General features: G+C 49.4%; 1 protein-coding gene and 1 long non-coding RNA gene across 8 annotated transcripts; one reads left to right on the plus strand and one right to left on the minus strand.

The window, feature by feature from the left end:
* Nucleotides 1-41,517: 41,517 nt before the first annotated feature.
* On the minus strand, nucleotides 41,518-121,611 carry LOC103784104 (uncharacterized). 6 transcript variants are annotated; one of them, XR_010112432.1, is made up of 6 exons: nucleotides 121,454-121,611; nucleotides 89,642-89,745; nucleotides 46,850-46,918; nucleotides 46,393-46,517; nucleotides 44,790-45,314; nucleotides 41,736-43,107 (listed from the first exon to the last, which is right to left on the minus strand). It is a non-coding gene; the product is annotated as an uncharacterized LOC103784104 (long non-coding RNA). The 6 variants fall into 6 exon arrangements; XR_004671984.4 differs by lacking the exons at nucleotides 89,642-89,745; nucleotides 121,454-121,611 and adding an exon at nucleotides 47,937-48,238 and having other exon boundaries at nucleotides 41,518-43,107; nucleotides 45,024-45,314; XR_010112431.1 differs by lacking the exons at nucleotides 89,642-89,745; nucleotides 121,454-121,611 and adding an exon at nucleotides 48,494-48,622.
* Nucleotides 46,393-53,194, plus strand: LOC100969872 (uncharacterized protein LINC03040). 2 transcript variants are annotated; one of them, XM_008958737.5, is made up of 4 exons: nucleotides 46,393-46,502; nucleotides 46,776-46,945; nucleotides 47,854-47,928; nucleotides 48,481-53,194. In XM_008958737.5, exons 2-4 carry the CDS (start codon nucleotides 46,798-46,800, stop codon nucleotides 48,912-48,914), a joined length of 657 nt encoding a protein of 218 aa, XP_008956985.5. In that variant the 5' UTR covers nucleotides 46,393-46,502; nucleotides 46,776-46,797; the 3' UTR covers nucleotides 48,915-53,194. The 2 variants fall into 2 exon arrangements, with proteins under 2 accessions (XP_008956985.5, XP_008956984.4); XM_008958736.4 differs by having other exon boundaries at nucleotides 46,422-46,502; nucleotides 46,819-46,945.
* Nucleotides 121,612-127,012: the final 5,401 nt, after the last annotated feature.

Here is a 127,012-nt window from a genome sequence, read left to right on the forward strand (position 1 = left end):
TAAGGGACTGCCTTTTAAAGTTCTTTTGATATTAGGCTATACCCCTAGCTACCCAGAACCCCATGACTTCAATACTGAAGGTGTCAAAGTGATCTATTTGGCCCCAAAATGATGTCTCTAATTCAGCCTCTAAATCGGGGGGATCATAAGGGCCTTTAAGGCTCATTACACTTGGTATTCTATGGAAAGGATTGTCAACACTATGGAAGAGAACCCTGATAGAGAGAACGACATGAAAGTCTAGAAGAATTACACCTGTGAAGATGCCGTTGTTATAGAGAAAGCTGTGAAAGCCATCAAGCCCTAAACAATAAATTCTTGCTGGAGAAGACTGTGTCCAGATGTAGCGCCTGACTTAACAGGATGTACAAATGAGCCAAACATGGAAATCATGAAAGAGGTTGTGTGCACGGCAAAAAAAAAAAAAAAAAAAAAGGAGGAGAGTGAAGGATTTCAAGATATGGATCTTGGAGAAATTCAAGAGCTAATAGACACCACACCAGAGAAATTGACAGAAGATGACCTGATGAAGATGAGTGCTTCCAAACCCATGCAAGACAATGAGGAAGAAGACATAGAAGAAGCAGTGCCAGAAAACAAATTGACATTAGACAATTTGGCAGATGAGTTCTATTATCCAAGACTGCTTTTGACTTCTTTCATAACATAGACCCTTCTGTGATATAAGCACAAAACTAAAGCAGATAGTGGAAGAAGGATTAGTATCATATAGAAACCTGTTTAGAAAAATGAAAAAGCAAAAAGGCAGAAATTATTATGTATTTCCATAAAATTACACCAACTATGCCTGCCTTTCCTGCTTCCCCTTCCACCTCCTCCACCTCTTCCATCTCTGCCACTCCTGAGACAGCAAGACCAAGCCCTCATCTTCCTCCTCCTTCTCCGCCTACTCCATGTGGAGACGATCAGGGTGAAGACCTTTATGATGATCCACTTTCACTTAATGAATAGTAAATATATTTTCCTTGTGATTTTCATAATAACATTTTCTTTCCTCTAGCTTACTTTATTGTAAGAATATAGTACATACTACATATAACATAGAAAAATACGTGCTAACATACTGTTTATGTTATTAGGCTTCTGGTCAATAGTAGGCTAGTAGTGGTTAAATGTGGGGGGAGTCAAAAGTTATACGTAGATTTTCAACTGTGAAGGGGGTCAGTGTCCCAGCCTCTGCATTGTTCAAGGGTCAATTGTATATTGTTGGGTTTATAACATATAAAGATGTAATATATAAGATAATAATAGCACAAAAATGCTAGAGAGTAGAGCTATATTGGAGCAAGGAAAAGACAACAGAAAATAACTCAAATCCAGAGGAAAAAATGAAGAGCACCAATATGGTAAATATGTGGGTTAATATAAAAGATTCTATAAGTATATTTTTCCCCTTTCTTCCCTAAAATTCCTTAAGAGACATAAAATGACACAAAGCAATAAACCCAATATTGTCTTGTTGGATTTGTAACATATATGGATGTAATACACACAACAGTAATAGCACAAAGGATGGGGAAGGGAATGGACTTGTATTAGAGCAAAGTTTCTATAATTTATTGAAATTGCATTAGTATTAATCTGAAATAGATTGTAATAAATTATAATGCATGTTATAACCCCTAGAATGAGAACTAAGAAAATAACTCAAATATATAATAAAACAACAACAAAGAGTTTAAAAGGTACACTAGAAAAATATTTAACACAAAAGAAGGCAATAAAGGAAAGCTGAGAAAAGAAAGACATGAAACACGGGAAAAAAATAGCAAAACTTCAGAGACAAATCCAACCATATCAATAATGACACTAAATGTGAATGACTTAAACACTCCAATCAAAAGTCAGAGATTATCAGATTGGACTTAAAAACAAAATCTATTTATATGCTGTCTTTAGAGCAAAAGACATACATAGGTTGGAAGTAAAAGAATGGGAAAACATAAACCTACACATATAAATATATAAAAACATATGCAGATAATAACCATAAGAAAGCTAGAGTGGCTATATAATTATTAACCAAAAAAGACTTCAACACCAATTATATTTGTATTTGTCTAATATAATTATTTGACAAAACAGACTTTAAAACCAAAAAATGATAGTAGAGACAAAGAGTGACATTATATAATAATAAAAGGGTCATTTCATCAGAAAGACATAATAATTAAACACATATCCACCTAAAACAGAGCTCCCAAAATACATGAAACAAAACAGAAACAAAGGATGAAATAAGATAATTCAACAATAATAGTTGCAGATTTCAATACTCCATTCTCAATAATGTATAGAACAACTAGACAGAAAGCCAGCAAGAATATACAAGACTTGAGCAACACCATCACCAACTTAATCTGCCATCTAGGGAACGCTGTCCCCAAAATGGCAGGAATATACATTCTTTTCAAGCGCGCAAAGAATTCACCAGAACAGACCATATACTAGGCCATAAAACAAGATTCAATGAGTTGAAAAAAATTAAAATCATACAAAGTATGTTTACTACCACAAAAAATACATTAGAAATAAACAACAGAAGAAAATTTAGAAAATCCACAAATATTTGGAAATTAAACAAAACATTTCTAAATAATAATGGGTCAAAAAAGAAATCACAAGGCAAATTTAAAAGTATTTTGAACTGAATGAACACAAAAACAACATATCAAAATGTATAGAATCTAAATCAGTGCTTAGTAGTAAACTTATGCCTTTAAAAACCTACATTAGCAAAAAAAGAGAAAGATGTCAAATCAATAACCTAAACTTCCACGGTAAGAAATCAGAAAAAGAAGAGCAAACTAAACCCAAAGCAATCCCAAGTAAGGAAATAATAAAGATTAGAACCGAGATTAATAAAATAGAAAACATAAAAACAATAGAGAAGAATCAATGAAACTCAAATGTAACGGTCAATAAAATTGTCAAATGTTTAGCTAGACTGACCAAGACAAAAAGAAAAAGACACAGATTATTGAAATCAAAACTGAAGGAGGGAACATCACTACTAACCTCACAGAAAGTAAAAGAATGACAAAGAATACTATGAATAACTTTATACAAACAAATTAGACAACTTAGATGCTTAACATCATTAGCCATCTGAAAAATGCAAATTAAAACCACAATGAGACATCACTTTACACCAACTATCATGATACGGAGGAATAGGAAGCCTCATAATCCGCTGGTGGGCACATAAAATGGTGGAGCCACTTTGGAAGATACTTGGGTAGTTTTTGTTTGTTTGTTTGTTTGTTTTTGAGATGGAGCTTCACTCTTGTTGCCCAGGCTGGAGTGCAGTGGCGCGATCTTGGCTCACTGCAACCTCCACCTCCCAGGTTCAAGCAATTCTCTTGCCTCAGCCTCCTGAGTAGCCGGGACTACAAGCATCTGCCACCATGCCCAGTTTATTTATTTATTTATTTATTTACTTACTTATTTTTGTATTTTTAGTAGAGAAAGGGTTTCACCATGTTGGTCAGGCTGGTCTTGAACTCCTGACCTCAAGTGATCCACGTGCCTTGGCCTCCCAAAGTGCTGGGATTACAAGCGTGAGTCACCGCGCCCAGGAGATATTTGGGTAGTTTCTTAAAAGTTAAACATAAATGTATCACGTGACGCAGCAATTCCACTCCTAGGTATATACCCAAGAGAAGTGAAATTGTATGTCCACGCAAAAACCATGAATATCCATGGGAGCATTAATCATAACAGCCAAAAAGTGGAAACCACCTAAGTGACCACCAACTGGTGAATGCTTTGAGAAAATGTGGTGTATTACACAACAGAATACTATTCAGCCATAAAGAAAAACCAAACACTGATACATATTACAACATGGATGAACCTGAAAAACATTATGTTAACTTCAAGGACACCAGACATAAAAGACCACATATTGTATGATTCCATTTATATGAAATTTTCAGGAGAGGCAAATCTACAGAGACAGAAAAGTAGATTCATGATGGTGGCCTGGGGGTCAGGGTGAGAACCAGGAATGACTGCAAAGGGTCAGAAGGGATTGCTTTTGGAGTGATGGAAGTGTTCTAAAATTGCTGGATTATGATGATGGTTGTACTACAAATCATTGAATTGTGCACTCAAAATGGGTGGATTTTATGGTATACAAGTTATACTCATAAAGTTATTTTTAAAATTATATACTTGTACTACATATAAAAATATATATTTATGAAGAAAGAAATGTTAAAGGATAAGATAAATATAACTTGCTGGACTTGGTGGCTGACACCTGTAATCCCAGCACTTTGGGAGGCCAAGGCAGAAAGATTGCTTAGCCCCAGGAGTTGGAATCCAGGTTGGGCAACACAGTGAGACCCTGTCTCTACAAAAAATAAGAAAATTAGCCAGAAGTGGTGGCGCATGCCTGCAGTCCCAGCTACTCAGGACGCTGAAGCAAGAGGATCATTTGAGCCCAAGAGGTCAAGACTGCTATGAGTCATGATCATGACACTGCACTCCAACCTAAGTGACAGAGCGAGACTCTGTCTCAAATATATATATATATATAAACTTATACATATGTATTATATATATAAACCTATACATATGTATTATATATATAAACTTATACATATGCATTATATATAAACTTATATCTGTATTATATGTTTATATATAAACTTATATCTGTATCATATAAATATATATGTATATAATATATAATACATATATAAACTTATATATATTATATATGTATATAATATATAATACATATATAAACTTATATATGTATTATATATGCATATGTATTATATATAAACTTATATATGTATTATATATGTATATGTATTATATATAAACTTATATATGTATTATATATAATGTATATAAACTTATATATGTTATATATAATATATAAACTTATATATGTATTATATATAATATATATAAACTTATATATTATATATAATATATAAACTTATATATGTATTATATATAATATATATAAACATATATGTGTTATATATAATATATAAACATATATGTATTATATATTATATATAAACTTATATATGTATTATATATAATATATATAAACTTATATATGTATTATATATAAGCATATATATAAACTTACATATGTATTATATATAAGCATATATATAAACTTACATATGTATTATATATAAGCATATATATAAACTTACATATGTATTATATATAAGCATATATATAAACTTACATATGTATTATATATAAGCATATATATAAACTTACATATGTATTATATATAAGCATATATATAAACTTACATATGTATTATATATAAGCATATATATAAACTTATATATGTATTATATATAAGCATATATATAAACTTATATATGTATTATATATAAGCATATATATAAACTTATATATGTATTATATATAAGCATATATATAAACTTATATATGTATTATATATAAGCATATATATAAACTTATATATGTATTATATATAAGCATATATATAAACTTATATATGTATTATATATAAGCATATATATAAACTTATATATGTATTATATATAAGCATATATATAAACTTATATATGTATTATATATAAGCATATATATAAACTTATATATGTATTATATATAAGCATATATATAAACTTATATATGTATTATATATAAGCATATATATAAACTTATATATGTATTATATATAAGCATATATATAAACTTATATATGTATTATATATAAGCATATATAAAAACTTATATATGTATTATATATAAGCATATATATAAACTTATATATGTATTATATATAAGCATATATATAAACATATATGTATTATATATAAGCATATATATAAACTTATATATGTATTATATATAAGCATATATATAAACTTATATATGTATTATATATAAGCATATATATAAACTTATATATGTATTATATATAAGCATATATAAACTTATATATGTATTATATATAAGCATATATATAAACATATATATGTATTATATATAAGCATATATATAAACATATATGTATTATATATAAGCATATATAAACTTATATATGTATTCTATATAAGCATATATATAAACTTATATATGTATTCTATATAAGCATATATATAAACTTATATATGTATTCTATATAAGCATATATATAAACTTATATATGTATTCTATATAAGCATATATATAAACTTATATATGTATTATAAATGTATATATACTTATATATGTATTATATATGTATATATACTTATATGTATTATATATAAGTATATATACTTATATATGTATTATATATAAGTATATATACCTATATATGTATTATATGTGTATATATACCTATATATGTATTATCTATAAGTATATATACCTATATATGTATTATCTATAAGTATATATACCTATATATGTATTATCTATAAGTATATATACTTATATATGAATTATCTATAAGTATATATACTTATATATGTATTATCTATAAGTATATATATACTTATATATGTATTATCTATACGTATATATATACTTATATATGTATTATCTATACGTATATATATACTTATATATGTATTATCTATACGTATATATATACTTATATATGTATTATCTATACGTATATATGAACTTATATATGTATTATCTATACGTATATATGAACTTATATATGTATTATCTATACGTATATATGAACTTATATATGTATTATCTATACGTATATATGAACTTATATATGTATTATCTATACGTATATATGAACTTATATATGTATTATCTATACGTATATATGAACTTATATATGTATTATCTATACGTATATATGAACTTATATATGTATTATCTATACGTATATATGAACTTATATATGTATTATCTATACGTATATATGAACTTATATATGTATTATCTATACGTATATATGAACTTATATATGTATTATCTATACGTATATATGAACTTATATATGTATTATCTATACGTATATATGAACTTATATATGTATTATCTATACGTATATATGAACTTATATATGTATTATCTATACGTATATATGAACTTATATATGTATTATCTATACGTATATATGAACTTATATATGTATTATCTATACGTATATATGAACTTATATATGTATTATCTATACGTATATATGAACTTATATATGTATTATCTATACGTATATATGAACTTATATATGTATTATCTATACGTATAGATACTTATATATGTATTATCTATACGTATAGATACTTATATATGTATTATATATACGTATAGATACTTATATATGTATTATATATACGTATAGATACTTATATATGTATTATATATACGTATAGATACTTATATATGTATTATATATACGTATAGATACTTATATATGTATTATATACAAGTGTATATACACTTATATATGTATTATATACAAGTGTATATACACTTATATATGTATTATATACAAGTGTATATACACTTATATATGTATTATATACAAGTGTATATACACTTATATATGTATTATATACAAGTGTATATACACTTATATATGTATTATATACAAGTGTATATACACTTATATATGTATTATATACAAATGTATATACACATATATGTATTATATACAAGTGTATATACACATATATGTATTATATACAAGTGTATATACACTTATATATGTATTATATACAAGTGTATATACACTTATATATGTATTATATACAAGTGTATATACACTTATATATGTATTATATACAAGTGTATATACACTTATATATGTATTATATACAAGTGTATATACACTTATATATGTATTATATACAAGTGTATATACTTATATATGTATTATATACAAGTGTATATACACTTATATATGTATTATATACAAGTGTATATACACTTATATATGTATTATATACAAGTGTATATACACTTATATATGTATTATATACAAGTGTATATACACATATATGTATTATATACGTGTATATACACTTATATATGTATTATATACAAGTGTATGTATACTTATATATGTATTATATGCAAGTGTATGTATACTTATATATGTATTATATGCAAGTGTATGTAAACTTATATATGTATTATATGCAAGTGTATGTAAACTTATATATGTATTATATGCAAGTGTATGTAAACTTATATATGTATTATATACAAGTGTATGTAAACTTATATATGTATTATATACAAGTGTATGTAAACTTATATATGTATTATATACAAGTGTATGTAAACTTCTATATGTATTATATACAAGTGTATGTAAACTTATATATGTATTATATACAAGTGTATGTAAACTTATATATGTATTATATACAAGTGTATGTAAACTTATATATGTATTATATACAAGTGTATGTAAACTTACATGTGTATTATATATAAGTGTATGTAAACTCATATGTGTATTATATATAATATATGTAAACATATATGTGTATTATATATAAGTTTATGTACATAAACTCATGTATGTATGATATATGTTTATGTACATAAACTCATGTATGTATGGTATATGTTTATGTACATAAACTCATATATGTATGATACATAGGTTTATGTACATAAACTCATATATGTATGATACATAAGTTTATGTACATAAACTCATATGTATGATACATAAGTTTATGTACATAAACTCATATATGTATGATACATAAGTTTATGTACATAAACTCATATATGTATGATACATAAGTTTATGTACATAAACTCATATATGTATGATACATAAGTTTATGTACATAAACTCATATATGTATGATACATAAGTTTATGTACATAAACTCATATATGTATGATACATAAGTTTATGTACATAAACTCATATATGTATGATACATAAGTTTATGTACATAAACTCATATATGTATGATACATAAGTTTATGTACATAAACTCATATATGTATGATATATAAGTTTATGTACATAAACTCATATATGTATGATATATAAGTTTATGTACATAAACTCATATATGTATGATATATAAGTTTATGTACATCAACTCATATATGTATGATATATAAGTTTATGTACATCAACTCATATATGTATGATATATAAGTTTATGTACATCAACTCATATATGTATGATATATAAGTTTATGTACATCAACTCATATATGTATGATATATAAGTTTATGTAAATAAACTCATATATGTATGATATATAAGTTTATGTATATAAACTCATATATGTATGATATATATGTTTCTGTATATAAACTTATATATGTATTATATATATTTATGTATATAAACTTACATATGTATTATATATGTTTATGTATATAAACTTATATATGTATTATATATAAGTTTATATACATAAACTTATATATGTATTGTATATATCACTTATATATGTATTATATATAGTTTATATATAATATATATAATTATATATAAATTATATATAATATATTATATATCATTATATATAATATATAGTATATATAATATATTATATATAATATATTATATAATATATGTTATATATAAAGTATATATAATATATTATATATATTATATATAATAAATATAACTTATATATTATATATAATAAATATAACTTATATATATTATATATAATAAATATAACTTATATGTATTATATATAATAAATATAACTTATATATATTATATATAATATATATAACTTATATTTATTATATATAATATATATAACATATACATTATAAACTTATATATATGTATTATGTGTATATAAGCTCTTCCCACTTTGGAAATCATTGACTTCAACTACAAGGAAGGGCATGTCGTCCAGCGGTTAAGTTTGTGGGCCCTGGAGCCAGGCTGCCTGAGTTCAAATCTTGGCTCTGCCACATACTAGCTGAGGGACTTCGGGGAAGCAATGTAACCTCTTCCGGGTTGGTCTTTCATTTGTAAAATGGGATGATGAGTATAATAGCAATTAAGCAGAATAGCCAGGGGCTCCTTGAAAGGACAAAGACAGCATGGCCACTCCCATACCATCCCTAGGATGACCACTGGGTGCAAGCCCATTGCCCCTTAGAAGATTCCTCATCCCCAACTTCCAGGCAAGGTAGACTCACCAACCAATCCATAAAGCACCTACTGTGTGCTTAGCACCAAGCAGGTAGGTTTGAAGGATGATGCTCCCCTGACCCCAGACATACACAATATGCAGACTGCTTAATGGGTTCACAGAGTCTCGTGAGAACTTCTCTCCATTGTGCAGGATGGGGTAACTGAGGGCCAAAGAGAGGACACTAGGTCTTTAGAACACAAGCAGGACTTGCTTCCCAGGGCCGGAAAGAACTTTGAAAAGGAAATGTCAAAAGCACAATGGCAATTCTGAGCCGAGCAGGGAGGAAGGAGAGAGGGGAGCTGAGAGGGAATGATAGTGCATGGAGGAGCAGGCTGTGGATGTGGGAGTGTATAAGCTGCAGCCTGGTGCTCTGCGAGGAGCTGCCAGTGAGCCACCAGCCTTTGCAGAGCAGAGAACTCAGGTGGTGGGAGAGCTGAGCCCAACTCTTGCAGATCACTTGGTTGCGGGGAGGACTCACTGGCTATCCTGGCTCCCTGGCCAAGCCCCATCCCCACGTCCACCCACTCCCACCTACCTTGCCCAATCTGCACTGGGCCCTGGAGGATGTTGCCAAACACTAGGTCATTGACCTTGGGTGTGGGGTAGGCACAGCAGGGAAGGTGGGGGGTGGGAGAGGGGCCAGCAATCCCTGTTTGACTGGAGCTGTTCCAGGGCCGCTTGGGCTGACCCGACTGCTCCCATGTCATTGCTGAGCTGTCGGGGCTGTAGAGTCACTAGCCTTACAAATCTGGAGGCAGCAGGCTGTGTGGACTCTGGCCTGGTGCCCCCTCTCTGTGGCAGTACCTGGTGTGTGTGTGTGGGGCCTTCCAGGTGCCTGACCCCTGCCCACCCCAACTTGCTGCACCCTCTCCCGGGAACATTCTCAGTGGAAGCTCATAATCTCCTTTTAAAAATCCTGGTTCACCCCAAACTGACTTGTAGAGGCCACTCCAACCTCCCACCTCGCCCACATTAGGATTCCAACCAGATAATTTCAAATGACACCCCACCCCCCAACCTCCTGCTGCTGACAGCTTCCTCCTTCTTCCTAGCTAGCTCATCCTCCACTCATTGTCCCCTCCTAACTCTCCCCCATCTCCCTCCCTCTTAGCCAGCTCACAGGCAGGACAGGGCAGAGATTCAGGAGGGCAAAGTCTTCACCCCAGGAATGAGGTGGTTTGAGTTCCCAGTTTTGTCCCTTATTGCTGTGAGACCTTGGACAAGTTATTCAATGTGTGTCTTAGTTTCTTCATCTATGAAGTGGGATTAATAATAGTACAAATCTCTTGGAGTCATCAGAAAGACTAGAGGGAGTGGTCATTATTATTAATTCCTTACCAACCTCCCTTCCCCCACACCCCTCCTCATCCAGCCTTCACCCTCTCTACTCCCCCAACCCCCAATATACACACAGGAATCGGGAATTACATAGAGGGTGAGACGTATACCAATGGCACTTCATCAGAACTACTGCCTTTCTGAGACCTGAGGGCAGTAGTGTGTTGGAGCCAGTCTGCTGCAGCTTGGACAGTTGTAAACTTTTCTTCCCAACTGCTTATCCATTGACTTCAGGTTGGTAGTCTGAAGTCAGCCATGGTGGGAGTATTTACACCACAGAAATTGGCAAATGCTACAAAAGAGGACTTTTTCACCCAGAGAGCTGGTCGTGAAACAATAACCAGCCACTGCCTGGGGGTCAGGGTACCCTGAACATTGACCACAGCAGCAAGCACCTGGGAAAGGGCTAGAAAGGCCCTGGATGGGGGGTGTGGGTAGAGCTACTCAGCCCCATCTCCTTTTTCCTCCCCTCCAGCCCCCTTCAGCCCTGTGCCTGGACCACTAAGGTTGCTTCCTGACTGAGGACCCTGTACCCACTCAGCCCCCTCCACTCTCCTCTCTACTATCTTGAAATAAAAACCAACCTTAGGCCCTCCTCTTAGGGTGAGGGTGAGCCCCCCAGGCCATGTAGGCTCTGGCCCCTTTCTTCCTGCTCTTCCTCTGAGTGCCTCCACCCTTATTCACAGGCTCACTCTTGTCTCAGAGCCTCTGCCTAGACTGCTCTTCCCAGCCTCCAAACCCACTTTCCAGGGCTGATCTGCATTCACACTTCAATGTTCTTCTCTGATCACCCACCCACCCCACCTCAAGAACAATGCTTATCACAGTTTTTATCATTTTTGTGTGTGCAGTTATTTCAAGTTTTTCTCACCCACAGAGATGGAAAGCTTCAGGAAGGGAACAGGTTCTGGCTTGTTCAGCACTAATCTCCCACACAGGGCCTAAAATATAGTAGGTGCCTGATAAATATTTACCAAATGGATGAATGAACTATCCCGTTGGAACACTGATGTTAAGCAGTAAGGGAATGCTTTTAAACCAGGAGGGAGGGCTGTGCTTACAGTGGAGACCTGAGCACAGTGCGGAAGTGCAAGTCCCTGTCCCATCTTTACTTACTGTGTGATGTGGGAATCTCCATTTCCTCTCCTGTAGGATGGGATCATAATAATGACAATCACACACTTGGCAAAACCCTGAGGTTGCTACGCCATCAAATGCAACAACAGACGTGAGAATCTTCTACGAACTGCCCAGCCAAGTCTGCAGAGGACTGACAATGGGCTTGGATTCAGATCCCAGCACTGCTGCTTAGTAGCTGGGTCAGCTTGGAGAAGTTACTCAATCTCTTTGAGTGTCAGTCTCCTCAAAGATGCAGTGCAATCTCTACCTCATAGGGAAGTAGGAGAGAGACAGTGTGTCTCAAGCACTCAACACCAAGTCTAGCACGGAGTAAGCCTGAAGCTCAAGTGGGCATCCACTGTGACTATTACCTTTATCGCCAAACATATTTTATACAGGAGCTGTGTAGCATTGCTTATTGAGAAACCAAAGAATGATGTTATAGTATATGTTTTTATAATACCCCTAGGACAGGAGGGTGGGGCAGACTTTGGGGAAAGACCTCCTTGAGCATCTCTTCATGCTAGGCACTGGGCTGTACACACATGGGGAGCTGCCAGCCATCTCCGCCTGCCCTAAGGTGGTTCATTCTACAGGCTCATTCATCTCTGGAAAGTAAAACCAGCCACAGTGGAAGGAGCATCTGAGGCAGATCCTGGCCACAGGCAGAACCCTGTGGGAATCAGGCCATAGGACATTTATGCAATATGGTTGAACAGGAACAGGGTAGTGGCCTCTTAGAGCTCAGCTTCAGATCACAGGGAAATGGGGTTTCCCATAGGGCCAGGGTAGGTTCAGGATGGAGGCCAAAACCACTTGGGTAGGCTGGGCTGAGCACTTGATTGGGGGGTCAGGAGAGGGAGGTACCACAATCTGAGCACCTCCTATTAATACTTGGCAGGCTGTGGCCTGGGCACTTTAAACAGCATCAAAGCAATCCTACCAGGTAGGTGCTACTAGCCCATTTTCCAAAGGAAGAAACTAAGGCTCAGAGAAGTGAGGCCAAAATATGCTGAACCAGAATTCTACTCCTTGAGCAGGCAGCTTTCCACTGACCCAGCCTGCCTCCCCCAGGGAAGGAACCTAGGTGCTGACGGGACCTGTCCTGGGCTGTCTCCAAGGAGAAAAAGCAAGCAACAGGGCCCAGGACCCTGGACTCTCTCCCCCAAGTCTCCTCCACTTCCAAGTAGAAGTGGAGACCTCTGTATGCCTCTAGAAGAATAATATTATTAAGAATGTTATTAGCTATAATTTAATGAGCGATTATTATGTGCCAGTGAGCTTTCATTAACTCATTTAATGCTCACAACAGCCCGGTGGCTGGGTCCCTGTCTACCTTTATATATGGATGAGAAACCAAAGTCCAGAAAAGCTAGCATTGATTCCTCTGGTGCCTCTTCTACTTTTTTGGAAAATAAAAATGCGTTGTTGCAATACTTTGGAGCATCAACCCAGAATCACATAACAAGAACAGAGGAATTAGTCAGTTGCAAAGTCCTCCCTTGTGTCTACCCCAAGTCCCTCAGGCTGCAGTGAGAGCTTGACATTCCCCAGCTTCTCTGGGCCAGCCAGCAGCCACCCCCTACCATGTGGCCTTGGCCCCTCCTCTGCTGGGAATCAGGAGGGGGGTGGTCCTCCTTTGTTCCCCAGGCTTGGGGGAGCATTCCTACCCCAGAGAGGCCAGCTGAGGTCACGGGTCTATGCCCCCTCCCCAGGCCAGCCTGACCAAGCTGGCAGCCCCGTCAATCAGGTGCAGCCTGCTCAGCAGCCAGCCTTTTATTTCCTAAATTAAAAGGGCTTGTGATTCCTGATTGAATTAAAGGCGGGAAGGTCAGCTCTGAGACCAGCAGGGAGATTTCAATCACGGGAGACCGGAGGCAGCCAGGGTGGGCAGGGGGGCAAGGCAGGGAGCAGACAAGGCTGGGAGCAAGAGTAGGGACGGGCACCACCGCTTCTCTCCCAGGCCAGACCAGTCAAAGCATGGTACAAGGGTGGCTAGTCCACAGCACCCACCCCCACAACCCTTTTGAAAATGTCAGTTTGAATTAAAGAAATTTCATCCTCTGATACAGCAGACAACCTGAACTGCTGGACTAGGCAGACTTGCTTGCGTATCTGTTAGTTAAAATGCCCTCAGAAAAGTGAATTCCACAGTTTCCCTCATTTCCTACTGTCAACAGTTTCTTTCTGACTTCTCTCTTAAACTCCATGTTGGATCTTAAGGAGACAAAGATGACGCTACTTGCTTTGAAGTTATAAAGGACAGTCAATCAGCTGCTTTTTCGGCACCTATGGCTCAGGCTCAGGGATCCTGCAAACTGCCAGTGCTTTCCTGCGACCTGGGTAGACTGGGGAGAGGACTGCAATGAACACAGTCTTCCTGGCTGTGTGCTTGGGGGAAAGCTCCTCATTTGCCCAGGGACTCAGTTTCCCCATCTGTGCAATGGGCAGCATAGTCCGTACAGGATTTGCTGGAGTACTAGCCTTCCCTGGATAGTCAGGGTTGAGATGTGCCTTTTTGCTTGGGCTAGCACTGAGTCTACCTTATATATAACCCTGGAGTCCCCCTGCCAAGAGTCAAGTCAGGAAGTACAAGGGCTTGATTCCTATCTCTGCAGGGCAGATATGGAAGCCCTGGGGTAAATGCCCCATGTCCTCCAAGGATAGGCAGGAAGAACAGGCTTGACCCATGGTGGGGCTAAAGTTAAATATCAGGATGAACTGACTTCCTCAGTGAGAGTGGTTTCTGGAACTAGATCACGGAGAAGCCTTTTCCCCTCTCCCTACCCGCTACCCCCTCCGGTCCCGTGCTATCTCCATGCAGGCAGCCTTAGATATAGGGGTTGCACCACAAGTGGTGGGACTGAGATCAGACATGAGAAAGGACTTCCTAATGGTGGGCGAGATAAGGCAGTAATATACATCATCTAAGGAGGGGTGCCTGTGGGGCACGTTTAAGGAAATAGGGAATCATGGGCACCACCTAAGGCAGTGGAGGTAAGCTCTGGGCCTGGAGCCAGAGAGCTGGTTCCCTTCTCAAACCTTGCTGGTCTTGAGCAGGTCCTTTGCCTCTTCTGCGGAAGGGAGGTGATGATGCTATCTTAGCAAACAAGGCATGCACAGGCTTCTAATGGCAGAGTGACATGGGCGGCTGAGGGTCGGTTGTGTGGGTGGCTTTTTCCTGTATATATGAATTTTATATTCCCTTCCAAAAAGTCAGTAATATCTTTTTAATGCCTTGGCATAGCTGTGTCTTTCTCTACCAGCAGATTCACAATTCCTGTTCCATGTTCCAGACACTGTTTTAAGTACTTTACATATATTTAACTCATTTAACCTTCTCAATAACTGTCATGATCCCCATTTAGAGATGGGGAAACTGAGGCACAGAGCAGTCCAGTAATTTGCCCAAACTTAGCAGTAGCAGAGTGATGGTTTGAATCGGGGCAGCCAGGCTCTGGAACAATGCTAGCACTCAAGCTAGAACTCTCTGTGATGAAAGAGTCCTTCTGTATCTGTGCTATGCAGTGTGGCAGCCATGAGCATTTGCCATATGACTTATGTGACCAAGAAACTGGATTTTACTTTTACTTCATTTTAATTTAAGTAGCTACATGGGGCTAGTGGCTGCTGTATGGGACAGTACAGCTCTAGAGACCCTGGGAACACCAGGCAGGCAGGACGAGGTCATCACTGAAGATCATTCAGATTTGTCCCTCTCATCCTCCCGTTACCCTCCTCCTGCTACTTCCAGCCTAGACTTCCAGGAAAGTTCTCCCTTTCTCCCACATTCCCCTGTGAGAGCTTCCTTGTCCATCAGCAGGTGTGTGTTCCACCCACAGCTGCCTCCTTGTTCCTGACATGCTTGAAGCTGTCTTGGAAGACCAGGACAGCCCCATGCAGGGGCCTGGCCTGGTCCCTGGTGTCTGAGTGAGCTCCCTGTAGGGCCTGGCCTATTGGTGCTGGCAACCTCTCTTGACACCAGGGAGAGACCACTTCTCCCACGAAGGGGGCCCATCCCTCCTCGGTGGACACTTTGTGACCTGAGTCCACTGGGGAGACATATATGGACAGCACTCCCACACCAGGACCTCAAGCTGGAAGCTCCCTTCTAGGTCACACCCTGTCCTGAGACCTGAGGTCTCTGCAACTGATGGGGTGTCCTGACAGCTTCCTGCTCTGCCCCTCAGGGGCTGAGGCCCAATAGAGCGCTAGATGCTAGAACCGCAAGGAGTCAGTGGTGCTACGGAGGGCTGGAACTCATTCTGAGCCTTGAAGTAGGAAAAGTTGTAGGTGAGCTAAGCCTGTGGTAGGGGGCATATCCTGCAGAAAGAAGAGTAAGGTCAGAGGGGTAGAGGCACAAAGGTTTGGCTGCATTATCATATAGGAACAAGGCAAGAGTTGAAGCCACAGGGAGCTTGGGGAGAAGAAGCAGCTAGTAACGCTAACACCCCTGTTTTAGCACCCCTGCAGGCCAGCACAGTTCTAGACCCATTATGTGTGTTATCTCATATGGTTCTCAGAACTGCCCTAGGAGGTAGACAGACCTTACAAAGAAGGAAAAGGAGACTCAAGAGGGGAGAGGCACTTGCCCAAGTCACACAGCCAGCAGCCTGGCTTCACCGGCACTGCGCATACCTGGCCTGCTTCCAAAAGACACGTGGACTTGCTTCTGCAAACAACAGATTTTCAGGAGGATCATGCCAGGCTTGTACTTTCTTATTCTTTTCTTTTCTTTTCTTTTGAGACAGGGTCTCACTCTGTCACCCATGTTAGAGTGCAGTGGTGTGATCATAGCTCAGTGCAGCCTCAACCTCCCAGGCTCAAGCAGTCCTCCCACCTCAGCCTCCAGAGTAGTTGGGATTACAGGCCTGAGCCACCACACCCGGCCCAGGTTTGTACTTTGAAAAGCTCCCTGGGGCTGCTGAATGAGAATGAATGGGAATGGGAAAGGCAGGAGACAGGAGCTGGGCAGGAAGTGGTGGCAGTAATTGAGAAAAAGAGGGCCTGGCCTGCTATGTGTAGGAAGCTAAGTCAGCAGAGAGAGGGAGAAGGCCCCAAACTGCAAAGTGGATCCACAGGGTGCTGTTGGCTGGGGTGGAGCTGAGGAGGGACTGCCAGAGAAAGTGATGACTTGCGTTTAGATCATGTCACTTTTGAGGGGCCCGTGAGAACTTCAGGGATCTGGAGCTCAGGAAGGAAAACCTGAGGTAGAGGAATGGATTTGGGGGCCAGTGTTGATGGTTGAGACCTTGAGTGGGTTCTGGGAGAAGAGAAGCAGCCCCCATCTTACCCTGAGGACTCCCAACCTCCCAGGGACCAGCAGAGGGTTGGGAGCCCTTCAAGAACACAAAAACAGAGACCCAGGAGGACGGGCATCCTAGTAATGAGGGAGGTCAACATGGGGAGACCCAGGAGGACGGGCATCCTAGTAATGAGGGAGGTCAGCATGGGGAGGCCCTGAGCAGGCCAAGGAAATAAAAACTCAAACTGGACCCTCCAGATTTGGTGCCCAGGAGGTTCTAGCAGGGACAGCAGAGGGCAGGAACCAGGTTGGGCTGTGGGGTGAGGACAGCATGGAAGGCAGGCCATGGGGAAGGGGCGCAGCCCTCCAGGAAAAGGGAGAAGATGAGGCAGTGGTTAGAAGGGAGGTGGAAGAGCACCTCTGGGGTCCCTGGGTACACCCTGCCACATGAGTAGTCCCTGGAGCTTCAGGTCTGCGTGCCCTGGCTCCTTTATGCCAAGTGTGGCTTCTCTGACTTCCTCCCTCACACGCTCCGCAAAGCACTCAAAAAAGTGCTGAGCCCACTGCTGGCCCTGGAAAGGGTTTGCTGATTCACGGAGGTGGAGAGTCTGGCAGCCTGAAGATGGCAGAGGACTCCACCCTGCCTTGGGGAAAGAAAGCAGCCTGGAAGATGTAGGAGAGGCCACAACATTCTACTCATATACATCCTGTGCAGGGTGCAGGGCCAGAGATGGGCAAGAGCCGGTGCCAAGAACATATCCCTAGCTGGCCATCCTCTGAGGCAGAGGGAGCAGAGAGGTCCCAGAACTACTGTAGTTTTATACTAAGTCTTAAAATTAGGTAGTGTAGTTCTCTAGCAGGTGAGGAATGAAGGAGGGTTCCTTGGGGGAGGTGCATTAGTGCTGGGCCCAGCGGATGGGTTCAGTTTTGCCCAGTGGAAATGGAAAGGGAAAGGACATTCCCGACAGCATGCACACAAGCAGGAAATCGAGAGGCCTTGTAGGCATCTGGCAAGGAGCCTGGGCTGGCTGGCTCCTCCAGCATCAGCTGTGGAGAGACATGACGCTGAAGGGAAGCTGGCCTCCAAGTCAGGGAGAGCTCTGAATGTGCAAGTAAAAGAGTTGGAGCTTTATTCTGCAGACAGTGGTGAGCCCTTGCAGGTTTTGCAGCAGGAGAGATCTCTGAGGGTATCTCCTCTGGCTGGGGCAGCTGTGGGAAGACCAATTGGTTCTTGATGGGAGGGAGGGGAGGGAATGTCCGTCAGGGTCTCCCACAGGGCAAGAACCCCAACCCCACAGTCAAGGCCAGGCTGGTAAAAATAGCTGGGAATCCCGCTAGATAAAAATAGCTGTGGGCAGGGGAACTCACCTGCACCAACAGGTAGGAAAAGTAGGTCATGGCTATGGGCCACCTGGGAGGTGAGCAGGAGGGAACAGAGCTCCTTCAGAGCCTACCACTTCCTCCTTCACCCGTGAAGACTCAGCCTCCTGGGCAGCTCTGAGCAAGGTCTGACAATGGAAGAAGGTCTGGAATTAGCTCTCTAGGCCTGTGGGCCACGTGCTATCTCTCCCTCTGGGGGCATTTCTACCTCCCAGCTAGCTTTGAGCATCTTCTGGCACCCTGCTTTGACTTCAGGAATCCACTTCCCAGCAGAATCTAGTGATTCGTTTCTTGGCGACATCACTTTCTAGACTCACTGAATTCAGAATCTATTAACCTCTTTATTGTAACTGTTGATTTATTGAGCATTTATGAAGTTCTATGCGTGGTGCTAACTTTTTCACAGTACAAGAATAACCTCTCTGAAATATGAATCTGTTCTCCAAGAGCCAAGCATCTCTCTCTCGGAACTTTTGTCCACACTACTGGGTTTTTTAAATTATCATACAGTAAAATTTTCTGTTTTTCTTCTGGTATACAGTTCTATGGATCTGAACATGTGCAGATGTGTGTATCCTCCACCACCATCAGGATACGGGAAAACTCCATCATCCCCTAAAAACGCACTCATGCTGTTGTTTTATAGTTATATCCTCACCCCACCCATAGTCCTGGCAAATACTAATATGTTTTCCATCACCATAATTTTGTCTTTTTGAGAGTATCAAGTAAATGAAATTACAGTGTGTGACATCTTGACTGGCTTCTCTCATTTAGTATGAAAGTCTTTGACATTTATCCAAATATTGTTGCATTTATCAATATTGTTCCTTTGTACTATTCAGTGGTATTTCATTGTTAACCATTAACCCATTGAAGGACATCTGAGCAGTTTGCAGATTTTGGCTATTACAAATAAAGTTGCTATGAACATTCAGGTACAGGTTTTCATGTGAAGAGATGTTTTCATTGCTCTAGGGTAACTACATTAGGAGGGGGATTACTGGGTCACATGGTAAGTGTATACTCAAAGATGTAACTTTACAAGAAAGCGACGAACCATTTTACAAAGTGTCTGTACCATTTTACATTCCCATCAGCAATGTATGAGAGTACTAGTTTCTCTGTGTTCTTGTCAGCTCTTGGTTTTACATTTTTTAATGTGCTATTCTAACAGGTATGTAGAGGTATCCCATCATGGATTCAATTCACATTTCCCTGAGTGTTAGTAATGTTGAATATCTTTTCATGCGTTCGTTTGTCATTTTTATATCCTCTTTGGTGAAGTGTCTGTACAAGTCCTTTACCCATTTTTTTAATGAGATGGCTTGTTTTCTTGCTTTTGAGTTTTGAGAGTCCTTCGTATATTCTGCATACAAGTAATTTGTCAGATATGTAGTTTGCAAATATTTTTTTCCCAGTCTGTACGTTGTCTCTTTACTTTCTTGACAGTGTCTTTCTTTGACAGAGCAAAAGTTTTTAATTTTGATGCAGTTTGGTTTATAAATATTTCCTTCATGGATGAATCATGCTCTTGGTATCATTTTAGAGCTCTTCACCCAGCCCCAGGTCATAAAGATTTTCATATATGTTGTCTTCTAACAATTTTATAGTTTACATTTTACATTTTGATCTATGATTCATTTGGGGTTAATCTTTGTATTTAGGTCAAAGGTTTTTCTTTGTTTATGGATGACTAGTTGTTCCAAATTCATTTGTTGAAAAGATTATTTTTTCTCCATTGAATTGCCTTTGTACATATTATTCATATTTGTGTAGATCAATTTCTGAACCTTCTGTTCTGTTTTACTGATCTGTATATTCATCTTTTTGCAAATTTCACACTCTCTTGATGACTACTGTAGTTTTGAACTAAGTCTTAAAATTAGGTAGCATAAACTGGGCAAGGTAGCGTGCATCTGTAATCCCAGCTACTCAGGAGGCTGAAGCAAGAGGATTGCTTGAGCCCAGGAGTTTGAGGCCAGCCTGAGCAACATAAGAGAGACCTCATTTCAAAAGACAAAACAACTGTCCCCCTCAAAAAAAAAAAAAAAAAAGAAGAAGAAGAAAGGAGATTGGGTAGTATGATTCCTCACACTTTATTCTTTTTCTCCCCAAAATTGTTTTAGCTATTCTAGTTCCTCTGTCCTTCCACAATATTTTAGAATCTGCTTGTTAATATCTAACAAAAAAATCCTGCTGGGATTTTGATTGATATTGTGTTAAATCTATAGTCCACTCTGGGAAATTGACATCTTTATGTTGAATCTTCTGTCCATAAATATGGTATACCTTTCCATTTGTTTAGGTCTTCATTATTTATTGCAACAGCATTTTGTAGTTTTCAGCATACAGATCCTGCACATCACACTCGTCTCCTCCACTAGACTACCAGCCCCATGAGGCAGGGACCATGTCTGTATTACATACCACTGCGTTTACTGAGCTTCCAGAGGGCCTGCCTGGCATGCAGTTGGTCCTCACTAAATATCTCTGAGTGAATAACAGCACTTTTGCATTTGTCATCTAATTTAATCTACCCACAATCAGGTTAGAGATTACACTTCTTACTTCATGGAGGAGAAAACTGAGGCTTGGAAAGGAGGTATAGTGAACATATCTAGGATGTTCCTCAAGATTCTCGCCTCCTGGTGTACATGCCCTATAAAATTCCCTCCCTTGAGTGTGGAAAAAGGACCTATGAATACGATGAGATATCATTCCCGTGATTCGTTCACATTATAGAGCAAAGGTGGAGGAGTTTTGTAGATGTAATTAAGGTCCCTAATCAGTTGACTCTGAAGTTATCGCAAAGGAGATTTTCCCAGATCAGTCTGACCTAATCAGGTCAGACCTTTTAAATGAGAGTCTGGAGGACACAAGGTGGAAAAGTCAGAGGGATTCAAAGCAGCAGAGCTGCTCTTCTATTGGACTTGAAGAAGCTAACTGCCATGTTATGGAGAGGGTCACATGATAGAGAACAGCAATATCCTGTAGTAGTTGAGGCCCTCAGTCCCACAAGGAACTTGGGAGAGAACCTCAAGCCTCAAATGAGATCACAGTCCAGCCAACACCTTGACTTAAGCCTGGCAAGACCCTGAGCAGAGAACAAACTTGTGGTAATTTGTTACACAACAATAGAAAATTAATATGGAAGCCTTTCCTAGGGACCCAGAGTTGGGACTCAAACAACTCCTGGGTTGCTGAGCTATGCTCTCAACTACTTATCTGTCTCCCAATGCCTTCTCCTCTTGGGGGGCTTGAGCCTTTTTGTTTATGCCTTTTGTTTTGTTTTATCTTTGTTTGGATATCAGGATTACAGAATCCTTGGTCTATGACAGTCTTATTAATGGTACATGCACAGCCCACTTTTATTTATGTTGGTTCGTTAGTTGGTTTTACTAATGCAATAAGCACCCTTAAACCCACCACCCAGAATAGCTAGTCCTTGACAATAACCCACATCTAACCACTGCCCCACATCCTGCCCCCGATTCCCCATCTGCAGAAATTGTCATATGAGTCCTGTGTTCATCATTCCCTTGCTTTATGAAGTTTAATGGCATAAAATTATTTTTTAAATTGTAATGTTTTTTAATTTTATAAAAAGGGTATCATGCAGTACGTAATCTATTGGGACTTTTTCATCTCAATTTTCTGTTGCCAAGCTTCATCCATATTGCTCTGTGTTAGAGTATGTCATTCATTTTGACTGCTATGTAACATTTCACTATGTGACCACATCCCCACAACTCATCCATTCACTCTGCTCCTCATGGGCATTTGGGCATTTTCCAGGTTTTTGCTATTGTGAACAGTGCTACTCTGAACGTTCTTGTGTAAGTCTCCTGGTTCAGTAATTTACCTCTCAGAGTCAATTTCTGCCTAAATAAACTAAAGGGGAAGGATTTTGTTTCTTTGCCACAGAAGATCCAAAAGACTAATAAAGCTTCTTGCTAGGAGCCTGCCCTTAACTGCACTCATCCCCAAACTGCTGCTTTCAGCAGATCCATCCAAATGTTGTCTGCCCCAGACACCCAAATCTGGGTCCACAAACCCCAGCCATCCACCAGGGGAGCATCAAGAGCACACAAGACAACGCCTCCTGGACTAAAGTTTCAATATCGAGAACTGGCTCTGAGGAAGTGTGCTGACCACAGGCATGGCTCATTCGCAGTTATGGGCAGGACTTTGGTCCCAAAGATATCTCATGTCACTGTGCACTCGGAATCTGCTATTCTGGAAAGCCCCCCAGCCTAAACCACAGCAGAGCATGCGATGACAGCGAGTGTGGTGACAAGTTAGCAGAGTGGGAAGTGAAACACAGCCATAGGCTGGTCCCTGCCCTGCCTGGCCTCGAGGGAGACCCTGATTGAGTCCCTGATCCCTCTTGGGCCAAAGTCTCCTCACATAGCTGAGGGGGGATGCACACTTAGTGAGATAAGAGGTTGATATCTGGTTAGATCTGGCTAGAAAGTGCGAGAGGGTGGAGAAAGTGACATCTGGTTAGAAGGTGTGAGAGGGTGGAAGGGGCTAAGAGGGTGGCCAGGGAGAACCCTGCCCAGGGCTGAATGGGAGGGCCCACATTGAGGGCTGATCTTCCCCACCTAGTCCACTCAGACTCACATGCTAATCTCCTCTGGAAACGCCCTCATAGACACACCCAAGAATAATGCCTCACCAGATTTCTAGGTACTTCTTAGTCCAGTCAAATGGACATGTAAAATAAAGCATCACACCATAGACACTTTCTTCAAACCCTTGGGGGTCAGCTATTAGTTCCAGAGGCACAACCGGAAAGGGCTCACAGGGAGACAGACCCAGGGTGGATTCCAGGGGCTTCCCTTGCTCCAGGCCTCTGCAAATGGATGCCTTGGGAAGGGCATGAGTGAGCCTCACAGCAGCAGGGAGGGCTCAGCCTGTTCATCTCTGAGGTCCTCCCACCTGGGTTTCTGTGGCTCTACGAAGGTTTTAGCCCATATCTGCCCCACACGCGTACCTCCCAGGCAGGCCTTCCCTCCATCCTCATCTTCTCTTTCCTTCCTTCTCATTCACTCAGCACGCCTTGAGAGAAGCACAGGGATTGGGGCAGTTAGTGTGGGGAGCGTGTACAGCAAGTTACACAGAAGAGTAGGAAGAACTCAGAATGGAGATGATGAGGCTGAAGGCCAAGGCTTCCTCTTAGGCTCCAGCCAGAAGCTGGGCTTGCCAGAAATTGATGCTTCTGGAGAAGGAGGAGGTGCTGATGACTCAGTGCCAGCCTGAAAGTCATGAAGGACGGGGGAACCAGCGTTTCCTCATACCCCAAAGGTCAGAAGGATGCATGGCTATCCCTGTAGTGGGTTCAGGCTATAGTCCCCGGTCAATCTAGCTTCCCACCCTTGTGTGTCCCTGGGTCCTGGCTGTAAGCTAACTGAGCCCGGTTTCCCGCACAGCAGCCCTGCTGTCCCACTAGCATCAGAAGAGGAAAGCAGGACTGTCTAAGAAGCCCTGTCTGCGGCGGTGTCCACAGGGGGCGTCTGCATGGGCTCCTCACTCCTGCATGAGCCCCGAGTAGAACAGTCTCTGAGCTTGTACTGCCTACAGAAAGAATCGGAGGAGGTCAGTCTCTGCTCCTGAAGTTATGCATCAGGGAATGAGCAAGGCTGGGTGGGTCCTGTGAGTGAGAGGATGTGCTTGCACAAGGGACCAGCGTAAAATATGCTACTTATTTGGCGCACCAGCCTTGAGGTACACCCTCAGGCGTCAAGGTCTGGGGAGGTGCTCACATCTGGTAGAGTCTGCGCAGGCCAGTGAGGCAAATATCAGGTCATCACTATTTTGGGTTTCTGTGCAGGAAGGGAGCCAGCCGCGACCTGTGCTTTCACCATAGAAGGATAGAGAGCTTCCTTCTGTAGCCCAAGTTCCTACTCACCTCCCATCCTGGCCCCCACAAATTGGACTCTTTCAGAACAGAGGCCTCTGTCTTAGCCTAGTTTCCCCTAAAAGTGGAACCTGTGGGAGCTTTGGTCTCAGGGGCAACTAAGCTGATTTGGGAAGTGATCCCAGGAACAGGATCAAAAGATGAGGGTGGGGAAAGAGTGAACAGGGTGTCAACCAATACAAGGATATGTTATCTAGTTGGCCACCCCTGTGATGGGTGTTGACCCCACAGAGATCTATTTAAGAGACTTACGAAATGTGTTTCAAAACAGTCTACCCAGAAGGGCAAAAAGGGATCCTTTAGCTCCTGTATCCCCCATTGCACAAAGGTGACTCCAGGGGAGTCCCTTCTGGTGTGCACTACTTAAGTGCTAAGCAGTTCCACAGGTGTCCACCCGTAGGACATCAGAGAAGTCTCTGGCAGGAAGTAGGAGGTTCTAGGCCAAGGCAAAGTGCCATTTAATTGCACCTTTGCAGAGCCCACGAAGCTTGCATGGAGCTGGCCTCTAAAGCAGAGGTCAGAGTAAGCGATGGGCACAGAGAAATTTGGACCAAAGTGTCCAGTAAAGGTCCTTTCTTTGTGCCTTCACCAAGCCATCAGCAGCATCAGCAGCGTGTTACAGGGCCAGCTTTTCAGAGTTGAAAAATATTTTCATAGAGTCAGAGAAAGCTCGGAGGTGGGACGTCATGGTGGGAGTCAGCAAATTCCAAGTACCTAGCAAGGTTTCAGAGCTCTGCTCCGCTTTGTCCAGCCTGAGGACCAGTCTGCCTTCTCTCCTTAAGGGCTTCCCTAGCCAGGGGGCCGGGAGCCAGAATGAAGCAAAGGCCATTCAGCCTGAAACTGCAGCCAGACCTCTCCCTGAAGAGCCTCCCTGCGCCCAGCCCTGCTGAGCCCTCTCTCCGCACACATTTCTTTCCTGCCCAGCCGGCCTCAGTTCATTTCTCAAGCAGCGCATGTGGGCTCCTCCACTTTCTCCCTGTTCAATGTCTTAGCTCCACTTTTTCCTGGGCTGCACCCCAGCCCCCTCCCGCATGCCCACCCACCCCCAGACATTGGCGCTGGCTTTCCAGGCCCCCTGTTGCTTGGCCCTTTCCAAGGCTGTTTGGGACCCAGCCCAAATCAGCAATTACAAGTACCCACTTTTCCTTCTCACTCACACAAGGTAGCCATTGTCCACTGTACAAGGGAGAACCATCTGTGCTCATGTTGCAGTAAAAAAGGTTGTTTACCCAGGGTCGTCAGCACAGCCTTCATGCTGTGTCCCCCCACTGCATGGCAAGTGCAGGCCAAACATGTGTGGGCCTCATGGGCCCACAGGTTAGGTGCAGAGGACAGACATGCAAGGCCTGGAACAGACACAAGATGGGCACAGAATGGGGATGCAGGCTTAGAACAGATACACGGGCAGCTACCACTTGAGGCCTTAGCAGGTATGGTCCTTTCTCAGCTGTGAGTTCCCTCTGCTCAGGCCCTTAGATGGATGCTCCCTCCATTCCTCCTTCCTACCTCCTCACTTAATCCTTACTATAAGGCCAGGAGAGTGGTTCACGCCTGTAATCCCATACTCTGGGAGGCCAAGATGGAAAGACTGCTTAAGGCCAGGAGTGTGAGACCAGCCTAGGCAACATAGTGAGACCCTGTCTCTAAAAAAATTAAAATTAGCCAGGCATGGTGGTGCGTACCTACAGTCTCAGCTACTCGCTTAGGCAGGAGGATCACTTGAGCCCAAGTTTGAGGCTGCAGTGAGCTATGATCTATGATCATACCACTATAGAGCAAGACCCTGATTCTAAAAAAAAAAAAGTTCACAACCCTCTGCCCTCCAAGGTGGGTCTGATGATCCCATTTAATAGACAAGGATATAGGGGCTCAGAGATGTTCCTTAACTTATCCAAGGGGAGAGAGGAAGAAGGAAGGATGCAACAAGGTACCTATAGAGAACCCCAGGATAGCAGAGCTGGGAGAGCTAGACCTGAAGAAGTTTCTATTCTTCTTTATGGGAGAGGGGACAGTGAGTTGGTTAGGTTGTGTGGAGAATTCCTCACTGAGCTGGAACTTGGGGATTTGGCTCCAGGCAGGTGGGGCCAGCCAGAAGGGTTGCCCTGAGGGGCAGATGGTGACCTATGAAACACTCTCCCCTCCGCATTAGGGAAGGGAGATTTTCAGCCAGGACATCCCTGCCCTGGAGACAGTGATATGTGTAAGACACCTCTTGGGGGCATAGCTGCCCATATCTGGCTTCCCCACAGCCATGATCACCCTGGTGGGCTCCTGGGTGGGGAAGGGATTGGCAGGAGGATCACTTGCAAGGGAAGTCAGAGCTGTTTCCAACATTCACAGCAGTGTCCCAAGGCCCAGAAGCCCCCAGAAGGAGCCAAAGAGACTTAGTCCCCACAGGGCAAAGGTAACCCAGGGAGCCTGGGTGGTCCTGAGTGACCACCCATGGGCAGGCCGGGCATTTTTGTTCTTGGGAAACCCTGTAACTGAGATCCTGGGGGTCCAAAGGGACCTCCAGGGTCACGTCTCTCACAGCCCAGGCCCTGCCCTGAGGACATGGGTCGCAGTGAGAAGGCCCTCCCCTGTACAACCCCCAGGCCAGTTGCCAGAACAGCAGAGTGAATATGGTATCAAGAGGTCAGGCTCAAGCCTACACTGTCCAGCCTCCCCAGCCCTTCGAGATAGCCCAGGCCACAGAAACACCAAACCAGCAAACTTGGGAAAGGCCATTGTCCTCTGCAATGGAGCTTGAATCAGCATTATCCTCTCCAGTGTTGATACCTCATAGCCTTCTCTGTCCTCTGCAAAAGGCCGAACACCAGAACATTCCAGAGCAGGACACAAGCATCCGCCGCCCTTGTTATGCCTCCCGCAGCCCAGGCCTGGCTGCCCTGCATGGTCTTGACATCTTCTGACATCTCTGGGCAGCATCTGTAACAGGATGTTTCACCAGCAGCCTCTTCACCCAGCTGACCTTGATGGGGGGGCACATGGAGAGAGAGGAGACTGCCAGCCACCCCAGACAAAGCTTGCTGGTTCTGCCCCTACACTCTGCCCAGGCTCTACAAGCCTGAGCCAGAGCGGAAACTGGTTGGAGGCTGGAAAGTTTGGAGGAAAGCTTTCTGATGGGAGGTGATGGGGAGAGCAGCTGAGAAGGGGCTGGGCATGGTCTCCCTGGGTGTCAAAATTCTAGAATCAGTGAATCCCTGCAGCTCAAGACCTTGTGCCTACAGTGTCTGAGATGTGTGTTGCTCCATACGCCCTGGGGAACCAGCTTCTAGGTAAGCTCTCAGAAATCTCACAGTGTTGGAGTCACAAGACCTCTGAGATACAGCCCTCCAAGTTTTCTATGGCTGCAAAACAAACCATTCCCAAACATAGTGCCTTAAAACAATAATGGCTTAATTTCTCACAATTCTGGTGGTAGTCCTGGCTGTTCTGCAAGTCTAACCTGGGATTAGGCCACTTAATCAGCTGCATTCAGCTGGAAGGTCCAGGGTGGCCTCAATGGCAACTCTGAAGCCTCCGTGCTATCAACCGGCTTCCTTGCGCCTCCTCTTAGTGCCTGATCCTCCAGAGTCTCTCTCTCCAGCAGAATAGCCTGGACTTCGTTACAGCGTGGTGCCTGGCTTGGAGGAAGAGGAGACAGGGAGAGAAGGCAGTCAGGCCTCTCTAGGGTTGAGCCTGGGACTGGCACAGCATCATTGCATTTTTTTCAGTCAAAGCAAGTCATAAGGCCAAGCCAGATTCAAGGAGAGGGAAAATAGAAACCAACTCCTGGCAGTAGGAGTAGCAAAGACTCTGTGGACATCTCTCACCCACCTCGGACCTTTATCAGTCTCTGGAGAGTCAGGACAGAGCCAGATTGCCTGACACAGACCTGGAAACTTAGAGATGGATGAAGTCCCCATTCCTGCCCCTGGGACTCTCTGCCCTCAGCCCCCAAACCATGACCTTCCTGAGTCTGCTCACAGTGACCCTGGAGGCCTGGCCTGGGGGTGGGAAGGGCTGGGATCGGAGCTGCACAGGGTGGTGGGGAGGAATTAGGTCCCTTTTCATACCAACTGTTGAGGCATCTGAACTTGATCTAGGGATGGGACTTTGGCTATGGGATGTGGGGAGAGGGTGCCCCCTCCACGCAGAGGCCCATCCCACAAAGGCTTGAGCAGAGCCTGAATGTGGACACAAGGCAGGCTCCACTTAGCTCTCCACGTTCACCTGTCCACAGGTAAGGCTGTGACAGATGAACTGAGGCCACCTGTCCTGGGGAGGCTGGTCCTAAGGGACCCCAGCTCTTCCTCTCCTCTTCCAGGTGATCTCCTGCACAGGTGCCAAGTTCCCACCACACTGAGCTGCATTCAGCAGGCCCAGATGTTGGGCAGCCAAGTCGGTCCCCTGAGGACCCACCCCTCCTGTCTGCTTTCATCTAATTTATTCACTCAGCCACTTGACAAATATTTACTCAGCACCCGTAAGATAACAGGCACTGTGTTCGTCGCAGGGGATATATCAAGTGAGCAAAAGAAAAAAAAACCCTATCCTCTTGGAGCTCAGATTCATGAGATGGTGGGAGGCAGTGTGTCTGTAGACAATAAACTAAATAAATCAGTAAATTACGGAGTCTTGTGGCTGCCATAACAAATCACCCACTTGGTGGCTTACAACCAACAGAAATGTGTTCTCTCACAGTTCCGGAGGGCACGCATCTGAGCATCACTGCTATCTCTGCCTCCATCTTCAGGTGGCCTTCTTCCCTCTGTCTCTCTGTGTCTCCTCTTCTCATAAGGACATTAGTAATTGGACTTAGGGCCCACTCTAAATCAAGAGAGCCTCATCTTGAGATACTTAATTATATCCGCAAAGACACTATTTCCAAATAAGGTCACATTGTGAGGTTCCTGGTGAACATGAAGTTTGGAGGGAGACACTATTCAACTCACTGTGGCCATATGCACAGGTTCTAGGGGTTAGAACATGGACATTTTGGGGTACCACCATTCAACCCACTGCAAACATATTAGAGATTTGGAGAAAAATAAAGCAGGGTAATACAGAAGAGGGGCCCTGTGGTGGGATTGGGAAGGCAGGCCGAGCATTCAATAGGATGGTTAGGAAAGACCTCACTGAGAAGGTGATATTCAAATAATGACCTCAAGGAAGTGAGGGGGTGACGCATATGGCTATCTGAAGGAAAAGCATCCAGGCAGAGGGAACAGGTAGCACAAAGGCCCTGAGGCAGGAGCGTGCCCAGTACATCTGAGGAATAGGAGGCTGGAGCAGAGTGAGCGAGGGCTAGACTGGTGGTAGGGTGGGATTGCTGGGGACTTGCAGGCCACACTTAGGACTCTGCCTTCACCCAGAGGGATATGGGAGCTGAGGCAGAAGAGAAACTTTGTTTTCATTCTCACTGCAGAGCTGAGCGTAGACTGTCTGGGGCCACTGGCTGAAGTGTAACTGCCCACTCCCCCGCCCTGCCAGGGCTGGACATGGGCAGCACGCCCTCCACGGCTCTGGGGTGGCTTCCCAGGACTGTGTCATAGACAGGCGCCTCCGATCCCCTGCCACTGGACCCCCCGCCTGCCCACAGGGCTCAGGTTTCTCCTCATCAGCTGTATCCACCAGAGCTTGGGAAAGTCGGCTTTCCAGGAAGATTTCATCATTTTCCATTCGGAAAAGTTTGCTGCTCCCACCACTCCCTCCTCTACTCCCAAGGCTGAGAAACAAGCACTGAGACTTTCTGGAGCTCAGAAAGGCCCATGGGCTGGGGCAGGCGAAGCTTCCAGCCTGCCTCATGGCCGCCTGCAACCAGAACCGCCCCCTTCCCCAGCTGGCCAGACTCCCATCTCCTGGGGGATCCTCACCTGCCCCCACCCCATGCTTGCCCCCCATGGGATTCTCTGTGGACTCCCCCATCATAGTCTTCTGCCCTGGCACCTCTGTGGCCTGCTAAGGGGGAGGCCACCCCACCAGGCAGAGAAGGCACTGGAGAGAGCTGCGAGAGGAGGGAAGAGGGCTAGGCTACCCACCTCCAGGACTCTCTCATGAAGGCAGAGCCACTGATGGGAACCAAGCACATGCCTTGGCTTCTAAGGTGAGTGGAAAATTCCCTTAGCGCCTCTGCACCAGTGTTTTCCCCTCACCTCTATTGCCATTGTGGGATCTGTCAACAAATATAGAGTCTGTCAGTGTTTGCAGAGCCTACCAGCGTTTGCAGAGCCTGCCTGGTCACAAAGCCTATTGTTATTTGCTGAGATAGTTTCTTTCATTGCTCCAGGAGGCCCCACCCACTGCACAATGGTGACCAGTAAAGTTTCCTCTCTCCCTCACCCCTACCCTGCCCCACACTCCTCCCTGAGGTCTCCCCAAGTATCCACAAGGCATTTCCCCAAAGGCCCTGAGACTTAGACCTACAGACACCCCACAGCAAATCCACACACTCCCCATTGGACCTTCACTCATGAGCCCTGTATAAGCCAAGGTGTGGGGGGCCAGATGGGGCTCCAACCCCAAGAAAACAGAGAGGCCACCCCCTCCTGAGCTCAGGCCTGAAGGAAAGCATAATTTGAAGCCAAGCGGAAATGAACCTCTGTCATTTTGTAGCTATGGCATTTGGGCATCCACTCGAGTTTCTGAGTCTCAGTTTCCTCATCTATAAAACAGGGATGCATCAAGGCATATGGCTGAGGTAAGCTCAGCTGAAAGAAGACGGAGAGTCAATTGGCTGCCAGTGACACATCTAGTTGTGCCAGGCATGGGGCTCAGTTCATCCGCAAAAAATCTTCCAAGAGGTGAAAGAAACCCCAGGCTTTCCTGATATTAGCTCTGAGAGGTGAAAATAAGTCTATATGAGTCTGAGCAGGGACTCAGCTCACCCTGACCCTGACAGGGCAGAAATGTGTCAGGAACTTGGAGAGGGCTGATGTGGAAGCCCTCAGCCATTAACCCTTCTCCTCTGGCCATTCTCAATGTTGCTTTGACAGTGAGTGCAGGCGGAGGGATAGCTCTCCCTTACTGACTGTGAGCATGCTGAGGAAGGGGCTGTGTGTTCCCCTCAGACTGGGGCTCCCTGAGGATGGGGCCAAGTCTCCCCTCAGACTGGGGTTCCCTAAGGATGGGGCTGCGTCTCCCCTCAGACTGGAGATCCCTGAGGACAGGCCATGTCTCCCTTCTGAGACTGAGGCTCCGTTTGCTCTCAGCCCCTAGGCTCTCCAGCTGTACTCCTGTCTCACGGAACAACCACCCAAGAGAACAGGGTGATAGGGTCTGCTGAGCAGAAGTGCACAGGGCAGGTTGCGGGTACTCCTGAGGAGGGACGTGCTGATAAAGGGTAATCTCCCTGAGCACTTGGCTCAGGATAGACAAAGGCTGCAATCAGAGGGTTCTGTTTCGAGCTTCCAGCCAACTGTCTCTATCAAGTGCCTGCTGTGTGCAAACCCACTGACAGGTACTTTGGGAGGACCAAGAGGACTTATGCACGGTGTTTGAGCTCTTGGGAGAGAGGCTGATGCCTGGTAGGGGATGCACAGACACTCAGGGCTCCTGGGAGAAGAAAGGGAGTGAGTTCCTCAGTCAGGCAGCCTTCTCAAAGGAGACCCTGTTAGGGTCCAGTTTAGGGCAGCGGTCAGTGGCTTTGGAGCTTTGGGCCTGGGGGAGCTCCTGAAGACCCTTTTCCCATCCTGCCACCTCTCCCCCTCCCATGCTTATCTGGCAACCTTGCTCCATGTTTTCCCTGGAACATGTTCTTCCTGCTCCCCTCAGCCCCTACTTAAGGTTAAGCCCTCTCTTTTGCTTCTGTCCAGCAAGTCCAAGGCTGGGTACTAGGGCGCAGGGGAAGGAGCTTGCTCAAGAGCCCGTGGAGGGCCCCTTGGGAGCCACCTCCTGGCTCCTGAGCCTAGGAGTGTCTAGGAGCATCTTACAAGAAGCGTAGATGATGAGGTGTTCTAGAGAAGGAAGGGGGAGCCCAGGAGGAAGCTGTCTCTTCCATCTTCTGCCTCCATGCCCAAATCCTTTAGAGGGAGCAGGTTCTGTAACCCATCCAGCAGTGGGCTCTCACCAAATTGTCCCATTTCCTCTCCCCTCTCAGTAAGGTGAAACCAACTCATTCTCTTCTCAGCCCTGCCCTGGGTTCTGGAGCAATGAGGAACTGGGTATCCTCAGTTGGGGCTCCCCACTCAGCCCAGCAGGGCAGAATGGGCCCTGAGGGGCAATGATGATAGGGAAGGTGAATGTGACCCATCCTCACAGATCCCCAGTCCAAGGGGAGACGCAGCCCCATCCTCAGGGAGCCCCAGTCTGAGGGGAGACACAGACCCAACCTCAGTGGGCCTCAGTCTGAGGGAGACACAGCCCTGTTCTCATGGGGCCCCAGACTGAGGGGAGACCCAGCTCTGCCCCTTCAGGGCTGGTCTGACTTGACCTTCAACGTCTCAATCCCTATTCAGGGAGTGATGACCAAGAGGTCACCTGAGCCACCTCCTGTCTTAAGTCAGGGTCCTTTCACTCACCCCATGAACTGAGGACAGAACAGGCATGGGACAGGAAGGAGGCCTAGAGACCCCTGATCTAACTGGCCACTGCTTGGCAGGCCCCTTTGTTGTCACCTGTGGGTCCCCAGACTCTCCCAACATCCTGCTAAATAGCATTTCTCTCCATTTAGGAGTGACCCCCGGGAATGGCCTTGCCCTGTCCCGTCAACCCCTTCCCTTGCCCCAGACACTGATAGTGGCTGAAAAGCAGGCCCATGGGGTGAGGGAGTAAGGGAATCCTGATAAGCTGACCTTCCTCAGCTCCTGTTTTGGCTGAGGCAGGCTGGTGGGCTGTTTGGTCTGGTGGGCCCATGGTGGAGAGGGTCCCCTGTGAGGTAGGGGGTCGCAGGCTCAAGGTCTCACTGGGTTGAGACAGCCCATACCTTGACAGGAAGGCCAGGCATGAGAGCCCTGCTGAGGTTCCTTCCGCCAGGACATGGCCCCTCTCTGGCCCATCAGGACATCCACCTCACTCCATGGTCACCATCCCAGGAGATAAGGGGCTCCCCTGAGCCTCCCTCACAGCTTCTAGCACCCCACAGGGTCCCTCGGGTCCCCGTCATTCTCCTGTCCAGAAACCTTGCCCCAGCAAGGAAAAGAGGAGAAGGTAAGAGTTGCGTCCCCACAGGAAACTGAGGCACAGAGACTGGCAGAGACCTCCCCAAACCCCATCTGCCCACTCCTCAATGGTAGTGTGGTAGAGTGATGAAAATCTGGGGGACCGATTGGGGGAATTGAACATGAGCTGCATATTAGATATTGCAAACTGTTTTGTTCAATGTAAGAATGGCATGCTGGTTTATATAGAAAATTTGGTTTATTTTTTAGAGATGCATTCTTAAATGAGTAGAGGTGACATGCTATATGTCTATAATTTACTTTTTAATATTTCAGCACAGAAAAGATGAAGCAAATCTGGCAAACAAAATGTTCATTATGCTATTCTGGTAATTGGTACTTGTAGTTTCGTTGTACTGCTCTCTCCATTTGTCTGAAGGTTTAAAATTTCTCATTAAAAAAAGACAAATGCTGTTCTAACCTAGGTTTGAATACCAATTCTACTTCTTTGCTGTGTGACCTTAGGCAAGTCACTTAACCTCTCTGGGCCCCATTCTCTTTAAACACCACTGTTGTGATGTTTAAACACAGTAATGGATGGGGTGCACTAGTACAGTGCCTCAGACATAGTAAGTGCTCAGTTAAAAATGGTTGTTTTTTATAGCCTGGGAAAGTAGCTCATGCCTGTAATCCCAGCACTTTAGGAAGCCAAGGCAGGAGGATCTCTTGAAGCCAGGAGTTTGAGATCAGCCTAGGCAACATAGCAAGACCCCATTTCTACAAAAGATAAAAAATAAAAATAATAGAAAAGGGTCATTATTTGTGAAATGAATGGAAAAGGTGTCTGTGCTTGTGTGTGTGTGTGTGTGTGTGTGTGTGTGTGTGTGTGTGTGTGTGTGTGTTAGAAGGAGTGTCTTCTCAAACTCTCAGCCTCAGTTTCTCAGCCCTCAGGAAGCAGTAGTTAATTACTTGGGTCAACAGCCACACCCTCAGTCCCTACTCCATGTCACGGGCTGTGATGGGTGCTGGCAGAGGGGAAGGATTTGGGGTGCAGGGCCCCTCTTCACAGGACCAGTGGACACTAGTTCCTTAGAAGGAACACTGAAGTTAGTGGAGCCCCTCCTCATTTTGCATCCAGCCTAGGAACAGAGCAACTCCGTTTGGCCATGTGCAGTCGCCAGCTTTGGGGACAGGCAGAGCTGAGGGGCTGCCCCCTCAACACCCCACACAAAGGAGCAGAGCAGGGAGGAGTGAAAGCCCCGTCCCGAGGACAAGGGCAGTGGGGCATGTGCCGGTAACGGGAGAAGGCCAGCCCTTTCTTATTTTGGGAGGCAGGAGGCAGCAGGTGGCTGGCTGGTGCTGGGACATGTGAACCCTCCTGTCGGGGGCCATGTGGTCAGCAGCAGGGCAGCCTGGCAGTGCCGGGCTCAGCCTAGGCCCCACATGAGCCCATCAGCCAGACACATTTGTGGCCACAGAGGGGGGGAGATCCAGTTTCTCCACAAGGGCATCCTCTGTAGCACAGCTTGGAACTGGGGGAAAGGACACCTGGCACCTGCCCCACCCCCATATTCCCCAAGGAAGCTAACTCCAGGGACCTGAGTGTTCGGAGGAGCTCCCAGTCTGAGTGGGGAGATGCAATCTTTATACCCCAGGAGTTTCTAATCCATGGGAGACACAGCCTCTGCCCTGAGGCAGCCCTCAGTCTGAGGGAGAAAACACAGACCTGGCATCAGAGAGCTCCAAATCTGAGTGGAGAGGCCCATTCTGAGGAGGGGGTTGGCCACAGTGAGGGCACGGGGGCTGCAAGGGCTGGAGCACTCCATTAGGCTGGTGGAAGCCACAATGTTGCAGGTTCCTGCGGGAGCCAAGTTATTTTGGGTGGGCAGGAGGAGCAGGCGACTTTCCAGATTAAAATAGCTTTCCCTGGGTGTCATTCCTGAGACGTGTTCAGATCCCAGCAGCATGCTCGTCACACGGTTATGTTCCTCCTGTCCCTCCCAGTCGGGTGGGCAGGGCCAGGTTGGCAGTCCTGCCCAGGCTGGAGGAGGTAGGAAAGTAGAGATGAGCCTTGCTTCCTAATCAGGGCAGCACGGAAATGTGAATCCAGTCTCCGGGGCCACTGAAAGCTGCCCACCACTTGCCCAACTCCTTCTAAAGGGCCTGCAGTTCTAAGAACAGGACACAGTCTGAGCACTGCACGGTAGCGCTCACCCCCTCTTTCCCCTTCGCCATTCCTGCAGCTCTTGCCTTCTTCCATGGGCCACCAGCTCCAGCTATCTCTGATCCCTGTCCCCCATGAACTCTCTGCCTTTCCTGCCCTCCCCCACCCACCACACAGAGGAATCCAGATGCCTTGCACACGTGACTCCTCTGAGCTGGGCAGAGGACCCTGGCCAGGCCCAGACAACATAAATACATCCTGAGAGTTTACATTGTGTGGGCCGTGAGTACACAGCAGTCGGCCGGCTGCTGCCCCTGTTTACCCCTGTTTATTCCCTGGGGGTTCACGGACAGGGCGCCACCATAGGAGGAGGGTGAGGGAATCCTTGGGTGGCTGCAGCTGTGTGGATGTCAATGTACTAAGAACCCCAGGAAAGCTTGTAGGCCTCACAGGCCACTCCCTCCTACCACGTCCCAGCTGCCCTCCCTGTTCCAATGAAGATGCCGTGATGCACGTGGGAGTCTGAGTACAGAGTGGCCTCCCTGAGTCTGTGGTTGGGGGGCCCCCTGGCCGTCCTTCCCCTTGGCCCTCAGCCCTGCCCCAGGAACCCAGCTCAAGCTTTCGTGGATTTTCTGAGGTCAGGCCAAGCTGGGCCTGGCTTGGGTTAATCATTATTCATGCTGTCTCTGGAACTTTTCCAGGATGTTTTCATTTTCTGAGCACTTCTGATCTCTCAGCATCTTCCCCACTGGCTCTGAAAAGCAAATTCTGCTGGGATTGTCCATTGTGTGCATGGGAAGGTTGAGGCCCAAAGGGTATGCCAGTCCTGAGTCCCACCATAGCTGTCTGCGGTGCTTGCGTTCAAAATCAGTGAGAAGCCAGCAGAGATGACTGCCTCATAGTGACCCTGCACAGAGATCCACTTTACAGATGAGAAACTGAGGCTCAAAGTGGTTCACTGACTTGCCCACGGTTACTCAGCTGGTGAAGTCGCCATTCAAACTCAGCTCTGTCTGGCTCTAACTTCCCTGCATGGTCCTTCCCACCCACAGCCCACCTCTTACCCAGAGAGCTCAGATGAGCAGGCAGGGAGACAAGACGGTTTTCCAAAAGCTCCACCCTTCCCTAAGATATTTCTATTGGAAAGCCAGAGTGCATTCATTCCTGTGAATTCTTTCTCATTGGTAGTGTAAACTCCTGTGCCAAAAATTGGTGGGGTTGGGGGCGGGGGGGGGGGGGCGGGGGCGGGGGGAGAGACTAATAATAATAATAATAAAAATAACAAAAGCTAATGTTTATTGAGCACTTGCTGTATGCATGCTTCTAGTCTAAGTGCTATATAGTAAATACAATATCTCATGGAATCCTCACTACAACTCTGTAAGACATGATATTATACAGTCCTGTTTACAGCTGAGAAGACTGAGGCACAAAGAGGTATGGTGACTTGTCCAAGGTCAGGTATCAGAGCCAGGATTGGAACCCAGAGCCACTGTGCTGTGTGTAGGAGATCTGGGTGATGACTGACTTCGCAGAGTAGTTTAAATAGCATGGTTGTGCACAGAGGCACACACACAGAGCAAATAGTGAGGGGACAGGTGAAGCTGAGCCACGGTGTCTGGGAGTAACGTGAGTAGTGCAGGGTGGATTAGGGAAGGGTTCCTGGTGGAGATGGGATGTGTGGCAGGGCTTAAAGGATGTGAGAGATATAGACCATGCCCAACAGTGTGGGGGCCTGGGGCAGGATTATCCACAAAGAGTCACCCACATGACCTGAACATAGTAGGTGTTGAGTAACTGTTATTGGATGATTGGTGATAGCAACATGGTGGTTGTGATGGAAGTAGCAACAGAGGAGGGAGTGGTCTGATGGTGCTGGTGGCAATGGTAGCTATGTCAGTGCTGGAGGAAGTAGCGATGATGGTGTGACAGTGGAGGTGTTAGGTGGTGTTGGTGATGAAGATGGGAATGGAATTAGCAATAAAGGCAAGAACATAGACACCTTTTACTTTACCAACCTGTACAATCCTTTGCAGCAGACACCAGCCTCACATATTCTTAATCCTCACAGCTACCTTCAGGTGGTATCCTCATTTTACAAACGATGACACTGAACCACAAGCAAGTCAAATCCTGCTTGTGCAAGGTCACAAGGCCAGTAAGTAGCAGAAACCCGATTGGCTCAGGCTCTCTGCCTTCAGGGCCAGTGGCTCTCAGCTTCCTCCCCACTCGGAGGGAGGGCAGTGTCATGATGCCATGGGTGGGTATCAAGGCGAGGGCATTCTGCACTCCCAACACAGCAGGCTCAGCTGTGCTCGGTTTGGAGGATTGGGTTGGAGCAAGACTGAGCGAGAGCAAATGCAGTTCTAATCCTGGCCCCACCACCCATGTGCTGTGTGACCTTCTCTGGGCAGTGGCCAAGGTAGATGCCAGCTGCCAGGTGACAGCAGGCCTGCCGGGCAGAGCCAGTGGAGCCTGGCAGGAGCCACACACACCAAGGGGATGAAGTCAGGGGTGAGAAATAATCTTGGAGTCAGAGGAAGGCTTGCTCTGGGTGACATTCCTGGAAAGTTCTGCTCTGATTGGCTTGAGATTGGGGTTTCTGCATAGGCCTTTCCAGTCAGGAACAAGTTTATTAATAAACCCTGTGTCTGCCCCCTGCCCTCACCCTGGGGAAAAGGCAGGGCTTCCTGGAGCTCCTGGGGTGGTGAGTTCCATTGAGGGGGACAGGGATTGAGCCCTTTAATGGAGTGCAAATGCCCTGCAGCTCCCAGATGACATGCTTCTGCCATAGACGCGGGGGCTTAGGAGAAATGCCAACAGGAGTGGGTGGCATGCATGTGAGCACATGGGTGTGCAAGCATGCATGAATGACTGCACGCATAGCGAGGTGTGTACACATGAGTTCCTGAACAAGGTTATCAGGTTATCACGGTAATAATAGACTCCTGGGGGCTCCTGGGTGTATGGGTATATATGGATTGGCCTGTAAGAATGTAAACCTACGCTAGGTGTGGTGGCTCACACCTGTAATCCCAGCACTTTGGGTGGTCAAAGCAGGAGGATCTCTTGAGTTCAGGAGTTCAAGACCAGCCTGGGCAACATAGTAAGACCCCCTTCTCTACAAAAAAAAAAAAAAAAAATTGTTAAATTAGCCAGGCATGATGACACATGACTGTGTTCTCAGCCACTCAGGAGGCTGAGGCCGGAGGATCACTTGAGTCCAGAAGGTCAAGCCTACAGTGAACTAAGATTGTGCCACCGCACTCCATCCTGAGTGACAGAGTGAGATCCTGTCTCTAAAAAATAAAAATTAAGAGTGTAAACCTGTGTCTCAGCTGCTGGTGAGTGTATTCTTCATGTGCCCTTGTGAGCACCTAGGTGATGTGTGGGCGGCTGTGGGAGGAGGACTGAGTCTGAGGGTTGCCAAGGCCCTCCCAGGCACTTCCCTCTGCAGCTCATTAGCACCCAAAGCCTAAATTTACTGCATTTGCTCCCCCACCCGTGGGCTCTGACCTCATTAGGCCCCTGCTCCTTTCCTCAGACAGTGGGGCTGGGAAGGAGGGATGGCTCCTTTATCTGCAGTGTAGGATCCCTTGAGGGAGGAGGGAAAGTCCCGGGGGCAGGGGCAGGGGAATGCCAGGGCACAAAACTTAATATAGTCACAGGGCAGGCCGAGGAGGATGTTGTCTCCTATTACACCTGCCACCTGGCCCCCATCACATGATCAGCTCTTGCTGGCAAGTCATGGGCAGAGTGAGGAGCACCTACTCCTGGACATTGCAGGAGGCCACACTCCACTCTGCCCCCTCCACAAATGGAGCCCTTCTCCCAGCTGATCCTCCTGGGAAGGGCAGGGTCCAGCCAGCCCTCTGCTCAGTGTGGCTCTGGCATGGATCAGCTGGGTGGTCCTGACCCCCAGTGGACCTGGTCAGGAAGGGAGGGAAGCTGTGGGGACATCCCACTGATCTTAGCATGGCCACCAAGGGACAGCTTCCTCTGGTGCATACCCTCCCCCACTTCCCTCTTGGTCAGAACCATGGCCCCACACTATGGCATTCCTGTAGGCAGAGCCCTAGGCTAGAACTAGGGGTGACAGCCAGGGTGAGAAAGAGCAGGGGTAGCCAGGTCAGCAGCCCCTCCAAGACTCTCCAGGAGACCAGTGTGGATGCAAAAGAAGGCAGGTTCAAGGCCAGCTCCTCCTCTAAGCCCCTCCTAGATAGGGCTCAGACTGAGGGGAGACACAGCCCTTACTCAGGGAGCCCCAGTCTGAGGGGAGACGCAGCCCCGTCCTCAGGGACCCCCAGTCGGAAGGAACTATCATGCTACTTGTCCTCTCTTGAGTTTCTTGTGTAACCCTGGGGGTTTTACTCAATATCTCAGAGCCTCTGTTTTCTTGTCTGTGTAATGGCAACATGGCCACACACCTCAAAGATGTTTGGTTCATGCCAGTCAGATCACAAAACCTGAGTAAAATGTAGCTATTCTTTTTCATTTGGAGTTTTCTTGTGGAAGAAATCATCGCATTTAGTCTTTCTTTGGAGAAGCCAATTGCAGTGGGATCTTGTGTACCTCCCAGTCCTCTCCCAAAGACTAATGTCATGATGGTCTGGCTGTCTTGACACACCTGGCCTTCCCAGGCAGCCCCAGGCTGGACATTTATAGTCAACAAATGTTATGGAAAGTCAGCCATACAAGAGGCCCCAGGCCTGAGGACACCAGTGCAGCAGGGATCAAGGCAAGCCCTGCAGCCACCCACCCCAAGCCAGTTCACTCCACAGCTATGGATAAAGGGGGGAGGAAGGCTCCCCCTTCCTCTCACTAGCTACCTGCCCCCCACCACTTGTCTGTTGACTTGGGGGACCCTCGACAGCTTCAGAGACTGGCTTCAGGGTACCTGGGGGATATACCCTCTCAAACCTGCAACTGTCAATGAGGATGGGAAGCTGCCAAGAGGTATACATGTGTGTGTGTGTCCAGCCCTGTCACAACTGAAGAGTGGAATTCCCTCCCACATGCACTGAACGATGATACCATACATGGCTGTCCCAGGGACCAAGCCTTTCTGTCCCTGGGACAGAGGGCCTAGAGGGCCCAGACTCTAGCTATAAATGCCCCCAGAAAACAGTCTGGTGGCTTCTGGTCATTTGCTTCTTAGGTACTTTGTAAAATTTCTTTCTTATTGAGATGTTAGATTTGTGCATCAAATTGTACAAATCGTTAAGGGTGCAGCTTGGTGAATTTTATGTAATGCCCACATAACCACCACCCGGTGCAAGCACAGAATGTTTTCAGCACCCCAGGAGGTTCCCTGAAGCCCCTCCCAGTCAATTCCACCTTCCAGAGGTAACCACTATTCTGACTTCTATCCCCATAGATCTGCTTTGCCTGTTCTTGAATCTCATGTAAATGGAATCATAGCATATGCACACTTTTGTGTCTGCCTCATGCTGTGCAATATTATGTCTGTGAAGTTCATCCATGTTGCTCAAGTAACACTAGGTTTTCCTTTTGTATTGCTGAGTAGTATTCCATTAAGTGGATATGCCACAGTTTATGTACCTCTTCTGGGACATTTAGGTTATTTCCAGTTTTTAATTAATATGATGCAAGCAGACACAGCATTCCTGTACGTTTTCTGGTGCTCCTAAATATGGCAACCCAAATCTTGAGAGCAGATTTTGAGGGCAACGCATGGTTAAGAACTCCAGGGAAGAGGAATTAAAAATGACTGGGCTCCTGCTCTGGGCCATGAGCTTTTGTGGATCCACTGGACCAATCACTAAGGAAGGAAGACAGAGAAAGAGCAGCTCCCAAGGGGAACTCCTCTGAGCTCATCACTGAGCCTGGAGCCAGCCGTGTGTGTGTGTGTGTGTGTGTGTGTGTGTGTGTGTGTGTGTGTGTGTGTGTGTCTGGATTTGTTGCCGGGGCTGCCATAACACAGTACCACAGACTTGGTGACTCAGTAGTTTAAAACAACAGAAACGTATTCTCGCACAGTGAAGGAGGCCAAAAGTCTGAAATCAAGGTGTTGGCAGAGTCTGTTTCTTCCAGAGGCTCTGATGGAGATTGTTCCTTGCCTCTCTCCTTGCTTCTGGGGGCTGCCAGCACCTTGGTATTTCTCGGCTCGTAGCTGCATCACTCCAATCTCTGACTCCATCATCACATGGCCTTCTGCTCTGTGTCTCCATGTCTCTGTTTTCAAATCTTTTTCTCCTTATAAGGACACCAGTCACTGGATTTAAGCCCACTCTAATCCAGTAAGGTCTCATCTTAATTTGATTACATCTACAAACACCCTATTTCCAACTACGGTCACATCCCCAGGTACTGGGGGTTAGGACTCCAACTTATCTTTTTGGTGGGGATGGGGGGGCACAATTCAACCAACAACAGTGGTTATGGCTGTGTGTCTGTGTGTGTAAGACTGAGTGTGCATGAGTGTGTGTATTAATGTGTATACGCGTGAGGGGTAGTGAGTGTGTTATGCGCATGTGCTTGCGAGAACATGTCTGCGATGGTGTTTCTCGGTGTGCTTATGTGGCTGTGGGCATGTACATATGAGCATGTGTGTATACGTGCTTCTGTTTCCATGACTTGGAGACCCTGCTGGATGAGCTGAGAAGGGCAGCAAGGCAGGACGGTGGCAACAGGTTGAAGAGGTGCTTGGGGCCAGCCAGGTGAGCAGGCAGGCCTTGCCTCATGAATCTGGAAGAGTAGCTGGTGGATACAGACTCTGAGAAACAAGGACAAGGATGTTTGCTGAGCTGGGGTACAGGCTGGTAGGCCCAGGCAGTAGCTCCTGACAGCAGTGCCTGTTCCCAGGTCTTCTTTCAGGAATATTCCTAGAAACCCCCTCCACCCATGCTCCTGACCCTTGCATCCCATTTGCCTGGACAGAGAGGCACTGCCTGACTCCTCCCTTCCCAGGAATAAAAGTCAGCACTCAGTTACCTGTTGTGCCAGCCAGGTAGGGGCGGGGCAGGTAGCCAGTCCTTCCCTAGACCCACCCCCAGCCTAGTCCAAAGTAGCACCCAATCACCCATCCCTATGCCCTGCCATGCCTCTCAACTTGTATCTTGCACCTTGGCTGGGGCTGGACCCCAGAAATCAAAGAAAAACGGGGGGAGCATGTAGCAGTCAGGTAAGGTCCAGAATGAGGGCTTCTTATCTCCCTAGGGCAGCTCTCTTAGGCAAGCCCACCATCAAGTGACAGGATATTGGGAAGGTCTCCTCATAGTAATGTCAACTCAGAGCCTGCTCTGAGCCGGGTTATCTCATTTAAATTTCACAATCAGGCCAGGTGTGGTGGCTTTTGCCTATAAGCCCAGTATTTTGGGGGAGTGAGAGGTGACAGGGTGCTGGCAGTCCTCACAGCCCTCGCTCACTCTCGGCGCCTCCTCTGCCTGGGCTCCCACTTTGGCCACACTTGAGGAGCCCTTCAGCCCGCCGCTGCACTGTGGAAGCCCCTTTCTGGGCTGGCCAAGGCCGAAGCCGGCTCCCTCAGCTTGCGAGGAGGTGTGGAGGGAGAGGGGCGGGCGGGAACCGGGGCTGCGCGCGGTGCTTGCGGGGCTGCGCGCGGTGCTTGCGGGCCAGCGCAAGTTCCAGGTGGGCGTGGGCTCTCGGAGCAGCCCGCCGGGCCCCACCGGCCCTGGGCAGTGAGGGGCTTAGCACCTGGGCCAGCAGCTGCTGTGCTCAATTTCTCCCCGGGCCTTAGCTGCCTTCCCGCGGGGCAGGGCTCGGGACCTGCAGCCTGCCATGCCTGAGACTCCCCCCGGCTCCGTGGGCTCCTGTGCGGCCAGAGCCTCCCCGACGAGCGCCACCCCCTGCTCCATGGCGCCCAGTCCCATCCACCACCCAAGGGCTGAGGAGTGCGGGCGCACGGCGCCGGACTGGCAGGCAGCTCCACCTGCAGCCCCGGTGCAGGATCCACTGGGTGTAGCCAGCTGGGCTCCTGAGTCTGGTGGGGACGTGGAGAACCTTTATGTCTAGCTCAGGGATTGTAAATACACCAATCGGCACTCTGTATCTAGCTCAAGGTTTGTAAACACACCAATCAGCACTGTGAATGCACCAATCGACACTGTATCTAGCTACTCTGGTGGGGACTTGGAGAACCTTTGTGGCAACACTCTGTATCTAGCTAATCTAGTGGGGACATGGAGAACCTTTGTGTCTAGCTCGGATTGTAAACGCACCAATCAGCACCCTGTCAAAACAGACCACTGGGCTCTACCAATCAGCAGGATGTGGGTGGGGCCAGATAAGAGAATAAAAGCAGGCTGCCCCAGCCCACAGTGGCAACCCGCTGGGGTCCCTTTCCACACTGTGGAAGCTTTGTTCTTTTGCTCTTTGCAATAAATCTTGCTACTGCTCACTCTTTAGGTCCACGCTGCCTTTATGAGCTGTAACACTCACCGCGAAGGTCTGCAGCTTCACTCCTGAAGCCAGCGAGACTACGAGCCCACCGGGAGGAACAAACAACTCCAGACGCGCCACCTTAAGAACTGTAACACTCACCGCGAAGGTCTGCAGCTTCACTCCTAAGCCAGCGAGACCACGAACCCACCAGAAGGAAGAAACTCTGAACACATCTGAACATCAGAAGGAACAAACTCTGGACACGCTGTCTTTAAGAACTGTAACACTCACCGCGAGGGTCCGCGGCTTCATTCTTGAAGTCAGTGAGACCAAGAACCCACCAATTCCGGACACAGGAGGATCGCTTGAGCCCAGGAATTCAAGACCAGCCTGGGCAACACAGCAACACTCCATCTCTACAGAAGTTGTAAAATTAGCTGGGCGTGATGGGGCGCATCTGTAGTCCTAGCTACTTATCCTAGCCTTGGCGAGAGGATCACTTGAGCCCAGGAGGTTAAGGCTGCAGTGAGCCATGATTGCACCACTGCACTCCAGCCGGGGTAACAAAGTCAGACCGTGTCTCTAAAAATAAATAAATAAATAAAAATAAAATAAATTTGACAAGTTTAAATGGTGTTCTCATTATTCCCATTTTACAGATGCAGTCACTGGGGCCCCCAAGAAGTTAAGTGATCTGCCTAAGATCACATGCCTTTGTTTATATGTGTTGGAATTTTTCAATTCTCTCTGGAAATCCACATCCTCCACCCCCAACCCAGACTCCAACACAACTGCTTCCACCACGGCCCACCTGCGTAGCCCACACATATCCCTGAAGTGCAGACTTCCTCCCATCCTTCCCCAGGAAGATTCCCTGGTCTGTGGGGTAGCGAGTGTTGGGGTGGTCTCTCCTTCCCTCCCATGCTTCTAGATTCCTCTGTAGGGTCCCGGTTTTGTTTTTGGTGTGGCAGCAAGCTCACTGCCTTTTTGAGTACTGTATGTCAGTGAGTTTGCACGCACACACCTGGAGGAGGGATGTGTGGGCATGAGGGGTATCTGGGCAAGTGGGCTTACTTGCCCACCTGGGGCATATGTGGGTACAGTGCAGTGGAGCATACATTGCCTAGATTGTAACCGTGTGTGTGCCTAGACACAGGCAAATGAGCCCATGTGTGTGTTCATGAAAGGCCTGCCCCCTGCATGTCTGGGGGTCTGTAGAATGAGTCCCCATTTCTCTCCCCTTCCCAAATAACTGCCACCATCTTCAGTTCAGACTCCTGGGCCCCAGGTAAGGGGCTGGTGAAAACCGCCTCTGACTGGGGACAGAGACACCTGAGTCTTAAGCCCCACCCAGGCTGCTAGTGCCCTTGAGCAGGCATCACCCCACCCAGGCAGCGGGAGTGTCCTCACCCAATGGGATAGGGTGACATGGGGGAGGAGGTTTGAAGCGGAGAGAAGGCAGCGAGGCTTTCAGCTCCCTAGATGGGAGGCTCATTACCCTAGCACTCAGTAGGTTGTAGGGAAGGGGGACTGAGCCAGGACTTGGCACTGACTACAAAGGGTAGGGGCAGCCCCCAGCACTCCCGCCGCGGCAGGCCAGGGGAGGGGCTGTGACGTTTGGTGGCCTCATGCAGCTGAGAGGAAGTAGCTAATTGCCAACCTGATGACTGGCGGCTGAGGAGTGGGGTGATGATGCCACTGGCAGAAGCAGGCGCCCTGGCCCAAGGAGGAGGCCCTTCAGCAACGGAGTGGGCCTGCATTCTGCGGAGGGTGAGACTGAGGTGGCTGCAGTCAAAGGAGAAGGGGGCAGGGGTTTGTTGAGGCTGTGACCGTGGGAAAGCGCTTCTCCAGGGCTTCCCTCAGCTTCAAGGAGAAAGAGTTCAGAGGCCCTGAGGGGATGAAGGGACTTGTGAAGGGGCTTCAGGGGGATGGGTTGGGGGGAAGGAGGTTCCTATTCTTACTCCCCTTCTGCCTATGCTCCCCCAATGTTCCTGTCTCTCCCCTCCCCCACCTTGGCCCCCTCTTTGGCCCCTGTGGCCAAAGTTGTTGAGGAAGGAGGGAGTAGATGGAGGGCTCTTTTCACCAGAAGACCCCCAGGCACAAGCAGCCCACCTTACCGATGGTCAGAGCATCCAGAAGAAGTGGCGAGACTTCAGCTGTCCTCAAAGCAGGAAGACAGAGTATTTCTGGCAGAAAGAACAGCACAAGCAAAGGTTAGGCAGTGGGGTCTGGAGAGGCTGGTGGAGGACTGGGGCTTGGCTTCAATGGTTATGAGAGGAGGTGGGCAGGATGTTCTGTACCAAGGGCCACACTGTCCCTTCCTGGAAGAAACAGTGGGTACCCAGCACCCAGAGCTTCTCCCACATGCTGGCCACCGCCTCTGGCCCCAGTAGACCTGGCCCTCAACTGCCTCAGCAAGCCTCACAGGTTGGGGACCCCACCCTCATTATTCTCAAGTGCATCAACCCCGAAGGACTGAAGCCCCGAGTCCCAATAAACAGGTCCCATCCATCCGTAGGCCAGTCCGCTGGGCCCCTAGCACCCTCTATGGGCAGGAAGCAACACTAATGGAGGAGGAGCCTCCAGCAGCCTGGGGTGGGGTGGGGGTGGGAGAGTGAGACGTGAGGGAGGAGACAGACTTGCCCTCTAGGAAGCGGACAGACCATGCCTCAGGAAACCCCAGTGTCACAGGTCACAGACACTGACCTTGAAGCGTTACTCTCATGGGTGAAATTTAGCCCTGTCCTCAGGAAGCTCCCAGTCTGACGGGGGACACATATAGTGCTCTCAGAGCTGCCTTCTTTAGGGTGAAACTCAGTATCTGGGCTTCAGGAAACTCCCAGTGTAAGGGGAGAGACACGACCCTGCCCTTAGGGATCTCTCAAATGAGGGATACCCACTGGACTTTCGGGAACCATCAATCTGTTTCCAGACATGGATTAGACATTTCAATGCCTCAAGGGCTGCCAGGAAAAAAAATACAAGACGTCCAATTAAATTGAATATCAGATAAACAACGAATAATATTTTAGCATAAGTCTGTCCCATACAATATTTGGGACAGACTTACACTATTTAAAGTATCCAGTTTAACTGGAAGTCTTGTGTTTTTATTTGCCAGATCTGGTAACCCTAGGTGCCTCCAGTTTGAGGGAGGAGAGAGGACACCCCCTCCACCCCGGACATAGGAAAGCAGGTAAACACCTCAGCGTGCTCCGGAGGGCAGGGGTGGGGCAGGAGGAGAGTCCTGGGGCTCCGGCTCGCGGCAGTTTAAAATTCCTTCCAGGCCAGAGCCCTAATCCCTCGGTGCACAATGGCCGCCTTCTCCCCCGCCGCCCGCGCCCACGCCCTCCCCCGCGGGGCCGTGGCAGTGCCACCAAGGGCCTCTTTAAGCCCCTTTGAAGCCGCGGAGCCCCGCGCCGCGGGAGGCCCCGCCGCTATGCCAGCTATGCCAGCTATGTCCCTGCTGCCGCCGGCCGCCACCGCTCCCCATTAATGCTGGCTAATCTGGCTAATAAATAAACTCCCCTCCCAGCCCCAGCCCCGCGCCGACTCCTCCCCGCCCCCGCAGAATCGATGTCAGGGCTCGACTAGAGCAAGCGGCCGCACTCCACCCCACTCCCTCGAGATGTAGCTGACGTTTTTTCTTATGGCTGCCCTAGGTCTGTAGCCCGTCTGGGATTCTCGGGGAGACGTGGGATTTGGGAGGTCTCCGCCTAGCCACTGCGTTTGCCTTCCTCTTTTCCAGTCCACCTGCGCACCAGGGGCAGGACACGTGGCTGGGTGCAGACGCTGGCCCGGATGTCGCGGAGGACTCGCGGGCCGGTAGAGCGCGCGGCGGCGGCGGCGGGAGGAGACGCAGGTCACGCCCCCTTCCCACCACCTCCCGCCGCCGACGGGGCGCGCGCGCCGAGGAGCCCGGGACAGGTGACTCCTAGAGGACTGCGTCTGCGCCTCCCCCGGCGGGAGTCCCTTCTTCGCGGCCTCTGCCGCCCCCTGCGTCCCCTCCTGGGCTTCCGAGAGTCTGACTCAGCCAAGCCGGCATCGCTTCGCCTCCTACAACACACCCCGAGCGCGAGAAGAAATTACAGGATTGCAGGGGCACGGCTAATGCGCTCTAATTACCCACCGCCGCTGTCATCCGCGGCGCTCCGCGGCGCTGGGCCAACGCGCCGTAATTAAGACGCCGCTCCCCGGTCCCGGAACCCTCCCTTCGCCACCCCCACCCACCCACCTCGCGGTCCCCAGGACCACTGGCTGCCAACTCCTGCCGCCCTCTGGGACTGGCCCTCAGTCCCAGGAGAGCTATGAGGCCTCACTGGGGGCAGAACTTGGGGAGACCGAAGCCGGCCCTTCCACTCCCCTAAACCTACAGTCCTGGAAGGTCTCTGCTGGAAGAGACTGGGAGAGTGGGGAGGGGCCAGGGACCTATTTCGTTGACAGAAACACTGAGGTCTATTGGAAAGTTAGCCTTCAGTGGGAGGAGTGGCAAAGGCACGCAGGGCAGCAGTACCCCCGTTTGGCACTTGAGGCACGGAGAAGGGAAGGGAAGTCCGCCCAGCCAGAACTCCCAGACCCGCTCGTTTAACAGTGGCTTTATGAGCAGCACGACGGACTCCCTCCCCTGGCGGGGAAATTACCTTCCTGCGAAGAAAGGTGACATCCCCGCCACAGACACGGAGGCCCCGCCTACTGGCCAGCTGTGGCCTGCTGGTCACAGGGGAGCTGGTGAGGAGTGAGGTGGCTCTGGCCTCCCATGTCGGGTAGGGTGAGAGAGGCCCTGAAGATAGAAGCCAGGCCCGAAGGCCAGAATTAAAGGGGTAGCTTGGCCATCAGCTCCTTCCCCCAAAACCAGGCTCAGAGCTCTCCTCTATCAGCAATTCTTTCCTGAGGTCCAGGGTGTTGCAAACTCATGGCCTTGGGCCACGTTTTACCTTCAGTGAGGTTTTGTTTGGCTTGCAATGAGTACATGGGTTTTAGGTTGAATGTGAGAGTCTGCAGACGATGTGGGTTCTCCGATTGCCCTCCCAGTGAAGGTGGACCTCTGATTTAGACCGGCCCGCTGGGCCCGTGCCTTCATCCTTTTCCTCAGCGGCAGGATCTTAGTCCCCATGATTGCTGCCCCTTTGTGGTCTGCACGTTTCTTGGTAAGGGTGCCCAGTCAAGTGTCTCTGGGAGCCCCCTCTTCTCTGTCATCGTCAGGCTCCCCACTTGCAGTGGCCGTGGTGGCTGCACATGCTCCCGGATACCCCTCCAGCACTCCCTTTTGTCATCTTGAGTTTCAGTCCGTGACTTGGGTGACACCCTATCTTCTCCATCAGGGATGGCAGCTATTTTTCTGCCATGAGACTAGAGGTTGCTTGAGAACAGGAAATTGGATCTCTCCCTTCAGGCTGGGATTTCACTAAGGGCTGGAGAAGTGGGGAATATGGGAGGTTTATCTCCTATCACTGGGAGCGCTCTGAGGGCAAGGCTGTGTCTCCAATTCAGACTGATGGTTCCCTGAGGATGGGGCTGTTTCTACCCTCCGACTGGGGCTCCCTGAGGGCAGGGCTGTGTCTCCGATTCAGACTGATGGTTCCCTGAGGATGGGGCTGTTTCTCCCCTCCGACTGGGGCTCCCTGAGGACAGGGCTGTGTCTCCCCTCAGCCTGGGGCTCCCTGAGTCAGGGCTGTGTCTCCCCTCAGACTGGGGCTCCCTGAGGACGGGGCTGTGTCTGCCTCAGACTGGGAATCCCTGAGGATGGGGCCGTGTCTCCCTCAAAGTGGGGCTCCCTCAGGACAGCGTTGTGTCTCCCCTCAGACTGCGGCTCCCTGAGGACGGGGCTGTGTCTCCCTCAGACTGGGGCTCCCTGAAGAAAGGGCTGCTTCTCCTTCAGACTGGAGCTCCCTGAAGATGGGGCTGTGTCCCCCTCAGACTGGGGCTCCCTGAGGACGAGGCTGCATCTCCCCTCAGACTGGAGCTCCCTGAGGGCAAGGCTGTCTCCCCCCTTCAGACTGGGGCCTCCCCCAAAGGACAGGGACTGTGTCTCCCCTGGGACTAGGTTCTTTGTGTCTTCTGCATCAGACAGATTCCCATGAGGACAGGGCTGTCTCCCCCTCCAACTGGAGCTCCCCGAAGGCAATAGCCTCTCCCCTCAAATGGGACATTTGCACCCCACCCCACCCTCTGGCTCCCATGGCGCCCAGGCATTCCTCCCAGGACACCATTTGTCACGCTTTGATGAATGAAACTTACTAAGAATAACTCAGTCCTTGTAGACTCTAAAGGACAGGGGGAGGGAGAGGGAGGAGGCTGGTGATTGTAGGGGTGCTGGGGGAGGAAGGACACAATCCATTTATTCAATAGCATTTCCTGAGTCCCCAGCTGGGCACTGGGGGAGACACAGTGAGTGCCACAGAGCCCCCTACTGTGCCATTTCTGCCACTGACTGCCAGGGGTGTCCACAGGACCCCTGAGACAGAAAGTTCAGGTCCCTGCTTCAGAGCCTCCCCACCCCAGCAGTCATTACCTCAGGGCCAGCCAGCCCCCTCCATGCCAGTCATGAGCTCCCTCTGCCCCTCCCTTCAGTGGAGGGGAGACTTTGAAATCAGGTGCTTGGGGTGGGGGCGCTGCTCCCAGTGGGGGTGTGAGGAACCTGGAGGATGAATCCCTGTCCCCCGCCCTCCCCCTACTCTATTCTTCCTTACCCTGCCCCTTTCCACTCCAAAACCTCAAGCCTCTGGTTCACATTTGAGTGACCTTTCCAAAGCAACTGTTCTCAGGGGGTCCTTGGGAGCCCGGAGGCTGTGACCTTAACCCACTTCTTTGGACAGTGCCTTCCTGGCACTCCGCCCCCACCTGCCACCTCCTGAGAGGAACATTTCGGCTGGTCTTGGCAAAAACATCAGTCTATGATCCAGGCAGCCTGGTACAGTACCAGCTCTGCCACTGACACCACTGTGACCTTGGGAAGCCATTTACACATATGGGTCTCTGTTTCTCCATATGTAAAATGACTTTTGTTTAGTTTTCCTGATTTTCAAACCTTTTTTTCAAACAGTGAATCCTCTTGTTTAAATTGTAAATCATGTGGCACCTCTGTTCTCTGTGGTAACATAGGAAAAAGGTTGGGGGTTCTTTGGTCAAAATAGGGGTGGGCTTCATGCCCCAGCGGTTAGTCCATGACACACGAATGCACACATACGTGTGCACACAGATCAGCTCCTGGGCACTGCAGAGTCCACTTCACAAACGTATGAACTCTGAAATCCTTTCCTGCTCAAACATTCTGGGACCCTGACAGGACCGGGAGCTCTAGAACCAGGGGTGCTGACAGCTCTAAGGAGGAGGCTGTGATTTCAGACCCCTGGGCCTGGGGCTGGGGCTTGAGCCAGCAGGAGTTCCTTTCCACACTTGGGTCCAAAGTCACTGCCTGGGCAAACCCTCACTGCTCTCTGCCCTCCCCACCCATCCAAGCCAGAGGTCAGATAGGCTTGTCTGATGCTGAGCCCCCTTAGAGGGGTGGTGGGGGCCAAGTGGAGACAGAGTGTCCTTCCTCAGTGGGGAGGGGCAGCAGGTTGGGTGGCAGGCTCTGGGAGTTCTTCTCTGGAATCCCTCTCACATGCCTCGGAGGAGGGTCCGAGTGGTAGGGTGGGAGGGCCAGCAGGGCCCTGCAGTGGCTGAGGGCTGGGGGCTGACCCCAGGAAGCCCAAGGCGGGCAGCATAGGTAGGGGAGACTCAGGGAGCTGCACCACTCCATCCACAAGTGTGAGAATTTGATGCCAACAGGGAACGCAGGTAGGACAGGGCCCATCAGACACTGATGACAGGAAGGCAAGAGTGAAGAGAGGAGCAAGTACAGCCCAGGGAAGAAAAAAGTCACCAATAAGAGGCAGGCCTAGGCCTGGGCTCCCAGCTTGGGGCAGCAGAGCAGATCCCTTCAAGGGAGAAACCACAGATATGCCCCAGCCTCTCCTTGATGCTGTGAGTCAGGGGTGCTTAGAAAGGTTCGTGTTCAGTTCCAAATGCCCAGGGTCACCACGAAGGAGGTGCTGCCCCCTCCCCTGCACCCCAAGCAACCTGCATCTGCATGGCCCTGGAGAGGCCATTGCTCCTGATTTCCCTCAGGAAACATGGCCAGAGAGCTGCTGTGAGAGTTTTCCCCGAGTCCCCACCTCCCTGAGATGTACAATGAGGGAAGGGAAGAGGTATCTCCCCGACTTCTGTCCTTCCATCTCAAACAAAGACACACACACACTCTCTCTCTCTCTCTCTCTCTGTCTCTCTCTCTTTCTGGCATTTGTCCCCAGAGAGTGCCTAGAGACTTCACAGCCTTGGCCCTGGAAACCCCTAGACAGCCGCTATGTTGCCAGGCACGGCTCTGGGCACTGAGGCTACAGCAATGAAAAAATCAGCCAAGTTCTCTGCCTTCATGGTGCTCACATTCTAGGCAGAGAAAGACAGATGATCAACAAGTGAAAAAGTCATAAAGCTCAGGTCATGGTGTGGCAAGTATTAGAGTGGAGAGCGATGGGGTGGGGTGGGGGCGCTGTTTTATATGTGGTGGTCCAAAAATATCTTGGTGAGGTGGTGACATTTGAGTGGAAACCTGGACAGCAAGAAGCTAGTCGTGCTTTGGGGTCAAAAGGACTCCAAAATTTCAGTTTTTTAAACAGAAAACATGTGTTTACCCATAAACATTAAAGAGCAGGGAAATTAGAACTATGTTTCTGGAGCACCTATTATATGTCTAGCACCGTGATGGAAAATTCATAGACATCATTTCCCACCGCCCTCTTCAGAACCCTGTGTGTCACATAGCATTGTTTTCATTTTACAGATATCAAATGAGAAATCCATAGAGATTATTTCACACATTTAATAAGATTTATTGAGTATTCACCTCTGAAAACACTGTAATAAATCCCATATGGACCCTGCCCTCCTAGAGCCTACAGTCTGTGACAGCGAGGAGAAGGGTCAGGGAGGGCTTCCTGGAGAAGCCCATGTCTAAACTGAGCCCGAAAGGATGAGGAGGGGGTGACAATTGAAGTGAGTTGGCGGGGCCAGAATTTTAGGCAGAAGGAGCAGCCTGCACAAAGGCCTGGAGCCTGGAGCACACGGCTCCCTGCAGTTATAGCAGGGAAGTGAGAGTCGTGCAGGATGGCCCAGCCTGGAGCGGGAGTGGGGCAAGCTAAGGCTGGGGGGTTGGCTGGGGCTGGGCAAGAGGGGCAGGGTAGGTCTGGACTTCCTTCATGGGAGACCATGCTACGAAAGGGTTATAAACAGAGAAGTAGCAGGGCCAGGTGTCTCTTTAAAAGGCTTCCTGTGGGGGCTGAGGCAAGGAGTGGGCTGGGGGCTGGGAGAGGGGGTGTGGCACCAGCAGCGGTGAGACTGGTGGGCAGAAGTAAAGGACTGAGGAGGGGGTCCTGGCCTGAGGAGGCTGGGGTGGTGAGTAGGACCCTGCAGGCAGGGTGGATGAGCCACTTGGTGTGGCTGTTAGGCAGGGCAGGTGAGTGGAGCCCTAGCCAGAGCTCTGATGACCTGGCTACCTCCAAGTGACAGGGTTACCAATGGCAAAAGGTGGATGCCAGCCAACAGCAAGGCCTATCAGGTGATTCCTACAGGCTCACACACTGTACCCACATGTACACACAGGTGTGTGCACACCACACAGACACACAAATACACATGCATCTGGCCCCACTCCCCCATCTGTATTGATAATGGGCTGGGAAGGGGCACGGGAGCTGGGGCAGAGATCACAGAACAGCAGCACCTTGCTTAGCTCAAGCCTCAGGCCCTGTGCACCTCTTTCTGGAGCCCCAGGGCAGATGCCATTCCATAGCTCAGGCCTGTAAGTCCCCCAACTCCTCATATTCCCTGAGAACCTGCTTGTAGGTACCTAATCTAGGATAAGCAGACTCCCTCCTGGTCACATTAACAGGGAATGCATCCCTAAGCTTCACAGCCAGCAGCAGAATCCAGACTCAAACAGACCCTGATGGGTGGAGGGAATAGGCCATACCAGAGAGATGAGCATTCACAGGACCAGCGCGAGGACGCGAACTCAAGGTGAGACACTCAACAGCTCAAACACAGTCTGGGGGAGGCCACACGTAAGAACAATTTGTGTGAACATTACTGGGAGGAGCCTTGCCCCTCAGGGAGCAATGAGCGTGCAGACTTGGGCTGCACTAATGGGAGGGCTGAGTCCAACCAGAGAGGGGCTGCTCCCTGGGCACCAAGCTGGCCAGGCCCTCCTGGAGCAGTGGGTCCAGACCTGGGGACCTCCTCAAGGGGACAGTGACAAAAAGAGTGACAGGGTGAGGAGGAGTCCAGAAACCCCATCATCTAAGGAAGTGCCACAGGGGTGTTTCACCTCAAGAAAGAAAGCCCTTTCTGTGGATGCTATCCCACTTTTACATGCTCTACCTGATGCCTCGCCCTGGTCTTGGGGTTGCACTTAATAGAGGCAGCTTTGCAGGTACCCATTTGGTTGATCTGTGGTGCCTCCCTAACTAGGCTGTAAGTTGCGTGAGGTCAGGGGCTGTATATGCTTTTTACCATTGTTTTCCTGGTGCCTGTCCCATACTGGAAGCTCAATAACTGTCTATACATGGAAAGAAGAAGGAAAGAGGGAAGGAAGAAAAAGGAAGGAAGGAAGGGAGGAAGGGAGGAAGAAAGGAAGGGAGGAAGGGAGGAAGGGAGGAAGGGAGGAAGGGAAGAGGGAGGAAGGGAGGTAGGAAGGAGGGAGGAGGGAAGGAGGGAAGGAGGGAGGGAGAAAGGGAGGGAGGAAGGGAGAAGGGAAGGAGGGAGGAAAGTGGGGAGGTAGGAAGGGAGGGAGGAATGGAGAAGGGAAGGAGGGAGGAAAGTGGGGAGGTAGGAAGGGAGGGAGGGCGGAGGGGAGGAGAAGGGAAAGGGAAGGGGGGAAGAAAGGAAGAAAGAGAGTTGAGCATGCCTTGAATGCTCTGAAGGCTGCCATGCAAAGGAGGGTTAAACTGGTTCTCCAGGAGCAGAAGAAATGCCAGCAGAAGGTGAACTTAGGGAGTCAGTTTTTAAATCACCGACAGTAGGAAATCTTAAAAGTCAGATGGTCACAATGTCGATTGGATGATCCTAAAAGACTACGAGCTTCTCAGGAATGAGTTTAAGCAGAAGCAAAAGTAGTGCTTCACAGAGGTGCTGTTGCTTCAATGAAGGAACCAATGAATGGTGAGTGAATTAATTAATGAATGAAACTTTACCACTGAATACTACAGAGAATTTCACATGCTGGACAGAAGACTGGAGACCTCTGACGTTTGTCTCAGAAGTGAGTCTGTGAGACTGGCGCTATGCCAGACCCCAGGTAGGCAACGAGCCATGGGCCCTGTCCTCAAAGAGCCCAGTGAGAGACGCACGCAGCACACGCACAGAGGCAGAAAACACACTTTGAATCTCTCTAGCAACCCCAGACAGGTCATGCTGGAAGACATTCATAGCAGTGCAAGGAGAAGTGTCTTGAGAGAAGCTCAGCCCTGACTCCGCTCCCCATACCTTCTCAGCTTTCTCAAGGAGGTAACTTTCTAGAACCCCCTTTGGGCCACTTTCCCAGGGGTGACCCTTTGGCACACGTCTGTCCTGAGGTCGTGGCCTGTCTGGCAGCCTCCTCCTCAGGGTTAGGAGTGGGGTTGGCACCTGGCCATCCTGCAGAGGCCAGGGGTAGGTGCTTCAACAGCCCCAGCTCTGGGACATGTGCAGGTGCCCTAGTTCCAAGCCCCCACTGGCAGGTTCAGAAGCCTGAGACATATGGCCAGGCCCTGACCCCTTGCCTGCAAGCTTCCTAAGAGCAGGGATCATCTCTTACCTGCCTCGGTCTCTCAGTGCTGGCACAGCATGGCTACTCAGTGTATGTGAGCTGAGTGGCAGAGTGCCAGGGCTGGCAGAGCTGCCACGAAAAGGGGTGCTGTGCTCAGGGAGATGGAGATGGGGTGCCTTCCTAGTAGGGTGCAGTAGCACTAGGCAGGGACTAGGAAGAGCATGCAAGTCCCCTGGGCCCCCTAAGGCCAGCACCGTATCAGACTTGTCTTCTCTCCATGTTCAGGGTCTACCCTGTCTCCAGCAGCCCCACTGTGGCTGGTGACCTGTCAGTGACTCACAGCCAGCTGTGGGCACAGAGTGGAGAAAGTGGCCTCCAGCTGAGCTCATGCACTAGCAATTAGCCCTCTACACCTCCTCACCATGGAGAGCCTCCCAGCTTCCACGCACGCACGTCCCAGGCTGCCCTTTCCCAACCGCAGCGTGGCTCTTGTGCTTATTTTAGCCTGATGAAGCCTCTTGAAATGTCAGAGCTGCAACCAACCAAGCTAGGGATCATCCAGTTCAATCCTTTCATTCAACCAGGGAGAAAATGGGGATTCAGAGAGGGAGTGAGAGATGCGCTTCAGGTCACACAGCTAATTGGTTGTGCAGCCAGAAATGAACTGCAGGCTTCCAGAGCCCAGATCCAGCTGTCCTTAACTCTAGGGGGCAATGTGCTTCAGGTAGCCCCTCACCAGACTTCTGGAGCCACTGGAGCCAGCACACATGTGTTTGAATCCTTCTTGGCCACTTGTCAGCTGTGAGACTATGGGCAAGTTACTCAGCATCTCCAGGCTTCTGTTTCTCCACCTGTAAAATGAGGATAACAGTGGCATGTCCCTCCCAGGTTGGTGTGAGGAATGAATGAGTTCATATATCTGAGCTGCTAAAAGCAGTGCCAAGCACATAGCACACACTCAAAACACATTAGCTGACATTGTGTAGTCACCAAGACTTGGTCCCTGGTGTGGAAAGTTTAAAAATTCAGTTTTATGTGTTTGTCCATGGGTGAGCAGATTCTGGGAGACCAGCCATATAACCAGACTTCTGAAAAACTGGTGGTGCTACTGTGGGGACAGGTGTTGCTGTCAGAAAGATCCACAGTAGACACAGAAACTGCCTTCCACTTTGGCAGTCACCATCTGAGACCCACAGATTGCAGACATCGAGGCAAAGGCAGTTTGGAGATTCTCAGGGCTATTCAAGCTCGGTGAGCCTGAAGAAGTGCCCTTCTGAACTCAAGAACTGGGCCTCTGTTTGTTAATCTGAAAAATAGGGGAAATCATAGCCTTGGGCTCACTGGGTGGTTGCAGGCATTAGATCAGGTGGGACAGTACCTGAAATAATCCTTTCTAGCCTTCCTCCTCCCTCTTTCTTTGTCACGACCCCCATCATCTGCTTGAGGCCAGTTCTCTCGATTCAGAGCTGCCTCCCCACGGGGCCCAGTTGGATAAACACTAACAAATTCTTCCCCTTCCAAGTTCCTCTTTTCCCAGTCACCAAATCTCTGATACCTCACACCAGATGAGTTATGGTCCCAGAACATGTACAAGATTGGGGTGTTCTCATTCCAACCCTGGAGATCCTTGTTGAATGGATGACTCAGTGAATCAACAACTGCAACGATTCCCAGAACTTCCTGAAAACTCACTCTGAGCTCTTAACATTGGGCAACACTCTGGTTTCCCCCAGAGCCCCACCACAAACCACCTCTGAGGAGAGGCGGCTCTGCAGTTGCCTCATCGCTCTTTGCTGCCCTTCATCATGCTCATTTACACGAGAACTTTCTCTGCCCTTACTTCTCCACCACCCAGTCTGGACAACCAGGTGTGTTTGCATTCTCCCCAGCAGGAGGGCAACACAACCGTTCTGCTGTCCATAACCACTGCTGGCATGCCTAGTGGTTAGTCTTGAGCCCTCTCCATCTGCCCAAGTCACAACTGTCCCCCTACCCACCCCACCCAACTTCCTATGATTGCCTGCATAGGACAACTGACTCTTCTTGCTTGCTATTCCAGCTCCACTAATAGCCCATGACCCCCTCTTAGCCCCAGCCAGCCCCACCTGTAGAGTCCTGCTACGAGTGAGCCATTCCTCCCCAGGGGCATCACCTATTCGCTGCATTCTGTTCTTCAGGACAGACTGGAGCTCCCCAGACAAGAAGGCCTAACGGGCTGGGAGCGGTGGCTCACTCCTGTAATCCCAGCATTTTGGAGGCCAAGGCGGGTGGATCACCTGAGGTCAGGAGTTCAAGACCAGCCTGGCCAACATGGCGAAACCCCGTCTCTACTAAAAAAATACAAAAATTAGCCAGGTGTAGTGGTGGCGCCTGTAGTCCCAGCTACTCGGGTGGCTGAGACGGGAGAATTGCTTGAACCCAGGAGGTGGAGGTTGCAGTGAGCCGAGATCACGCCACTGTACTCCAGCCTGGGCGACACAGCCAGACTCCATCTCAAAAAAAAGAAGGCCTGAGCCATTTGAGAGTTCATGCCCCTTTGAAGGCTGGGAATCTGAACACTAGTTCTGCCCTCAGGAGCCAGGATATGGCCTGGGCATCATCTCCAGCTTGGTTCCAGCTTATTCCCCACCATTGGCCCGCTGTCCAGCCCTCTGCATGTTTCTGGGCCACCAGTGGTCCCTACACGCCAACCAGAGGATTCCAAGAGCATCTCACCTGGAAGATCCTAAGGAATCACCCAGTCTAGTGGAGATGGTCTCTAGAGTGTTTGAAAATGTTTTGGAGTCTTTTTCATTGTAATAGTGATTAGAGATGTTCTGGCATTGGGTGCCCCAGGCCGGGCATGCTAGATCCCACAATGGACAAGGCAGTTTGCATAGTGAAGCACTGCACCCCTATTCTCCTTGGAGAAACACCACTTCTAGTCCAAAGTACTTCTTGTACAGTTGTAGAAACTAAGAGCCAGGGAGGATAAGGTACTGGCCCAAGATTACGCAGCAAATTTGTCTCATAGGTATTCTAATAATGAGGATCCAAGAGTTCTGTTTCTTGGTGATTTCAATGGTATCTAGCCTCAAAATCCACTAGCAGTCACCAAGTTTGGGGCATGATGGGAGAGATGAAGACTAACGTGAGGCATTGGGAAGACTTTGTAGAGGTGTCATTTGGGCTAAGCTTTGAAGGATGACTTGTGGACCTGTCACTCTCGAAAGTGGGAGAGGGCACAACAGACAAAATGGTCAATAGTGGGGAAAGGACTAGAGCCTAGGAGTGAAGGTGGCTGAGGAATGAGCACAGGCTTTGGAAAGGAGAGCAGTGGAAGATGGAGGATGAAAGGAAGGTGACCTGAGGCTAGATCACAGAGGACTTTGCGTGTCAAATTGAGTATTGGGGTTGGTTCCAGGACCCCTGTGGATACCAAAATCTTGGAATGCTAAAGTTCCTTATATATAATAATGTAGTATTTGCATATAACCTATGCACATCCTCCTATACACTTTAAATCATCTCTAGATTACTTATAATATCTAATACAATGTAAATGCCATATCAATAGTTATTATGCTGTACTGTTTTTATTTGTATTATTCTTATTTTGCATTATTTTTTGTTGTTTTTTCCTCAAATATTTTTGATTTCCAGTTGGTTGAATCTACAGATATGAAACCCACAGATATAGAGGGCCAGCTGTATTTTGAGGCCAAGTTATCAGGTGCATACAAATGTAGAATTATTACATCTTCATGGAAAATTGAACATTATATCATTGTGAAATGTCTGTATATCTAGCAATGCTCTTTGCTTTAAAATCTATTTAGTCTGATTTTAACATAGCTGCACTAGCTTTTTGTTTTTGTTAGTGTTACATGTTTTATCTTTGACTTTTACTTTATCTCTATATTTCAGGTACATCTATGTACAGGGTGTAGATAGATTTGGATTCTTTTTTCTTTTTATGAGACAGGGTCTTACTCTGTTGCCCAGGCTGAAGTGCAATGGCATGATCACACCTCTCTACATGCCCACTGCTCACAACAGGCATGCATCACCACGCCCAGATAATTTTTGTATTTTTTGTAGAGATGGGTTTTCTCTATGTTGCCCAGGCTGGTCTGTAGCTCCTGGGCTCAAGTGATCCTCTCACCTTGGCCTCCCAAAGTGCTGAGATTATAAGCATGAGCCACTGTGCCAGATTTGGGTTCTTATCCAAAATAAGTCTGAAAATCCTTGCCTTTTAATGGGAAAAAATAGTCATTTTATATACAATGGAATTACTGTTTATTTGGACTTAAACCAATACTAAGTGCTATGTGTGCTACTTACCTATGCTCCTTTTTCTCTCCTTTCTTTGCCTTCTGTTGGAATTATTTTATTTAATTATCCCCCTTTTAAAATGTGGAAGTTATTCACTTTTTTATAATTTTTTAGTAGCCACCCAGAGATTACAGCATGCCTTTTTAACAAATCCTAATGTTAATAGATTCTTTTACTCTCCCCAAAATAAATTCAAGAACCTTAAAAACCTTAACTCTTCCCAAACACCATTATTATTATTATTATTTATATGTAGCATATATTTGCTATTTATCCACATGTATACCATTTTCATTGCTCTTTATTCTTTCTTGTATCTCTATTCTTCCATTTAGAATTATTTTATTCTGCCAATAAAATGTCCTATTAATGCAAATCTGCTGGTAATTCATTGTCAGTTTTATTTTTCTAAAAATATATTTCTTTCACCTTCCTTCTTGAATACTTTTTTCTGGGCATTAAATTATAGGCTGCCCATTTTATTTTAGCCCTTGTAACATTTTTATTTATGATAAGAAATGTATATAGTCATGCACCACAAAACAACATTATGGTCAATAACATACAACATACTTAACAGCAGTCTCATCAAATTATAATGGAGCTGAAAGTTCCCATTGCCTACTGACATTGCAGCCATCATACGACATAGTGCCTACTGACATTGCAGCCATCATACGTCTTAGTGCAGCATGTTAGTTATGTCTTTGTAGTGATGCTGGTTTAAACAAACCTCCTGTGCTGCCAGTCACATACAAGTATCGCACTTAAAATTATGTACAGTACATATTTGATAATGTTCATAAATGACTGTGATACTGATTTCTGTATTTACTATACTATACTTTTAATCATTAGAGTATAATCTTCCTACTTACTAAAAAAAAAAGTTAACTGTAAAACAACCTCAGGCAAGTCCTTCAGAGGTATTCTAGAAGAAGGCATTGTCATCAGAAGAGAGGACAGCTCCATGTGTTATCAGCCCTGAAGAACTTCCAGTGGGACAAGGTGTGGAGGTGGAAGACAGTGATATTAATGATCTTGACCCTGTGTAGGCCTAAGCTAATATGTGTGCTTGTGTCTTCATTTTTAACAACAAACTTTTAAAGGTTAAAAACAATTTTGACAGAAAAAAAGTTACAGAATGAAAGTATTTTAAAAGAAGGTATTTTTGCACAGCTATAAATGCGTTTTTGTTTTAAGCTAAATGTTAATACAAAAGAATCAAAAACTTTTTAAATTAAGTAGCCTATAAAGTTAAAAAGTTACTGTAAACTAAGGTTGATTTATTACAGAGGAAAGAAAATTTTAAAAATAATTTTAGTGTAGCCAAAGTATACAGTGTTTATAAAGTCTACAGTAGTATACAGCAATGTCCTAGGCCTTCACACCTACTCACCATTCACCCACTGACTCACCCAGAGCAACTTTCAGTCCTTTAAGCTCCATTCATGGTAAGTGCCCTCTGCAAGTGCACCTTTTTTTATCTTTTATGTTGCATTTTTACTGTACCTTTTCCATGTTAAGATATGCAAATACTTACCATTGTGTTACAATTGCCTATAATATTCAGCACAGTAACGTGATACAAAGGTTTGTAGCCTAGAACCACATAGCCCAGAATAGTAGGCAATATCATCTATATTTGTGTAAGTACACTCTATGATGTTCACACAATGATGAAATTGCCTAATGATGCATTTCTCAGACACATGACTATATTTGGTCTTCATCCCAGTTTCCTGGCACACAGCTCCTAAAACCTTTGGAATTTCTTAAGTGATAAGTATCTTTTGTAGCTAATGAGATATCTGGTGACTGGGGGCTTCTGGATAGCCTCAGGATGGGGCTGGTTGCCAGGGGAACCAACCATGTGATTAGTCTTGTAATTTTCAGACCCCCGCCCCAACTTCTGGAGAGGAGAGAAAGGCTGAAGGTTGAGTTGATCACCAAAGGCCAATGTCGTGATCAATCATAAAAACCCAAAGGGACTGGATTCAGAGAGCCTCCAGATTGCTGAACACATGGTGGTTCCTAGAAGGTGGTGTGCCTGGAGAGGACATGGAAGTCTACACCCCTTCCCTCATACCTCGCTTTGCGTAGCTCTCCCATCTGGCTGTTCATCTGTATCTTTCAAAATAATTCTTTGTGATAAATTGGCAATAGTAAGTAAAGTGTTACCCTGAGTTCTGTGAGCCTCTCAAGAAATTTAATTGAACCTGAGGAGAGGGGAAACCCCCAATTTAAAGCCTGCTAGTCAGAAGCATACCTTGCAACCTGGCACTTGTAATTGTCATCTGAAACGGGAGGCAGTCTTGTGGGACTGTCCTTAGACCTATGTGATCTACATTAACTTCAGTTAGTGTCAGTATCGAATTAAGTTAGTGTCAGTATTGACACTCAATTGGTGTCCATTAGAGAGCTGATTGTTGGTAGGGAGAAATCGCCACATATATGCCAGAAGTGTTCCATGTTGAGAAAAACACTTTGTTCTTTTCCATTTCATATGGGGCTCTAAAGAATTCCATCATATTCTGGCTTCCATTGTTTCCATTAAGAAATTAGCTGCATGACTAATTGTTGCCCCTTTGAAGGTAATCTGTTTATTCATCTAACTATTTTAAAGATCTCCTTAGCTGGGTGCTGTGGCTCAGGCCTGTAATCCCAGCACTTTGGAAGGCTGAGGCGGGTAGATCACTTGAGGTCAGGAGTTTGAGACCAGCCTGGCCAACATGATGAAATCCCATCTCTACTAAAAATACAAAAATCAGCTGAGCATGGTGGCGCATGCCTGTAATCCCAGCTAATTAGGAGGCTGAGGCAGGAGAATTGCTTGAACCCGGGAGGCGGGCAGATCACGAGGTCAAGAGATCGAGACCATCCTGGCCAACATGGTGAAATCCCGTCTCTACTAAAAATACAAAAATTAGCTGGGCATGGTGGCACATGCCTGTAGTCTCAGCTACTTGGGAGCCTAAAGCAGGAAAATCGCTTGAACCCAGGAGGTGGAGGTTGCAGTGAGCCAAGATCATGTCACTGCACTCCATCCTGGGTGACAGAGACTGTCTCAAAATAAATAAATAAATAAAAATTTAAAAAAATAAAGATCTCCTTATCTTTGATGATCAGGTTTTAGTTTTACTCTGATAGGCTTAGGTGCAGGTTCCTTTTTATTTCTCTTGCTTTAGGTTATTTGGGCTTAACTGAGTATATGGATTGATATCTTTCATCAGTTTTGGAAAGGTCTCAGCCATTATCCCTTCATATATTGTTTTTGCCCTATTCTCTTTCACATTCTAATTGCTTTCTCTATGTCTTTTAGACTCTCTTCTATATTTTTCATTCTTTCACCTTTCCATGTTTCATTCTGGATATTTTTTTTCTCTTTTTTTGAGATGGAGTCTCACTCTGTCACCCAGGCTGGAGTGCAGTGGCATGATCTCGACTCACTGCAACCTCTGCCTCCTGGGTTCAAGCGATTCTCCTGCCTCAGCCTCCCAAATCGTTGGGACCACAGGAATGCACCACCACACCCAGCTAATTTTTGTATTTTTAGCAGAGACAGGGTTTCACCATGTTGGCCAGGCTGGTCTCGAACTCCTGACCTCAAGTGATCCACCCACCTCGGCCTCCCAAAGTGATGGGATTACAGGCGTGAGCTACTATGTCTGGCCTGGATATTTTTTCTAATCTAGCTTCTAATTCAGTAATTCTTTCTTCAGCTATGTTTCATATACTTTTAAACCTATCCATTGAATCCTTAGTCTTGGGTATTATAATTTTCAGTTCTAGAATTTTTATTTTTTTAACAAAGTTTCAATTCCCTGCCAAAATTCTCAAATCATGTCTATTTCCATCATGTATTTTTATCTCCTTGAACATAATAAGCATTGCTGTTTTTTTAATTATAAAATCTGCATCTGATAATTCCAACATCTAGAGCCCCTGCTGTATATGCTTTTATGTTTGTTCATGTTGTCCAGTCTCATGTGTTTGGTTTTTGGTGTTGGTTTTGGTTTGTTGTGTGTATGTGTGTGTTTTATTTGTTTTTTTGTGAGTTGTTTTTGTTTGTGTGTGTGTGTGTGTGTTCTGGACATTGCAGGTGCAAAGTTGTTTGTAGAAATTATCTGACACCAGGATGACATCTTCTTCCAGAGAGGATTTGCAAGACCTTGAGGGCACTAGCAACATTGGATCGCCTTAATCCAATTTCAGGAATTGAGATGAGTCTAAGCAGAGCGGCAGTCACTGTAAGAACCTGTCTACTTCCAGTTTATCCTTAGTCCTCAGGCACAGCCCTTTGGGGTCTCAATCCAAAGCAAGGAGGTTTACCAAATACTCCTCTTGGTAGGCCTTGTCTCATATCCCCAGATCCTCAAAAGCGCTGATCAACCTTTCAACCTCTCAGTCACTCACTCCCTCCATTCCCAGAGGAAAAGCATTTAAAAGCCAAGCTCAGCCAGGTGCAGTGACTTAAGTCTACAAGCCCAGCAATTTGGGAGGCTGAGGCAGGAGGATCACTTGGGCCAGGTGTTCCAGACCAGCCTGGGCAACATAGCAAGACCCTATCTCTAAAAAAAAAAAATTTAATTAGCTGAGTGTGGTAGTGCACACCTGTGACCCCACCTACTCAGGAGGCTGAGGCAAAAGGATTGCTTGAGCTGAGGAGGTTAAGGCTGCAGTGAGCTGTGATCACATCAGTGCACCCCAGCCTGAGCAACAGAGTAAGACCCTGTCTCAAAAAAAAAAAAGCCAAGCTCACCTCCCTAGTCTCAGTCCTCTCCATATCCTAGCTCAATAATTGTCTGCTATCTTGTTTGTCTTATTAGTGCTCAGATGCTTCAAATGGTCTGGTGTTGTGGTGGTAGTGGTAGTTTTTTAAAAAAATATATAGCTCTTCTAGTTGCCCTCAGCAAGAAGATTGATCACCATTACCTAGTCTGCTGTTACTAAAAGCAAGCACAATGATGTGCAGGAAGTTTCTGAGACACAACCATGTTAAAAAAAGCATTTTGTGTTTTAAAGCTAACAGTTTACACAACACAGATTAACACGTCAAGGATTGTCATAACAGAGTTTATTTTTCTGAGTTAAAAAGTTTCAAGATTTATACGATTTATTGACTTTAATACCAAAGAGGATGAATCAGGATAATAGACTTAATAAGAGCAAAGTTAAATGGTGAACTGGTTTCATGTTTTGAAAATAAAATTAGATTCTGTGTTCATTTTTAAGGACTCATGACCCAAGAGAACTGACAACACTGGTGGGAGTTTCTAGGAAGGGGAGAGGAGCCAAGGGCTTGCTCTGGGGTGATGGGGAGGAGCAGGCAGATCTTGGAAGAGTATGGTGAGTTCAGCACTAATGGCCTTCATCCAACATGCTGAAGAGTCCAGCAGGAGAGGCGTCAGGAGCCAGGGGTGGGGTTCTAGCTGGGTCAACTAATGGACAGTGAACCAGAGAAATTGACTTGGGAGCTGCTTGTGGCCAACTGGAATTGGAACAAGGGGAGCTAAACCACTCTGATGGCGAGTGCACAGAGAGAGGAGGATGCCCTCAGAGCACCAACCTTCAGGGGCAGAGGGCTTGGTGAGGGATCCCTGAGGGGAGCAGAAAGACTTTCAGATGATGAGAGGTTGAACCTGCTGGGAAGAGGCTCTTTGGAAGTCTTGCTGGCCCTAGAACCAATTTCCCCCAAGAAGTTGAGGCTGAGAGGAGGAGGCCTCTGCTGACTTGGTGAGCGCAGTTTCCATAGGGTTTGGAAACAGAAGGCTGCTGAGAGGGCCTAGGAACAAGTGGGAGGTCAGGAAATAGAGGCAGTGTGTGTAGACTTCTTTTTTAGAATGCGTGGGGCTCTGAAGGAAGGAAGGAATTGAGGTGGTGATTCAGGGAAGAGCTAGTGGGAACAACTGGAGGAAGTTTGTGGGCAGAAGGGAAGGCTCTTGGGCAGACAGAGGGGCTAAAGAACCCCATGAAATGAAAAAATCGGAGGGAGTCAGTGCCCACCCTGGGTAGCAGTGTTCAGATCCCTACACTCCACAATAGCTCCTGTGAATCCCATTTTTCCAATGAGGAAAGTGAGACTCAGAGAGGCTGACTTGCCCAGGTGACTGCTGGAGAGAGATAGGCCTGGGATGGACACCCAGGTTTGTCAAGTTACGAAGCCCATCTCTCAACCTCTGCCCCCTCTCCCCGTGCTCATCATGGTTTCAGGGTTTTCCATGACTGTGACCACCCCCGTCACCACTACACTGTCACCGTCATCATGCCCACCGTGGCCTCCACCACTATGACCACCTCCGTCACTGTCCACCCCACCACAGTAATTACACTCACCAATACAAGATTTCCTGTGCAGGGCACATGCAGTTTCTGTCTTTAGGGGTCTCCTATTCTGAGAACATGCAAACAACAGAACAGGCGAGCAGAGACAGTCAGCCAGAGCCTCTGCAGCATGCGGCTGGCCAGGGGCTGTGCTGGTCCTATAGTCAGGCTTGAGCTTCCAGCTTCTTTCTGAGGAGAGGGCATGTCAGAAACTGGTTTTGCCATTTGCTCGTCTTTTCCCATGGCAAACTCCATGGGCCTCCTCCATCACCCATCCTCACCCCACCCCAAATCCTCCATTCATTGTCTCTGAGCTGAGAAAATTAAACACATTTTTTCCAAGGGAAAATCCTTAGGGAAGGGAGTGTGTGCAGAGGGATTAGGGGCTGGGCTGAGGCCCAGCCATTCTTGGTCCTCCTCCGAGACTCTTGGCTTCCTGCAGGGACATGCTCCCCACTCACCAGGGCCCCCTTCCCTCCCCCAGCACCACCACACCCCTCCTTGACACAACCAGGGATGGGAAGCCCAGGAGTACGGCCTGAGCCTGCCACCTCCATGTCTTACAGGGCAAGACCCTCCCTAGAGCTGCCCACAGGCCCTCTCCACCAGGCCTCAGGCCTGGAGAGACAGAGGTCTGGGATATAAAAGGGAGATGAAGTGGGGATGAGGCAGGCCTGGGGATGCTCAGAGAAAGTTTCCACGCTGAGCAGCTTGTTCTGAGCCATGCTGCCAATTCCCCCTCCTCACTAATCCCAGGATTAGAGAAAGTGGAGTCCGGGAATACAGGAGCCAGAGTCTGGGGATGGACACAGTGTGGTGAAGGGAACCAGACAGGCTTGCAGTGGAAGCGCTGCTTAGCCTGTCACATGCAGCCGCTGTGTGGTCCAGACAGGCCATTGACCTCTCTGAGCCCCACGCCCTTGTTTGTCAAGTGAGCATCATTTAGATAGAGTATGTGTCAGCTGATGTGTTTGGGAGGCAGTGGCTAGTTGCATTGGCCGTTGCTGTGAGCTCTAAGTGCAGGAAAGAGGGGTTAGGAAAGTGTGTGGCTATTTCTTGCCCCTCCAGACATCACCCCTGGCCTCTTGAGCCCTGGAAGGCCGAGCTGCTCACTGGGGAGAACGTGTGTTGGCATCAGGATGGCCGGGTGGGACCTCCGCTCCACTGTGTGAGCCCGCGATGACTCATCCTCACCAGGCTGCCATTTCCAGGTTGCTATACCAAGATGCCTTATAGGCCTGCTTCCAGGACTGAGTGAGAGTTAGCATAGGCAAGGGTCTAGCCCAGTGTCTGTGGGTGTCTGCCTCACTTCCCTTTTTCCTTGGTCTGAACCCAGTGAGTCCAAGCCACTGATTCATTCTCTGTACTCACAGGGGCAGACAGAGGTCCCAGCAGTCCTTATCTTGCCCTATGTTTGCCATACCCACTTGCTCCTCTTCCCCAAAGCCATTTTCACCTGTCACTGTCCTTGCTCAGGAGCCTAGCATAAGCTCCCAATTCTCACAAACCAGCCTTCTCAGCCTGGCATTGAAGGCCCCAGCATGCCCGCTTCCAGCCCCATCCTCTCTGACTGTCTCACCAAATGTTCCTCACCCCAAGCTCTAACGTGGCCCTGGCTGACCTCCCGCCTCCCCCGGTCCCCACAGCACTCATGCCTGCCGCCTCCTTCCTCTGTCCTCCCTAGACTTCCGAGCTGGGCCCCGCCTCATTCATCTTTGAGTTCCTACGGATGTAAAAAGTCACAGACAAACCAAATCTCCAGCAGCAGCAGAGAGGAAGCCTATCAATAACAGGCCATAACGCAGTTATCAGGCGGATTGGCTTTGGGAAAGAAGCAGGTAATCGAATCTCCCTTCGGGCGCCATCTGTCTCCATTGCCCCTGCCTCACCCACTGGATGCCCACCTGCGTCCGGCGGCCAAGCCAGCGGGCCTGGCGGTAATGCAATTACATCACCATTCCATTAAAGGGAGCTTGGGTTCTTTGGGGACAAGGGGAAGGGTTCCAGAAGGACAAGCAGGAGAGGACAAGGACAGGGTCAGAGGGAAACAAATGCAGGAGCGACACCCACGGCCAAGATAGATCTGGAAAAAAGTGCAGAAGAGTATGCTGTTCTCAATATTCCTGTTTCTTTTGAATTCTTACCCATACCTTCTCCCTTTCAAGTTTCTGGGACTGCTGCTTTGTGGGAAGGTCCCTAGCACATAGAAGGTGCTGAGACACATCAGCCCAGACTTTGGCACCAGGCTGCCTGGGACGGAACCCCACCCTGTCCCTGGCCAGGTGTATGACCTGGGGCAGGCTAGTTAACCTCTCTGTGTCTGAGTTGGCCCCTCTGTAAAATGCAGATGGTGAGAGCAATAGTGGTAGTGATACCCATGTCACAGCTGGCTGTGAGGACTCAACGAGTTAATCTAGTAAAGTCTTAGAGAGGGTCTGGCCTATGGGACTCCCACATGGTCATCCATTCAGGTGGGATGGCTGCTCCTAGAGGGCTCCCTTCAGGGGCGGCCAGAACCCTGCCTGTGTACAGTGAAATGGTGCAGGGATGATCTCTTTACAGCGGGCAGTGGCCGGCAAGAACTGAGCTCCACTTCTAGGATCATAACTGAGCCCTATTCCTCACTGTCTGTCACAGGGGCCGTGTAGGGACAGCAGGCAGCTGGTCCCTGGGCTTCAAAGCCAGCCCATTCCTAGAGCTTCTCATTCCACTGGTATGGGGTGAGACCCAGGCATTGGTAATTATTTCAAACTCCCCAGACAAGGCTGACAAGCAGCCAAGGGTGGATACCACCACCTCTGGCCTGGGAGACCAACATGAGTGTGGTGATAGTGCCTGGCAGAGAACCAGCCAAGAGAGGTCAGCAAGACCAGGAAACACAGGCACCTGAGGACCCCAGACCCTCAAGGCCACCAACCTTGAGCAGGCAGCAAAGGGTGGCATGGAGTCTCTGGCTGCCAATTTCTCATTCAATTATTCCACAGATGTTTACTATCTGCCTGGTCGGTGCTGGGGCCTGGGCAAGGCCCTTGGGCTCCAGAAAGGCGAGACGCAGTTCTGTCCTTCAGGCCACAAGGTCTAGTGGGGGAAGCAGTGGCAGTCCAGAATAAGAGCAGCAGCTGCTGGGGCACAGTATACCCTGAGAGAGCTAGAGCTGGGGATCACGGGGCACGTATACGGATTTTTGACATTGACACTATACTGAACATACTCTTAGCATTCGTATTTTTCAGCAATAACTTCCCACCTTAATAAACAGTCATGCACAATACGATTTTTCAAGGCCACATCGTATCACACCACGTGGGTGCTGTAATTTATCTAGCCCTCCCTCTGCTGCTGGATATTTAGTTTTTTCAGAGGCATCACTGAGGAGGGCTTATTTTCCTTGCACAATGAGATGCACAAAGGTGGCAGCAGGCTACTGCTGATGTTACAGCCGTGTGTGCTGCCATCCACAGCCCAGGCTCCCTCTAGCTTTCTGCCCCTCCCGCCTGAATTTGTGGCTTCCTCCTTCTTGCTCAGAGAACGGCTGTTGGACTTCCAGCCATCACATCCATGTTGCAGGCAAGAAAAGTGGGGAGAGAGAAGAGCAGAGCATGCTGCCTGCTGAAAACTCCCCCCTTTAAGCAAGAAAACCATACAGTTGATCCTGCAAGGACATGCTCCCCACTCACCAGGGCCCCCTTCCCTCCCCCAGCACCACCACACCCCTCCTTGGCACAACCAGGGATGGGAAGCCCAGGAGTACAGCCTGGGCCTGCCACCTCCATGTCTCAGGGGGCAAGACCCTCCCTAGAGCTGCCCACAGGCCCCCTCCACCAGGCCTCAGGCCTGGAGAGAGAAACATGGCCAGGGCCATGTCTAGGCCCACCCTAGTTGCAAAGGAGCCCGGAAAGTCTAGCCTTTGCTGGGCACACTGCTGCTGCCCTGAAGAGAGCTGGAATTGTATTAGGAAGGAGGGTGGGGAGGAAAAGCAGGCACCTAACACCGTCTGCCACCTTGATCCTATAGCACAACAAACTGAATGCCTTATTGTGGATACGCAGCCTGGGAGGCAGTGGGTCCCCCAGGCACAGATTATCCCAATAGAGGTTAGCTGATGACTTTGCCAGAAATGTCTTGGCGAGGATTCAAACAAAAGAAGGAAATCAAGAGGCTCCACAGCTCTTTTTGGCCTTAGGGCTTTGGGGGAAGAGTCCCACACCCTTAATTACGTTATTCTATAACTTGAGTTTAACGGAGAAAGTATGATGAATTGGAAGTCACAGGTTCTAACCTCACTCTACCTCTCACTGTGCAACCTGTAGCAAATTCTTAAATTTTCGGAGCCTCAGATTCCTCTGCTATAAAATGGGAATAAAGTAACTTACAATTATTTGTGATTAATATGTGCTGGACACTATGTGAATTATTTACATGAATTATCTTACTTAATTCTGACAGCTCTATGAGATGGTTGTTACTATTTCCCCCATTTTACAGACAAAAAACTATGGCACAAAAAGGGTTAACAGTGAAACAATGCTCTTCCCCACCCCCCTCAAGCATTATTGACGTATAGTTGACAGATAAAATTGTATATTTTTAAAGTGTCCAATGTGATGATTTGATATATGTATATATTGTGGCATGATTCCCGCCATCAGGTGAGTTAACACATCCACATCCCTCACGTAGGAGGCAACATTTATTGCCACTGCAGCCTCCTCTCTGCCAGAATCTGGTGGAGTTAACTGTGACACACATGTGAACTGTGACATGCTTTACAAATAGTCCATGTTGGAGCCTTCTGTGCTGCCTTAGGACTGTAGACTAGAAGAAAAATAACAAATTCACTTATTCATTTAAGAAATATTTCTCATTCAACTGCTACACTCCAGTACTCTCTTAGGGCAGATATCAGTAACCAAACAGAAAAAGCATTTGTCCCTCAAAGAGCTCACATTTTAGGCCAGGCACGGTGGCTCACGCCTGTAATCCCAGCATTTTGGGAGGCTGAGGAGGGCAGATCACGAGGTCAGGAGATCGAGACCATCCTGGCTAACACGGTGAAACCCCGTCTCTACTAAAAATATAAAAAATTAGCCCGGCATGGTGGTGGGTGCCTGTAGTCCCAGCTACTCGGGAGGCTGAGGCAGCAGAATGGCATGAACCTGGGAGGCAGAGGTTGCAGTGAGCTGAGATCGTGCCACTGCACTCCAGCCTGGGCGACAGAGACAGACTCATCTCAAAATAAAATAAAATAAAATAAAAAAACTCACATTTTAATGAAAAGAGACACAGAGGAAACAAAATCATTGAGTTTATGTTGATACATACTTGATAGATGGTGATACATGCTATGGAGAAAACTAAAGTAGAAAAGGAGAGTGTTAGGATGACTAGGGGCTGCTATTTTAGATGAAGGGGTCAGAAAAGGCCCCTTCTGTGCAAAGGGGACATTTGTAGGAAGCAAGGGAGCCCATTACATGGACACCTGGGGAAGGTGTCCTAGGCAGCGGGAACAGCTGGTGCAACGGCTCAATGTGGGCACTTGATTGGGATGTTTGAGAAACAGCAAGAAGGCTCAAGTGGCTGGAGTGGATTGGTGGATTGAGTGAGCCGAGAGTGGGGAGAGGAGGTCAGGGGGCAATAGGGTAGGGGCTGGTTAAGGTTTTGTGGCCACTATAAGGATGTCGGCTTTTGCTTGAGGAAATGGGAGCCACCAGCGGGTTCTGAGCAGAAGGGTGACATGATCTGATCTGCTTTTAATAGGATCACTCTGGCCACTGCTGAGAATTGGCTAAGCAAGGGGGCAGGCAGGAAGACCAGTTGGGGGCCATGCAATAATCCAGCTGAGAGAGGTAGGTGGCTTGGCCCAGGTGGTCATGGTGAGTGGGTGAGAGGTGGTCAGATTACGGATGGTTTTTGTTTTTGTTTTTGATAAGGAGTCTCACTCTGTCGTCCAGGCTGGAGTGCAGTGGCGCAATCTTGGCTCACTGCAACCTCTGCCTCCTGGGTTCAAGTGATTGTCGTGTGTCAGCCTCCCAAGTAACTGAGATTACAGGTGTGTGCTACCAGGCCCAGCTAATTTTTTGTATTTTTAGTAGAGACAGGTTTCTCTATGTTGGCCAGGCTGGTCTCGAATTCCTGAGCTCAAGTGATCCATCCACCTTGGCCTCCCAAAGTACTGGGATTTCAGGCATGAGCCACCACACTTGGCCAGATTATGGATGTATTTTGAAGATAGATAGAGCTGATAGGATTTACTCATTGATTGGACAAAGGGAGTAAGGGAAAGAGAGACAGAAGTCAAGAATGACTCCGAGGTTTCTGGGTCTGAGCAAGCTGGAAGGAGTTGTCATTTACTGAGAGAGGGAAGACTATGGGGAATGAAGATTTGGGAGAGAAGATCAGACGCTCAGTTTTGGACATACTGATTTTGATCTTCTCATTAGACCTCCAGGAAGAGATGTTAAGCAGACAATTTGAATACAAAGTCTGGAGTTCAGGGGAAAGTCTCAGGCCTAAGATATAAATGAAAGGGTCATGAGCATATAAGTAGTATTAAAGCAATGACAGTGACTTAGTTTACCAAGGGAGTAAGCACAGAGGTGACACAGAAGATGTGCCAGTACTGAGCCCTAGGGCTTTCCAGTGTTCGGAGGTTGAGGAGACCAAGAAGGCACAGCCAGAGAGGTGGGAGGAGAACTGGGAGAGGGCAGTGTCTTGGAGGCCAAGAGAAGAAAACACAGACGACTTATCTAGAAACAGCCATAAAAGCTTTCAAAAAGTTAATGCCCTTTAACTAAAAAATGCGCTTCAAGAATACATTGTAATTAAATACTCCTGACTGTGCACACAGATTGATGGCCAAGGATGTTCTTGACAGTGTGGGTTATAAAAGTGAAAAACAAAAAACCACCTGAATGTCTAACGATGGGGTCTTGGCTAAATAAATTAGGATACATCCATGTGATGGTACAGCCGACAGCCAGGAAAACTCACTTGTTTTTTTTTTTTTTTTTTTTTTGAGATGGAGTCTTACTCTGTCACCAGGCTGGAGTGCAGTGGCACGATCTCAGCTCACTGCAACCTCTGCCTCCTGGGTTCAAGCGATTCTCCTGCCTCAGCCTCCCAAGTAGCTGGGACTACAGGCATGCACCACCACGCCCAGCTAATTTTTGTATTTTTAGTAGAGACAAGGTTTCACCATGTTGGCCAGGATGGTCTTGATCTCTTGTCCTAGTGATCCGCCCACCTCAGCCTCCCAAAGTGCTGAGATTACAGGCGTGAACCACTGCGCCTGGCCTGAAAACTCACATTCTGTGGAAAATTTTAAGACTCCTGAAAGACCTGCATGCAGGTTTGTCTTCATGATCTATTATTAAGTGAAAGCAAGCTGGTTACAAATCATTACAGTCAACAAGGTCTCTGTATCAGTCAGTTAAGAACATGGGAGCCACTCTAGGCATTGCAAGCAGAAAGGGATTTAGCCCTGGGAATTAGTGTATACAAAGGTGTGGAAAGGCTGGCTTGGTTTCTTTGCTAGCTTTTAGGGTGTTAGGAAGTTGCTGAAACCACAAGATACCTGAGCCTCTAGCACCAAAGCAAAGAAAATGCCTGGAGGCTTCTCAAAAATCTCCTATCTGCTAAAGCCCACACAGCTGCCCACAGCTGCCACCAGGAAAATATTATGATTTATGCTTATTTTCCATCTGCCAAATCTTGTGAAAGTGCCTCTCATTGGCTGGCGAGGATTCTGAGGATTGTAGCTCCCTGGCTTCCAGCCCCTGCTGGCCAGGGAAGCATAGGTTAGGGGAGAGAAATTATATCAAGTTGCCAGCAGACAATACTGCACACTTTACAAATATTTCCTTACAAAGATAATGTGCCTGGAGAAAAGACTGAATGCATAAATGCTGTGGCAGGCCAAATAACGTCTCCCAAAGTTGTCCACACCCTAATGCCTGGAACTCGTGAATACATTATGTTACTTGTCAAAAGGGAGTTTGCATGTGATTAAGGTTAAGGACCTTAAAATCGGGATATTTTCCTGGGTCATCCAGGTGGACCCCATCTAATTGCATGAGCCCTTAAAAGCAGAGAACATTCTCTCTAACTTTGCCTTCTGCCGTATCTCCCATCTTCCCCTTTTGCCACATCTCTCCTTTGCTTCTAGCATAGTTTGGAAAGGATCCCTCCAAGTCTGAGGATCGCTGGTTCTAGGGAGGGGAGGGCAGGGGCTGTTGGTGTCCCTAAGCTGCTAACACCAGGTGGTATCTGTCCAAAGAAGAGGCTTTTCTATGGAAATTGCATTGTTTTTCCAAAAATCAGTCATCTTGCCCTCTTGGCTCAGCCTCATACAGCACATCTGGGATGCATTTACTAGAAACTTCCCCCGGAGGCCTGAGCCTGGTGCAGAAATTGAGAAGACTGGAAATGAGTAAGACTCATGCCAGGGCACTTAACAGGATCCACCAGTGGCACCTACTTTTCCACAGGAAGCCACACAAGTCAAGAATCCACCGTGATTTTGCAAGATGGCTCCAGGGAAAGCCCTCCTGGGTTGTGCCTCAAATGCCCAAAGGGCTCCTCATTCTGCCATGCACCCCACCTCATTCTGAAGGCCTAGCCCTTATTGTGTGTGCACATCCAACCTCCAGGGCCCATCTTGCCTCTTTCTATCCAAGTCCCTGCCTTTAGTGCCTGCCCAGGGTCCTGGATCCCCCAAGGCTGGGACCCGCCTTGCTCTTGCCTTTCTTGTCAGAAGCTGTACTTCTGTCCTTAGCCCCAGTCTGATGGCAGGAGACCCTTCCTGCTGACCAGCCTTCCCACTATATTCCCAGTCTCCCATGGCTGGGAAATAGGGTTGGCTTCAGTTGTCCCTACTGGGATGCACCAAAAGTAGCAGGAAAAGATTCAAGAACCCTTTAATGCTCACAGCTTCGTCAGCATCCAGACGTCGTTCAGTCCCCTGCCTCCAGAGCAGGGTGTCCACCACTCACTCTTGCTGGCCTCCTGTCAATGGCTGACCATGCTCTTCTCACTTTGCCTAAAACTTAGTTTACCCCCACACCTGTCTATATGCTCTATTTTCTCTCCTGATGAAAGAGGGGAGAATGTGTCTATACTCACTCAGGTATACAACACAGTTACAAAACCACCTTCCTTCCTCTTAAATGACTGCATTAATTAAAGGTTTGTAGGCCTGGAAGATGCTAAGGTTCTAGGTCAAGGAATTTCCTCTTCTGTGCTCCTAGAGCTGATAGTTGTAAGGAAAGGAAGGGCAGCTCAGGGAGGACATCTAAAGGGCCCTCTTGTCTCCTGGTTACCTGGCCTCAGCACATCGCCCACACCCTCTGCCACTTCAATCCCTGCCCAGAGGGGACACTGGAAAATCCCCTCCCTCCCTCCCTCTAACCCTCTCCTCTCTCCAACAAGCCCTGGGCACAATGTTCACCCAAGAGTGATGATGAAGTCAGCCAGGTTCCTAAGAAAGGGTCATGGCCAGAGGACTTCGAAACTGCTTCAAGAAATGGAGGGAGGGTGCCGTGACTTCATATGTTTAGGACCAAAGAACAGTCCTAGGGATGCTGGAGGAGATAGGGGGGAGGACGGGGTCACTGCTTTCAGAAGCTGCTGCATGAAGGCTGCATGCTGCAAATGTTAAGAAATAGCCATGCCAGGCTGACATCTTCCTGACCTCCTGCCACCTTCAGGGCTCTCCTTTAGCCTCCCTGTCCTAGTGTAAGAGTAGCCACCTGTGCCTGCATTGAGTCCACTAGCCTGGGAGAGGCCCAAAGTTCTGGATCATGCCTCCCTCAAAAGACTGGGGCTCAAGATAGTCCTGAGGGTGACAGAGGTGCAGGGCTTCCTCAGGGGGCAAGCAGAAGAGTCCTGGTTTTCTTCCAAGGACCCCTGCCCCCTGCTGTTCAGTCCTCTCCAGCCTTCCTCCCTTCCCCAGGCCTTCTCATCCCCCTGCTCGTCTCCACATACTCTGTCAGCCTTAAGGAGGCTCTTGTGGATCCTCATTCCTTCGGGACAGGAGGCCAACAGCTACGTCCTGAGCCTCAGCTCTTCCCTGGCCATGCCCCCGCCTCACACCTCCAGCCCTGATTTTGTGCCTCTGCTTCCAAGGGAGGAAGATGAACGACGGAGGAAGTTCTGAGTTAAGGAAGGGAGTATTGATGAAAGTTGTGTTGACAAAAGAATGTGTCAAGACTAAGTATGATTCTTTCCAGAAGTACAAGAAAGCCAAATTCTGGGAAACTCAACATAACCTACATGTAAAATAGATTAATTTTCCCAACATGCTTAATGGGGAGACTCTAAAAGCAGTCCCGTTAAAGTTGACGTCAGCTCTCCCCATAAACTATCACCATTAGTATTTAATATTGTTCTGCAATTACTTGACAACGCAGTTAGATGAAAAATAAAATAAGAGATATAAATATTGTAAAAAGAAAGCAGTTATTATCGTTGGATGATATTACTCTATACTTGGATATTCCAAGAGAATCAGCTAAAGAACTTTTAGTAATATCAGGAATTTATCAAAGTGGCTAGTTTAAAAACAAGATTTCCTAAATACAAGAAATAACTAATAAAAGAATATGGAAAAACATCCCATTAATAAGGTTAACAAAAACCTAACATAAAACACATAGAAAAAAATGTGCAGATACATGGAAATAGCTGTAAAACCTAAATGAGGGACATACACATAGACTTGAATCGATGGAGAAAGACCTTTTTCTTGGATTAAAAAGTCAGTAATATTGTAAGCATGTCAGTGTCACCATAATTAAACTATAAATTCAGCATACTTCTGTACAAAATATCAGCTGCTTTTGGGGGATAATTTGACAAAATGATTACATACAAATTCCTCTGGAAAAATAAATATAAATGAATAGAACATTCCTGGAAGGAAAAATAAGTAAACTAACAAGGAAAGAGTAGCACTATAAAACATTTTTCAAAAATATTATACAGCTACAATAATTAAAATAGTATGGGACTGGTGCCTGCATACAGATCAATTGGAAAGAATAAAACAATTTTAAATAGGCCCAAATAAACATGAGAATTCAATTCAATAAATTGAGATACTAGTCAGATATTTGGATCAAAAATAAATAAATCTGGATTCGCTACATCACTCCTAATATGGACATAAATTCCAACAGGATCAAAGATTTAAAGAAAGGAAAACATTTTAAAAATAGTCATAAAAGTGCCAGAAGAAAATATGTGTAAATGTTTTCATGAACCTGGGATAGCGATTTTCCTAGTCATAGAACAAAACAGAAGTCATAACAAAGAAGATTAACAAATGTACCTACACAGACATTCAAGGAAAAAGCTCCATAAACAAAATCAAAGGACAAAATAAGAGAAAAGTACCTGCAAGATGTATGACAAAGTGCTAATTTTCCTAATTTAAAATAAGACATTTTTTAAAACAGTAAGAAAAAGATTAAACAATCCAATGGCAAAATATAGGCAAAGAATACAAACAGGTCATTCACAAAAAACACAACTGGCTAATGAAAATATAAACAATGTTCAATCTCACTAATCATTTTAAATGCAAATTAAAACAAGATCTAATTTTTCATTTATCAGATTGACGAAGATGAAGAAGGTGATACTATACAGCGTTGCGGAAGACGTGGCAACACAGGCAATCTCATGCAATGCTAATGAAATGAAAATTAGTACACTCTGCCGCAATTAGGCGTTATCTATTATATTTTATTTTATTTTAGTTTATTTTTTGAGATAGAGTCTCACACTTGTCGTCCAGGCTGGAGTGCAGTGGCACGATCTCGGCTCACTGCAACCTCTGCCTCCTGGGTTCAAGCAATTCTCCTGCCTCAGCCTCCAGAGTAGCTGGGATTACAGGTGCCTCCCACCACGCCCGGCTAATTTTTTTGTAGTTTTAGTAGCGATGGGGTTTCACCATGTTAGCCAGGCTGGTCTTGAACTCCTGACCTCAGGTGATCCGCCCGCCTCAGCCTCCCAAAGTGCTGGGATTATAATCGTGAGCCACTGTGCCCGGCCTGGCATTATCTCTTAAATTTTAAATGTTCTGGCCAGGTGCGGTGGCTCATGTCTGTAATACTAGCACTTTGAGAGGCCAAGGCGGGCGGATCATGAAGTCAGGAGTTTCAGACCAACCTGGCTAACATGGTGAAACCCATCTCTATGAAAAATACAAAAATTAGCTGGACGTGGTGGTAGGCATTTGTAATCCCAGCTACTCGGGATGTTGAGGTAGGAGAATCGCTTGAACCCGGGAGGCAGAGGTTGCAGTGAGCCGAGATCACGCCACTGCACTCCAGCCTGGATGACAGAGCAAGACTCCATCTCAGAAAAAATAAAAATAAATAAATAAATAAATAAATAAATCAAAAAGTTTTGGAAATGGATATTGATGATGGTTACACAACATGGTGAACAAACTTAATGTTACCGAATTGTACACTTAAAAACAGTTAAAATGGTAAGTTTTAAGCTATGTGTATTATGTGTATTTTACCACAATAAACAAACAAATGCATCACAACCAAATAGGGTTTATCCTGGGACTTTACCCAGCAGTTTAACTTCTAGGATATTATGCAACTGCCCAAAGGTATATGTACAAAGCTGTTCATGGCAGCATTGTTTATAATTTTTAAAAAGGGAAACAAATCACAGCTTCATTTATAGGGAGGTGGTTAGGTAAATAATAGCACATCCACAGAGCAAACTACTCTGCTGCTATTGAAAAGAATAAGGGGCTGGGCATGGTGGCTCATGCCTTAAATCCCAGCACTTTGGGAGGCCAAGGCAGAAGGATCAACCACTTGAGACCAGGAGTTTCAGGTCAGCCTGGGCAATATAAGAAGACCCTGTCTCTATTTAATAAATAAATAAAAATAAAAAAGAATAAGGAAGCTTTATGTATATACCATCATGGAAGGAAGTCTAACATAAGTGAAAAAACAAATTGTTAACCTTACGTGTAACATATTTTTAAAATAATATGTTTTAATCATGCCTGGGCCCATCCACTTCTCTTTGGAGGTCCCTAAGGAAGCTTAATACATAAAAACAGTGGTAAAGGCAGGCAAAATATCACTTTAATACTCACTGGGGTTCTGGCCTCCAGTGGGCAGGACAAAGGCCCCTCTGACAGTGCACACAGAAAGGATCCAGTGGTTCCTGGGGCTCCCTCTACCTTCACATCCTGTCACTCTGCCTGGGCCCAGATCCTCCACCTTGCCGTGCATGCACACAGGGGCCACTGCTTGACTCAGAAGACCCCCACCCTCTAGTGGCTCTGGAATCTCTTCCTTCAGGGTGTGAAGGCCAGGGAGACAGGCAGGGGAAGGGGTTGACCCACCCTCTGGGGTCAGAGGTGCTGAGCCTCCCGGATGCAGGGGGTGGACCAGAGCCAGGAATTGCAACAGCTGGCCACGGGGTTTGTGGGTGAGTGGGCAGCCTGCTGTGGTGAGGAGGGGAAGGATTTGTGGGAAACATGGTTGGCAGAAATAGCCAGGATGGCATGCACCGGCAGCCTCTGGGGAGGGGACCCTTGCCCTCAGCCAACTCCCTCAGGGTCCATCCTGGGGCATTGCTGGCCACCTGGCCACCCTACAGGCCTTGAGTCACTTCCTGTGTTTTTCTTTCCCCCCAGGTAGGCTCTTGACTCACAGCCCTCCTTCTCTTCTTCCTGTCCTTCTGTGGCTCAGGGGGCAAGGACAAGACCCACCTGAGGGTCAGGAGAAAAGTTAGGGGACCTTGGCTTGGGATAGGTGCCCTCCCACCCAGACCTCTTACCTCAAAGGTTACCTCAGTCAGTCAGTCCCCTGTGTCCAACCCAGCCCAAACAGGGACTCACTGAGTCCCTCCTAACTCCTTCCCTCAGAGAGAAGGGCTGGAGTGCTCAGACCTCCTGTCTGCAGCTTTGGCAGCTTCTGCCTTCTCTCCCAGTCCTGTACCCTAACCCAGCTCTCACTCTCTCGCATTACAACAAACTCCCTCAGGAGTTCCGTCTTCTCAACAAATATTTTCTAACTGAATCAGAGTCAAGGTAAATCTCCAGAGTAGGATCACAGGGCCAGCTGGTTGAGCAACACAGAAGCAGAGTCCTCTCCACTGGGGACACTTTGGTACTCATGGTTGGTTGTCTACTCAGCCTCTGTCCCCACACCCCTTTCCTCCTTTAAAACCCAACCCTCTCCACCTCCTCCACAGTAAGGCCCTGTGCCTCACCAACCAGTTAGCGAAGACTCATTCTCTCTAAAGGAATGGGTATGTGGCCTAATGTTGGCTGATGAGAACTCAAGAGTAAGTTTTCTAGGGGCACTCCAGGGAAAAGTTCTCCTTATTTGAAAAACAGACCTTGAGAAAGATATGGCCCCTCTTCAACCTCCAGGCATATTATGTCTGGATGCGATGTCTGGACTTTGAGCAGCCACCTTACAAACATGAAGGGCGCTATAGCACCTGAGAAGCAAATCAACGTGCTGAGGATAGCAGGGCAGAAAAACAGACAGAACCTGGATCCTTGATTATGTGATAGATCCACTCAATTACCCTCCCTAGACCCACGGTCCCTAGGGACTTTTCTCAGGAAATGAAAACTTCCTGTATTGTCTAAACCATTTTGAATCAGGGTTTCTGTTACTTGCAGTCAAAGAGCCCTGAGGATACAGCTAGATATTTGGCAAGTATGGATGAAGAAACCAAATGAGTAGTTGTGAGCAAGGAGGGTGCATGGCCTGAGGAAGGAGACCACATTTCCAAACCTCTGGCTCACGTTTAGCCTCATGACATGAGACCAGGCCAGCTGGATGCTGAGAGAAGCAGGAGGAATTTGGATTGTGTGTGTATAAAGATGTAAGAAACAAGAGCTGGAGTGAGGGTACCTCTGGGAATCTGTAGCTCAGGTGTGGTGAGGGAGAGATACAGAGATGTTCATTACAGCATTGTTTACTTATGATTCCAAAAAGAGTGGAAGCAACCCAGAGGTTTATTTATAGAGAATTGATTAAACAAATGTTAGTATGTCCATAGAGTGGGAGCTGGGCATCAGCAGAACCTCAAAAGAGGAGGCACCAGCCAAGTGGGAGCCCTGGATGGGGTCGTGTGGTCCACCAACTGTGGACCTCCATTGAGCACCAGGTCTTCTCCTCACCAGCTTGGAAGGAGCAGCCTTTGGCCAGGCTCCTGGTTCAGTTCCTGTCACATATTTCTTTGCATTATACATTCCATTCCCTGACTCCGCAGTACAGCTCTGACTCCCCAGCACTGCCACTCCCTTCTCAAGGGCAGGGACTCCCTCTTCTGTGTCTCAGGGCTGCCCTGGGCTAAGCATAGTGGTTGGGGCCTGATTACATAGGATCTAGGAGGAAGACAGCTTCTGTTAGAGGTAAGGGAGGAGGAAGACTGTCTAGAAAAAACAGTCAGGAAAGTGGAAGGGCCAAGGTTTACTGAGCAGGACCATTGCTATGGAACCAGGAGAGGGACAGAGATGGGAGGGGAGGAGATGAAGAAACAGACTCTAGATGGAGGGCAACGGAGCTAGGATGGGGACAGGAGAGCCAGAGAGGAGATTCAGCCCCTACAGCACCATGGGAGGGCACCCAACTACAAGCCACGGTAATGCATTTCACCCCCAACCCAATGCCGACACACATGGGTGTGCAGAAACTTGAAATGAACATTTCGCAAAACTACACTTCCCCCTACAACATGTAAAGCACTCTGTTTTCTATTCTATTCTACTTCATGTTTTTCAAATGCTGGTCACAACCTACTGTTAGGGTTGTGACCAGCCAGGGACAAAGTCCGTGAGGAGACCAAGCACAGGCATTTAGACTCTTTATAGCAATTTTTTCTCTTGAATCCCACAATACAAAATCGGAGTTTGGGCCGGGCGCAGTGGCTCAAGCCTGAAATCCTAGCACTTTGGGAGGCTGAGGCAGACAGACTGCCTGACCTCAGGAGTTCAAGACCAGCCTGGCCAACATGGTAAAACTTCGTCTCTACTAAAATACAAAAAATCAGCCAGGCATGGTCACAGGTGCCTGTAATCTCAGCCACTCAGGAGGCTGAGGCACAAGAATTGCTTGAGCTCGGGAGGCGGAGGTTGCAGGGAGCGGAGATCGTGCCACTGCACTCCAGCCTGGACAACAAAGCAAAACTCTGTCTAAAAAAAAAAAAAAAACTGTACTTTGTCTTATTTTATCTTTCTAATCATTTCTTTGCATTATACAATATTATCAGTTTATGAGAAATTGGAATTTTCTGTGAGACAGAGTCTCGCTCTGTCGCCCAGGCTGGGGTACAATGGCGCAATCTCGGCTCACTGCAACTTCCACCTCCTGTGTTCAAGCAAGTCTCATGTCTCAGCGTCCCGAATAGCTGGGATTACAGGTGTGTGCCACAACACCCAGATAATTTTTGTATTTTTTAGTAAAGATGGGGTTTCACCACGTTGGCCAGGCTGGTCTCGAACTCCTGGCCTCAAGTGATCTGCCTGACTCAGCCTCCCAAAGTGCTGGGATTACAGGCATGAGCCACTGCGCCCGGCCGACAGATTGGGATTTAAAAAAAAAAAAAAAAACTAGTCGTTCTTTCAGGTAGCTTGAAAAGCACTGTGTTGGAGGATACGGGCCCTGCCTAGCAGCTCACAGTCCAAGATGGAAAACTCCTCTGGCCTTTCCACACTGGGGAGGAGCCTGCAGGCCTGCCTTCCACAAATGCCCCCTTCCCTGCCTATCAGAATCCTCCAAGGCTCAGTTCAACGCTATCTCTCCAGGAAAACTTCTGAGATGGCACCCGCCTGCACACGCTGTTGCCCTGGAGCTCTCACAATACACTGCCTGCACCCCTTTACCCTATTTCATGTTCTCGTCTGGGTGGCCGTCAATGGACCTGCTTAGCATAGATTCAGGCCATGGGTCTGACACAAGCACAGTTTTGCACATAGTAGGTACATCAAAGGTAAGAGAGAAAGAGGAGCACAGACAGGGTGGGAAAAGGAGGGAGATGGAGGGATGGGCGCTATGGATGGTCACCAGGGATGGGAAGTCTGAGTCCAGGTTCTTCTGACACCGCAAAGTCAGAGGAGGGCCATAGGTAGAAATCCTGGGTGTATCCTAGCCTAAGTGGTTCAAGGAGGGGAGCAGCGTAGGGTGCCCACTGGAGCAGGAAGAAGGGGGTTGCTCTGAGCCAGGTTTCCCCAGGCACCATGGAGCCTGTCCTGAGGAGGGAAACAAGAGGTGGGTCTGGGGAGAACTGGGCGGGGCCTGGGAGCTATTAAGTGTTTGCCTCAGGGGAGGCAAAGCGGGGAGCCCTCTGAAAGTGGTGCTGGGGGATCTTCACCGAAAGGGCAGAGAGTACGCTAAACCCAGGCAAGCCCGCAAGAGGTCATTTCATCCATCTTCCTGCCTCCATCCCAAACTCTGGTAGCAACATCTGGACTTTCCATCCTAACATGCCCTGGAGCTGGGACATACTGACTCCCTTGGATGGTTTGTTTCCCTCTGCCCTGGAAGCCCCTGCCATCCCCACATCATTTTGACAGTGTCTTAGGTTTGAAATTTTGCTGTGTGACCTCAGGCAAATCAGTTGACCTCTCAGAGCCTCAGTTTCCTCATCTGTTCAATGGGGATAATAGCACTGGGGTGCTATTGCGGGAACAAAGTGAATAATGCATGGGAAGTGCCTGGCAGGTGGTGGGTGTTGGTCAGTACCCCCTCTTGCCCCAGGCTGCTCCCTGGGACGGCACTTAGCCAGGAAACTTGGATATCATGTAGTGTGTCTGCTGTGGGTCCAGCAGTCTGGCAGAGCAAGGAGGAATGGGCTATCTGAGATGGAGAGTGGGTAGCCAAAGAAGGCCTCCAAGAGGAGGTGAGTTGCAGACAGGAACTGATGCCTGAACTATGGAGTAAAGAGAGAGCAATCTTCCCACGTGGGAGACCTGATCTCTGCTAAGACTCATGAGAAAGAAAAAGCTGGGGTAGGAACACAGGGCAGAACAGCCGGGCCAGTTCCTGGAATGGGGAAAGGTGTGCGGAGGGGACAGCTGGCAGAAAGGGCCACCGGGAGCCATTTCTGAGGGTCAGCAAGCCTGGCATGCTCCTGGCCCTGCTCAAGACGGTGACGAGTCAGCAGGGAGGAACTCCCACTGAGCCAGGTGAGCGGCCCTGGCCTCAGGAGTGAGGCTGCCAGCTTGCCTCCAGGAACTGGCAGCAACCCTGGCAGGGACTGGGGCAAGGGCCTGGGGAGTGGAACAATGTGCTTTGTGTGCGCTGGCCATGGTGGGGCTGGCTCTTGAAATTTCCCTAGAATAAGCTGGAGCCCAGGGGCAGAGCTAGGGCTGCCTCTGCTGAGAAAGCCTAACCCTGCAGTCTACCCAGGGCGACAGGAGCCCCCACCCCAGCCCTCACCCCTCCATCTTCAACCAGACCCTTCACAGCCTGCCCCACCTTGGCTCAACCAGTAGCACCTCCACACTCATCCACGCCCTTCACTCCCGCCTGGGGCACATGCACCCCCCTGCACCCTGTGCTCAGTGCATGCACCCCCCCCACCACGCACACACAGGCAGGGGTCACCCAGTGTCCAGTGGGTTTATGGAGAGACGGGGTTCCCCTTGTACTAGATAGTATGAAAAACCATGATGTGGGGGGCAGAGAGCGACAGACACAGAGAAAGACAGGAGGGCCCGATGGGAGAGTTACGACCAGAGAACAGGACAAGAAAGAAGAAAGGAACAAAGAAAGGGGTAGTAGAAAACAGACACAGAAAGACAGAGGCAGTGAGGGGAAGGACCTCAGAAGAAGAGCAGGACACTGTCCTGGGGGTTCCTGGGGCTCTGGTGGTGGGCAGTGGTGTGCTCTGCCCTCAGCCCTACAAGCCCCCAGCGCCCTTGGTCACCCACTCTGGGCCTGCCACCAAGATAGTTCCTAAACTCTCTCCTCTTCTCACAGTTCCCTCCCCCGGCCCTGTGTCACGTTCAGGTAAAATATTCAGGCCTCACCCACCACTTCAAGAGGGAGGAAGTCCTGAGCTCCCAGGGCCAGGCCCTCGGCTTCTGCACGGTGCTCCACACAGCTGTGTAGACTGCAGGGCCCTCTGACATCTGTCCATCCCTGGTGTAAGCAGACCTTACTTGAGCCCCAGGCCTATTGACCCCCAGGGACAGCATCTCTACCACTCATTCACAGGAGCCCCCAGAATCCAGCCAACATAGCTTCATTTTCTCCCCAAAAGGCATTGCTTGCTTTTTGGAGGAAACACTCTTCCCGGCTTTCCAGGCCTATCATGCCACCCCAGGACCACTGACTGTTTCCGTTGTCCTCGCCTCTTCTCTAGGAGCTCATTTCCTCTGCGTACTCGGAGATTTTCATCTCCTGCCTCCTTCAGATGCCCATAAAGAGGGCAGGCATACCCAGTCTGGCTCAGGTACCCGGGGAAGCTACTGACTGGCCAGAGAAGGGTCTGGTCTCCTTCCTCCTTTGTTTCTTGCCTCTCAACCAGTCCCCTCTCCATGACAAAATATTGTCTTCAGTCCCACCAACAGTTTGGAGGTGGACACTTTGCAGGGGAGGCTTAAACCCTAACTACTACATGCTCTTCACCTTCCCTCAGCTGGGTACACAGGGTTTCCCCCTTAGGGAAGCAACTGTATTGCCTCTCTTCCAGAAAATTAAAGCCACCCAGGACTTCAGTGCCAGGCCCTTTATTATGAATTCCTCCAACAGGCCTGGAATGAAAGCCAGGCTGCTGACTAGGGCCGGCCCTCCAAATCCCCTCGGACCCTAACAAGGAAGAGAGCTATCTTGCACAATGCCACTTGCCAGGCCACCTGCAGCCCCACAAGTCCACCTCCTCATTCTCGTTCGAGGGCACTGCCAGGGGCCATCAGAAAGAAAGAGGGCTAGGGATGGGAATGGAGACTGAGCCCTACAGGTAGGGAGGGCAAGGGACTGAAAGAAAAGGAGAGCAAGAAGGAGGGAGGGGAAGACCGAACCAGAAAAAGATGTCGGGGGTGGGGGTTGGGGTGGGGTGGGATCTGTGGAGAGAGAGTGGAAGAGAGAAAGAGATGGGGAGAGAGACAGGGAAAAGAGAAATAAGAGTCATGGTAAGAAAGAGACAGGAACAGAGAGAGCCTAGGCTTCTCCTGGCTTCTCTAGACCTCTCCAGTGGGATTTAAGACCTCAAGCAATCCTGGAGATCAAGATGGAGGCTTGGCCTGCAGCTTGAGGATCAAACTGTCTCCTGGAAACTACCCCCATGCCCTGGATCCAGCCTCTGTGGCCCAGGACAGTAGTGGGGACAGGTTAAGGCTAGCGAGTGCCTTTGCCAGGCACTGGGAAAAGACACTGCAGGCCCCAAATTGTGGTTAATCTCCAAGGACACGCAAGAATGCAGCAGGAGAGACTAGGATTAGACAGCAGGGAGAACTCGATGACAGCTAGAGCCCCGGGATTCATTCCCTGCAAGGGCAGGGAGGTTGAGGGGGCAGAGGAGGAAGGAATCTGCAAGGAGGTTGCTGACGTCCTCCTGGAAGGCTAGAAATGAAGCTCAGGCAGCCCAGTCTTCTCCCACCTCCCTCCACCCCCAGCGATGAGTCAGGGATTCCGCAGAATGCTGAATTCCTGTCTTCCTTTGGGCAATGATACTTGACACTCTCCTGGGTTTTCTCTCCTGCCACAGAAGTAAAATCTTCAACCATTCTCAAGGACTTCTTTCTCCTCAGCTCCCCAGACAGGCCCCTGCTTTCCTGTGAGTCACTGTATCTTCAAAGCCCCTTCCTGCCTCAGCCTACCCCAATAGCTCTCAGGCTCCTGGCTTTGCACGTGTTGTTCTGTCTGCCTGGAACACTCTTCCCAGAACTAGCTTCTTCTCATCCACCAGAAACCAGTTTAGATGGCACCTGCTGAAACAGATCAGCTCACAAAGGCCCGGCACAATGCCTGGCCCACAGAAGCATTCCTGAATGCTGTAAATGAATGAACTGTGAATCAATGAATGCAGAAGATTCTGAGGGGCAGAAACCACATGCCCTACCCTCAGGGAGCCCACGATCTGATGGTGGAGACTCAGCCTCTGCCTTGGAACCCCTCAGTGAGCAGAGCTGTGGAACTCAAAGAAAGGAAAGCCTTGCCTGGTGCCTGCAACCAGGTTCCCTCTGAACTTCAAGGCAAGGAAGTCTTCTTCTATGGTCAGAGCCCAGCCCACACCTGCTACAAAGGCAGGGCCCAATAAACATTTCTGGGAGGGAGCAGAGGGGAGGGGAGGGGAGGGGAGGGAAGGGGAGGAGAGGGGAGGGAATGGGAGAGGAGGGAAGGAAGACATCTCATGGCCCTTTGGCTTTTCTTTGAGGGCTGCACTCTGGTCAAGAGGCTCCCTGGTGACCAGGGCCAACTGGCCCTTTCCATCAGAGCCAGGCACTGGAGAGCACAGTGTGGGTGCTTGCTCCATATTTGAGAGCAGAATAGAGCTGGAGGACTCTGGGCATCGAGAAGCCAGGCCCCAGGCCCCAGCGACAAGGCTACCTCAGTTTCCAGACCCACAATGAGAGCAACCAGAGGAGGGAGGGGAGAGGAGGCAGGCTGCCACAGGGCCAGGAAGAGGCAGCTAAGGCGGTGTGGGACCCACCTGGGGTGAATGGATGGCTGAGCCTCCAGGGTGGCCTCAAGGGTTGCAGGGGAGACCAGACAGGGCTAAGGGTTGCAGTCCTGGTGGGATCTGAGCCTGGGGAAAAGGGAGAAGCTGGGGAGGAATCCTTCCACCAGCCCTTCAAGGCGAGCAAAGCCCCCTGCACTCCCCCAGCCCCAGCGAGAGCAGCTGGTTAGTGGATCAGGATCATTGCCTCAGGAAGGCAGGGGAGTTTCTGTGAATGAATCTTTTCCATGCTCAAACCAAAACCTAAGTCCCTAGCCCAGCAGGCAAAGCTGCCACTTCCTCTCCAGAACAGCAAAGACCTAAGGCACTGGGAAGAGTCCTGCCACTTGGGGCACCTCCCTTCAGGCCACCCTGGGGGTGGCTGCTGTGGCAGAAGTGGAGGAGAGACAAGTCAGGATGGGAGACTTTCTCCTGAGCTGACCTCTGTGTTCTGCTGTGATATCCCTGCCCCAGGAGACAAAGTGCCACAGAGGGTAAATAGTAGGGGTGGAATTTAAACCCTGAGAAAGAGAGCAAAAAGTTACAGACTTCCTGGGTCTATGCAGGGATAAGAGCTAAGTGCCAGGGAATGAGTAAGTGCTGAGGCATGAAGCCAGGGTTAGTGGGTCAGTGACCCACCCCATCCACCTATCCCTTAGCTGGCCATCATTAGGGAAATGATGTATGTATTTAACCAACACGTACATAGTGCAAGGTAAAGCACAAATACCTAACAAATATTAATTCAGTGATCCCCCAGAACAAACCTAGGAAGAGAGCACTATTGTCATCCCCAGTTGCAGATAGGGAAACTGAGGCCCAAGGAGGTTACCTGACTTGCCCCACATCACACAGCTGGAAAGTGGCTGAACCGGGATTCAAACCCAGACATGATGCTGCCCCAGTTGAGTCTTGCTGCTGCCATGATTTCAAGGCCTGGAAGGGGTCAGAGAAAGTCAAAAGTCAGGAGGCCAGCATCAGAGTAGGGCAAGGACCTCCCCCAGCAACGGCCAGAGCCTGAGAGAGCAGCTGATGTAATTGCACCCCTTGTTGCGGGGGTGGGGAGTTGGCCCAGGCCCAGGGAGTGGCCAATGGCAGGGCCCCTGCCTCCCTCAGCTTGCCAGGGAGAAAAGGAACCCCTCCAGGGTATTTCTATTATCTGGAGGAGAAAGTGAGGTGGGAAGAAAAGTTGGCTGGAAAGCAGACTCAACTTGCAACTTGGTTTAATAACCAAATCCCAGTTATCCCTGTGAGCCAGGGCTCCCTCCCACTGTCCCCTCCAGAAAAATCCAGGCCAGGCCTGGGTCTGGGAACAAAGAAGCCTGTCCCCACAACCCCCCCTCCCCCAGCTCCCAGCTCCCTACTAGAGCCCCAGAAGTAGGGTCCATTTCTCCTGGAACCTGCCATGGCCCCTCCAGGCCTCCAGTCCCACTCTGGCTGGTCAGGTGGAGAAAACTCTTCCTGAGCTCAAAGAGAAGAGGAGGATCCCAGAGATGGGTGACTGCATTTTCCACCCTGAATATGAGACTGTGTGGGTTGGAAAAATAAACGGCACTGGTTGGGGAAGGGGGAGTGAACTGTTTGAATGAGGGCTGTCCTGAGAAATGCCGGTCATGTGGTCCTTGGTCCAAATGAAAGGTCAGAGCACCCACTGCGCAGTCAGAATGGCTGGGGAGCGGGAGGAAAGGGGAGGAGCAGAGTGGGCAGTCCTCATACACACTCACACACAAACATTCACATACATCTTCACACACACCCACGCTCACACACACATATATTCATATACACATTCACACACATCCATATGCGCCGTCACACACACACATATTCATATACATCTTCACACATACCCACGCTCACATACACACACACATTCATATACACATTCACACACATCCATATACACCTTCACTCACACCCACACACACATTCATATACATCTTCACACACACCCACACTCACATACACACACACTTTCATATACACATTCACACACATCCATATACAGCTTCACACACACACACACATTCATATACATCTTCACACACCCACGCTCACATACACACACACATATTCATATACGCATTCACACACATCCATATACACCTTCACACACACATTCATATACATCTTCTCACACACCCACGCTCACATACACACACACATATTCATATACACATTCACACACATCCATATACACCTTCACTCACACCCACACACACAAACATTCATATACATCTTCACACACACCCACGCTCACATACACATACACACATATTCATATACACATTCACACACATCCATATACACCTTCACTCACACACACACAAACATTCATATACATCTTCACACACACCCACGCTCACATACACACACACACATTCATATACACATTCACACACATCCATATACACCTTCACACACACATTCATATACATCTTCACACACACCCACGCTCACATACACACACATTCATATACATCTTCACACACATCCACACATTCATATACATCTTCACACACACTCATACACACACATATCCATATATACATTTACACACACCCACACTTATACATTCACACACATCCATATACACCTTCACACACACCCACACACACATACACACATTCATATACATCTTCACACACTCACACACATTCATATACACACACATTCATATACACATTCCCACACACCCACTCGTACACACACGCATTCATATACATCTTCACACACCCACACTCATATACACCTACCTACATTCATATACACACACATTCACACACATTCATATACATTTTTACACACCCACACACTCACACTCACACATTCATATACACATTCTTACACACCCACACATGCACACACACATTCATATACATCTTCACACACACTGACACTCACATACACACACATATTCATACACACATTCACACACATCCATATACACCTTCACACACACACACATTCATATACATCTTCACACCCATGCTCACATACACACAAAAACATTCATATACATCTTCACACACACCCACACACACATTCATATACATCTTCACACACATTCATACACATACATATCCTTATACACATTTACACACACCCACACTTATACACATTCACACACATCCATATACACCTTCATACACACACACATTCATATACATCTTCACACACACCCACGCTCACATACACATATATACACATTCACACAATCCATATACACCTTCACACACACACACTCATATACATCCTCTCACACACACACATCCATATACACATTTACACACACCCACACTTATACACATTTACACACATCCATATACACCTTCACACACGCCCATACACACATACACACACATTTATATACATCTTCACACTCACACACATTCATATACACACACACGTTCATATACACATTGCCACACACCCACTCATACACACTGACACACACTCATATACATCTTCACACACCCACACTCATATACACCTACCTACATTCACATACACACACATACACATTCACACACATTCATATACATTTTACACACACACACATTCATATACACATTCTCACACACCCACACAAAACACAAAAACATTCATATTCATAGACACATTCACATACATCTCACACACCCCACACACTTACACACACACATTCAAATACAGTCTCATGCACACACATTTATATACATATTGTCATACACACACTCATACACACTCATATACGCTCATACATTTATATACACATTCTCACACCTCGACACACTCACATGCACTTATCTATACACTCATACATGGAGACACTCAGATACTTAGATACACACAAACACGCAGACACACACTCCAACACTCCTACACACATACATTCACCCCCTCACACACTCACACATGTATATACACTCACATCCTGAAGCACACTCAGACACACATACTAACTCTCAGAAACACACTTATCCCTCAGAGGGGGTAGGACCAGCCTAGGAAAGAGTCCTTCTGGGAGAATGGCATGGCTGGTGACTGCCAAGGGGTAGGCAGAAGCCTAGGACTGGGCAGGGAGCCCAAGAGTAGGGGGTGGTGCTGCGGGCCACTGTGCAGAGGCCAGGACTGTGAATGAAGTGGGCACTGCTCCTGCCCCCTCCCAGGCCTGCCTCTGGCCAGGCCAGCCTCCATCCCGGCATTGTCTCAGGCATCTTGGGCAGGGTTCCCAGAGCTGGCTGAACCAGGGGCCTGGCCAAACAGCCCTCCCCTGCCCTCCCATTCCTCTCTTCTTGCAGGGAGGGGGTGGGAAACCTTCCCCATAACCCTGGCATTTCACCCCCAGCCCACACAGGTGGCTTTTGGAGAAGCTCAGGTGCCAGAACTTGACCTGAAAACTCCAGGTTCCACAACGCCCCCTGCTTCCTCCCCAGGCCAGGAAGCCTTGGAAGTCCAGCCCCCACCAACCTGTCCCCTCAACTATGACATTCATTTCTTTTTTTTTTTTTTTTTTTTGAGATGGAGTCTCGCTCTGTCACCCAGGCTGGAGTGCAATGGTGTGATCTGGGCTCACTGCAACCTCCGCCTCCCAGGTTCAAGCGATTCTCCCACCTCAGCCTCCGGAGTAGCTGGGATTACAGGTACCTGCCATCATGCCCAGCTAATTTTTGTATTTTTGTAGAGACGTGGTTTCACCATGTTGGCCAGGCTGGTCTTGAACGCCTGACCTCAGGTGATCCACCTGCCTCGGCCTCCCAAAGTGCTGGGATTACAGGTATGAGCCACCACGCCCAGCCCCTGACATTCATTTCTACCACATCCCAGGTATCCCATCTGCTCTCCTCCACAGGCTGAGTTTAGTGCAGGGCAAACTGTCTCCCTCCCCACATCCCCCACCCAAAGCAATGGGAACTACTGGCATTTTAGTCTTAAAGGCCAAATGAATCACCTGTGTGCATGTGGTGTGGGCAGGAGGGGCAGGCATTAGTAGATTGATTTGAACCAGTTCCCTCTTTGAGAACTGGCTCTCTCCTGCCCTCTCCAAAATGTTCTCCACCAACCCCTCAACATGCAGTCCTGGCAGGGTGAGTCCCACTTCTCCCCATTGGTGCCAGAGAGCTGAGCCACCCTCACAGTGGCTGTGTCCCAGCCAAAGGAAGGGACCCTATGGGCAAGAAGACCAGCCATCATCCGGAACCGGGTGTCCTCCCTTAAGGGGACTTGGGCAACACCCTTTACAGGACCTTGTAGGGTAACAGCAAGAGGATCACCATGCTGTCCTCACAGGGCTTGCATCTGGGAGGGGCTCTTCCCCGTCTTGGAACTGAGCCTGGACAACTCAGGTGCCCTCCAACCTGTTCTCTACCTGAGCCAAAGAGGCTTTTTCCAAAACACAAATCGGATCCCATCCAGCCCTTGCTTAAAACCTTTCAAAGGTTTCCCAGTGCCCTCCGGATAATTCCTTAATGCAGCACAACACGCAAGATCTGCCATTGCACCTCGCCTCCTCTTCCCCTCCCCATGTCATGATCCTCACCCATTGAAAGGAATGCCACCCCTCTCCCAGTTCTGGGATGCTCACCCCCACTCCCAGCTCACTCATCATCCTGCAGATCTCAGCTCCACCTCTCCTGGAAAGTCTTCCTAGATCCACCCCCGGGTCTCAAGCTGAAGCCTCCTCTCTGCTCTAGGGGACATTGTATCTCTTCTGTCCTGGCACTGATCACAGTGTGTTGAAACAGTCTGTTTGCTCCTCAGCCTTCCCATCTCAACCAGGAGCTCAGGAGGGAAGGGATACATCTGTCTTACTCATCATTAAGCTCCTAGCCCCAAGCACAGCACCTGGCACAGAAGAGGTGCTGGATAAACTTGAATGAATGAATCGATCAATCAGTCAACAGCACATCACTACCCAGGGCCATTTTGCACACCTTCCAGGGCTGGCCTGAGGCAAGCACGCCCACACCCCTCTGCTCACGCCCCTCAACCCACTGCTTCATATGGCACGGTAAGTCTGGCTCCCCACCCTCTGGAGAGAATCCTCTGTATAGACCCCTTCCCCTAACCAAGCCCCACCACCTTCAAGGAAGGCTGAGCTCTAATCCAGGACACCACTCCAGGAAGTCCCTGACTGCCTCCACAACCTCACCTGCTCCAAACTCCTACAAAGCCTTTCACTGGGGCCACCCTTTGGCTTATATCACAATGTACTTTTTTGGGTTCACTGTCCGTTCCCCTAAGGCTCTTGGCCTCCCATGAAGGCTGGGGCCCTGGCAGACAGAACCAGCAGGTGCTACCTGGGCTGCACTCTGAGGCAGGCCCTGTGCTGGGTCCTCTAGAAAGATAGGCCAGCCTGGCCCTGCTGAGAACTCGGGATGGAGCAGGCTTGGGAAGCCAGGGGTTCTACTGTTTCCTTTCGCACCCCAGGCCCTGCTGGGGACCAGGACCTGGAAATGAACATCAGAGGAGGAAGGCCTCAGTGTGGAAGGGTATCAGCCAGCAGGCAGAATCCAAGGAGAGGAAAGAGCTAAGATTGGGCCATCAGAAGCCAGACTCCCAGTCCTGGGGCAGGAACCCAGGGGGGTCAGGGAACAGTCCCAGCAGAAGAGAAGGTGAATGGGAAGCTTCCCTCCATCTGCCTTGGCTGCTGCTCAGCTGGGAGAGGCTTCTACAGAGGTGAAGGACTCACTAAAAGTGTAGGGCTATGTGTATGTCTTCCCCAAACCCCTGCAGCAGTTCACCAGCCTCTTGGCAGTGGCGCAACCAACCCCCTGCCCAAATCACCAATGCTCTCGGTACCAATCAGCAGAGGTTAGATGCACGCTGGCCTAGTGCGTGCTGGCCCCTGGCAATGGGCCAGCAGTACAGAAGATTTGGTGCTGGCGTGACCGGAAGACTCTCTGCACAGACATCCTCACGACCCCCTCCACACACAAACACATTTTCAAGCTTAAGGATGGGGCTTGAGAAGGTGGTCCATTTCCCCTGGGCAGCCATGAGATGGGGACTATGTCCCTCACTCACACTGGGCCATCCATGCTGATGCTGGCCAGGAGACCCACGTTAGCTTCTGACTTTGCCATCAACCTGCTGGGTAACCTCAGATAAGCCCCATCCTCCTCTCTGTAAAGTGGGTGCAATAATCCCTGCTCAACTCACCCCACAGTGTTGCCATAATGATCAGATGAGGTTGTGCCTATGAAAATGCTCAGCGAACTTTAGAATCTACAAAATGAAATGTTTCTGATTATCATTCTTGTTGTTATTATCATCTAAGGAAACTAACTCTGCTGCCTTATTGAAATACAGTAGTTTCATCTCCCTTCGAGATCCCCTTGCTCAGCAACCATCATGGCTCCCCTTTGCCTACAGGACAAAGGCCACATTCTGTGGTCTAGATGTTCATCTGGCCTAAGCCTACTTTCCAGTTTTATCTCCCTTGCCTTTTAGTCTCACTGGTCCTTTTGGAGTTCCCCCGGCACATTTTTTGTCTTTCTGCCTCCATGCCTTTGTCCATGCTGTTCCCCCTCCTGGAACGCCCTCCCCCATTGCCACCTATGGAATTTAACTCCATCTTTCAAGACCAAACTGTGGTACCAGCTCTTCCATGAAGCCTCTCTCTCAGCTCAGCCAGAAGTGCTCTCTCCTCTGTAAGGGATGTGGCTTTCATCAAATGCCATGACACTTTCTGGCACAGAGTTAGTGCTCACAAAATGAAAGTTGCAATGACCACGCCCTGCACTCTAAACACTGACTCATTTCATCCTTACTACAACCCCATGGTTGTGTACTATTAGCATCCCCATTTTCCAGATAGAAAAAATCAAGGTGTAGAAAGGCTAAATACCTTGCCCAAAAGAGCATCAGACCAGGGCTTGAACCTGATCAGCTGACTTTGGAACTCGTATGTGCCTCTAATCATGAGGAACTGCACCATGTCTGCTTATTCAGTTTTGCTGTCCCCTGCCCAGCCCAGGGCCTGGCTTGGAGCAGGTGCTCAGTAAATATTTGCTGGCTTCAGCACTCATTCCTCAAGCCTCCTGTGCACAGTCATCTCACTGTCCTGGGAGTCTCTTAAGGGCAAGGCCCAGTGGCTGGCTCAGAGGGGTCCCAGGAAACGTGACCAAATGGCTCTACTCACCTGCATATCCATACATGTCCTCATGCATCAGAGTGCCAGACTAAGGCTGGAAGAGATGGGGCCGCAACCCTTGGGCCAGCAGCACGAGGCTGTCTGGTAGCACACTTGGTGACCAAGTTGGCTGCTGGACAAGGTCAGAGATTAACCCACCCTCTGTGGTCATGACAGGGTGTCAGGAGAGCCCTGAGCAGGGTGGGGAGGGAAGCAGGAATAACTCTCAAAGTCTGAGTGCAAGGGGCTCTAGGAACCACCTAACCCAATTATTCACTCCCATTTAACAGATAAGGAAGTTGAGGCACTGGAGTTGGAATGACTTGCTCGAAGATGAAGAGCACAGAAAAGGCTTGCAAAGGTGCCAGCATTTCTGGGCCTTTCCTCCTCATCCTGTAGGTGGGCACGGGCCCCCTCCTCCCCCTTGGAGAGCTTGATAGTTACCCCCATGTAGCCCAGGAACCAAGAGGCCTGAGCTCTTCGGTGATCTCAGCCCCAGAGAAAAGGGTGCCCTCAGACAGCTTTGCTAGGCTGCTGTGCCCAGCCAGCAGCAGCCCCTTCAAAGAGAACAGGCAGAGAGGTTGGGAGAAGGCCAGCCACTAATTGTGGAAAATAAATCAGAGACATCTAAACCACACAGTTGAAGAAGGGCCAGTTGCACACAGACATGTTTCCTTTTGTGTTCTTGCTCACCAAGTTTAATTGTTAATTGAAAGCTGGGAGTTATATAAGTTATGGGGATACCAAAGAAGGAGTTGGAACAAGCTGTTGAAAATTACCCACTTGCTGAGTGGTTTGTGAGGCGAGGAGGGGTCTCAAAGCAGCTGACCCCAAGAGGGCAACCAGAACAAAACCATCCCCTAAGAAGAACTCTCTCCATCTGCAGCCGCATGATTCCTGGAGCTTAAGAGCAACGAATGTGTGTTCAAGCTGCTGATTTCCCACGAGTGCACATGGAAATTCAAAAGTAATGCCATGATATTGATTATCAGTTTAATAATCAGACAAAACCTCCCACATATCTGACCCTGCGCCACTTGTAAGCAGGGCTGTGTCTCCCTCTCTGAGGGGGATCCCTGGGGACAGGGCTGTGTCTCCCCTTAGACTGGGGCTCCCTGAGGACGGGGCTGTGTCTCCCTCAGACTAGGACTCCCTGAGGCAGGGGCACGGTTTCTCTATGAAATCAACCTCACCTCACCAACCTGGGTTGATGAACCAGAGACCTGCAGCCACCTGTCACCATTGGAAAATGTCAGGACACACCCTCATGTCAGAGTGGGAAGGGTTAAGACAGGGCTTGGAAACTGCAGTTCTCAGGAACACCTTTCTCATCAGCCAGCCCTTCCTGTCCTGACTGCTGCCAGGACTTAGATTGGCCTCTGATGGGTTCCAGCTGACAGCTAGGCCTCCTGCATTCTGACCCTCAGGCAGTGGTGTCCTGTAATGACCCACCACGGGTATTCCCAGCCGCCTGAGCCAGGGAGGGCTGGCATTAGGATGGAGTGGGATGCAGGGAGGGAATGGGCAGCACTGCCATGGGGAGGAAGCAGAGTACAAGGGAGGGGACGCTGGGGCCTGAGGCCCTGGGACCTGGGGTAGGAGGAGACGGTGGGGCCTGGGGTAGGAGGGGATGCTGGGACTTGGGGTAGGAGGAGACAGTGGGGCCTGGGGTAGGAGGGGACACTGGGGCCTGGGGTGGGAGGGGACGGTGGGGGCTGGGGTGCCAGAGACTCCCTCTGGCCACCTGGCCCTGTAGCCTGGAAGCCCAGGGTGGGGTGACATGGGCTGCCCTTCCCACATGGGCTAGTTTCTTTTGCTGCCACCAGACCCAGGGAGAGGCCTCCTTATAGCCTCCAGCCTGGGCAACAGTCCGTGGCTCTCCTGAACCCCTCTCAGCCATGAGTCATTCCCAGCAGTCTGCATGAGCCAAGGCAGCAAACCCCATCCCACAGCCTGCAGAGAGCCTGGGACAAACTGCATGACCGGCCAGATGCAGGTGCCCAGCACAGGAGCATCCAGCCTGGTCTGGATGGGAAGACTGAATCTTGGATCTTCAGAAATCCCGGCTTTGGTTTCCCAAACACTGTCTCTTCCCCACCCCCACCTCCCGGCTCCCTCCTTGCCCGGCTCACTGGGATTGTGGTGCATTTCTCATCTTTACCTTGTCTCTCACCCAGACCTCCTCGAAGCATCCTCGGGCCCTTCGGGACTCAGCTCAAATATCTTCCACCCTGGAAAGTCCCCTGTTCACCTTTTCACACCCTTGGCTGCATAGGCCCGCACCTCTTCCTTGTTAGACAGGGAGCTGCAAAGAGCAGCCGGGACTCCATTTCATCCTTTTCTGTCCCCTAACAGTCAGAGCAGCGCCTGGCCCATAGGATGCGCTCGTGATAGTGTTTCCAAAGACGGATCCAGCCAGGAGTTAGCTAAAACCACTCAGACCCTAATAACCAATATTTGCTGGTCCCAGCTGCTGACAAAGTCCCAACTATTCCTGGACAGGCCAAGGAGGCTCTCTGCCTAGTACAATGACCTGCTACAATGACCTGGTATCACACTCCCCAAGGACCACACGCAAATGGCACCACTGATGTGCCTGAGCCTTCAAGGTGCCTCAAAGCTGTATAGTGGTGTGTGGTAAAAAGCAGAGAAGGCTTCTTACTCCCCTTCTGTTCCTCTCTGAGAACATCCAAAACAGAGCTGCTGTGCCCGGCATCTTTTAGAAGGTTAGAAGACAGTGTGTGGTCAGTGTGGGGGACTGATTTCAACATCATTCCACCCCCTGCTGTGTGCCTTACTGGCCTGCAGAGACAGGAAGAGCCAAAAAACTACATTTCCCAGTCTCCTCCCCTGCTGTTGGGATTGGGATATAATTCGGGTTTAGCCAATCAGATGCACGTGCATGAAATTTGGAAGGCTGTGCTTCTGCAGCGCCAGCTGCTTTCTGGGAATAAGAAGGGGTGTGTGTTGTTGTTGTTGTTGTTGTTGTTGTTGTTGTTGTTGTTTTGCTGCAGTACGGGCAGAGGGGGTCAAGAGGAGAGACACAGTGTGTCTGGCTCCTAGCATGGACCCCAGCAGGTGCAGTGTGGAGCTGGCAGCAGTGGCAGCCTCCTGATCACACTGCAGTGTGGTTCTGGGGCTGGTGACCTCACGATTGCCAAAGAGGCAGCAGCTCCCTTGGTGGCCCAGTTCTGCAGTGTGACTTTGAGAGCTGTTCCTGAAAGCTCCACCTCAAGCCTATGTCTTCGACCCTGCCAATAGTTGTGTAGCCATTTCATACTCTGTGATAAGTCCCTTTCACTTAAACCAGTCAGAGCAGATTCTGTTCTCTGCAACAGAATCCTGATGGACACACAATGCTTTATATCCTAGTCCTATACAGAGCCACACAGCTCTTGGTAGCAGACTGAGACTGGGCCCAGGGTCCAAGCTCCTTGAATAAGGCCTGACTGTGCATGTGTGCACGTACCAGGGAGGCAGGGGGCTCATCCGGCCCCATCCTCCCCTGGCCCCACAGCGGGCACTCACAGAATTCCTGAGGAGAAGACAGGGAGAACCCAATGCCTGTGGAAGTTTAAACAGCAGTGTGTGGGCTCAGCAAGCACGCCAGGGCTACCTGGCTAGGCATGCTAGGGGCTTGGAGCAGAGTTCAAGTGCCAGGGAATGGAGCCGATCTGTAGGTTTGGACAGAGGAAGTGGAGGCTGGGATGGTGGGCTTCCTGTGGCCTGCTCTCTTTCAGACCCAGATATGAGTCTACCAGGGAGCTGGGCCAGAGCAAATCCAGTGACAATCATCAGCCTGGCTTAAAACGGCCCTTGTCCTACGACTGTCCACCTGACTCTCTCTTCCCTTTGAATAAGTTCTTTTCTGGGAGTTTCTTTAGATCTTATGCATGTCTGAATTCCATCCAAGGAAGGTAAATAGATTCTCATTTCATCTCTCAACTCTGATCAGTTAGTAGTGACGACCTGGACCAGTATATGAGAAAAAGTGTGAGGCTACTTCTGGACTCGGAAGGGGAAAGTGCTAGGATTGGCTAGTGATGCCTACCGTGGGTGCAGAAGCAGATATTGAAATGTGCATGCTGTGTGATCGCTTACATATTTGAGGGAGAAATGAACAAAGGTGCTTCCTGCTTAAGGCAGACTGGGATTCATCTAGCCATACACTCCCCAGACAGCTCCTGGCCCTGATGCCACCCCAAAGGTTCCTGATACCACCCACCAATTTCCCCAACTCAGCATTTGTTCACTGGCGCATTTTATCAACTATTTCCAAAGCTTACTGATTCCTTTTCCCCAATGTAAGCTCTCTCCAACTCTTATAGTCCCCTACCCTGTGCTCCAGGTTCACACTAACTCTCACGCCCACCGGGGTTCTGATCTCTTGGGAGCTGACCTCAGGAAAGAGCTGAAGCTGATAGGGACTGATTCCTTGAACTAAAGTAAGTGCAACCCCCTCCAGGAACATTCCTGACCTCTCAGGCTCCCCATAGGCCCTCCCTCTGTGGTCTTGCTCACTGTCTCTGGTGCCCAATCAGTGCTGGGCACTCAGTAAGCGCTTGATAAGCCTGTGGATCAGTGAGAGGATACTCAGAAGTTTGGGAGTGACCTCACCAACCACTGGCTTCCCTTTTCCCATCCTTGCCTCCTGCCTATTCCCGTACTCAGATACCTTTGTTGACACTGACATTTGGCTTCCCAAATCTCCAGGAAGCCTGCACGCAATGGGGCACCCTGCATCCCATCTGAGTCACCACTGAACCCAAATCTGGCCTGCTGCAGAAGCTAGCTGCTGGGTGGGACAGAAAATTGTGCCCTTTGAGGGGCTCTCAGGCTCCCCTTTGAGGGAAGGCAGCCATCTCCTGGGCACTGCAGAGGTCAGAGTGGGTGGTAAGCCATTTTTCAGGGAAGAAAACAAGCCCTGAGCCCACCCCACGACATCCCTACTCGGTTCTTGCTCACCCGCCACACTGTTTCTGCTAAAGGAAAACAGATGGTGTGGTTAATTGGGATGTCTTAGCGGGCTCTGGTCCTCATTAAGGCTGAGGGTGGGGACAATGAGTGATATACCAGGTCATAAACAGCGGCTCAAGGGGGCAGGTGCCCTGATGCTTACAGCCCCAAGGACTGAGGGAGTAGTGGACAAGGCCACTGGTCTTGGGCAATGGGATCAGGCTGGAGTCCAGCCTCTCCCTGATCACTGGGCTCTGAGCCCAAGGCAGAGCCCAGTGACAACTCCTGGGGGGTCCAGATGCTCACAGCTGGAGAAAGTGAACATTGACTGGGGTGGCAGTGTGGGGCCGGGTGAAGGCAGCAACTGCGGAGGAGCAAAGAAGCCCAGGGAAGGGTGGGCAGGAGCTGCTGGAGTCAGAGAATGCCCTAGAGGCAAATCTGGGGCCTGCCTCTTCCCGCCAGAGTACCAGAGCCTGACTCAGATAGCCCAGCCCCAGAACCCCACAGAGGGACATGAAGGGAAGGCACAGCCATCCCTCTCTCCAGGGGGCCCCACACTAGAGAGAGGCAGTGGTTAAGAGCCAGGCTATCTGGGTTCAAGCCCTGGTTTTGCCAATCACTAGCTATGTGATGCTAGGCTACTGCCTCAATCCCTCTGTGCCTCAGTTTCCCTGTGAAATGGGATAACAATCCCCCTAGATAATTGCAGTCGTTAATGAACTCAGAGCAGCACCTGGCACACAGTGCTATGTGTTCCATTTAGGTTATTATTCTTAAGGCAAGAATCCCTGTGTTGGTGAAATGTGGGGGATACTCACTCCTCCCTGTCACCAGCAACAGCAGAGTCTCCTGGAAGTGTCTCCTTGCATAACCATCCTTCCCAACCTCTGAATCACCTCCCTCACCCCGCCAGCATCCCCAAGTGATGGGAGAGACAAGGGGTCCAACCGAACCCTGCCCAGAAAGTGAATGCGCCAGATGCATATTTTTATTTTTCTTTATTTTTTTGAGACGGAGTCTCACTCTGTCGCCCAAGTTGGAGTGCAGGGATGCGATCTCGGCTCACTGCAACCTCTGCCTCCCAGGTTCAAGCAATTCTCCTGCCTCAGCCTCCTGAGTAGCTGGGACTACAGAAGTGTGCCACCACACCCAGTTAATTTTTTGTATTTTTCAGTAGAGATGGGGTTTCACTGTGTTGGCCATGATGGCCTCGATCTCCTGACCTTGTGATCTGCCCGCCTCGGCCTCCCAAAGTGCTGGGATTACAAGTGTGAGCCACTGTGCCCGGCCGAGCCAGCTGCATTCTGAGGACAGTAATTATTGGGCACCTGCTGTGTGCCAGGCCTGATGCTGATGTTTTATCTGCACTTGCCCCATTTAGTCTTCAAGGTAGGTATCGCTCTCCCATTACACAGATAAGAAAGCTGAGGCCTAGAGATGAGTGTCCAAAGTCACCCAGAGAGCAAACAGGGAAGCTCGGGTTGGAATTCAAGACTCCCATCCCTCAGAATCTGTGATCTTTCCACAGGAGCAGGGTGTGCTCCTTGGCCGTTAATGTCACAAACACTGGGGGGGCTTTTTTTTAATGCAGCATCCTAAGACCCTCCCTAGAGCTAGAGAAGCAGAGTCTCTGGGTGGGATCCAAGAGTCTACCCCTGAATAAAATAGCTGCCTCTGGCCTTGGACCTCCTTTAACCTAACACAGCCCCTATTGCAGACAACTGGACCCTGAAGAAGGAGAAAGGAGATGGAGCCCAGTCAATCTGCATGCTTACCTCCAAGGGGATGGATGCAACACCACTTCTGTGCCCCCTTCATCCCCAGGATCCCTCGCTCTCTCCTGGTGCTTGGGCCCCAACAGGCAGAGTGGGACAAAGGAGGGCAAGGAAACATCTCCAATATGTTTTCCAAAGCACGGTGGGTGAGAGGAGCAAGAGGGTCAATGGGGCCTACCTCCTCTGTCCATTGAGGGATGCAAGTGAAATGCGGAGGGACTGATACCCTGGACAGTACCCAGGGACTCCATCAGCTGGGGGCGGAAGACCAGTTCTGGGGGTGGGGGAGGTTCTTTCAGACTGGCCCTGCTGCCTGCAGCACAAGGAAGACCCTCTGTCCACTCCTACATCTCCCCCAAACCCCCATGGATGTGATTGGACAGCCGCCCCAGGCACTCTGTGCTGCGGGGGCAGCAGACGCTTGGTCCTCAGTGAGGAGTGGAGAGGGATCAGCATACATCACATCACACTTGGCACAGCCCCCATTGGTGGGCAGCATGCCACCGTGTTGGTGAGCTGTCTCCCTGCAGAGCCTTCACAGGCGGCAAGGGAGGGGCTTCCAGGGGAATCACTGCCTATCAGGAGTGGCACAGCCCCAGGAAGCCCCCCGGACCATCCCTAGTTCCTGCCTTGCCTGGGCCCAACCGGAGCTGGGCTGAGGAAGGGAAAAGGGAGAAGGGCACTGGGGCTGGGAGATGAATTCCAGGCTGGGCCATGCTGGGGACCTCAGGCCACAACCAAGGGCTCGATCCCAGAGGGAGAGGCCTCCCACTAATCATATTCAGGTGACTGGAAGCTCTGAGGCTCTGGACCCTGCTTCCTGGAGATGTTAGGGAGGAGTCCCTTGGCTCTGGGCCAGTCCACAGACTTCTCCCCAGAGGCCCAAGGGCTGTTGGTGGGGGGATAGAAGACCCACTATCAACTCCCACGTCCACCCACACCCAAATAATGCCTCAGTCTACAAGAAGCCAGGTCCCATAGAGTTGAGGGAGCTCACAGTCTGAAGGAGGAGACACTTCCTGCTGTCTGGGATCTGCCAGTCTGAGGGCAGAGACGTAGCCACTCCCTTCCAGAACATCAACCTCCCAGTCTCCTCATAGTCTCCAAACAGGACTAACACTCTTCTGTCATCCCTATCATCCTGATCTCAGTCCTTCCAGACTCAAATCACTGCCCTCCTCATCCTCAGAGCCTTCCTGGATGACCACACAGCCCCAATCCTCCACACTGGCACTCCTAGAGCAGTTAATTTGGTGGTGGACAGATAATTCCTAATGGCATGCAAAGAACTCACATTTCCTAGGCACCACCTGTACCAGAGGCCTGGTGGCAGGACCTTGATCATGCAAACATGACATATGATCCAGGCATGCAGGGAGCTTCCAGTTCAGGAACATTAGGATGGACCAAGAAGATACAGTGAACTGTCAGTTAAACATCATCTTTTCCCAGACATTTCTGTGTGTGTGTGCGCGCGTGCGCGTGCGTGTGTGTCCCCAGCTAGGCTGGGACTTTGTTAGAGCAAGACAGGAACTGAGCTTAAATATCAGGCCACACCCCCATCTAAACTAAGTCCCTAGGATATTCTCCCAGAGCCCCATGTAATTTTCCCTCTTGGCACACATTACAGTTTGTAATTCTTTTTGGTGTGACTATTGCTTTAAGACTCTCCTTTTCCAGGCTCTATAAGAGCAGCTGAGTCCATGGCTTCACCCGTGTATCTTGAGCACCTGGCATATTTGATGACTGAATGAATGATTTGAATGAAAGCACCACATTCCTATTCATGCCCTTGCCCCTAGCACACAACCTGTAGGTGCTCAGTGCTCAGATTTGGCAGGATGGCAAAGTAAAAAGAAGCCCATCTTGCCACAGCTGGGAATTCAAGGTCAACCCCAGAGCAATCCCAAGGCAGTTCATCAAGGAAGACTTCCTGGTGGAGGAGGACATGGACTGAGGACTTTCAGCCTCACATCTGTTCTTCCAGTTCATCATCTGTTTCTGGCAGGAACTCCTGAGGACAGAGGTTACGTCTGGGTCTCAGGGCCATCCCCAGCACACCCCCATTCAAGCTGCGCATGACCTGCCCCACTGTCGACAGCCAGCTGTGACTCACAACTCCTGAGCCTTTCCTCTTGGCCAGAGATCGTGGAGTAGATATTACAGTAACATTACTAACCACAAGTAGAGGCGGTGACCGTACTTACGCTCAGAGCACCTCCCCCCACCCCTGAGACCAGAGCAATGACCTCACACTCATGTTCGGCAGCAAGCACGGACAGTCCTGCCCGGAGGCAGGGGGATGGCCCACATGGCCCTGGTCTTCCGGAGAAGCCCAGCGTCTGGCCTCTTCCCCTCAGCGCTGGTCACATTCTCCCCACCTTCCCCTCCAAGCAGCCCACCTGGGGTAGGTGCTGAGTCCCCTGCTGCTGCCTCGCCTGGGTGAAAGCAGAGTAAACAGTCCCCCTCTCCCCCGCCTCCCTGGGGAGGGCTGGAGGAAAGAAAGGGAAGTGACAAAAGCTGCCCTATCCCTGTCCTTCCTCACTGCTGGGTCTAGGACACTTATTCTGGGGAAAGTGGCGTCTGAGGATGTGGCTGCAGTGGCCAGTTGCTGGCGCCAGCAGAAATCCCCAAGCCCGTCAGTAGACTCTGTTCAGACGCGTTCGCTGACCATGGCACTGAGTAAGTGCTGAGGAGACACCTGAGGACCCAGGTCACGCCCCTGCCTGCCCTCTCCTCCCAGACAGGCCCCTCCTAGGGCTCAGACCATTCCAGTTCCTCTTGTCAGACCCTGAGAAGGCCCAGGGCATCCACCCCTACAGGGAAGGCTCAACAGGAAAGAAAGAAACACACAGGAACTGGGCTCAGAGCCCAGCTGCGTGCTCTTGGGCAAGTTACTTAACCTCTTTAGGCCTCAATTTCTCAACTATAAAATGGGACTAAGACTAGCTGCCTGTTGAGCTGTTGTGAGATAAGTGAGTGCACTGGCCTGGATCTGCAGACGGTGGACAACAGCCAACGGCAGCCGGATGTGGCATTGTGCTGCTGCCTTTAGCAGCTCCAGGCAGTAACTACTGAGTATCAGGGAAGAACTGAGACCTCAGAGAAGGGAGAGAACCAGGATTGCTTGAGGCAGGGCGTTGGGAAGGCCCCACTTACCCTCTGGCAATTGCAATCTAAAAGGAACAAAGAGGCTTTGTGGCAGATCCTGTCTCCTAATATCCATTCCTCGTTTATTTCCCAACTTTTAGCCAGACCCCCATGGAATAAAGACTATACTACCCAGCTTCCCTTGCAGCTAGGTATGGCTAGATGACTGAGTTCTGGCCAATGGAATATAAGTGTGTGACTTCTAGGAAGCTTCCTTGAAGGGAAGGGGCATGTCCTTCTTCAGGCTTTCTTCTTCCTTCCTGCTGGCTGGGGCTCCAGCAGCCATCTTGGGCAATGAGGTGACCCTGGAAATGGAAACCACACCTAGCAGGTCAGAAAGATAGAAGGAGTCTCTGACCACATCCCAGAAATATTTTACATGAGCAAAAAATTCACTATTTATCTTGTGTAAACCAAAATTTAACTGATACAAGCTTCTCCTCTGGTGAAATAATCTCGACTCATGTGTGGCTGGGCAGAGTAGGATGGATGAGGTGTCTAGAAGAGAAGAGTTACCAGGGGTGTGATGTCCCCATCCAGGAGCACTTCCTCCTACTTGCCCTGTGAGGTCAGGAGGAACCCTGTTGGGAGGACTTGGCTCCAGGAGGATGGATGGATGGATGGATGGATGGATGGATGGATGGATGGATAGATGGATGGAAAGGAGGGAAGAGCCCAGGTAAATGCATGAGATGAGGAGAAATACCTAGAAGGAGGAAATACCCTGGGAAAACACTTCAGATGACAGAGAGCCAGGCTAGGGGTGTGGGGATAGCAGAACAGGATGGCCTACCTGACTCACTGCCCAAGTCGGACTCTCAGTTTTCCCACCTGTGCTTTGGGAATGGGCCTTATCGCCTCACTCAGGGCCAGCGTGAAGTGATTCAAAAACCAAACCAAAACTAAACAGAGAATCAGTGTAGCATTAAATCCATTGTCAGCCCAGACAAAACCCTTCTCTGTGCCTGGGATTCCTATAAAGTAAGGATAACCGTGGACCCCACCTCAGCTGGCTGTTGTGAGTATTCAGCGAAAGGGCTACTGTAACGTGCTCATCACAGTGTCTGGCACAAGGCAAGTGCTCAGTAAGCAGTCAGTGCTATTATTGCTGCTGTTGAAATCCTGCCCTGGGGTGTGAGGAACAAGAAGCTGCCACTTGATTGGTCTGTGGCATGAGTTAGGGAAAGAAACCTGGACTTCTCACTCCAGAATAATATCTCCAGCGCTTTGGGGACCGAAAGGACCAGGTAATGCCTTGGGAGCACCACCCCATAAACACACATCAGGATCCTGACGGCATAAGATGGAATGGGGGTAGTAGGGAGACCTGGCAGGGTGGGGGCAGCCAAGGCTTAAGTTTTGGTACCACTGCCTGGGACCCCTGGAGGGACAGCTGTCAGGTCAGGCCCTGACCCCCAAGCTCTCCTCCTTGGCCAGGCCAGGTCCACATTTGGTCACAAGAAGCTGGCAAGAGGCCAGACAGGGCCACAGAGGCCATGGAGAGGGCAAACACAGGCCCGACGGAAAGGGGGAATAAATCGGGCTTGTTCTGCCTGGGCAAGAGCAGGCTCAGGGGTGACATCAACGCCATGATAAGCAGTTAGATGAGTTAATGCCCAGGGATGCTTTTCCTAAAGTTCCCCAGAGAAAGTTGGGGGTTAAATGATGAGTGTGTTGGCAGATTCGTACCCTCAAAAAATTACGAGCGTGACCACTGTTAACAATGAGCAGGGACTTTAAGAGGAGAACTAAGGAGCTGTCATTTCTCTCTGGAGAAGTGAAGGAGAAGAAATGATCTTACATTAAAGTAAACATGATTCCGGATGACCTAAGGGAGAATTCTGACTGCCCATGACATGAGCTCTCTGTGCGCAAGGAGCTGTGGACTGAGTCCAGAACTGAATAGGGCACACAGCTTCAGTGGCCTGTCCTGAAACCCCAGCACAGCCTCCAAGTTCTGGGCTTCTGTTCCCACCTGTGTTAAATCAGACAAGGTAACGATTATGGATAGGGATTTAGGAATCATACAGAGATCAGTTTGAAGGCACTTTGGACAAGTTACCTAACTTCTCTGTCCTTTGTTTCTTCCTCTGTTTGGAAGAAAAAAAAAAACAGAACTGGGTGCAGAGGGTTGCTGGGAAGATTAATTCAGTGGATGCCAGCTTAGAGCCTGGCACCCAGGACGAGCTCCATAAATATTCTGTAGTGGGACTATTTTTCTCCTGTCTGGGCAGGGATTGGACAGTATCTCTTGAGTTCTTTTCAAGTCTAGAATGCCTTGACTCCACAGTCCTGTGACTCACTGATTCTGCTTCTGGGGTCTGAGGACTGGGATGAGTTGGTTGCACAGCTCTGCCCTGCAGGGCCCAGGCCCAGCACCTGGACATAGCCCAGCCTATAGTCTGCACCATTTTATTTCTACCAGTGGACTTCGCCTTGCCCATCATGTGCCCTCAGCCTCATGGGCAGCCTTGTGGCCACAGGTGGCCCTGCCAGCTGTCCCTGACCTCTGCTCTGCACCTTCACCTGGAGCAGGGCAGTGCAAGCCCCTCCGGCTAACTCCTTCCTCACACCTACGTTCCCTGACAATGTCACATGCTGTGCAAGTTGGCAGGGCCAGAGGGGCCACAGATGCCAACACAAACACCATTCCTGTGGAGGGAGAAGAGCCCATGGGTGTTATTTTTAACCTGCTGATTAGAGGCCACAGCTCTGCCCCTGGGAGTCCTGGGACTAAGGGCTCTGAGGGGCATGTGAGTTGTCAGGCCTCACCTCAATGACTCCCAAGGGTATTGGGCTGCAGAAACCCCAGCCCTTCTACCACTTTGATGGAGAAGTGGGAAAGGGAGACACAGATCAAGACATGCCCCATCTTGTCCACTGGTTTCAACTGGGGCTGAACCCAGCCAGGAAGAGCAAATGTGCCACGAATCACAGAACATTAAACCTAGAGATGGGTCCTCTCCAGTCCCTGAGTTATACAGATAAGGAAACTGAGACCTGAGGGAGGAGGCCCAAAGTCACACTGCTGGTCAACACTAGCTTCCTACCCCCTTGCCCACCTGTTGTAGACCTGGAGTTTGACAAGGACATTTCTATAACTCTCCAAGGCCACATCCTGGGGGTCACCTTGCTCCACCCTCTGTCCAGGTGACCCATCTTGCCTCTGCCCTCTCCCCAGTCTGCCCTACCCCAATGGGCTGAGCTTCTGACAACCCCATGATGAGGGCCCCAGGCCCTGGCTCACCCTGCAAGGACTTCCTAAGTGCCCAAGCAGTGCCCCCTAGAGGCCAGTGGCAGCACTGGTCAGCACAGCGGGCAGCGCCATCATGGCTGGAGGCCCAGGCGAAGACGTGCAGGCCAGGGCGTGCCTGTGTGGGGGGAACAGGACCGAGCTTCTGCCAAGGGCCCGCTGCCGGCTGTTGCTGAGCTTGTGCTCGCCAGAGGGGTGGGGGCGGCAGGCAGACAATGGACCCCATGGCCCAGCCTCCTGGCCTTGGCCCCTTGAGCTGGGCAGGCAGCCGCTGGCCAAAGCAGCCGCCTCCATTGGTCCCTCACGTAGCCCACGTCCTGCCTGCTGGGTGGCCCTTATCACCGGGTACGTGCCAGAGTTCCACATGCCCACACTCCACAGTGGGGAGGGGACTGGGGGCCCAGGAGGAATGGGACCAGTGGGAAGTTAGGCTTCCTGTTTCCCTGCATCCCATTCCCAAGGAGGGGCTTGAGCAGGCCCTGAGTACCCCTTGATGAGTCTCTCGTTCTCAGAGAGATCTTAGCCGCATCTCGCCAAGTCCCAACTCTGAACAACTGTTCTCCCCTTGGACTGAAGGGGTTGGGTGGAAGAGAAGAAAGAAAGAGGCCAACAGCTTCATTTGAATGTTCTAGGTCACCAGTTCACAAATACCAACTGTTCCTCTTAACAAGCTTATACAAGAAGTAGTACTATACTATGCTTATTACTATCTGGGGAAACAGGCACAGAGAGGTTGAGTGACTTACCCACAACCATACAGCTGGTAGGGACAGAGTCAGGATTCAAATCCAAGCAGACCGACTCCAGAGCTAAACCACTCCTCAACAAAGCAGGGTCGTGACTGGCTGGTGCTCAGCCCTCTACCCCACAGAAATGATGGCTTTGGGGTCAGACAGACATGGGCTCAGGCCTGGAAATGCATGCTCTAGGGCCAGTGAAGGCCCTCTCTGGGCCAATGTTTCCTTACCTGTGAAATGGGTGCAGTGATGCAGTGAGGAAGGTACAGCCACATGTGCCTCACTGGTGGAAGCTGCTGCACAAATCCTCCTCCCCTTCACCCAGCAGAGCTCAAAGCCTCCTTTGACTGAATAATTAGAATGTCTTCTGCCTCGCTGCCTGAAGCCCACCATCCCAGCCTCCACTTCCTCTGTCCAAACCTACAGAGCGGCTCCATTCCCTGGCACTTGAGGTCTGCTGCAAGCCCCTAGCATGCCCGGCCAGGTAGCCCCGGCACGCTTGCTCAGCCCACGCACTGTTTAACCTTCCACAGGCACTGGGTTCTCCCTGTCTTCCCCCCGAGGAAGACTGTGAGTGCCCACTGTGGGGCCAGGGGAGGATGGGGCCGGATGAGCCCCTGCCTCCCTGTTATGTGCACACATGTACAGTCAGGCCTTATTCAAGGAGCTTGGACCCTGGGCCCAGTCTCAGTTGGCTACCAGAGCTGTGTGGCTCTGTACAGGTCCTTTCACGTCACTGGGGCTGTTTCCTCATATGTCAAATGGACATCTACATCCCGGCTGGTAAAGACACAGTGAAGCCACATCTGGGACACACCCCTCCCAGAAAACTTCCTCGTGATTTCTGCTAGCAGATTAGGACTACAGCGTGTGTGGGCAGGGAAGGGATCTGGCTGGGAGGACAGGAGAAATGGACATAGACGTCAGAGAAGGCAGGAAGCAGAGGGGTTTCCCCACCATGATGAGGCTGCCCAGGCAGGGGAAGAAAGGCCATGGGGGCTGAGTCACTGGCTGTGTCTAATCTGCTGCCTTCCCAGCCACTGACAATGAAGTGACCACAGGCGGATCACAGGAGATCACAGGAGGGAGGTGGCCAAACAGGACAAGAAAGGGAGCTGCAGGGACTCTAGAGGAAGCAGCCTGAGAGGCAAGGCTCAGCCCCTGCCCTCAGAGGGACCCTGAGCTGATGGGGTAGCAGACACAGCTGCTGCCTTCAGTGAGCTCCCAGTCTGACGGGGGAGACATTCTTTTCTCTCAGGAGAGAAAGGAGCTCTGCCTTCAGGGAACTCCCAATCTGACAGGGAAGTTTTATCACTTTCTGCCTTAAGGGAATTACAACTGTGACTGGGGACTCAGCCTCTGTTCGCAGGGAACCCCAGCTTGAGGTGTCTATGTCTGAGGGAGCAGGTGCCTGAGTGAGCGCTGTGCATTTGTGTGTTGACACCCTTCCTGGCTTCCTTCAGACCCTCCAATCTGATGGGAGAGACACAGCTCTGCTCTTAAGGAGCTCCTGTAAGATGGGGGAGACATAGTCCCCACATCAGGCGGCCACTAAAATGAAGGGGGAGACTTAGCTCCTGCCCTCTGTCCTCAGGGAGCCCTGTCTGCCCCCACGGGCACTCAGGTTAAGCATGCATGTGTGTGCACATGGGAATGCAGGCAGGCCCTGCTCTAGCCCTCTCAGGCACCACTCCCCACCATGCCCACCTGAGAACTCCTCAAAGTAAGGAAGGAGAATCCTTGTTCGCGCCCAGGCTAAGGGGGCTTCCACAGAGGGGCTTCTGGGAGCCTAGAAGACAGAGGGTGGGGGAGACAGAAGTGCTACCACATCTAGGGTGGCTGGGCTCACTGTCCTGAACAGCTGAGCTGCATCTGCCTTCCTCATCTCCAACTCCTGATCCCTGATACACCCCAGCCTCACATGTCCGCTGAGACGCAGTACATGGTATCTCCCACACGTATGCGCGGCTCCAGCACATGGGAGAGGGTGGCTGGGGCTTGGAGCTAGAAGGAGCCTCTTCTTTTCCTCCCCCTGGCCCTCATGTTGCCTTTCACACACCCACTCTGGGTGATGGGAGGGGAGTGACCAGTCCACCCCGAGTCACTATGACTTGGTCTCCCCACCTGGAACCCTCATACTCGGTTCACAGTCTCCATGAAGGGACAGTGAGCAGACAGGGAGTCAGCGGGGAGGAGGCCCACAACAAGTCGGGAGCTCCAGTTCACCCACTCAATTCCTTCCTAGGGCAGGAAACCTTCAGGAGAGCAGAGGACGGGGCTGGGTGGGAAAATAACATGCAAGGGAGGAAGCAGGGAGCACAGGGCATTTCCCCTCAAGTGGGAGTTCCCCGAGGGCAGGGCTGTGTCTCCCCTCAGACTGGGGCACCCTGAGGACTGGGCTGTGTCTCCCCTTAGACTGGGGCACCCTGAGGACCGGGTTGTGTCTCCCCTTAGACTGGGGCTCCCTGAGTCAGAGCTGCGTCTCCCCTCAGACTGGGGCACCCTGAGTCACGGCTGTGTCTCCCCTCAGACTGGGGCTCCCTGAGTCAGAGCTGCGTCTCCCCTCAGACTGGGGGTCCCTGAGTCAGGGCTGTCTCCCCCCTCAGACTGGGGCTCCCTGAGTACAGGGCTGTGTGTCCCTCAGACTGGGGCTCCCTGAGGATGGGGCTATGTCTCCCTCAGACTGGGGCACCTTGAGGATGGGACTGTGTCTCCCTCAGACTGGGGCTCCCTGAGGATGGGGCTGTGTCTCCCTCAGACTGGGGCACCTTGAGGATGGGACTGTGTCTCCCCTCAGACTGGGGCTCCCTGAGTCAGGGCTGTCTCCCCCCTCAGACTGGGGCTCCCTGAGTCAGAGCTGCGTCTTCCCTCAGACTGGGGCACCCTGAGGACCGGATTGTGTCTCCCCTCAGACTGGGGCTCCCTGACTCAGGGCTGTCTCCCGCCTCAGACTGGGGCTCCCTGAGTACAGGGCTGTGTCTCCCTCAGACTGGGGCTCCCTGAGGATGGGACTGCGTCTCTCCTCAGACTGGGGTTCCCTGTGGACAGGGCTGTGTCTCCTTCAGACTGAATTCCATGAAGACAGGCACTGTGTCAATCCCATCAAACTAGGTCAGAACTAGATCTCCTTTAGCATCTAAAACAGGCAACTCATCCACCATCCCCAATATCATCTGGGGGTTTTCAGACTGGGTGGGGTGGGGCATCTACTTCCCACCAGGCCACCCTCCTGAGGAAGGACAATCATGCTTACTGGCAGGGGCTTCTTCAGTGAGCAGCCTGTTCCCAGTTCACCCACTCACCCCTCTGGGTGGTCTCTCCCACAGTCTAGCCCCAGTCTCTCACGTTAAATCACCATGGGTAGCTGGGCAGGCGAGACCCACAGGATGTGTGGGCAGGGCCTGCCTGGGCCTGGTGGGGGGTGTATAGCTGAGAGCACAGGCATTTTGTAGCATGATCTCATGCCCACTGCCCTCAGCTAGGGGCTCTTCAGGACCATTTGAGCATGGGGAGTGGGCAGACAAGCCTGGGCAGCTATGCCCGTGGCCTGAGGAAGCCAAGCTTGGCAGGTTCCTGCTTCCATGAGTCCAAATCAGCACAGGAAGTGGGTCCCAACACCATTAGCTTTCCCTTATCCTATGCTGTAGCCACCTGGATTAGCAGAGGGAGAGGCCTCCTACCCCAGTGGGTCCCTGTGAGGGGGCAGCCCGACCTTACAGTGTATACATTTGGTAGTGAAGGAAGCAGGAAACAGCTGGACAGGCCTGGGAATCCCTCCCCACTCCCTAATCACCTTTCAATACGAGGAGCTGGGCTTTCCCAGCCCTCTATCCCCCACTCCTCCCTGCCTCCTCTTGACCTCCTGTGCCTTTTTCAGGGAAATAAAACACAGAGCCATGTGGAGATTGGGGCTGGACTTCTGTGCTCTCCTTTTTCCATTGACAACCCCATCTCCAGGCTGGCAGGATCAGAGTCGGTGCCTCCCACCTAACACTGACAATTGGGCATTGCCATGGCTGAGGGCACCCTAAGATATCAACCCCATTACACAGATGGGCAGACTGAAGTCTGAGGCTGTCACAGAGTCAGGACAGATCATGTCTTGGAGGTGATGCAGCCAGGCTTGTGGTCAATACCCACTCTGCCTGAGTCAGGGTAGCTCCTCTCTCGGCCAGACTGCGAGCTCCCTGAGCTCAGGGACTGGTCTCCAGCTTCCTGAAAGGGGTTTGCTGGGTAGGATTGAATGAGGGCATGCTATGTACTGACCTGTGCTGGTCCTGGGGTGGGGTTCTGTGTCCCCATCAGCCTAGCCAGTTTAGCTGCAGGGCCTCCTCACCTCTGGACCCTTCCTTGGCCACAGGTCTCCCTAGTTAGTTCCTGGAACCCAGACTTTCGGTGCCTGGGGAGGGAGGGTCTAGGGTGGCATGGGCAGCTGTGCATCCAGGCCAGAATGGGCCACCTGGAGAAGTCCCCAGGGCCTGGTGCAGGAGCCCGCTCCCCCAGCTGGCAGAAGGACAGGTGGAAGCCCACCTGCTGTCCCCTGCTTCTGGGTCCCAGTCAGTTGGCTGAGCCAGGCCCAGCTTGGGCAGGTTCTCCCACATCCAGTGCCCCCTCCCCGTCACCCCACCCTGGCCTGATCCCTTTTTCAAGTACAGTCTTTGCTCCAGCCAGATGTCTGAGCACAGTCTTGTTCCCAAGAAACCCATGCCCTGCCCCACAATCCTACTCATCCTGCCCTCTCTCCCTCCTGTCCCCATAGGAGCCATCTCCCCAGGGCCACTGGCTTACCACACTTCCTGCAGCGCTTTGACCCTCTAGGAGAGCAAGCCCCTCCCCAGTCCAGGGAAGGGTCTCAGCAGAGGCAGCAGGGAAGGGGCAAGGATCCAGCTTCCCCAGTAACCTAGCATGCCTCTGTCTTCCAGCAAGTCACCAAACCACTCTCCTATCTGTCCCTATTGTCAGCCTATCCCATCCCTCAAGGCAGCAAGTTCTTAGGTTGGCTTCCCACTGTGTGGGCAAACACGCGGCCTCACTCTTACTGGAAGCCAAGACTTGCTCCAATTGGGCTCGGCAGGAGAGAGTTCTCAAGAAGCCCAACCCTCAAATACATACTCTGTAACCTAGATGGAGGCTCTCACAGAACCTGCCAGATGCAATCACTAACCCTGCTTTACACACCTAAAGGTAGCTTTTTAAACTTTAAAAAATTTGTGATAAAATACACAAAACATAACATTTACCATTTTAACCATATTTAAGTGTACATTTCAGTGGCATTAAATACATTCACATTAAATACATTCACATTACATACGTTCACATTACATATGTTCACATTGTTGTGCAACCATCAACACCATCCATCTCCAGAATTCTTTTCATTTTACAAAATAGAAACTCTGCTCATTGAACACTAACTCCCCATCTCTCCAGCCCCTGGCAACCACCATTCTACTTTCTGTCTCTATGAATCTAACTACCTTAGTTACCTCATTAAAGTGGAATTATACAATATTTGTCCTTTTGTGATTTGCTGATTTCACTTAGCACAATGTCCTTAAAGTTCATCCCTGTTACAGCATGTGTCACAATTTTCTTCCTTTTTAAGGCTTAATAATATTCCATTGTATGTATGTACCACATTTTCTTTCTCCATTTGGGTAGCTTTTTTTATTTATTAACTACTTTTTTTTTTTTTGAGACGGAGTCTCGCTCTGTCACCCGGGCTGGAGCACAGTGGCTTGATCCCGGCTGACTGCAACCTCCGCTACCCAGGTTCAAGCGATTCTCCTGCCTCAGTCTCCAGAGTTAACTACTTTTTAAAAAAACCAAAGTAATATATTCTCGTGGCAAAAAGTCTGAACAGTTCAGAAACACATAAAGTGAAAAGTGGACTTTTCCATCCCTTCTCACTCTGGTCATGGACAGCCTTTTCTGGTGACTCTGAAATTTTAGAGGCAGAAGGGCTAACTGGTTTTTATCCATTTTTTACATATACAGTGACATACTCCTCATCAGTACTTCTCAAACATGAGTATGCATCAGAATCATACAGAGAACATGTTAAAACCACAGACTGCTGGGCTCCATCCCTAGTGTTTCTGATCCCGTAGTTCTACGGTGGCCCAAGATTCCAGGTTTCTTTTTTGTTTGTTTTTTCAGACAGGGTCTCTCTCTGTCACCTGGGCTGGAGTGCAGTGGCGCCATCTTGGCTCCCTGAAACCTCCACCTCTCAGGCTCAAGCGATCCTCCTGCCTCAGCATCCCTAGTAGCTGGGACTATAGGCTAATTTTTTGTAGAGAGGTTTTGCCATGCTGCCCAGGCTAGTCTTGAACTCCTGGGCTCAAGCAATCCTTCTGCCTTGGCCTCCCAAAGTGCTGGGATTACAGGCATGAGCCACTTCAACTGGCTGAAGATTCTGGATTTCTAATAGGCTCCATGCCCATGCTGGCAGAGGGCACACCCTTCATGGAGTAGCACCACCCAAGCAATGTCTTGCCACTTGCTTTTCTACTTAGTGAATATCAACACACAACCTCAACCTCACTCTTTTCAACCACTGCATACTATTGGTGTTTGGATGCATCATAACATATCCAATCCGTGCCCTATTAATGGACTTAATGTTGCTTCCAGTTTTTCAGGTTTGGAAGCAAAACTGCAATGAACACACTTGTATGTATACTTTGAACACTTGTGACATTTATAACAGTGCATCTGATAAATTCCTAGACATGGAACCCTCGAGTCCATGGTTTGTGAATTAATTCTTCTCATGTATACTGCCAATCCCCTTCACAGGTGCAACTGTCCTCCCCCCCAGCTCTGAGGATGTCTGTGTCCACACAGTGAGGGGTTGCCCATTTTAGTTGTTGTCAATCAAATTGGCGAAAAGAGAATCTTCTCATGTCTTCATTTTGATTTCTTCTATTTTGACTGAGGGTGAGCATTTTCACCTGCTTGTTAACCATTAGTATTCCCTTACCGGTTTATGTGCTTTGCCCATTTTTCTATTCGTTTTTATTTTCGTTATTGACTTGTAAAAACTCATCGGTCATCTATGTTAAAAATATTTTTTCCAGACGGTTGTCTTTAGAATTCAGGATATTACATTAAAAACACATTTTTTTTTCAGAGATGGAGTCTCACTGTGGTGCCCAGGCTGGCCTCAAATTCCTGGGCTCAAGTTATCCTCCCACCTCAGCCTCCCAAGTAGCTGGGACTACAGGCATGTAACACAACACCCTACGTCATATTTTAATACAGCCAATTTTTAAAAATTATTTCCCTTTGTGACTCCTAGGTTTTGTGTCAAACTTTCCCCAATCCAAGAACATACACTTTTAGACTTTCGGATGTTTTCTTCTAGTAATTTTATGGTTTCCTTTTTACATTTAAATCTTTACTCCATCTGGGATTTATTTCAGAATAAGAGATGAAGTGGGGAGCTGGATTTCTTTTTTTTCCCCCTTAACAGCTAACCAGTTGTCCAATTTGATTGAATAATTCATCTTTTCTCCTCTGATCTAAAATGTCACTTTATCATATATTTAATTTCCATTTGTTCACGGGTGTGTGTCTGGCCTCTACTCTGCTCCTTTGATCTGCCTGTCTGTTCCTGTGCCAGTACCCAACTATTTTATTATTGGAGCTTTCTACAACATTTTAGTAGCACTAGTCGTCCCTTATAATACTTCTTTTTCAGGACTTTCCACGCTCTTTTTGCATGTTTATTTCTCCAGATGAACTTTAATATAATTTGTCAAGTTCAAAAGATCTTGTTGTTTTTCACATCTTCCAACAGATGTGATTTTCGGACGTCTCAGCCCACAGCCAAACAGAAACAAGTTGAGAATAGGGTGGGTTTGGTGGTCTGCCTTGGAGGCAGGCAAAGTGATGGTAACAGAAGTGATAGTTTATACGGAGAGAGTTGATGAAGTGATAAAGTACTATAAAAGTAGACACAAGAACTATGAAAATGTAGCCTTCATGGAATGAGCCGTTGGTGTGGGGCCAAAAAAGGCCTTGGATTTTCACTGTATTACAACCAGGATACTGATGGACCCTTGTAACCACAACCCTGAGTCATGAAGACTCACATGTTCTGTAACCTCTGATTAAAAGCCCGGAAAGCGTGTAATATCCACTAGTGATTCCTATCCAAAATATCTCTTTTTAAGGTTTCAGCTATTAATGTCTGGAAAACTAGTATGAAATGGTTCATTCTTGGATGGTGACATAAACATGACATGTTACTGGCCTCTTTACAGTTTTCTCAAAGCCCACCTTCAAATTCCAAGGAGCTGCCAGCTCCGGGATTTGAATTCACTCTATCCATGGAAACAAAGCTGAGGGAAATGTCCCCAGACTTTCAGCCAGTTCAAACACAATAATAAAGAAAGGTTTATCTCATACATGCCTCCAACATATGAGGCATGTTATAGGCAGATTATATTTTAATCCTCAACAGCCCCGCTGGGTGAATGCTGTACTCCCATTACACAGAAAACTGAGGCTCAGAGGGGTCAAACAACTGGGGCCAGTTTAAGTTAGTACGTGACAAAGAGCTCTCAGCTACCTCCACCTGCACATTCCACAGACCAGTCCCCTTCAGTTCACTCCCACAGGGAGGTTCAAAACACCACCGACCCCATTCAGACATCCCTTTGCAAGGCCCTGCCACCTGTCTTGCCCAATGCCCACCTAGCCAGGAGAGCCAGGATGCACAGTGGGGAAGGTGGAGTGAGGTGCCAACGTAGCCCATCCAGGGAAGGAAGACAGCCCCCCCCGGCCACCCACTTGCCAGTGGCCCAGGTGGCAGGCCAGCCACTTGCCAATCCCCTTCCTGATCAGGGATTCAGGAAGTGAAGAGAGTGCCCCTGAAAGTCAGGAGACACCTCCAAGATGAAGGCCCTGCCTGCCATAGCCTGACACAGCCTCCCTGTACTCCCTGGGTTGTCCCAGGACGCAGACTCTGTGCTTACCATACCACACCTTTGTCAGTGGTGTGGGCAGGGCCCAGCAGAGTCCTGGACACCCCAGGGAGTAGGAGCTGTGCAGGTGACATAGGAGGGGGTGAAAGGGAAATGAACTCCCTTGGGAGTTCCCCATCCCAGAGGAAATAAAAGTCAAAGCACTCCTTTGTTTTTTCTTCCCAAGCCCTTATAAGGGGCTTTATGGGGGCTTGCCTAGGATTGAGGTGCAGCAGAGGCGGGCGGGTGAGGGCCTCCAGGCTGAGAGATCCTGGGGCAAAAGTGAAACTATATGGTCATGAACACGGGCATGTTCTGAACTCTGTAAACCCCTAGCCCAGGACCTGGCTGACTATACCATCCGTCACCCGGCACCCCGTAACAGAAGACCCTACTACGCGCAGAGGACAGTACTATTGGGGTGGCAACTGAAAAGGGTCCTGGCTGGAGGCGGGGTTTGCTGGAGGGGTAACAGAGCGTGCGCGGAGTGGAGAGGGTACGGAGGCTCACCGCCCAGCATCCCCAACCCCGGCGCTCAGAAGAGCGGCGCGCTCCGGAGCTCGGCGCGCGCGATCAAAGCCGGCGCCGCACGCGCACGCGCGCCCGCAGCCGCTCCCCCGCCCGCGCGGCTCCGGCTCCCGCGCGCGCGCACTTGAGGCCTCCCTTGTGCGTCTCCTCCATTCGCTACGTGCAGAATGGTCCGTCGGCAGCAGCTGCAGCGCTGGGTGGGAGGGGGAGGGGAGGGGGAGGCGGCGCCCAGGTCTCGGGGAGGGGCCGCGGCGGCCCTGGAGATAGAGGGGTGGGGGCGAGGGGGTGGGCCCCCGCAGCGGGGAGGACAGAGGGAGAGTCCGGGTGGGCTCGATGCTCAGCCTTCCCCCTCCCCCGCTCCCGCTTCTCTCTGCAAGGCCATTACGGCCATCTCCCGGCCTGAGCCTCCTGGAACCAAGCCGACCAAGAGGGGTTTTCTCCGTGTTGTCTCGTCCCCCAAGCCCAGAATCCAGACCCAAGAAAGAACCACTCCTGCTGACCCCTCCTCCCGCTACCCGTCCCAACCGCATTCCCAAGCTTTCGTGGAGGTGACCCAACAGCAAGCACTTCCCCACTCCGCCTTTCATGGGGTGGGGTCCCTAAGAGGTACTGCAGACTAACTCCCCTTTTCATCTCTTATCCCACCTGGAGGAAGAGGCATGGCCAGGATGGACACCAGAGCACATTTCCCAGCATTTCCAAGGGGAAAGGGCAGCATCTCAGCATGCAGACTCCAACATGGCCACAGAAAGGTCGAGTGGCGCAGAGGAGCAGGCTGCTGCCCAGGCCCCTAGGGCCACTTCCAAAGGAGTGTGACCACGACTAGGTTGCTGTGGACTCACTCGCATTACAGGGCTGCGCCCTATACACCTGTTTGTAAAGGGTCCTCCTAGAATGTAATGGTGAGGGACCACCAAGCGGTGGACCAAGGATTCCAAACAAACCAGCTCCCTGCCTTGCCAGGAAACCAGATGTGGCCCAGATGTCCATAGCAGTTCCTCCCACAGGGTGGGACACCAGCTATTCTGTGCAACCCCTCCCAACCCTTCTTCCAGGGTCAGGGAGGAAAGCTGGCAACCTCCGTTGTCCCTTCCCATTTGGGTTGCTAGAAGGGAGCAACTCACTCATCCTCCTCTTCCTGCCAAGAGCCACCTTACCTCTCCAGCAGCCACCTAGGTTCAACCTGTGGTCTAACCTCAAGCCCTCTGCTGACAGGTTAAGTCAAGATCGCCGGGAAGGAAGGCGTCCAGTTTCATTACACACACATACGTACACACACACCCGACACCGACCCACGCGCCTGGGCTCTGCACAGTGGCTAGACCCCAAAAAGCCGATTATTCTGTTCCCTCCGTGGTGGCCTCAGTCTTTTGGCGGCGCCCTCTGCTGGCCACTAGGAAGTGCAGGAAAAAACAGTCTGCCCATAGACGCTTGGTGGATCTGGGAAAGGGGACAAGAGGCAGAGAAACAAGTGAAAAGTGGGAGCTGAGAGCAGCGCTGGGCTGGCCACAAACAAGCGAGGCATGGTGACGCCTTCCTGGAGGTGGGGAGTTTTGAGCCAGCTTTCCATGGGCCTAGGGAGACAAGCCGAGCTGGCAGATAGGGGCTCAGGACACCCCAGGAGTGGCCCTTCCTGTGTGCTGAGCCCTACCCCTGTCCTGGATGGCTCATACACCCACTAACTCATATGGCTGCTGTGCCCTGCTTGGGAGTCCTTCCTGTCAGCCTCTATTGGGGTGGTGGGTGGGGAGGAGCAGCCATGGAAACCCTGATCCTTCTAGTCATAGTCTGGCTCCCTGGGGCTGTGAGAGGTGTCCCCAAAGAGAAGCCTCCAATTGACAAACCTCTGCCCCACCCCACCCCACATACACAGAGGATGGCCCAAGCCCAGGTCCCTGGCATGGTGGGGCAGGGGCCTGAGTCACAGCCTGGCGTGACCCTGCCCAGTCCCCAGGAGTGGCCAGCTCGTCCAGAGGTGAGACCCAGGTCAACAATCCATCAGTCTGCCTCCTGCCACCAGGTATCCTCCCCATCACGTCCTACACGTGGGGTGGGCCAGGACAGTGCTGGGCAGAGCTAGTGTTGGGCCTGTGCCTGGGGGCCACCAAGGGGGCCCGGAGGAAAGAATGGAGGGGTTTTCACCTCCTGAGCAGCAGGAGGAGCCAGCTGGGGTTAAAGACAGGAGGGACTGGTTGGGCCTACAGGCATTTGGAGTCTCTCCCTGCCTGCTGGGTGAGGGAGGCAGCAGGTGCCAAGAACTGCTAGCTTCTAGGACCTGACCCTCAAGTTGCTTCTCCTGCTGAGGGGCTTCTAGGGTCACCCTCAGGGCCTTGACATCTGCACACATCTGCACAGGCCCTTCACCAGGGACTTACCTCCAAAGGCAGCTCCTGCTCCCAGCCTTCACAGGCCCCCCTAGGGCCCAAGTCCCCAGACCCAACCTCAGTCTGCAAGCTGGCCAAGTCAGAGGTCCTGGCTGCCTGGACCACTCCCAAGCAGTAAATGGCACTGTGGGCTTCCTCCATCCTGTCTTCCCCGCCCCACTTCATTGATTCACTGACTTCCAACTTACTGGCCAGGCCCCCTTCCAGACCCTGCCTGGATGAAGAGGACTCCCAGAAGCAGTGATTGAAGGCCTAGGAGGATACAGAGAGCCAGGTGCTTTAATTGGAGGTAATTAGTTAATTTACTCTGAAAGCAATGGGGCAGGGCGGGGACAGGGGGAGGAGAGGGGAGGGGAGGAGGTAGGGGGCTGTGACCTAACTGGGCTCAAACTCTCAAACTCTGGTCAGCCTCCTTCTGGACCACAGCAAACCTGTGTGTACCCACCCACTTAGGAGACCCTCTCCTGGGCCCCAGGTCAGAGCAAGACCCAAAGTGGACTAGGGTGGCTCTGCAGAAAAAGCAGGTGCCCTGGGGTGGTGGGAACAGGCCTTTTGAGGTTAGGGAGGTGTGGACTGGCATGAGGGAATTGGAGAGGTGCAAGGAGCTCTGGGATGGGAACTGGTCCCTCTCCTGTCACGTATAATTCCATCCCTCCCAAGGTCATTGCTGTCACCCAAGTTAGGGGCCCAGCCCCCTCCTTTGGTCAGTGAAGTCCCAGGGCAGCCCATTTTAAATACAACGGGGCCTGAAGGCTAACTTCTGTCCTTCCTGCTTCGGGAAATCATTCCAATAACCGGGAAAAAGGGGGGCCCGAGGACAGAGCCCCTGCCGGGCCCCAGGGGGCGTGTCGTCGGCTCCTTTGCGTCGCCGGCCGGCGGCGTGGCGGGGACTCTGGCCGGCAGCCTCCCGCGCCGTCCGGAGCAGCTGACCCGCTGGCGGTGGGCCAGGTCGCGGCGGGGCCTGGAGGCAGCAACGTGCGGCGCGGCATGTCGCGGGCGCCGCGGCAGGGAAATGTGGGGGCGGGCCGGCGCGCCCCCTCCCCCCCGCCTACGCTGGCCCATTCATAAAACCTGCAGGCGCTGCCCGGCCTGGCAGCCTTGGTCTCCTAATTGCAAACTCATTAAGGAGTTTGCATCTCATTTGCATGGAAATCATTTCCTGGCCCTAAACAGAGAAACTTCCCGCCCCTCCACCAGCCCCTCTCTGCCCTGCTTTACCCATGCACAGTCTGGGAGAGGAGAGGGGGCATATCTCTGACCTGCGCCCCTTCCCTGGCCTCACCACCACCCTCCCACTTTAGGAGTTGGGGAGGGGATTGGCAGAACACCCACCCAGCCAGGAGCCCTGCCTGTGCCCCAGGTGAGCCGGCCCTGCCCTAGTGGGTCCAACTGAGGGGAGGTGCCTGCCAAGTCATTTGCCCCCCGGCCTGGCCGTGCCCAGGGAAGGGAGGAGGCGGTCGGCAGTTGGCCCCAGCAGCTGGTTGTACCTGGCAGGAGGTGGGTGAGGCTTTTCGTGCCCAGCCTCACGTACGTGCCCTGCCATAGGCCGTGCCCCCACCCCCACACCCCTCACCCCACAGAACAAGCGCCTAGTGACTGCAGAAACAGACACTCAGTCATGGCACACAAAGGCACCCACACCAGGCCAGCCATCATGGCTGCCCCCCTGGCAGCCACCCTGGAGGGCAGACAGATGCCTTCACAAACCATTTTGTCTTTCTCCAGCTTGGTGCCAGGACTGGGGGTGGGGGAAAGGGTTTCTCCTGAGACTTCTCTGAGTAAGGGGGCCCACAGAGGGGTTTCCTTATGTACCCCAGCTGTGGCCTCTTGCCTCCCCTCTCCTGTAACCCATGTTTACAGAGGCCTCCAAGTGCTGTACCCTGCATGAGGACCTGCCCAGGCGAGGGGGTCACAGGAGCCTCCAACCCAGGAGGGGAAGTGGGAGATAAAGCCCCTAAGGAAGGGACACCTAAGTGACTCCCCAACCAGGGTCTGTCCTTCGTGTCCCAAGTGTGTGTAGTGGAGGGAGTGCTCCCCAATTTCCTGGGGGTTGAGGTGGGGCGGTATTCTAAACCTTTGGAAATGGAATAGAACTACCTAAAGTATATGAAATTAGATACTACTTGGGACACTATGTCTTGGTTCTGTATGTCCTGGGACAGTGTAAAAAGTGATCACAAAATTTTCAACATCACAGTCTAAAATAAAAACCTGCCTCTTGTCTGCCTCCTCAGACATAAACCTGCTTACGCTTCCCATCTGCCCACACTCCCACCTGCTGTATCTGAAGTTTCTCCCTTCCTTTGCTAGGGCATAAAGGGGTGGGCAAGGATGTTCTGGAACACTGACGACACATCCGTCCTGAGTATGGCTGGACTGACCCTACCCTCCCAGCTCCTGGAGCAGTTGGGTTCCAAGTGCCATATGTGTGCGTGGTTCAGGGGTGCTGGAAGAAAGTTTTAGAATGCCTATTTATTTTTCATCTAATCCTTTTTTCATTTAGTGTGAGTGTGTTTTACAAGGTAAACTATATAAAAACATACTCATCTGACAGGTGCGTACTCAACAATCTTTTTTATTGCTAAGGGCACATGATCAAAAAAACTTCGGAGGTCACTGGCCTAGACTTCAGGTGGGGCAGCTGTGGGCAGGGGATGGCTTGTCTTGTCCATCTAAGTATCTAGCCTGACACATGACTAGTTCAGAGCCTGGCAGGGAGCAGAGGTCAGGGACACAGTATTGAATGAACAAAGTCCACCCCTAGAACTGACAGATGAGGAAACTGAAATAATTCTGGGGCGGGGAGATTGCTCAGAGGAGGACATGGGCAGGTTGAGAGAGTCTCCCCTCATTGCTGCTATGTCTGCAGCCTGCCCGTGTCCAACACCCAGCACCCACACAAACCTTACTTCTACCCACCCCAGGGAGCACAGCTCCCTCCTCTGCCTACCGGCAGAGTGGCCACCTGTCTTGAGCGTCTTACTGGATCCTGATTAGCAGAGCCAGACAGGGTTGTCACCTGCCATATCCCTCTACGTGGCAGAAAGTCTGTTGCCAGCTTTGTATCCTAGAACTCTCTGGAAGTCAATCTGGTGTAGGAGAAAGAATTTAGGCTCCAGACAGGCATCAGTCCTCATCCAGCTTGGTGACCTTGGGCACAACACATAACTGGTATAAGCCTCAGTTTCCCAATCTGTATCTTGGGACCAATATTTGTTCTTACTGTACAGAGTTGTTGTGAATGTTGAGTAGCCCACTGTGTGTATAGGCTCTGGCATATACTAGGTGTTCAGTAAGATTCCTGTCCCTCTGTGTGCAGCAGGTGCCCCATGAAGAATCTGTTGAATTGTGATTTGACATCAGCATGGGAAGGAGAATTCCGAAGGCAGACAAATGAGCCTTTGCTCCCTCCTCTGCCTGCTGGCACGGTGCCCACCAGTCTGAGTTCTGTCCTGCACCTTCCTGCAGAAATGAAGCAGCCACTCTGGCAGCCTTGGGTCCCCTCCAGGCTCATCCACTCTGTGGTGGGGTGTCCTCCTCCTCTTCTCCCTTACAGCTCTTTTCCCTTTTTCTGTGCTGCCTTCACTTCAAGCATGAGCTGAGGGTGACTCCTGGTGGCCATTCATATAACTGCAGAATCCTGACCATTGTCATCGCCATCTGGAAGTGCATGAAGTCGAGTGTGCAAGGAAGCCATTCTTCACACTTTCCCTACACCTCCCAACTCCCTGTCAGGGCCCTGGGGAGCCTCAGGGGTGGCCACTCCCCGGGGACTCCACCCTCCGAAGTTCCACCTCTAAGGGCTTCACTTGCCTGATGGGTGGGGACGATCAAGGAGGCCTCTGCCCAGATCCTGCAGCACCAGGCCTGGCTCCAGGCAAAAAGCAGGACAGTGGCTACTCTTCCCTCAAGTGCCACTGAACACTTTGCAGGCATCATTTTGTCCAATTCTTATCACTGGAGCCCATTATCACAAAGAAGAAACCAAGGTTAAGCAACTTGCCAAGGGTCACACAGCTCCTCAGTGCCCAAATGGTGAAATGAATACAGGTGACACTCAGTGGGACACCAGACCAGCCCCTGGGGGACAGAAGAGGCCTATAGGAAGGAGCCTGCCATGGGGTTAGAAGCCTCAAATTCTGACCCGACCTTGCCCCAACTAGTGGGGTGGCCTCCATCAAGGGCCTCTGCTCACTGAGCCTCAGCCTCCTCGATGGCACCATGGGGCGGAGGACAGAGCAGGATTCTCAGATTGGCTGTACATGGGAATCACTGGGAGGATTTTTCAAATACCCATGTTTGCCCAGCCCTGACTAAGGAAATCAAAATTGG

The sequence above is a fragment of the Pan paniscus genome, chromosome 5 (genome assembly GCF_029289425.2).
Source record: "Pan paniscus chromosome 5, NHGRI_mPanPan1-v2.0_pri, whole genome shotgun sequence".
NCBI lineage: Eukaryota > Metazoa > Chordata > Mammalia > Primates > Hominidae > Pan > Pan paniscus.

Coding starts and splice junctions, on each gene's coding strand:
- LOC100969872 (XM_008958736.4), top strand. CDS start 46,422: ATGATGCCACTGGCAGAAGCAGGCGCCCTGGCCCAAGGAGGAGGCCCT. Junction 46,503..46,818: donor GGGCCTGCATTCTGCGGAGG/GTGAGACTGAGG, acceptor TCTTTTCACCAG/AAGACCCCCAGGCACAAGCA. Junction 46,946..47,853: donor AAAGAACAGCACAAGCAAAG/GTTAGGCAGTGG, acceptor TTTATTTGCCAG/ATCTGGTAACCCTAGGTGCC.